This window comes from Gavia stellata, chromosome 4 (assembly GCF_030936135.1).
Source record: "Gavia stellata isolate bGavSte3 chromosome 4, bGavSte3.hap2, whole genome shotgun sequence".
In the NCBI taxonomy this organism is placed as follows: Eukaryota; Metazoa; Chordata; class Aves; order Gaviiformes; family Gaviidae; genus Gavia; species Gavia stellata.
Window position 1 is genome coordinate 56558768 of NC_082597.1, and position 144179 is coordinate 56702946.

At 44.5% G+C, this 144179-nt stretch overlaps 3 protein-coding genes across 4 annotated transcripts; all 3 read right to left on the bottom strand.

The window, feature by feature from the left end:
- Positions 1 to 245: 245 nt before the first annotated feature.
- On the bottom strand, positions 246 to 17400 carry L3MBTL2 (L3MBTL histone methyl-lysine binding protein 2). Its single transcript, XM_059816698.1, has 17 exons — positions 17377 to 17400; positions 15411 to 15678; positions 15039 to 15172; positions 14569 to 14692; positions 13509 to 13588; positions 12465 to 12582; positions 11984 to 12118; positions 11139 to 11227; positions 9208 to 9439; positions 8463 to 8539; positions 7755 to 7859; positions 6398 to 6545; positions 5429 to 5511; positions 3386 to 3620; positions 2547 to 2612; positions 1480 to 1602; positions 246 to 582 (listed from the first exon to the last, which is right to left on the bottom strand). Exons 1-17 carry the CDS (start codon positions 17395 to 17397, stop codon positions 473 to 475), a joined length of 2148 nt encoding a protein of 715 aa, XP_059672681.1. The 5' UTR covers positions 17398 to 17400; the 3' UTR covers positions 246 to 472.
- A 15876-nt stretch (positions 17401 to 33276) lies between these two features.
- Positions 33277 to 97601, bottom strand: EP300 (E1A binding protein p300). Of its 2 annotated transcripts, XM_059816100.1 has the most exons (31): positions 97508 to 97601; positions 82620 to 83278; positions 73648 to 73824; positions 71685 to 71946; positions 70801 to 70914; positions 69792 to 70028; positions 65245 to 65338; positions 64394 to 64528; positions 63905 to 64022; positions 63234 to 63408; positions 61075 to 61152; positions 60065 to 60174; positions 59421 to 59579; positions 57927 to 58367; positions 57212 to 57400; positions 56353 to 56509; positions 55673 to 55791; positions 54211 to 54450; positions 53554 to 53642; positions 50972 to 51052; positions 48387 to 48443; positions 46855 to 46932; positions 45698 to 45765; positions 43952 to 44102; positions 43453 to 43599; positions 42919 to 43032; positions 40986 to 41151; positions 40125 to 40289; positions 37910 to 38071; positions 37176 to 37457; positions 33277 to 35826 (listed from the first exon to the last, which is right to left on the bottom strand). In XM_059816100.1, the coding sequence occupies exons 1-31, from the start codon at positions 97599 to 97601 to the stop codon at positions 33583 to 33585; spliced, it is 7362 nt and encodes a 2453-aa protein (XP_059672083.1). In that variant the 3' UTR covers positions 33277 to 33582. The 2 variants fall into 2 exon arrangements, with proteins under 2 accessions (XP_059672083.1, XP_059672085.1); XM_059816102.1 differs by lacking the exon at positions 61075 to 61152.
- A 32997-nt stretch (positions 97602 to 130598) lies between these two features.
- RBX1 (ring-box 1) lies at positions 130599 to 142426 on the bottom strand. The gene is made up of 5 exons (XM_059816753.1): positions 142319 to 142426; positions 139863 to 139941; positions 133483 to 133553; positions 132099 to 132184; positions 130599 to 130777 (listed from the first exon to the last, which is right to left on the bottom strand). The coding sequence occupies exons 1-5, from the start codon at positions 142394 to 142396 to the stop codon at positions 130765 to 130767; spliced, it is 327 nt and encodes a 108-aa protein (XP_059672736.1). The 5' UTR covers positions 142397 to 142426; the 3' UTR covers positions 130599 to 130764.
- Between the last annotated feature and the right edge of the window lie 1753 nt (positions 142427 to 144179).

The following is a 144179-nucleotide window of genomic DNA, read 5'->3' on the forward strand; positions in this document are numbered from 1 at the left end:
CTCAGGGGTTGCAAGGTCTAGACCAGGGAGCACAGCATCAATGTCCTACAAGGGCAGCTGATTTCCTGACGCATATGACGTGCACACATCACCTCAGACTGCAGCTCACCACGTCCAGCCACGGCTGAGAACCCAAACTGCCCCTTCGTGCTCTGGCTGCCTCTTTCCCTGTTGGGAGCTCCTGCTCAGAAAGATGCCTTCAGAGCCAGGCACGTACAACCCCAGCAGCCACCCTGGTCATGCTCCTCAGCATGCCTGCGGCCTTTCTGGAGTGTGTTTCCCAGGGCTTAAAATTACAAGTCTGGGGGAAATTTTCTTGCACACCAGGAAAGCAGAGTTGTGATGTTGCAGGGTGGTCTGCCTCAAAAAGGCAAGACCCTTTTAGTCTTCCACTTCCCTTTGCCAGGACTTTCCCCAAAGAGTCACAAGGTGAAGCGTAGGCTGCTGTGGGCAGCTGGGAGATACTCCAGGATCAGTCTGTGACCTCCTGCTTTATGCTGCTGATGGGAACGGGAAGCTCTGGGGCTCCAAACTCTGCAACTGAGGGGTCGATGGTTTCTTCTTTCACCTGCACAGCAATGACTAGCAAGAGACAGAAAGAGAGAGGGAAAAATAAGTAAGTAAAATCAACCCATGCTGCCTCACTCTACCTGCAGCACCACAAAACCACTCTGTTCATGCAGATACTCAAAATGCCCCAGGCTTCCAGCCCACTTCTTGAGGGTCCCTTACCACAGGCAGCCCTGTCTTGCCGGCACAAATCTATCCATGGTCACAGCAGCAATCAGGACCGGACTAAACCCTGGCAGCATTCAGCTGCCTGCTCCCAAGAACAACTTCTCCTAGGGCCAAGGGAGGACAAGCCAGTGTGGTCCATTCTCTACCTGCCTGGGTCCACAGAGGGGAAACTAAACCTTTGTGAGCAATGGGGACCTTCATGAGAGTCCATCCTCACGTGCACAAAGCACCTCACCCACCCTCTTGCCCAACATCCACTAGGGTTGGCAGGTGACCCAGCTGCCAGATGCTCTTTTGATCACCACATCTCTTGGTGCTCAGCACGATGGGCTGTGTTCACATGCTGTAACAGCCCTTATGGGGACTGGGATGTGACAGCACACTTCTGACACATCCATCTTGATTCCCCTCCCTAACAGACCTCACACAACCAGATTGCTCAGTAGGGCAGCCAGGCCCTCAGCAGGCATCAGCAGTATCAACATATCCAGCTGTACTGGTGTCACCAAACCTCCTCAGGAGGCAAACCTTCCCAGGGAAAGCAGGCAAAGGCTTTCTTCTGCTCTCTCTGTCTCTGGAGGAGTGGGGAAGGACATTTGTCACATGCTGCCTTTCTCTGCCTGGGGGCACCCATGACTTAATGGCCAAGGGGCAGCACAGGCCTCACAAGGGCCAGCGGCATGCAGGGCGTATGCAAGAGAGCTGCATGGGGCTGCTGGGTAGAGTAACTCACTCCCTTACTCTCATCAGGTGCTGGCTCTGGCAAAGCCTTGCTGGCAGCTTTTGCTTCTCGCTTCGTCCTTGGGGCAGAAGACTTCTTGACAGTCTGCTTGACGTTGCGGGTTTTGGCAGGTAACTTTTTTCCTTAACAAAGAGATAACAGAGCATGGGAAAAAGTGTGTTTCTTTTCCCTGGAAAATTAGCAACCCTGCTCCACTGAGAAACCACAGGCCAGGGACCAGCACAACTGACCAGCAAGCTACATGGTCATTAGCTGCCAACTGGTTACTCGACAGAAATAGCCTACTGGAAAAAAACTCTATAGTCATCATCTCAAAATATGCTCCTCCGTGTTCTCCTTCATTAAAGGCAAGGCACTTCAGCATGTGCTTAACTTCCAAGGAGCAGGTCCTGTTGGAATCAGTCTGGAGTCAGCTTTGCTTACCTGTCTGGGTCTAGTCCTAGGCAATGGGCATGTTGGCTGCAAGGCATGGACATTGTAGCATTAATGTTTTCATTTTTTAGCTGACGTCTTTATTTAGGTTGAACGCCTTTATATTCTTTAGATGTCTTTTCCTCTCCACCCCCCAGGAAGGAATTTCTTGCCTGTCTACCCAAGATTTGCCACAGCTACTGCAACAATGACGACAACAATGACAAGATGAAACAATAACATGGTCCAGCCCCACTACTGGCCTCTTCGACTATTTTAAGGCCTTCTTTCCCTCAGCACAAAGCAGGCAGGGTTGCTCTCCAGCTACCCTCCAGCTGCAGCAAACAATCTCCCTTTGACCACGGACACAGTGGGGAAAGCAGCACAACCTCACGCCTGGAAGCAAGCGCCATCTATACCTCGGCCAACAGAAAACAGACTGCAAAACAGATCCTTCCCAACACAGGTCTCTGCTCTCTTAGGTAATGGGGGCAGTTAAGAAGGATGAAGCTGTGTTGTCAAACCCACAGCTGACTGAGGGCATTCACAGCAAGACAAGGCCTCTCTCTCCTGCTCTGACAGGACATGGACAGGGTTCCTCTAACTGGGCCCAGCCTGCGAGCGAGCGGGAGGGCACTAATCAAACATCACTCACTCTTCTTTCCATAGGGTTTCTTCTTCTTCTTGGGCACCTCCTTGGCCTTCACTGGAGTTGTGGGCTCTGTCATGGAGACGAGAGGGAAACGAAAGCCAAGTCCCATAACCAGTAGGTAACTGGGATGAAGTGACATAAGCGAGAAACAAGATATACCCGTCCCCCCGAGCCAACGCCCTCTTCCCAAGACAACCAGCTGAGGGGAAAGCAAGGCTCTAGCGCAGTTGCTGTCTGTGCTTCCAGGCGAGGGCCCAGGGTGGCAGGCTAGGGCAGCATAGGGGAGAGAGGCCCAGTAGAGATTTGGCAGGGGCAGTAAAGAAACAAGATTCGTAGCTTGGGACAAGAAAGAAAAAAATCTGCAAAGGTGAGGCGGTGGCCTCCCTGTGACAAGGGAAGGAATAAACTCGAGAGGGATGCTCTTACCTTTTACAGACAGAGTCAGAGAATTGATGAGAAAAGGAAGCAGGGGCTGAGCTCCCCCTGCTACCTGGCTGAGGTTGTAGGTACGCTTAGTAAAAGGGAGCTGTGCATGGATAGGACCACCTGGAACTCTACCCAACTTCATAAGGGGCAATTATCTGTTGGCGTGCAGGTGGGGGAACAGAGGGAAAACAGAGCCAACCTCAAATCTCAGGCTGTTTTCTCCCCACCACAGACTCCTCCCTCTGCCAGCTGCTAGAATGTGTAGCAGCAGAGAAAGACTTATGGTAGCCAGTGCAAATCAAGGAGGCAATTTTCTCCTCCCTACAAGGCCCCAAAAAAGGTGGAGCCACTCACAAAGCAGGAGGAAGGAAACCTTTGCCTCTAGCGTTAGAAACCACAGCAAAATCTTCACTCACCTGGAACAACGGGTGGTTGAAGCTGGTAGCCTGTCAGCTCGCACCACCCCACAGGATAAATGTCTGGAGACTCGCAGTCCACCCACTGGTCATACTCGTTGTCCCAGCCATCAAAATGGATGCTAAGGAGACGGTGGACTACACGCTTCACTGTGGCCACGCAGATGAGCCGGGGCTCCATCAGGTCCACTGCTTCCACCTTCATGCCTGCCTTGAAGCCATGGTTTGGGCAGTCCTGGGTGCAGAAAAAATGAAAAAAGAAAACCCAAGGCCATTGCACCCAGTCCAAATACACATCTGGTCACCAGCACCCTAGAACAGGCTTGACTCCAGCTTAAAGCAAGCAGAGAGAGAACAAGCCCACAGTCACGCAACAGAACCAACAAGTCGCATACCAGAAGGGGGCACACATGAACAGATCCAAGGCCAGCTGTGTCCTGACCTAGGGGGAACAGCAGGCAGCAGTTAAGGAACACCCGCTCAAACCCATTAACCTGAGATAGCCCCGGGAAATCAGAAAGACCAACACAGGCCTAAGTGCTGCAGCAGTTTTGCTGATGCAAAGCAGACCTCCTCCACCCAAGTACCAGCCACATGTCCACAGGCAATAAGCAGTGCAGAACACACCAGGAGCCTGGAGCTCCTGGAAACACTAGAAAATCACAGGTCACACTCAGAAGGACTGAGATATCCTTATATCCACAAAGGCGTGACACTGCTGGTCCCGACCAGCCAAACAGGGTCTTTACTTGGAAAGCACACACTTCCATGCCTTGGGGTCTCCTTAGAATTGCTGACTGGCAGCAAAGAGCAGCCCAATAGAGACACTGGATATTGTCTACCCTGACTTCAGGAAGGCTTTTGATACTGTCTCCCATAAGATCTTCACAGAGAAGCTGATGGAAATATGGCCTCGGTGAGGAGACAGTGAGATGGACTGAAAACTGGCTGAGTGGCTGGGCCCAGAGGATGGTGATTAGTGGCATGAAGTCTAGTTGAAGGCCAGTAATTAGCAGGGTACCCCAGGGGTCATTACTGGATCCAATCCTGTATATCCAATCCTTCATTAATTATCTGGATGACATGACAAGAGTGTCATGTCAAACTCAGCAAGTTTGCTGATGATACAAAACTGGGAGGAGAGACTGATATACTAGAGGGTTGTGCTGCCATCCAGAGGGACATTGACAAGCTGGAGAGACGGTCTGACAGGAACCTCATGCAGTTCAACAACAGGAAATGTAAAGTCCTGCACCAAGGGAGGAACAACCACAGGCACCAGCACATGCTGGGGGCTGACTGGCTGGAAAGCAGCTTGGCAGAAAAGGACCTAGGGGTCCTGGTGGACACCAAGTTGAACATGAGCCAGCAATGTGCCCCTGGGACAAAGAAGGCTAATGGTAACCTGGGCTGCATTAGGAGGAATGCTCCCAGCCGATAAAGGGAGGTGATCCTTCCCCTCTACTCAACACTGGTGAGGCCACACCTGGAGTGCTGTGTCTAGGTCTGGGGTCCACAGTACAAGGGAGACATGGACATACTAGAGAGATTCCAGCAAAGGGCCACAAAGATCATCAGGGGACTGGAGCATCTTGTATACAAGGAGAGGATGAGAGCGCTGGGACTGTTCAGCCTGGAGAAGAGAAGGCTCAGGGGGATCTTATCAATGCCTATAAATGCCTGAAGGGAGGGTGCAAAGATGGAGCCAGACTCTTCTCAGTGGTGCCCAGGGATAAGACCTGAGGCAATTGGCACAAACCAAAACACAGGAGGTTCCCTCTGAACATCAGGAAACACTTTTTACTGTGAGGGCAACTGAGCACTGGCACAGGTTGCCCAGAAAGGTTGTAAAGTGTCCATCCATGGAGATATTCAAAAGCTGTCTGGATATGGTCCTGGGCAGCCTGCTATAGCTGCTTGAAGGGGTGTTGGACAAGATGACCTCCAGAGGTCCCTTCCACCTAAACCATTCTGTGACAGCCAGAGCTCCTCCTTGCTGACCGCAAGCATCCCTACACATCTCTTCTTCCTGGCAGCACTCACTGTGTTGAAAAGCCGTGCTGGAACAGGTCTTGATTTAGTCTTTTCCAGGTAACTTTCCCAGTTGAAGGTCTTTGCATCTTGCCCTGCAGCACAAAGAAATGGTAAGAGGGGGAAAAGGCAGTCACTGGGCAGACCAGCTGGGGGAAAAGGCAGAATAGGCAGGAAGGAGGCATAGCAAGTGGTTGCAAAGCAGTTTCATGAACCAGAACGTACACCCTGATCTTGGACATAAATCTAGTGCACGGATTCCATGGCAGTTCAGCACCCCATTCCAGTGGGCAAATACAGAAAAGTGCAAGCTGAAACTCTGAACATCCATGTCAGCCATATATCTAGACCACAGAGAAAGGTGAGGAGAAGCAGCAGGCAGGAAGAAGTATGTTCAAAACACACCACTGAGACCAATCTTTCTCTCACCAGCAGGAACATCAAAGGAAGACATAATAGCACTGCACAAAAGTGCTGCAACACAGAAATTCAGAGCAGGCCTTTTTGGGTATGGCCAGATGAGGCAGTAAAAACACCCCTAGAGTGATTGCCTCTCAGGATTTTACAGAAATATTGGTCTCAGATTTATTCATACAAGAAGAATAGAGGTGACTCCTGCCACTTAAGTACTAAGTCATGCAGCAATGGCTCTACTTATCCCATCCCACTCTCCTTGTCCTCTAAACTTTCGACTCTGTTCAGTTTGGGTATCGTACACCTCTCCCACTCATCTGCTAGAGGCTAACCACCATGCCATTAATGCCCTCTGGAGATGTTACTTCCTTCCACAAAGTACCAAGACTTGGTATGTGGGCAGAGCTCAAATGGACTGGCTTTCTGAACCAGCCCTATCTCCCTGAAAAACAGGCAAATTGGGACCTTGTGGTTTTGATTCATCTGTACCTGACACCTCTCAGAGAAGCACCGCCCAGCAGGTTCTGCATGCAGGTTTTGTACCCCAGGGCAGAGTCCAAATCTCACCTTTTGGAGGGGTCAGATCGATGCTATTCTTCTGACAGAAGTTGACAGGGAAGATGGCATGCGAGGAGGCATGATAGCAAAACCAGTCAGAGCCATCAGCAGATGTGGCTCCATCAATGCTTATCATGAGATACCCGTCCAAGAGGACCTGAGATGGGAGTAAAGGGCATTACTGTAGAGCTTCGCCTGCTCTAAAACCTCAGCTCTCAAAGGATCCCCCCAAGAGTCCCCACAGATGGATCACAATTGCCACTAGATAGTAAAATGCAGTGTTATATGTTCCAGGGCATGCAGTAGCTTCTCCTGATATGTTAGTCAACACAAGCTAATCCCCAAAGCAGCAATTCCTGCAGGACTGGGACCAACACTAATAGCCTTGTGAAAAGGACTCAGCTATAAACAGTCAGGAGCTCTGTTCTCTCTCAGAAACAGATTTTATTGGCAGCCCAGAGACCCTTGACACCAGCCAGGTCATGAATTTGTTACTGGGCAGAAGAGAAGGGCACCACCTTCAGACTTGCCACTTCCTACAGCAACAACACTTATCCCATCCTGTCACTCACTGGTAATTGGTGCCTACCAAATGCGATAGGCATGTCTGCCCCAACCTCTTCACATTTCCAAACAATGGCTGAAGGGAACATTTGACAGGTAAAAAGAGCTTTCCTAGCATCCCCCTGCCAAAACCCAAGTGTCAAAGTTTTCTGCTTAGGTTCTACGAGAGCAAACAGCTTTTTGAGGGAGCAGGAAAAGCCCAAGTCGATGCTATGTTTTAGGACATGCAACACATCTCACCGAAGAAACCTGGCCAAGCAATTTACTTCCCAACACTAGCACAGGAGTAGAGCTCACTACATCAAGAGAAACTGTAGGAGATCCCTCCATCCTCAGCTTCCTACACCAATGAATGCTGCCCATACAAATACACACCAACCCCCACACAGAGGTCACCCCACAACTCTTCTCCTCTCCTTTCTCTCCTCAAGGCAGAACTACAGAGGCCTCTCTTTATGCACTCCAAGAACTGGAGAACAAATCTTCCCTACTGCATGACCAAGGGTGAAGGAAGGGTGGCTGCCAGTCACACACACTGGACAGTTAGCTTGCAGACCAAGCATGCTCATCTTCATGCTGTCCACTTTGGCACACATGGACAACTGCTGGTCTCATCAGCTTCTCAGTCCTCTGAAGTAACACCTCAATTCCCTCCACACACCACTGCCTACCTCTCTTGACGGTCCTCTGCTCTCCCTCATGCAAAATCCTACCTGGTCTTATTCATTTGCAAAGACCTGAGGAGAGGCTGGGTTATCTCAGCTAAACACAGTAGACCCCCTTCTCTGCCCACTGAACTTACCTTGCAAACAGTGGCCACACAAATGTTGCCCAGATTCAGGGGGTCAATGGCCTCCAGTTTCATGCCTTCCTCGAACCATCCACCTTCAGCATAGACAGCTCGTACCTAACAGAGACTCTGGTATACCATGTGCTGTCAGGGGTATGGGACAGTCCCATCCCAACACCAAACGCACAAAGTGCAAACAGGATTAGAGCTTCTTTACTTGGCTCAACCCAAGTTGGGAGGGAAAAGAAGAAATATTACAAGAAATACAAAGAGGCAGCCGAACCAATGCTGTGTTTGTGTCAGTAACCTCCTGCCAAGGCTCTGGTCAGTCAGGGAGCCAGGCCCAGCACTCAGCCGCTGCTCCACAGCAAAGCAAGCCTCCTTCTCATTTAAGTCCTTACCAGTATGATCCAGTTCCTTGTCGGAACTGGTGTCCCATGCAATCATTTTCCCTATCCAACCCAAAGCTCCAAGCAACTGCTCACCCTTCAATTGAGTCCCTCAATCTGTCGTTGTCTTTTAGCTCTTCCATCCTTCTATTTTGACCTGCCCCTGCCCAACCACAGCCTTGACACCCCAAACACCTTACTGCCCTATAGCTGTAAGAGGGACAAATGAGCCATCCTCAACAATCCACACAGCAGCATATATACCCAAATAAGGAAGTGGTATCATTGCTTCCTTTGCTGTGGCCAACACAGAAAGGCAGACTTGTCCTACCTTCTTAAACAGATAGGGGACAGCATCACAGTAAATCTTCCGGAAGGTGGGATGGTTTGCCATGTCACTGCGTTTTTCTTCTGTGAGGAATGGAAGAAACAAAGAGACGTAAGAAACCTGCAGCAACTGCAGTAAGAGAACACACTAGCTATTAATTCCCTGGTGAGAGCTCAGCTGCTATAAAAGACCTAGATCAGAGACCATGAGAAAAGTAATAAAAAGAACAGGTCAGTCCCTCTACACTTCTCATGGAGATGGCTGAGCTTCCTGAGCACTAGTGATAACACCTCTACGTGCAGCTGTAATCAGCAGGGAGAGGGAGCAAGGAAGGGAGACACAACCAAAAGAATCAGCAGGGCTTGAATCTTGCTTTTTTTCTGCTAGTCTAAGCTGATCAAGAATTCCTCTCTGTAAAGTCCAGAAAAATACAACCTGACAACATCCAGTCTTACAGAAGCCAGCATGAATTTCCTCAAAAAGACTAGAGATACCTGTGATGTTGCAGACTCTGCATTCTCACATGGTGGGGATAGACTACCTGCTTCAGGTAAGAAACCCTACAGGCTCCCTGTCCTGGGCTTTTATCTATCCAGGGGAAAAAGCAGCAGACACATGACTGCATAGACCTTATCCATCAGGTCCTGAGGCAACTGTCTGGCTCCCAGCATGTCAAGACTGGTGTCAACAGCAGGGTCCAGACAGTTCATAGCAAATCAGAAGATGCTTGTGGTGGCCTGATCCCTACCTGTCTTCTTCATGCTGTGGCCCACTCTCCGTGACCAGCCCACAGGATGGATGAGGGGACTCCACATGTGGCACCAGAAGTCATCATCGCTGTCGCCATCCTCATAGAGGAGTCTCAGTCTGCCCCCGATCACTGTGTCCACCACTGCCATGCGTGTCCGGGACACATGGTTCTTATCCACCACCTCCACCCGCATGCCCTGCCGGAATGGGTACTTCATGCTCTCTGCCATCTGGCAACAACCAACAAAGGAGGTGAGATCAATCATCAATCGCATTTGGTGTTTTCCTTCCCCAAACATTTCAGAGAACAGCTTTCCCCACAGACATGCTGCCAATCCCCTGCACTGCCCAAAGCTGACTGGGAGATGCCTCTGGGAAGGGATGCATGGGAGCAGGTTCACCAGGGGGACAGGGAGCTGCCAGCCCCACACACAACAGCACGGTTGGACACACGCACCCTAAGTCTCCCCTGTCCTGTGGCCCCGTAACAGCTACCCCCACCCTGGTCCAGCAGCTGTGCTCAGCTAGCACCTTGTGTGAATATTCTGAGTGTGCGAAACAGATGTCACTTCTGTTCACCAGGAACTGAGTGAGGAATTGTGTGCTGTTTTCAGTCATGAAAGAGACCATAAAGGGTTTCACAGCTGGAAGCAGTTAGAGGTGTAGCTTCCCAAAGGGCAACAGGATTTTCAGTTGACTTTAAGAGGTCAGGCCCTAATTTTCACCTTTATACTCTGATCAGAGGTTGAGCAACACGATGATCTATCTTCCAACTCCACCTCCAATGCCAGAGTTACTCTGCAGACTGACCCAAAGGTGCAGGCACACAGAGTCACTGGCTGCTTTCTAACTGATTTTTTTTGAGACCTTCAGTTTGCTGATACAGCCTCGTCTTACTCATCCACAAATACCCAAAGGTGTTTATAAAACACCTGACATTTTGGCATTGTGATCCCAGAATACTGTGCAGCAACTAGGAGCCACAGCTCAAAACAGATTCAGACACCCAAACCAACCTACACCTGAATCCAGAAGAACTTTTAAGGTAAGGTCTTCCTCTTCCACCTCTTGTTCATTAGGTGGAAGTGGAGATGCTGAGAGGAGAAAGATACTGCCAACATGTCTTGCCAACATGTCTCCCTCTACCACTTCCCTTCCATGGTGTGAGCTCTCAGCTACAAGCTGTGGCCCAGGAACAAGCAGCTATGAACATCCTCTCAACTTTCTGAGAAGCAACAAGGGAAACACCAACTACATCAAGATCTCCAGCTCAGTGTCACCAATTACCTTGCACACAGAAAAACCCATCACCTGCCTTCCTGCCTGCTGTCTCTGGGACCATCTTCCTTACCAGCAGTTCCCAAAGCTGCCAGCCACAAAAGAGCCTCTTCTCCCCAACAAGGTCTAACCTCAGCGCAGGCTACACGAAACAAGAGCTATAAAGCTGCCAAGGCTACAGCACAACCGCTTCCATGCACTTTGAAGGACCCGGTGCCCCTCTCGCTCCCCACAGGCTGCTGTGCTACCAACACTGAAGGCAAAGGTTTTTGACTCTCAGAGCTGTTCCCTGGCACTGAAACAGGGCAGGGAAAGGCCAGGCTGGAGCTGTATTGGTCTCTGCCTTCAGCAAAAGGGCAAACCTCATCCCCAGTATTTTCCAGCAGATTACATGACAAAAGCTTTTAAAGCCCATCTATGACCCAAAGGAGAAACGGTTGTGCTGACAGGGCATGGAGGCGATGTCATTACCCACAGCATCATGACAGGTATCTTAGGAGCATGGGGAAGCACTCATTGCCCCTGCCCTGCCCAGGTTTCAAGGAGGCACATACAAGTTGCACAGATCAGAACCAGAAGAGATGCGTTGCGCGCATATTTCTTGGCTTTGGCTTCATTTCCACACATAAAATGACAGCCTCCTACATTTACCTTGATGTGGAAATCCACTGGGATGGTCCTGGCTCCCACCAGTTTTTTCATGAGGTAACTTCTCCAGTCAGTGTACTTGGCATGGATAGCTACATACGCACAGGGGAAAAGCACATCTTTATGACCGAAGGAATTACAGCACCACCTTTCTTCCTCTCTGACAGTCCATTTGCATTAAAAGGCCTTCTTCACATTCGGATTCTGTACCTGGTTCCCAGGTTGGACTCGATGATCTTACAGGTCTTTTCCAACCGTACTGATTCTGTGATTCTGTGCTCTCAGGCAGACCGTGTTCTGTAAGCTTGGCCCACAACTGGCTGCAAGGGATCACCATTACAGAATGGACTGGGCCAAGCAGACATGCAACTCCACTGATCTAGATGTGGAAGTGGTATTAGGGCATAAACACGTGAGCCATACCAAGCAAATCTCAGCTTGCCAGAATTCTGCTGAACTGGCAGCCCTCTCCAAACTGCTAGCTGAGCAGGGACTGGAGCCACTACGCTCCCCAGAGACACTGTCCAGGATGTAGGACCAAAAAGTTCCCCCAAAGGTTAAGCCTAGCCACTGCGTGGGTGAGAAGGAGAACAGCCACCTGCATTAGCTTCTGTCCATAGGTCTGACACCAGCTCTGCATCCAGCACCCCAGGGTCAACAACAGGGAGATGTAGAGGGAGCAGTCCAAGCAGTCTCCAGCTTCCCAAAGAACTAACTGTTCCTTGTAACTCAGTGCACATGGACCTATGGTCACACATGCCGTGGGAGCACCTGTCCCACCGTACTAGGCATAAACCAAGGTTCCTCCCTGCCCAAGCATGTGCTGACCCTTCTCACCCCACACTCACTTTGTGGTGGTACCAGGATTTTGCTGTTGATGGCACACCAGCCAATGGGGTGAATATCCACTGTGCCCAAATTGCACCAGAAGTCGTGGCCAGCATCATTCTCAAAGCCCTCATATCGCAGAAGGGCCCTGTACCCTGCCAGGACAGAGCAGACAGAGAAAGGGATTAGAGGCCAAGAATTTCTCCTCTCCCTGTTGGGCACCACAGGCTTAGTCCCTACAGCACGGCCTTCAGAGCTCTGCATAGGTTATCAGAGCCTCTCCAGCCATTCTGGAGGCAGAACTGTCCTCGCAAAGAGGCTAGCAACCAGAACATGAACCAGATGCTGGTTTCCTCCCACATCATGGTATTTCCTATTCCAAAATCTCTCAGCAGTTGCAGAGCTCCAAAGAGTTTTGCTTGACCAGCTACACTCGGCTCTCTAAAGCTTCCCTCAGAGGTTAGCCATCCCCAGCTGTCAGGAATTACATTGGAGACATACCTACAGTCTGGATGACAGACGCAATCCAGTACACACGGCTGGGGAGGACAGCATCACTGTTCAGCACTTCCACTTTCATACCTTTCACCACATCATCCCACTGATCAAAGAGCGGCACCTGAAGGATTGAGGCAGCCACATTGGGAGAGGGACATTGACAGAGCAGGGCTCAGGCCCTTGTTCTAGCTTTCAGAGGTATGTTTTAGGCAGCTACACTTTCACCTTAGGCCCAGGTTTGCGTGCCTTACCCTTCCGATATGTGCCAACAGCTCAAAATGCAACCAAACTGTCCCAACATCTCATTGGGGTGTTCACAGAGGATCCCAAAGGCAGAACATTGTATAGCAACACTTAACTATTTCACTGCCAGCTGTCATATTACCCCAAAGTAGCTGCTGCCATTCCTCTATGTTATCAAAATCCCTAACCATCAAACTGCCATGTCTTCCTGACCTATCCTCAAGAAAAATTAAAATTTTGTTAGTATTATCACAGATCACAACTCAAAAGGAACATAACAAGTGAGTCTTAATACACAGAGAGACTGGGGCTGCTATAATACCTAAGAACTGCCATTCTTCCACGTATCTGCCTCAGCTACTTGGCCCACAAGGGTTGCAAATCAATATGATAGGAACCCGACATGCAGGAGGGGCAGCTGCTGCCAGGCCCACATAAGCTGAGTTCCTCCCCGCACATCACCCTGGGCTGTGCTCACCCACACAAACCGCAAAGGCAACCGGGAGCTTTCCGCTATCCCCCCCCCCAAGTCAGAACTAGTTCTGTCCCCAGCCAGCACTGGGCCATCACCACCAGCAGTGCTTCTACCAAGTAGCCCTCTGCTTTCTCCCCCCAGACTCCTGGTCCCTCTGTGGGACTCCCATTCCTGGCTGTGAGAAGCTCCAACTTCTTCCCTTGCATCAGCTGGGGCTTAATAACCAGCTCCGCAGGTCTCTCCCCACCACTTGTCACAGGAGTACAGGAGAGCCCCAGGCATATGACATGTCCCATGTACACTGCGAGGCACAGCAAAGAAGGACTCACGTGTTTGAAGCAGCTGACAGGAGCTGCCTTGAAGCCGTGCTCCTGCAGGTACTTTCCCCAGTCAAAGCCCAGGACAAGCGCTATAAGTAGACATGAGAGAAGAAAATCAGATGAGATTACAGAAAAGGCACAGAGTGCTCAGTTACCTCTGGACTACAGCTTGCAGCCACACTGTGGCCTGCTCTGGGACAGAGCCTTCTGCCCCAGCACACAGGGACTCTGCATTCCAGTGCATTTTCCCTGATGGGGAACTAGATCCTACAAGTGCCTGGAGACCAGCCCCCGCAAAAGGCACAATATTAATCAATCCTTGCTGCCACTTGCTTTTGGGGGGGGGGGCAAAAGAAGGGGTCAAATCCAGCCCAGGGCTCAAGCACCCCAAGGAGAGTGGAGACTGCATCCTGTCAGCACTAAAGCGCTTAGCAGCTTTGCCTCTCAGCAGCAACACTGCAGGGTCATATCAGCAGCGCTTGCTTCTCCAGAGGGTGCTAGGAAAATGAGAGTGAAGCACTGGGATATTAATCCCACAGTCACTCCTGATCCAAGGTTACAGCTCTGCTCCAGCAGCAGTCTGCTCAGGGTTCAATTCCTGCTGCCAACCCCTGGGGCTCAGTTTTACCCTAACACAGCAAGCTTGCAGTGACTGGTTGTTCCTCAAGTTGATCAGTGAGTGACTCAGGTTAAATATAACTCCACAGGCAACTAGGCAGCAAATGGCTGGGAGCAGCAGGACACCTTTAAGTCAACTTTGCCAGCAGAAGTCAGCACCTTGTGGGACTGTGACTACAGAGCTTACGCTCCAGGTCAAGTTGCACCAGGAGGGAGGATGGGGCTGTAATAGCGGATATGCAGGAACCCACCAGGGCTCCATCAGCACCAGCAGGGAGAGAGACATACCCTGTGTCCTGCCAGCCTGTGTCGACATGATCCGCACACATTGTTTCAGTACAAGGCAGTGTACCAGAGGGGAGAAAAAGCAGACTGTAGAGCTTACAGCCCTCCAGGTGTCCCCATTTCTGTGGCTCCAATAGCTGCACCTCCTCACACCTCCTACACTCACCATCCTGGCCCGTCAGTGTCCCATCTGCCAGCTGTCCCGTGCCCTGCGAATGGAGGAAGGCCCCGATCTTAGCCGACCAGGCTGCCTTGTGCAGGACTTTAGCTTTCTTCGTTGGTGGCTTCCCCTACAAAAGAAGTAACATTAGGAACATTAGTGGCACAGGAGAGGAAGCCAGTCCCTGCAACTGGTCAGCAGGGCATGCATCTCTTCCTTGGGACGGTTTTCAGGGTTACTACAATTTTTACTAATGCTCACAGGAACAAGAAAAAACAGCAGGTAAAATATCAATGTGTCCCTCCTTCTAGAGAGCACCACCTTTCAGCTGGCATGCGTTCTCTGGGGACTCCAGGCAGGAAGAACAAGCCACTGGTAATGGCAGTCTGATCTTTTAACTAGAGAGCAATCACCCACCCCTGCATACAGGCACATCCTGCTCCATCCCCAGGGAAGGAGGAAGGGGTTTGACTCACCTGCAGTCTGGCCAGGATGCTGGCCTTCTTGGAGTTTGAGGAGTAGCTTCTGGAGCAGGAGACGCTGCAGAAACGTTTGGTCTTGGAGAAGAAAGCCTCCCTGGTGCCCACAATCCCACACATCTCGCACACAGCTGAGAGAAGGAAGGCACAAAAATGTGAGCAGTTAGCAGGGCTGATGCACTACAAGGACAAAGCTGAGCCCAGGTAACCCTCATTACATATAGCAGCTCCCCCACATAGCCCAGAAAAATGCAGTCTCAATACAGTGCTACTTCCAAAGCATACTCAAGATGCAGTCACGTGCCCTCCAGCTTCCCCCAGCCCTTGTTCTTTGCATCACGCATGTGCTTTAGGCAGACAGAGCAGTACCTGGCTCGGAGCCGCTATCCTCTGTGAGCCGGCCTGTGGACAGCTGGTGCATAGGAGAGGTCGGAAGCTCTCCAGCTTCTCGGTTTGCTGCCTCATCATCACTAGACTCATCCAGACAGGAGCTGCTGTCGCTGCCCATGCTGCTGTTGTAGCCCCGGAAGCTGTCATAACCCCCAAAGATGTCCAATTCATCATCCTCCTCCTCATCATCACCTTCCTCCTCCATCCGCTCCAAAGATGAAGTCTTGTGGCAGAAAGTAGACACCAACTGAAAGAAGAGCCAGTCTGCTTTAAAAAAGAGATTTTACACCACACCCCACAACAAGTCTGCCTTCACTGCTGAGGGGCCTCCTGGACCAGGGAGAGGCCTCGGGGTGAACGAGGAGTCCACTTGACCCCAAAGGCAGGAGTCTGAATCTCTAGTAGGGAAGCTAAATCCCCTGCAGCAGGACCCTTTACAGGCATTTCACAGGCTGCATCCTGCTTCCTAAGAGCAAACAAACAGCCCGAGAGCTGCAGCTACATAGAAAAAAGTTTGAGGAACATGGAAAGAAGACAGGGAACTACACTGCCATGCTGACAAAGACAGAGGAGACTGTGTGCTTCCAGGCACTGTCTCTCGAAACAACAGCACAGCAGTGCAAACACCATCAACATTAAAGTCACTGCAAACTTCCTGCGCAGAGTACAAAGCTGCACACTCTGGCCACCATAGCTCACAAGACCAGTACAGTCTGGATGTCAGCAGGACAAACTCAACCCTGGAGAAAGTTCACGTTCTTTGGAAACTGCATAGTCCATAGCTGACCTCAATTCAGAAGCTGCATCAGCAGGACAACAGATTAACTTTTGTTAAAAGTTCTTCCCTAAAACCAGATGTCTCCACAACTAAGCCTCTTCACTTGCTCTTCATACTTGCTGTTACAGCAAGAGAGCAGAGAGGCAGCGACTGAAGAATGAACACAGAAATCCAGTGACTGTTTCTCAGACTAGAAGAATCTTGAGCATGACTCTAAATAAGCACAAAAGAAGCTGGGAAAAGGTGTTAGTAACTCATGAAAGAGCAGCAAGAAGTCAGCATCAGCACAGGGAGTGATGGAACAGAAAGGTAGACTGGAACAGCCACATGAGGCACCAGGATACAACTGTTCGTCCAAGCGGGCAACAACAAAAGATCAGCAGCAAGTCCATTGCCTTCCAGTGCTAAATTCTCTCTGATCCCTGGCTCCTGGGTATTATAGACACATGAACAGGAAGATCAGACTTCCCTCACTGCTGTCTCCCCACATCCTCCCTGGTTTTCACACCAAACAGACCCAAGGCACCCAGGCTGTTCCCTGAAGACAGAGCTGCTCTCCTGCAGGTCCACATCCTCACACAGCATTCCTGATGTCTAAAAGGCTTGAACGCCTCAAAAAAAAAAAAAGCACATCAATCTCTTTCTTGCCCCTTTCTGGGGCTCTTAAGAAGCAAGCATCTTTGGATCGTTACTCTTCCACCAAAGGCGAACGAAACTCGCGGACATGTTACAAGTTCCCAGGGCCGACAAGCGGGGACAGCACCACCCGCAGCTTGGTCAGAGAGGCGAGGGAGACGCAGAGGCCCACGCCGCCCGGGTCAGACCCATCATCCCCTCCAGCACCAGCCCGGCCCCCGGCAGCGCAGGGGCGGGGCGGACGGCCACGCCGGCAACCACAACAACACGACGGCCATGAGGCGGCGGCCCGGCGCTCCTCACGCGCTCCTCACCCCCTCCCGGCCGCGGGCAGCCGTTACCCCAGTGCCACACTGCAGCCGTTACCCGCTAACACAGCCCGGGCCTCGCGTCCTCCCTCAGGGCACGGGGCGGCCCAGCCCGGTGTCCCAAGGCTTTCCCTAGCACCCTGCGGGCAGCTCTGCGACTGTAGGAGCGGACGGCCTCTCTCCGGCCCCGGAACAACCCCCAGCCCGGCCCGTCGTCGCTCACCTCGCCCCGATCCTGCTCCATGGCTCCCAGGACGCCGCTAGCCCGCCTCACGCGCGGGGAGCACGTCCCCCCTCAGCGGGGCATCTGATTGGCGGGAGCCGGGAAAAGAAAGCCAATCAGCAAAGAGCTTGTTCTCGCTGCTCTCCCCGCGGGGCACGACGGGAGCTGTAGTTCTTTTTCCGCCACGGCGGCGGTGAGACACGGCCATGGCGCCTCACGGCTGTCCCACCCAGAGACAGAGGCGAGGCCGGGCACCGCTCCCGCCTCCGCGGGCACGGCGCCGGCGAGTGCTGGCGGGCCCGGCCCACCTCACCCGTTCTCGTAGTTCTGGATTAGCCCTCTCAGTCCCAGAAGTTTATGTAAACAAAGCAACACAGAACAAATGAAAAAAAAACCAACAACCCCCCAAACTTCAGCCCCACAGACGGGTTTGATGCCCAGGAACCATCAGTGTGTGGGTGCCAACGTAGCGTCCCTGAAACAACGTGAGCCCCACAGCGATGCACAGCTGGAGTTGCGTGTCTGAAACGTAACCAAGTAGGCACACGGCTTCCTAGAAACCTTGGTAAGTGGGTAAGGATTTGGTTTTAGAGGAGAGGAATGCCTTTAGTAGGTACCTGATGCCACACTAGCACTGCCTTCGTCCCTGTCCCACACCACTGCCGTAACCAGTGTGTCACCGGGGCTGGGGAACTAACTGTCAGTGGATGCAGGTAAGCGCTGCCAGCCAAGCAGGGTGCCGAGAACTCACTCTTTCACTCCCACCCTGCCCTGCTGTGTCCAAGAATCACACAGTAAACAACCCGCACAAGTTAATGCTGCTGCTGCTGCTCCCTGTGTCCTCAAATCATCAGTCTCAGAGATTTCATGCATAAATAGATACTTTATTTGGCAAAGAAAGTATTACCTATGCGAAAGAGGCCTTGAAGTGCTTACTTTGCTATGCAGTTGGTTTTAAAATTCTTACGCATTAATAGCATAGCTTCTTTATAGTACAAACGCTTCTCTCCCTTTCGGCTTTTTTCCCCCCCATGGAAAAGTAGTGTGGTCTTAGCGGTGCTGGTAGCAACACCCCTCATAGCAGCTCACTGTCAAGAGCAGCCAAGAAGCAAGTGTCCCTCTGTAAATCTCTGGCACTGTTTCTCTTTTACACACAAGGTAAATCCCCTGGAGTTAGCAAACTATTTCCCATTCTACCCCTTTTATTCTGTTATCACCTTCACTGTGTTGACATTATAAAAAAAAAACGAAAAAAAACCCCTGTACTGAACGTTCCTACTCTGTACAGACTTTGCAGTGAGTAGCTAAATGAATAACGTGTGAAGCACACACACAGTTCCTCTCTCGTGCATACAGTACGGCCTTAGCTGCAGGCGAAAGTAAGGCAGCATGGAAAAGGTTCATTCCAAAGGCTTACCAATGTTATGGATGCACGTGGATTGCTCTTCCAGGCAATCCACCGGCTCTCACACGAGGCTACAGCCTGTTGCTCTAAACGCAAAGGAGTATCGCTATCAGTGTGAACCATGCTGAGAATCCTGGGTAGCGATTGGGGTCACAGCCTAATTACAGAGGGACACTGGCAGGGAGCTTGCAAAGCCTACTGCGTGCAGCTTGATCAGCAGATTTCTATAGTGTCAGGGATCCTCCAGGTTCAGGTTTTCCAAACAATCCTCCAGCACTGTTAAGAAAACAGAAAATTGCTTTTAAAGCGTTTAAATAATGTAGTTGATAATTAAATAAATTATAAAGGCGGTTATTCCCTTGCAAATACTGCTAGACGGTGCACTGCACGACAGACAACAAAGACAAAGCTGCTCCAGAAAAGACACGGATACAAAATTAAAGGTTCATTAAATCTTTCTACTACATAATCTTTCATGTAACACATGAGCTATTGCTGGTGTGCATCCCCTGCTTCCTTCCCAGAGCTGGACAAGCAGCACTGCTCCCTTAGGTTACAGACAGGCTAGCTCAAGGCTTCTTGAGAGCTTAAGCAAAAATGAGTTCTGTCTTGACACAGAACAGGCTTAAAGGCAGTCCCCATCCCATGGCTGTTCATTTATCGTTGCTGTTCTGAATAAACCTTTTCAATAAATAACAGTATTTAAATAATTTCATTTTTATTTAAATCAAACTCAAATTGATTAAGGAATGCTTATATTTGCTTTAATAACAGAAACTTTGTTATGTAACATTAATTGCAATATCTTTGTAAAGCCAGCTCCTTCCTTTAGGAATATAATGGGACTGACAATCTCAAGAAACCAAACCCCAAAACTTAGATTAGACCTCACTTTTCCTATCTCCTTCCCTACTGCTGCTCTGGGCCTGGTCTCTGGTTTGATGCCATCTGAAATAAAAAATTTTAGAAAGATCATTACAAAAAGGCTGCTGTCAGGTCCAGAACACAGAAGGAGTCCAGCATGCAATGCCAGGGATTACTCCTGCAGGGCAGAAGCCAGGCTGCCTTCTCAGAGCTAGACACAGGCACTCAGCTCCAAGTTGTGCAACTGGAGAAGTTTTTTGTACTTCAGGACCAGTTCTGTCCCTCAACACCACAACTTCCTTTAGGAGCACGGGCACACTAGCTCTTTATGCTTGTCTGCTGGGACTGTTCCCTTACCTGTGCTCTGGGGTGGGGAGCTCATGCTCCAGGTCCCCAGGCTTCATGAATTCATCTGCTGCTCCTCCAGAGCCTCCTCTTTTAGTTTTATACTCTGTCTTTTCAGAGAGCTCATGAGAATCCTGGCAGTCCATGGGTCTAGTTCCACTTCCAGCACCAAGTGGCAGCCATTTTGGTTACAGGGCCAGCTTCCAAATTCTTGAGTGCAGTGGGAAGTGGCACACGGCTTTACCAATGCTTTTCCCCCCTCACGTCCTATGCTGATTCTATAAGAAAACACAAAACATTGCAAGGGTTTAATTTGCATCATCAGCCCTGGGGAAGGCAGCCATTTTGAAGAAAAAATGTTTATAGACTTGTAACCCTCGGTCATACGTTCACGATACTGTCTTTGAAAGAGTAAAGTAAGGTAGAACAGCTCAGCAAACCAACAAGCAAACAGAAGAAATAAAACCCCCCCATGTATTCTCCTTAACTTTTGGCAGACTAATTTTACAAAGGTAACTGTGAAATGAAAAGAAGGAAACGGTCACCAGCCTGACCACAATGACAATAACAGTACAGGATTCCCCTGTACCAGGTAGTCAGTAACTCAATTGTTCTTACTTGCAGACATCCCTGGCTGAGGCTGTCCCATGTTGGGCCCTTGATTCATGGGAGCCTGTGGCATGCCCGGAGCATTTGGGATCATGTTTTGCTTCTGCAGCCTCGTTCTTCGTTTCTCCTCCAGCTCCTTCTGAATCTTATAGATCTTCTCCGCTAGCAAGTGATAGTACTCTGCCTGTGGAGGAGCAACACAAGTCAGGAAAGGAGATGACAAACACGTGTTAAGTAAAGGCAACAGGTCCCAGTGATCCAAGCTCGGAAAACAGTCTTACACACACACATTTTGGCTTGGGCAGGGGTGGCTCTCCCTTTGCAGGGGCTGCTGGGCAGACTGGAGTGCAAAAACTGCTCAGGGCATTGCTGGCAACCATTAGGCCAACACTGGACATTTCTCTTCTCGTGTCCAACACTTCTTTGGGAGAATCACAGTGAAGAGCTTTATGCTGCCTTCAGGGAAGCCCCAGAGGTCTCAAGCACAGCACACCCCGACTCCTGGCCCATGCAGGCAGAAGCCTGCAGCTGGCTGGTTCCTAGACCCTAGCCAGCAGCCCCACAACACATGCTTCCTCAGCCTGGGACTCTCATCTGTGCTTTCACTCCTCTTCCTCCCCAACCACTATGGGATCAGGGCAGAGACACACACAACTGGATGACAGAGGAGGGCATCTCACCCTGCTGTTTGCCGATTCGTACATATCCCCTTCCACTTTCCGAGCATATGCCACCAGGTTCTCCATACGCCGATCCTTCAGTGCTGCAGGGTCAGGAGTAGGAAATATGGCTTGGACTCTGGGGGCAGGAGGGGAAAAAAAGCACGCAGGTGATTAGGGTGTCCCCAGACCGGGACACATCAGCACCAACCCCAGTGATCCCAAGGCAGCAAGCAAATCTTCCAACAGACTGCGGCACCGCTACTGCTCCCGGGGGACACTGCCCCTGTGTAGATGGCTTGAGTACAGGGTGGGACGCTTCCAATACAACAGGCCCAACCCAGCAGATGCAGCTCCACCTTTCGTGCTTCTGCTTTCCCTTCTCAGACCCTGACAAAACGCACTCTCTGGTCCCCTGGTTTTGGAAGCCGGGCCTCCTCCTGCCCCACATATACCCCTCAGAGGCAGCACCTCACCTAACAAGAGATTAGCTTGATATTAGTACTCACAATTTATGAACAAGGTGGTTTCGGAGATCCTGAGTGACTTCTCCATGCCAATGCTTCTGGCTGCCCCCTGACAGGACAGAGCCTTCTGACAGCAGGCCGAGTCTGACAGCAGGCCGAGTATCTCAGGGCTCATGGCGACCGACGCTGCTGCAGCTTACCGAAGGAAGCACCGGCTCCACAACGCCCACCGGAAAAACGTCTTAACAATCTTAAGGGCGGCGCGTTTCCCGGCGCGGGGCGGGACATCGGCGGCCGACGGCGCTCGGCCCTGCCCGGGGAGGGGGGCGGGAGGCGCCGCTCCCTCAGGAACTAACGGCCGAGGAGGGCGCGCGGCACAGCCGACGGCGGGCACCGCCTCTGAGGCGGGGAGGGTCCCTCAGTGCACACAATTATTACTAGTTTTTCTTAAATATCCCCTGTATTGATTCGTGATGCTCAGGCAGAATCTTACGCCGCAAGTGCAACGCAGCCAGCGTGTCTGTTGTGTTTCCAGCAAAGGCGCATCCTACACTCCGTAAGAACGGGTAACAGCCTACCCAGAGGCAGATGTCAGCCATTGCTGTTTTCTAGTTCTCTGTCATGGGCTGCAGAACTCACGGAAAACCCTTGTCAGATCATCCTCAGTGTTACAGTGATCTTCTTACCTATTTCCAAGCAACTTGTCATTAAATCACACTGTGCAATAGACAGAGCGATTAAACGGTTTGTGTGGTGAACAAATAATCCAACCCCAGACCCAAAAAGCACCCCCGTTAAGGGCACAGGTAGTAAGTTAGCCTGCCCTTTCTTGCTATTTTACTACTACACTAGGTCTGCCACTCCACACAGGTCTACATACAAACAACAATAAAACAAAAATTGTGTCCAGATTTAAAAAAAACAACTATGCCCAGTTCTAAGGCTGTTCTGAGAAGGGGAGAAAAGAGTTAACTGGGAGATAAACCTCAGTTTTAAGTACTTACCTCATATTGGTCCCCAGAAAAATCTGACTTTGGAGTGCTGAGCTGTGCTGCCTGTTTTGATTTCTCTGCAAGCCTGGGAAGATGTGGGGCACTGCCATGCCCTGCCAGGTCACCTTCCCCAGCAGAAGGGGTGGCCCCAAGGACCAGGAAGTCCAGCTAATAGCAGAAGACAAGACATTAAAACATCCATATGGCCTGGCACATTATATGCGGTTTACCAGTGGAAACCCCTTTATATACGCTTTCCCAAGTCACCGTTAAGGGGCTTCTCTCATGTTGTGCGGAGACACCGTGGAATTTGGCTCAAGTGACAGAAAAAGGCTTGAAATCCTTCAGTACAAGCTCAGACTGAGAAAAGAGCGAGCAAACAGAAGAGCACCTGAGGTCTTTATTTTTTTTAAACTCATTATTTTTGGGTTCTAACTTCTTGCAGCTCTAACCCATCCAGTGAATGCCGTTACAAGCCATGGCAGCATGAGTGCTGTTAGACCCAGGTCACATCTCAGGCTGTCCTAGCTTTCAATTGACAGACCTGGTGAGATATCCCAAACCTCCACGCACCAGGGAGACATTGTACTGAGAGCTCATTTCAGTGCCACACTCCAATCCTCACACCTTATTGGTGGAAAAAGGAGGGAGGAAACCCCCACAAAATCATCCTGGAGATAAGCCTTCTCATTTTAACTCCCCACCCTATCCCTGTGCTGGACAAAGATTTGCTTTGGAATAGTAAGTCTTGTTCTCCCCTTGGTTCCTTGGAGCCAGCTGAACTGCAGGAGAACCAGCTATGAGCTTCTGTAATAAGAAACTGCCCGAGTCTAACAGGGAAGGGAAATGCATTAGTCGCACCCCCCTGTCACACCCACCCACCCATACCCCAGTAGTACAAACACATTAAAAGCTTCCATAAGGCTATATAGGTGCTTGCCTGACTATGTACAACTGCGCAGGGCCTGGTGTACCCCAGTGCAGTTGGAAACGAAGGCAAGAGGAGGGCGCATCTGCTGAAGCCGTGCAGAGGCCATGGCATGAGCAGGAAGGAGCCATTTTCTCAGACGGCTCACACACATCTCATGCTCCATATTGCAGCAAGAGAGTCAGGGTCTTCCCACCATGTACCTGATCTTCCAAATTTATTTTGGATATTTACGTATGTTTGGGAACGCTGAGCTGCAACTCAGTGCAACGTGCAGCACAAAGCCACACCATGAGAAAATGAAACGTTGCATGGCAAGATAAACAAGACATTTGTAAGAAATTGGGTCTCGCAGAAAAATGTGGCTCTTTTAGTGGAAGCCATGCATTTCCATTGACCCAGGACGTGCACAGACAATCCCAGAAGGAGATGGAGATAAAAGGTGGAGAGAAGCCACTGCTTTCCTAAAGCAGACAAGAAGTATCACAAGTGCCAAAGAGCGACCTAGAAGCCTCCGTCATGGCACAGCAATAAATGATCCAAGGAAGAATCTGGATTTAAACCAAAGACACTTGTTTTATTACACAGATGATCATCACTGGGTGGATGTAGAGACCAGATTCCTGAATTGCCCTTCAAAACAGACACAGGAGAACAAGGGTGCCATAGGTACCTGCTTTGAGTCACTGGGGGGCCATTTATATTCAGATTCATTTCCCCTCCCCAATCGCCCAGCATCCACTCCACCCCAACCCAGTCATTTTGAGAAGTGGCATCTCTGGGCTGGCTGCTTTGGGGCCCCTGTCTCCTACACCAATATCACCATCTGCAGACCACTGCCAGAAGGGCAGTGATGGAGTCCTGCTGCTCGAGCATGATTCTGGACATTCATACCAGTCTCATCTGCTGCTTTAATGGCTGTCTTCCACCTTGTACGGGGCAGTTGAAGCTGCAGGGTGGCTCCTAGTGACTCTAGATGAGCTCAAGTGAGCTAGCTAACCTCGTCTGGCAGGTTACAGAATGCCAGCTGGGCTGGGCAGTGTGTGCTGTGGGTTTCAGTGGCAACGCTAAGCAAGGACAGAAACTTGTCTTGCCCCTGGGTCTACATGACTCAGTGTAGACCACAGACTGGAAGCTGTTTGGGATACCAAATAAAAGCAAGTCCTGATCTTTTGCTGGACAGAGATGTAATCTCCACTGCAGCTGTGATCAAAGCAAATGAAATCCTTTGCTACTGCATAGTACTGATCTAGCACCACAGTGGGTAGCTAGTGCCTCTCCTACGACCCGTTGTCAGCTCTCCTTCCCTCAGAGGAAGCTTTCAGATCTTCTTACAACAGAAAAGAAAATGTGCTGCTCCATGAACCAAGCAGGCTACATGAGTTGTGTAGAGATGGGGACCCTTTTCCTCCCTCACATCCTCCACGTGCCCCTGTAATACCTTTTCAGGCAAGGCACAGCACATGGTCCACAGCCCAGGAAAGGAACAGCATGGGTTACAGTAGGTGGCCTAAAAAAAGAGGTGGACTAAAATACCTGCCCCAAGGGTCTTCTTTAGAGAAACTTGAAGTTACCAACCTGCTGCCAGAACAGTAGAACACATTTGCATAGGAAGAACATGGATTCCCCGACCGCTGCTGTTCAGGAAAATGCCTGATGGACCTTCAGCTTAGGGAGTTGGGGTTGCTATGAGCAGAAAATGGGGCCCAGGCTTCCAGTGCTGTGGTTGCAGTCCCCACTCCTGCCCCACAGACCCTATCCCTGTGGCCTCTATCCCCGGCAGTAGTGCAGAGGGCTGGGCCCTGGCTTACCAGGCCTCATTTCCCAGCCGAAATTTAACACCCAAGTCCTGCCTTCCAGCCCTTGGAGATCCTTTCTATACCAGCCCAGGGATGCCCCTACATCTGAGACCCTGCTTTACCAGCCCCAGAGTCCCATGCTGCTCCAACTTTTCCTCCACAGGGTATGCAGCCGTACCTCCATTCTTTCCCCATTTTAGAAAGGCTACAGCAATGGTGTGGGGCAACAAAGACAATGAAAAGCAGAAGTGAAGAAGGAAACAAACCTAAGTGAAGGACTCCATGCTTTTCTGGGCAGCAGAAGCTATGCCCTTTCAGCCAGAGGAGCGGGGTTGGCAAAGAGCGTTCTTCTTGTAATGCCACTGTCACTGCCTTCCCATTCCTGCTATTGTCCTGGGGACTGTGCGGGCACGGGGAGAAGCAGAACACCCACTGGCAGAGCTCGTGGTTGCATCCCACTTAGCTCTGTGCTCCCAAGATATGCCAGAGCCTGCCATCACCCAGCACACCTGGGGAAAACAACAGTCTGAGCCCTGCCAACTTCACCAGGAGCTATGAAGGGCTTCAAAGATGGCTATGGGAGATGGTGCCAATAGTAATTCCTCCACCCGCCGTAAATCCACCACACTTCCTACAAGCATTGACTGGAGCCATGGCTGATTGCCCATAGGCTACCCACAGCACCGGTTACAGAACAGGTTTTCCTTTCAAACATCCACTGTGTGCAGGATCCTTGCTGGGGAGTTACAGGCAAGACCCTGTTCTAAGGGAGTGCAACTAAGGCAACTCAAGCAAATCATCAAACCCCCATTTTTCTAAATGAAGTGCCAGATCGCAGTTGGGCAGGCAGATGCCAATGCACACAACATGCCTGCCGAGGCTGACGGAGTAGCTCTGTGGCTTTTCAGTCGTGATGGAGAAATAAATGCTATGAAACCACTGCAGATGGAGCCTGTTGTGCTCTCACACTTTCAGGGGCCAGCCTAGGCTCTGTCCCAGGCCAGAATCTATAGCACGTGATCTGTTTTGACAAGCCAAGGGAGGAAATGGCTCCTTGTGCAAACTGACAGTTACCCAAGGGTTGTGTTGTACAAAGGCAGCCGCTAAGAGGGTTTGTAGAAACAAACATTCCCCATCCAGGGCAACGTATGGCTGTTCTTCAAAGAAAAGCTTATTTTAAGGATCTACTCATTAGGAGTAGATGCTTCCGACCGCTGCTGTCTTTCAATACAGGTCCCGCTCCAGACTCTCCAGAGAGGCTGGGCCAGAGTCCTTGAGTTTGGTTGGAACTGGAAGCAGCACAATCAAGGACATGGTGTGTGTAAAAAGACCATCTCGGAAACAGGAGGTGGAGTTTCTTGCAGAGGAACTGTGTGTGTATCAAACACTGGAAGAAGCACTGGAAAAGGAAGCAGAAACTGGAATGGCTGTCACTGTCACATTGTGTACCTCAGCCTTGTGGTGCTGCCACCGCTTGTAAGCGGCCACAAGCTCTGCCTTATGTGAGTAACTCAGGCCCTGTAAGGCTTTGTCTGGACTTGTCTTGGCCTGCCAGGAACTGTGTTGTAGCTCGTTTTGCTGTTACAGCAATTGTCTAATGACCAGATGACTGTTCCCAACATTGTTTTAGTTTTTGTACAATTACCTGGTGCGACACTTACTGCGTATGTATTATTGTAAGTAATAGATAGCAGGTACTAGGGAGAAGTCTATGTAACTGCTGGGCCTAGAGTGCAGCTCCTGGAGAGCAGCTAAGAGACACAGGGGTTTGCACAGCGGGATGCACAGAGAGGGTCAGGGTCCCCGTGCTCAGCAATGGTGGTGACGTGCCACGTGGCATGGTCTGCTGCAGCCCCTGGAACAGCTCTCCCTGTAATGTCAGAGCCTCCACCCAGACTGAGCTCTCCTGTGGGAGGATACAGCTTTGCAAGTCTTGTGCTGCAGGGAGTGTTTGAGGCTTCTTGCTTTGGCTGAGGCTGGAGCAGAACAGGATCTTCTTGGAGACCCTGCAGTTTCAAGAGCCTGAACCCCCCACCTGTACCGAAGGCAGAGTCTGTGCTCATTGGGTTGGGAATCAGAGACTCCCACGATGATGAAGGCCGGAAGCTTGTGACTTGTGGCACCAGGAGGATGTCTCCTGCTCCACCTGCACATGTACAGGACAACAACAGAAATAGTTCAGTGCCCTCACAGCAGATGTGAGGCTGGGAGCTGTGTCCAGTGAAACGTCTGAACTGCCTGGGCCTGAGCCATGCAGCAGCACCATGCGGAAGCGGTGGGTGCTGGTAGTGAGAGACTCCCTGCTGCAGGGGACGGAGGTCCCCATCTACCAACCTGCCTAAGGAAATGTGCTGCTTGCTGGGTTCTCAGATCTGGGATGTTATGGAAAGGCTGCCAAGGCTTGTCCAGCCCTCACACTGTTACTCCTGCTGCTGCTCTTCCATGTGGGCATCGACAATACTGCTAGGGGAGACCCAGAGCATATCAAGTGTGACTTCATGGCTTTGGATGCAATGGGCATAAGTATGGGGGCTGAGTGGTCTTCTGCTGGTAGGGGGAAGGTACTTGAGAGGGAACAGATGTAGCCTGCAGGTCAACAACTGGTTGTGCAGCTAGTGTCAATAGGGATTCAGCTTTTATGACCATGTGACCTCTTCAAGGATCAAGGACTGCCAGGAAGAGATGGGATCCACCTGACCAAGGGGGCAAAAACATCTTTGCTAAGCAAACAAAGGCTGCCCAACCTGTGAAGAAGAGCTTTAAACTAGGGACAACAGGTGAGGGACAGGAGAACTGAGAATCAAATGAAGAAGTGATGGACTAGCCTGGCAAGCAAAGGTTGCAGTGTGATGTGGACAGGAGAGATCTTGATACACAGCAGACGGGGGCCCAGCCCATGTGTATGGATGAAAACAAGGATGTGCTGGGAGGACAGCTTCCTGGGGAAAGCTCTCATAACTTTTCTGGGAAATCAGCACATCTGGGTGCCTCTCTGAAGTTCCCTGCTTTCAGCAATCCCAGCTCCCTGACACCAGAGGGAATATGTGGAGCAAGGGAGACTCAGTGAAGTAGAATCAGGTTAGAGAACATTTAAACAAACTAGACATGCTGAAGTCCATGGGACTTGACGGTTGCACACCCAAGTGCTGAAGGAGCTTCCTGATGTCATTTCAAGACCACTCTCTATTATCTTTGAAAGGACATGGTGAGCGGAGGAAGTTGCTGAGGAGTGGAAGAATGAGACTCCTGTCTCGAAGGAAGAGAATCTTGGGAACTACAGGCCAGTCAGCCTCACCTCAATCCCTGGGAAGGTGACAGAGCAAAGCTTCCCAGAAACCATTTCCAAACACACTAAGGACAAGAAGGTGAACAGGAGTAGTTGCCATGGATTTATGAAGGGGACATCATGCTTAAGCAACCCAACAGCCTTCTACAATTCTATGACTGTCTTGGTGAATGAGAGGAGAGCAGTGAATGTTGTTCATCTTGAATTTACTTAAGGCTTTTGACACCATCTCTGACAACTTCCTCACAAACTGAGGAAGTACGGGCTAGATAAATAGATAGCAAGGTGGATTGATGGGTTTGGATCAGTGGCACGAAGTTCAGAGGATGCAAGTCACTAGTGATGTAACCCAGGGCTGGGTACTAGAGCTAATACTGTTTAACGACATCTTCATTAGTGACCCAAATGATGGGGCAGAGTGCATCTTCAGAAGTTCACAGATGGTACAAAACAGGGAGGAGCGGCAGATACACCAAAGGGTTGTGCTGCCATCCAGAGGGACCTCAACAGGCTGAAGGAATGGGCTGACAGGAACTTCATGAAGTTCAACAAAGGGAAATGTGAAATCTTCAACCTGGGAGGAACAACCCCATGCACCAACACATGCTGGAAGGCAGCTTGGCAGAAAAGGACCTGGGGGTCCTGGTGGCAAGTTGAATATGCCAACAACGTGCCCTTGTGGCAGAGGCAGCTAACAGCCTCCTCAGCTGCATTACGAAGAGCATTGCCAGCAGGTGGAGGAAGGTGATCCCTTCAGCACTGGTGAGACACATCTGCAATGCTGTGTTCAAGTCTGGGATGCCCAGTACAAGAAAGACATGGACATTGTGGAGTGAGTCTAGCAAACAGCCAGGAAGATGATGAGACAACTGCAGCATCTGTCACACAAGGAGAGGCTGAGAGAGCTGGGACTGTTCAGCCTGGAGAAGAGAAGGCTCAGGGGGATTTTATCCATGTGTATAGATATCTGGGGGGAGTACACAGAGAGGCTGTGGCACTTCCATCCTGGAGATATTCATCTGGACAAGGCTGTGTGCAACGTGCTTTAGGTGACCCTGCTTTGAGCAGGGAGGTGGACTAGATGATCTCCAGAGGTGCCTGCCCACCTCAGCCATTCTGTGGTTCTGTACTAACAAGTGGCTCTGTGTAGAATTTGAGGGGGGAAAGAAAAAAAAGCAGTGCAGACACATACAGTCACAGAACAATACTGCAAACCCAGCTACAAGCAATTCACCAGTAGCTAAGTCACAGTAACTGGGAGCTGGGTAAAAACCTAAATGATTCTATGAATCTATGAAAACCAGATTTAGGGATAACAAAGAACGAGTATGCAATATACGTAAACCAGTCCACAAACAGTAAACTCGTACATAATGTGGAACAATGAACCAGAGAAGAGCAAGGTGTAGAGTATTTTTTACAAACAGGTGACCCCAAGACTGAGGGAGAAACCATGATTATACTCCTCCATGTGACTGTAAGCCCTCCCCACCTACAACTTCAGTCATTGACCCTAGGACTCAAAGGGGCAGACATTAGAAGTTTACATCACTGAACCATGTATTATTTGACTGTAAGCATTAGCATCATTGTAACTAGACAATAAATCTGACTGGACTGCTAAAATGTTGGGTGTGAGTTGTTTTTGCTGGTCCAATAAGTGAAACAACCTACTCTAACTTGGATACAACTGATCGGCAAGAGCACACGGCAGTGATACAGATGACGTGAATTTTGTTGCCGTCCTGAAGTCCTACCACTTCCCCAGTCAGCCATAGTATTTCCCCAACTGCTAGGTTCTCGTTCTCCAGTAGAATCAAGGAAAGCAGAGGCAAAGGGATGTAAGGGAAAGAAACCCCATGAAAATTCAAGACCCTCTATCACCCACACCACCTCAATAAAATGTTTCAACTTGGCTCAGAGTCAGCATCTACAAAGAGGGACAGAGCAGCTCTGCTGTCCCATAAAATGTCTCGTGGCATCTTTTAAGCAAGTTGCTTGTTGGCATTCAGAGTTGGAAGAGCTGTAGCTCTTTGAATCAAAGCTGCTTTGCAAGGGTCTCGAATCTTCCCCACTTCAGCATGGACAAGATTCTCCCATGCAGGCCGGAACAAATTCAAAACAAGTTTTTTGTGCTAACATAGTGAACAGCTTTCATTCATGCCTGTAAGCTGGGATGCACGACAAGCATACAAGTCACAAAGCTGGGTGCACTTTACACTTCACTAGCCAGTATGGGGTCAGAAGGAATTTCACTTACCCTCCAGCCCGAGAAGCCCCAAGACTGAAAGTAAACCTGGGCTTTGCTTGGGTGGTGGGAAGAGGAAAGCTTGCCGTGATGGGCATGGAGAATGCAGATCTAAACCACCCTAGTCTGCTGCCCTGGCATTCAACATGTGGCTTGTTGTTTTCTGCTCTCCTTTAGAGTAGGTCAACAGCAGTCCCTCCCAAAGCAGACGAGGTCATTGTGGGCTTGGTGCAGAGCTGCGCTGCGCCACACAGTGGTGATCGGTATGAGAATTACCCAAGGGAGAATACCAAAGCACAGCGCTGGCTTCCTTAAGCCTTCCAGGAACTTTCCACCATCTTGCTTAAGCCTTGCTACCAAACATGCCTTTTTTTAAATACAAGATTCATTGTCCTACTTGTGTTTATACCCAAATATCAAGCATTTTACTCCCATTTTCTAACATCTGTTCACTTCACAATACACCATTACTTTTGTTTGGCACTTGGCTGAGGCTCCCATCTGTCCAGGTTCCCCCCCTCCATCACCTTCCACCAGCAGTTTCCTGAGGGCAGCTTGCTCATATTGTTATTTGTCTAGGATCCATGGACATACAACACACCTGGTGTTATGCAGCTGTGCTCTGGTCACATCTGGGTCTCCCAGGTGTGTAATTCCCTAGTCAGCCAGCACTGTAGATACAGGCACAGAATAAGGTGGTATTTTGGGAAGCCCTCAATGGACCAGCCGCATAGGTGGTGTCCAGCCAGCACACATGTTCTTACATGATGAGATTTAACTCCATGTGTATGCAGCTATCGGCAGCACACAACTGGGTTTACTACACACACGCTCCACAGTTGAAGCATTTCTCTTCAGGAAATCCCCAAAATATATATATAATATACAGTAACTGACCACACATGCCCTACATCTGGCAGATCACCAGATGCAACACAGGGCGATGGGGCACCCACATGTCGTCTCAGTGCAGCGTCTATGGGGCATCCACACGAGCTTACCTCATGCTCACGCTTCAGTGCCAAAAGGGGTACAATATATTCAAAGTGAAATAGGATCTTTTAATATCACATATGCAAACAATAGTTCTCATTTCAAAATGCAAAATAGGTCCTTTGAAGATCAGCTGCTCCCAGGCTGTGTGAGCAGGGTGGGGTACAGCTGACTGGCACAACTGTTGAGGTCAGACCTCGTTTCTTTGGTAAGATACATGCCAGGAACAAACGCGAATGCAGAGTTGTACCAAAAGTGTCCATTTAGAAGACTAATTATTACTCCATGTCCCTTATTAGATTTTTGCATTTTAAAACAGTCATATACATTAAATAGCTCTCCGACATCTAAATAGCAAACATTTGAAGTAGCATATAGTCTGCTACCCCCACCATTTTAAGAACAAGCAACACATGTGGGAGAGAAGGGAAACATTAAAAACAAGCTGTCTGTCTCACACAGTTTATTTAACAATAGGTAATAAGAAATCAATTTTTAACAGTCTATACAGTGATCGAAAGTTCATATTTATAAGTAATCAACTTTAATTGCATGATTTACAACATTTGAGGGTTTTTTGCTTTCTATTTTCAAGTTTTACAGAAAGTGGAAGAGGGTGGGAAAGGGGCACAGGAGAGAGAAAGCAAGCATCAAGAAGAAACCCCAGGGACTTTTTCTCAGGTTAAAATCATCCCATTGGAATTGTTTCTTACCCTCTTTTTTATTTTCTTTTCCTTTGTTAGATGTAAAAATAACGAAAAAAATTCTTTCAAGAAAACAGAAACCACAATATATATACTACATCCATTTGGCAGCTGCCCCTGTGTATTTGCAAAAATGTTGTTTTCTCTCTACATGTACAAATTATTTTAATACTTGAAGTTTTTTTTTTAGCTCAGACTCTTGTATAGAAAATTCTTGGAGGACAAAAGTAGACTTCAGGAGGGGACTGAGTTATTTAATATTTTTACATTTTTCAAAGAATTGACATATTTCCAACCAAAGAGGAAAAGATTGGTATTTATTTATATATATATATTTATATATGTAATGTATTTTTAAAGCAACATTAACCCCTTTTGTCCTCCAGTTTTAGGAAAAGGTTCTCCTGTGGGGTTTTTTTGTTTTGTTTTTGTTGTGGTTTTTTTTTTTTGCAGTGACATGAAGAAAAAACAGAATAGGGAAAATGTTTACCATCTGCCTCAGTAAATAATAACTATCAATATTACATATTTTCATTAATTTAAAAAAAAATAAAACCTATTGGAGGCATGAGTAGGGCATCCTTTGGTGAACAGCCAAAAGACCACCCACTTCCCCTGACCTCCCCAACGCACACAAGGAAAAAAAACCCAAGAAAAAGGACTGGTGATGATTCCAGCCATAACAAAAATATATTCTTTGTACTCTACTGTCCCTCAGGTTTGTTGTTGGTTTGTTTTTAAAACCACAAACTACTGCTGCAGAGTTCAGATGTGTTCCAGGGAAAAATGTTGTTTTAGCTAAGAAAGTTTCAAAAAAATTTGTCTTCAGTACAAAAAGTCTTGAGAAAATAAGTTTTTTTTCTTTTTTTTTAATTTTTTTTTTTGCTCCCAAAATGCTACAGTGTGTCTAGTGTATGTCTAGTGTACTCTGTGAAAGGTTTGAATTCAAGTCCGAGTTCTCGGAGCTGAGCCCCAGTTCCGTGGCGCTTGTACCATGGAGGCCTGCCATGCCAGGATTGCTAGCAAGCTGGGAAAGCATTGCACTCTGATCCGGGCTGGCAAAGTGCCCTTGATCCATGGGGTTAGCCTGGGCAGCTACCAGTCCTGGATGTGGGGAGCTGGTCTGCGGGGAGACATGGTGTGGAGAAGGCTGAGGTTGCATCCGGGGGGACGGGCTGGAATGGGGGGGCTGGGACTGGGGCCGCGGTGAGGGTACAGGCTGCGGAGAACGCACTTGATTGGTGAGCGATGAAGGGAGCTGCTGGCCCTGGAGGTGTGGGGACTGGGCCTGATTGGGGAGCATGTGCTGTTGGGGGCTCATTGGATTGGGCTGAGCTGGGGACCCCATCTGCTGCTGAAGTAGCCTCTGCTGGAAAGCCTGCTGCAAACTGGCTCCTGTCTCTGCACTCATCGCCTGTGGAAGCTGGCTTATTTGTCCCATGTTTCCTTGCTGCATCTGCTGCATGTGATGCTGCATTCGCTGCTGCTGTTGCTGCTGCTGTTGCTGTTGGGGATACCCGACGCCCTGGGGCTGCTGGAACTGGTTGTGGTTGGCCATCCCTGGCCCCAGTGCTGGTCCTGCTCCCTGCTGCTGCTGTTGCTGCTGGTGACGCTGCTGCTCAATCATCTGGTGCCGTCTCATCAGGAGGTCTCGGAACTGGGGAGCCATCCCCGAGTGATTCATATTCATCTGCTGCGCCTGAGGATTTATCCCAGCCATGGCCTGCTGCGGCTGCTGCTGTGGTGGCTGCTGGGGCATGCTGGGCCTCTGCACTCCCGCTTGCATGGGGTTCATGTTCTGCATGGCTGGGTTGGGGTGCACCCCTCCTTGCTGCCCTTGCATGGCCTGCTGCGTCTGGAGCCCCGGCTGACCCTGGGGGATGCCAGGCTGACCTGTCATCCCCTGGGGATTCTGGGACCCTGCATACTTGGCAGCCCGCTGCTTGATGAAAGCAGCCAGCAGCTGAGGATTGGAGTGAAGGATGTTAAGCACCTGCTGCTGCTGCATGGGTGAGCTGGGAGACCTGAGAGTCCGCAGCAGGTTTTGTAAGGCTGCCTGGGGCAGAGGTGGTTGTTTGGGCTGAGCAGTGCCAGGTACCTGACCCATCCCTGGCTGAGGTGCCATATTCATCGGCTGACCTGGCTGGGCTACTGACATCATGGATGGCCTCTGCATTCCTGGCTGCAGTTGAGCTTGGGGTAAGGCCCCCTGCACCCACGGTGGCTGCTGCTGGATTCCTGCCGGCCCCATACCTTGATCTATATGACCACCAGGACCTCTGCCTATCTGTGGAGGGTTCATTCCCATAGGCGGCATCTGGGGCATCTGGTGCTGAATTGGCCTTTGGAAGATCTGAACCTGCGCCATCTGACGCTGCGTCTCCGCTGCCCGCTGGATCTGCATGGCCATTTCCACTGCTGCTGGAGGAGGACCCTGAACTGGTGGTTGAGGTGGCTGGGGTGGAGTTGGAGGAGTCACCTGGCCACCTGCCTTGCCCTGGGACACAGCACTGGGGGGCTGAGTTCTTGGCATGGTGTAGGGCGGCATACTGTTGGGAGGTGCAGGTTGAGGCTGCGAGGCAGGCTGGGGTGGAGGCTGGGGTTGTGGGGTTTGCGGTGTTGGGGGCTGCTGGCCTGTTGGAGTTGTTGGGGTGGCTGGCGTCGGCGAGGGTAATCCTTGCTGCTGGCCTACCACACCGGTCCGCTGCATACTTGCCATCCTCCTTCGGAGCATCTGTGCCTGTTGCAGGCGGTGCTGAAGTTGCTGTTGACGGAGCTTGTGTTTAATGTTGAGGCAGAAGGGCACTGGGCACTTGTTCTCCTGGCAGTGCTTTGCATGGTAGCAGCAGAGAGCAATGAGTTGCTTGCAGATGGGGCATCCTCCGTTGGTTTTGCGTTTGCAGCCTTTGGTGTGTTGGACAACCCGTTTCATCTTCTGACAGGATGGCAGTGAGCAGTTGGCATTACGACACTGGCAGGCATGGACCAGAGACTGGATACAGCGCTGAATGCTCAGGCGGCGGGAATCACCAGGGCTCTGGGTAGTTGCAGTCTGCTGGTTGTTGCTCTCATCATCTAGACCAAGGCCTAATTTTTCCATCTTGTGGTCATGGTTCTTAGTGTTATAGCAGGTGATGCACAGGTCATAATCCTGGAAAGACAACAAAGGGAAAGTTATCAGTGTTCCTGAAATTCCATACAATAAATAAATGATGTCATGCCACATCAACAAATTACCCCCAGTCTGTTCCAGGCAAATTGTTGCTCTAGGGAAAAATCCCATCTTTCACACCATGTTGAAGTACTAGACAAGGAATAAATCCAAATTATAGCCAGGGAAAGTGTGTGGGTATAAGGGTGTCTGAAATCTACACAAATATATATAGCTTGAAAAACAAGTTTGCTCTGAGCTAATAAGTCACACATTATTCAGCTGGGCCAGAAAAATCCCTTTCTTTCCTGATAGGAAAGAGAAGAAAAAGGCAAGGAACAAATAGCTGCCCATCTGCTGCTACTTCAAAAGAAGAGGGCAAGAGTGGCAGAAGAGGTATCAATTTTCAAAGAAAAAAGGAGAATTAAAGCTGCATTTTCAGTTTTCAGGCGAGTTGAACAGCAGAGTGTGCAGACAGAAGAACAGAACAGCATTTACATTCTGGGAAAGCAACAGCACACGAGTTTGGGCTCAATAATTGATCTTTAAGAAAGAGATCCAAGTCCTCAGGATTCATTAATACATAGGAAATTTAGAATTTATTTTCTGGTATATATGAGGAAATGGGAGCATCAAATTTTAATCAAAGCTTTTCAGATCTGAATCTGAGACAGTCATTTACTTCTAGTAGGCTAAAAAATTAAGTTACAAGCCAGATTCAAGGTTAGTCCAGCTTCTGGAGGGCACAGCATTGACCCAGACCACTGGACTTGATCTTCAAACACACTGAGAATTGCAAACAGTTCTGAAGACAAAAATGCTGTTTGCAGCATTCTACAGAGAGACAGCAGGGTAGTGGAAGAGTCACTCAAGTACAGGAATCTGACTTCTAGCATAGCAAAACCTCTATGCCAGTAAACCAATGGAGAGCCCTATTTACAGAAACACTGCAGCACAACACTTCTGACTCTGGAAGAAGGAAGGATGCATTGCTCTTCAGAAAAAAATCAGCTGATCCTACCATTACAGCTCAAGCAATTGCTACAATTCCCAACTGCTTAAGCAGCAGCACCTTAAATCAACTACAGGAAATACAATTCTACTTCCGTTCTCCACAGCTTGAAGTGGAAAAAAAAAAAGTAAAGTAGAAGACAAAAATCACACCAAGTAGCAGATTAGTAGAATCGCTTGTTATGGAAAACATTTCCTCGCCATTCTTTCTGAACTGCCAGAGGATGAGCTGTACAGATCTTTTTCCATCAGTTAATACTGAGAAATTAGTTCAGGTAAAAAGCACCCTGGGCACAGAGATACGGGGACACAAGTAGGGAAAACTTCACCAAGCATACCTCACAAACAGTGCAGTGCCATCTGGTCTCCACATGATGCTTGCACTCATTGCAGGTGTAAACAAAGCGGTCTTGGCTCTGGGTATGCAGTTCCACCAGCATGCACATTGTTGACCACTGAGCCCTTCGTAGTGAGGAGAACTCCAGGTGCTTGTCTCTAGCAAGGGTTAGGAAAGCATCACGCCCATCCATCAAGTCACACGGAATGAGTGGGTCAGGCTCAACGATGGGAGGCAGCGAGTTAGCTGCAGGGCCAGCAATGAGACGGATGACAAAGAATACCTGAAAAGTGAAAAGACTTAATGCCAGCACTTATCAAGATGTTTTGGTTGCCAAACTTCATTACACAGAGTGTACAATTCCAGGACCAACTAACACTTGAATGATGTGCTGCCAAGGTGGTGTGTTTGTGAAGACCGGGAAATTTCAAAACTCTGAGTGTCCTGCAGGTTCACCTTCTTCAGAAGCATTAGGTAAGGAACAATGGACAGAACAGTAACAGTAAAACTGTTGTGACAATCTGGACTGTTAGGAAGTTCTGTATGACAGCAGTTCTATTTATCCCCACTGCCCTCACAGCAAGGAGCGCCCAGACTTACTGATACTTGTCTGCTGTGTCACTCAATTCTCCCGCCAAACCTTTATAATTCATAGGGCACAAGTCTGAAGTATCAAAGCTTTGTACACCTCTGTACTTAAGTAAAATACATATTTCTCATTCTACCAACTCTTACCTCCTTATGCTTCTCCATAGTGGCATACAGCTTTTGGGAGAGGTCATTGGACACATTGGGCATGCCAGGCTTTTTCTTATTGCCACGGCTCAAGCTGCTCTTGTTCTTACTTGTCTTCTTGTTGTTCTTCTTTTTGGCATTTTTGCTGTCTCCCTTGCTCACCTATTAATTTTAAAGGCATTTTATGTCAGATATCTAAGCTACACCGCATCAGCATTTTATGACTTTCGTATCTTCTATAACTGCAAGACAAAACACACTTCACAATAATTTACTCTGAAGACACTTATAAGGGCCCCCTGAAACATTAAATTAATTCCGTTAGAATCACTCCAGAAGATATCAAGATCAGCAATACATAATTCTAAAAAACACTAAAAGCATAAATGCTCAGGAGGTGCGAGAGAAGTGTTATTTACCGAAACCTGTTTGTCTGCTATAGTTGAACACTGAAGAACCTCTTGGATAATCACACAAAGGCGTTCAGCAGATGGCTTCTCAATGCAATTCAAAACTAAAAATAACTGAAAAGTACAACTGATATTGCACTAACCAAGAAAGACTTAATTCACCTAGATTTAGTTTGTTACACCTGACAGATTTATTTTTATTTTTTAATAGACTGCATTAAACTGATTTTGATATGAAGTTGTTCTGAGTCCAAAAGGCATTAGTAGTGCAATTTCTAGTATGCACCTTCCTCCTGCCATATCCTGCAACAGTCGAACAAAACGGGTCAGTTTGACTTCAATTATAATCAATTAGCAATGAACAATTTATTCCTCTCTGTGCTTCTCACAGGGCCTCTCAAAACACTACAGTGTATGATGATCAAGGATCAAAGCAATTCTTATCCAAGTAAGCATTTTTCCTAAGCTTGTAATAACTTTGTCAGGATGGAAATTTCCAGTGAACATGAATGACTATCATTTCACTTGAGAGTACAGTTTATTGTTGCCTCATTTTCAAGAAGCAAAACATGGGATCAATAAAGAATTGAAATTATTTTTAATAGTAAAGTTTAAATAGTAATATGCTGCAAGCTTCCCCCATCACAGGATTTTGGGGCCAAACTGCTGTGGAGGATCAAGTAAGTGTTGACCAACCTCACACACAGAGCTAGGTCAGATTCTTCACAACTAGTTTCTGATATATTAGAGAGATGGGAACTTGCAGCTATGCCAAGTAGAAAACTTAAGTGTTACTTAAAGGTTTGTAAGATGTTAGTTAATGCAAATTTGATATCAAGTTGCCTAATTCCCAGGTTACTCTTGCACTTAGTTTATTTGAAGTCCTTGAAAGGAGGTGTTGCAAAGAACAGCACAGAACCACCGCAAGTCCTAATTGTAATGTTAAACCTAATTTTTTTGATCCAAAAGGTCTTCTAGGAAAAAGATTAATTCTAAACCCCAACAAAAATCTAATATCTAATAAGATGACAAAACAGCAGTGTTTAAACAGAGTTAACTAACAAGTACTACTGTATGAGCAAAACTACTAACTTTATCCTAGGTTCACCACCTCTTCCATAAAGCTCAGAAGATCCAAGGATGGGCAGATGAATAAATTCCACATCTGTTCATTTTCAAATTTATTGTTGAATTAAGAGGCATACCTTTTTTTGTTCTTTGTGGAATGTGAAAGCACAATTGTTGCACATTCTCAAAAAAAGAAGTTGTACAAGATACCAGCAAGAAATTTCTCTAGTTTAAGTAGCCCCAAAACATTTCAGCAGTATTTTGTGCTTCAGCTTTCTACAAAAAAACCTGTACTGAGCGAACTACTAAATCACCCTTACTTTCTCAGAATGTTCTGTATTATAACATCTAAGTTGGAAAGAAAAGAGTTACCCACTGTCCAAAAGTTAAAGCTTAAGGAAAAAGCTTCCAAGTTAGGCTGAGGCTGCAGCATGAACATTGATAACAATTGGATTTCAGCAGCAAAATATTCAACTAGCAGCTCTTTCAATCTTTGACTTCGGTAATTACTTAGGTTTATAGACATATGAACAGCTACTGAGCTCGTACAAATGTAGCTCAGTGGTATTTTAACAGCTCTAATTTATAAAATGTAAAACTGAAATTTGTATTACAGTGAAGCTAGAAAGGTGAAAAAGCCAGCTAACCAAAGTGCCTAGCCCCCCCCCTTTTTTTTAATTAGCCATACATAATCACAACTTTTACATTAGATCATGAAATAGCAGAAGCATTCTTACATCCGTGCTTTCATTACTAGTGTTTTCTTCTCTCTTCCGTTCTTCTTCCTCTTGCTCTAGTTCCTTAATGCTCTCCTCTAGAACATTAGGCCAGAAATCTCCTTCGAAGTAAGGTAGCTCTTTCGCACTTGTTAGACGATCTTCTGTTGCCTGCTTAAATATATCCTGAAAGAGAGCAAAACACTTGGTTACCACTATTACAAGTCACATAAGTAAAGGCAACCTTTTCAATAAGTGATAAAAAAAGGCAACAGCAGATAAACAAAGGAGAGCTTAATATTTCAATCCATTTTATGAGAGCACATTCTAAATGCAGATTTAACACTGCATCAGTTTCAGAGAATTCATCAAATACATTTCAAATATTCCCACTCCGAAGAAATAAATCATTACCATGTGCTAGACTTCAATAAGCATACTTACCAAATGCAACAATATAATCACTATATTATCCACACTAGCTGAAGTCCTGATAATTCCAAAGATTTTACATACTTCTAACTGCATCAGCAGCCTAACCCTGCAATTTTATTTAGCACAGGAAGACTAAAGAGTCCATATATTTTCTTTGTATTAGTGAAATGAGATTTGCTCTATTTCACAGTATTTCGCAAGAATTTAGTTTGTTCTAAGGAATCTTTTCAAATCTCTTGCTAGAATGGTTTCAGAAGCTACATGCTTTGAAGAGGATATATTTTAACTCTAAACTTTTAGTGCTCAGCTCACTTAAAGCTAATACAGTAAACTTCAAGAATCAGGCACAATGCACAAGGCAAGGAAGAAATGAAGACAAGACTGGTCAACACTCCCCCCTGCCCCTGCACCCCCCCATACACCCCCCCCAACATAAACTTAACAAACCTTGTAATCATGGACAATGCGCTCCGACACAGATTTGTCCAGCATTTTTTTGTACCACTCTTGCAGTCGTTTGGGTTTGGGTATCTTTTGGTCAGGAGGATGGCAATGGAAGATGTAGTCATCTCCTTCACTAGGCGGACATGCCCAGATATGTCCAGTAGTATACCTAGCATCATTAGACAAAAAAGTACATGTGGGCTCTGACGAATAATAGAGCTTGCTGTCCTCTCTGCCACGAGATGGAGCCACTACAAAGTTGGCTGGTGTTACCAGATGGACAATAATTATAGCTCCCCAAGATTTTAATTCTAATGTTCATTCCGGTTTCATGCATGTGACAGCATTACCATCTTTTCACTAATTTTTAAAAGTTCAGTGCTATATGTGGAATAGTTTATATAAAGTCTGCATATTTTCCAGCCTAGATAAAAATCAAAGCCTGATATGGACCCACAATTGCCACCTCCCTGTTAACTAATAAGAGAAAGATAGAGACTAGGTATTTCAGTAGTAAAAGCCAGAATTCTTTTTCCTTGAGACAGTGCAGTCATCCATTACCTAGAAACATTTTAAAAACATTTACTTAAACACACAATTCACTTTTCTCCTGTAAATCCTCTGTTTTTTGTTTTGGGTTTTGTTTTTGTTGGTTTTGTTGTTGTTGTTGTTTTAACTTTAAGGATCCTTTAAAAAGGTTTCACAATTTTATCTGGGACTAAACAGTCACTGTCAACCCCTAGGCTATTGGGTGTACTATCTAAGTACTATGAAGACAGATGACATCCAAATAGAAGCAGCTGCAGAGACTATAATACTACAAAGATCACATCTTCCTCAGTTCTTTTCTGTTAGTTTTTGAAAAGAACTCCAGTAAGAGGAATAATCAGATCTCAAGTTAGAGAAAAATAGCCATCCTTGCCGTGTTAAGAAACGGCTCTGCAGAACCCTACCCAAACCCTGGGAACTGCAGCCAGTTGTCATTCCGTCTTCCTGAGAAGGGAGAGATGATACTGCGTGACCAATATTGTTTTCCCAAAATGAGAACCTGATGTTACCCATTAGCACAGAAAATAGCATTAAGTAAAACTGAGGTCCGGGCTCTATGCAGCAATTTTACAGACTCACGGGTTAGAAAATACGCAATAAAAAAAGCAGAAAGAAGCCTAATGTATGCCTTTGAAGGCACTGAAGACAGTACCACCCACCTCCATTCCGACTCCCCTAATTTTTCTCATGCAACTACTCTAAACATAGTCCCTAACAATTTTTTCATGAATAACTGCCAATCTACATCAGATACCTTTGACAATAGACTGATGTTTACTTCACTGCCTTTTCTATTTCAGTAATCACGGTAATTTAATTTCTACCTTTCGCATTTCTTCAGCTGTTCTGTGTTCTCTTTTGTGCTGTCCCAAGTATACTCTCCTCTTTCTTCTGACTTTTCAGTTTCTCACAATTTCAACTACTCATTCTAGAAGAGGTTTCTTAGTGGCCTTACACAGCTGTTACAGAGTTAATCAGTACAGAGAGAATGCACTTACCTTTCTCCTTATAAACATGGTTAAAAACTTACTTGCCAGCCCAAAGGAATGACCTGATTAAAGCATCGCATTACAAAGGGACTGCACTACCAATAAGCCCAGCAAAATTTTGTGGTCCAGATAAAAAGGCTCACTTTTTCTACTTAAACATAAAGTTTTACGTAAGTTTGGAAACCTAAAAATATCTGAAGCATAACCCTCTCCTGAAAAGCCTACAATCCCTTTTTGTCTTTTCTCCTTTTCAACTATACACAGTTGTTGCCAAGTTAGTCTATCACCAGTTGATATTTAGGCACCATATTCTGCACAATAGGATGTAGTAATTTCATTTGCAGTAAGAACTACCTACCACAAATACTGCACAGAAGAAAACATTAAAAAAGACTTACCCTAGTTTCTTGACATATTCTAGATATCCAATTAGTATTTCATGATAGACAGCAGTCCTCAAGCATTTAGGGCGGAAGAAATGAACACTGTCAAGGTAAGATATATACACTCGCCTAAAAAAACCCAAAAGGTATGATGAGAAGCAGAGATTTCAAAGTAGTTCTACAAGTTTACTCATGTTATTTTATACATTTGAAGCAACCAATACAACAGCAATCTTCAAAGCCTCTGATCCTAATTTACCTCTAGGAACTCAGCTTTCTTTTGATATCCTAGCCTCATCTCTCTAAAACTATCCAATCCCTTCATTGAGAATACTGACAACTGATCCTTAAGGCAACACTGTCTGCCAGCCAGCATCCCCAGTAAGAAGCGACTCTTAACTGACATATTCCCTACAGAAGCTACTTTGTTTCTACAAGCTAACAGCACTAAGAGTTCACATATGCAGCACGGAAGCTCTATACAGAACTTCAGAAGCTTCACCCAACTGAGACTACCAAAATAAAATAAACTTTCATGCAGCTCCTCACCTTTGATTGGGTGGAGGACAGTCTGAGCCATACTCCTGAACATGCATCCCAAAGAAGCACAAGTCTACGCCATCAATCTCTTCAAAGGCAAAAAGCGCTTTTGTTCGATAAGGGAAAGACTCAGCCATCTCTCCGCTGTCCACAAACCTGCAGATTACACAGCGTAAAGAATACCGAATATATTCACATATTGGAGAATACATGTCACTAAGTAAAGGCAGCCATAGTGAGGGCTACTGTAAGTGTAATTTTAGTGCAATTTTATAGTTAATTGCTTACAGACTACTCAAAATACAAAGCATCCACTTTTTACTATGAAAAGGATGACACTCATCGCAACTAATTAATATGCTGCTGTAACATCTGTTTGTCAAGAACTGGTCAGTGGTGAGGTTTTGAATACGACAGTCTATTTTTTCAAAATAGTAGCATGTAAGTAAATTCAAATGGCTTCCACCTCCCCCAAAAGAAAGCAAAATTAGAAATGGAAAGAACATACCTTGCTTTCATTCCTGGTTTTACTTCGACAGTTTTGTCAGATGCGTGTACCACCCTAACTGTAACCTCTCCTGCCTCAGGGTGATTCTGTCGTCTTAGGAAATCATTGACTCTGTTCTCCAAGAAGGTACCAAGTCTTGTAGCCGGTAACCCTGCAGGAGAAAAATACAGCTCTATTTATATACAAAACTGAACTGTTCAAATGTGATTTCTCTATTCAGATGTTAAATGAAAAGTGACTCTTGATGCATGCACTATGTTATCATAAATTAAAGCTTTATCTTTAAACAGTAACACTTCTAGATGGGGTGAGCTGCTTTTCATCTGCAGGGACGTTCATCATTTATACATTATTTAAATTAAGAAAGAATCTGTATTTCAATCCAATTTCTATCTGTCTTTGAAGTCAATCACAATTAAGGCTCCTCCTGCATAGAAGCTATTACTTACTTAAACTGGATTACAAAACACTGCTCTCAGACATAGCTTCAAGAGCAGACATTGCATTTGGAAGTACATTCCGTCTATAAAGCTACACTAGCCAAGTTAGCCTCTCCACTTACCAAAAGAATGTATTTCAATAATGCAAAGAACAACTAAATACACCTGTATCTGCAGGTAATGTAGATTAGTTTAGAAGTTTCTCATTTTCTAACAATTTTCATGCAAAAAGAAGTACAAGCATAACGTTAGCTGACACAAAACCTAAAGCCGAAAGGGAGTTTAAGACTTCTGGGGTAACAGAAGTTACTGCATTGCTATCCATTATTTCTGGTAGAGTTATGTATCTGCTTTTCATTCTTCCAATTTGACACCTTTCAGTAAAGCACCACTATACTACGTTAAGTACGAAATACATACAGGTTGCCAGATAAAAGATGTAAAAGAACCCTTGTATTCTTCCTGTATTCCTGGTGAATCTAGGAATTTTTGATTTTGGAGATTTTGGAAAAAGACTCGGCTGTTGAAACCATTCATTGACTGGTTTGCTTTCCATTTCATAAGAACAGCTGAAGAGAACACTTCTTGTGACTGAACTGTAAGCCATCCCCTGAATTTCAAGACAATTTACAGTCTTCGATATCCTCCTTCCTCTTTTTCCAAAGGAGGACCTTAAAAAGTAACTGCTCAACACTACAGTTAATACTTGTCAGAATCTTGATGCTATTGGTTGGCTGGGGATTTTTTTTTTTTTAGCAGAAATGTAAATACTCACTATTTGTAGGAAGTACACCAACCTAAGAAGCTTCTGAAAGACTTAGTTTGTCTATAGAACAGATGGACAATGATAGCATAAATTTCCTCCTACACTGCCTTCAAATCAGCTGCCTTGATCAAGAGGAAATGTCTACAGAGAGTTTTGTCACCAGCTGATGCAACCTTCACCTCCATCAAAGCTTTTAAGAGCAGCAGTAGTCACGGTGACTCGAACATGTTATCATAAATTTAAGTCAGACTGCAGTCACACAGCAACTATTTCCCAATGCTATTAATACTAAAATTGATATAAAAGGATGTATATCTTGCATCAGCAGTGCTCTAAAACAGTATGTTTACCCTCTACAGGCTATTAACCAATGACAACACCTGTGAATGCAACGATTCTGAACATCACAGCATTGAGGTTCAGAACCGATCAAAAGTATCCTCCTTTAACTCAAAAAAATTGAAATAAATGCAAAATGAGCATAAAAGCCACCTCGTCCCATTCTTAAATTATTTGTCGGTGCAAGTGTCAGAATCTTACTTTTAGCAGAGAATTTGTTCTCCTTCCTGGTTCGTCCTGTTTTCTTTAGGCAGCCATCACAGACAAAGCTGAAGGAAAAATAGGAGAAAGTGAAAAACCACCCCAAGTCAGACTGTAAAGTTCCTTAGCATCTTATCATTAGAGCAAAATCTTTCACCAGATCTTATTTGGTCTGGAAAATACCTTAACTGAAATTTGAAATAAAAGACAGCAAAAAGAACAATGCCAGCAGAAACGGCCCAACTGTTTCAGAGCTGCAGAGGAGGATCTAAGCTCCAGGGGGCACATCTCCTGTCAGTCACCATGTCATCACCTGCAAGCCTAGGAAACAGGGTCTCCACTGGCAGGCCTAACAATATTGTCTTAAAGTATTCTTGGAACAAATAGTCTCAAATTGCTGTCTCTGACGAAAATGAGATACCACAACACAGAAAGCAAAGGGTTGATTTTTTTTTTCTAAACACCCAAGTACACTGTAGCATGAAATGATAGGCAGATTATTCCTCAGTTACAGGATGTCTACTCTCTTCTACAAGCAACGTGGATGAGACGACAGAATGGTAGAAGTCATAGCTTTCTTGCCAAGAAAGGGAACACTTAAAACTGTTACAGAGTTTTATCTACATATAAATTATCAGCTTTTTAAGCAATCAGAAGAAAAATAGTATTTTGATCAAGAACTATGGAGTATCTAAATAAGACTAGATTGTTTTTCAGATTTAATTTGACCACTGAGCTCAAAAAAGTGAATTCACCTGTTAAATTCTTTAGTGGTTACAGATTTTTTTTTTTAAGATGACAAAACAATATGATTTGTACAGAAAATAGACCAGTATGAAACTGTTACCAGAACTAAACACATCTTTTCATGAAGGACTAGTACCTTTAAACATAAAAGGCTGAAACATAAGGCTGAAAGGCCCTCTTCCGTACACAGGAATGTTAGAAACATTTAAGATTGGAAACAACTTCACACACAACACAGTAAGGTGTGATGCCTCGATTTAATGTTACCCTATATATTCTGTAAAATTTTCAGGTGGGAATGCAACTTCTTTCATGAGACACTCTTAAATATAACCAATATAAGGAAGTTTATGCACTAACTCTAGTAAATCTATCATATACTCTCTACTCAAGAAGGAAAAATTCCTCACCCAGAAGGCCAGATTATCTCGTTATGAAGAACACAGATCTGGTGCATTTTTCTTCCACATTCTATACATTCAACGAATCTGTAGACAGAAAAAAGGGGGAAGGGAAGCAAGGTCAGTAGTATCATTACTTGATTATATACTTTGTAAGATTTTATTAGAGGAGTTCTAGCATTTAGGCTCTTGAGCCTATTTAACATAGAGGGCACATCTATGCTGAGAACAGCCTCCAGAATGAATTAAGAATCTGTCAGCTCAAGTCAGGTAGACTATCCAGGGACACATTATTATTACCATTTGCTTGCCTTACTGCCATCCACTTCACTCATTTTTTAAAGTGAAGCCGTTCTAAGGATAAAATCTGTAAACTGCTTGTTGCTATAATGAAGAGAAGAAAATGGATTCACAGGACTCAGAAGTGAAGAACCAGGAGAAATAGTTGGCTGTTAGTTGCCCCACTATGCTTGAAGCCTGAGGTACATTGCATATATACTGCAGAAAGGTGGGAAGGAAGAAAACAGAAGCAATGTCAAAGTCACTTTCAGAAGCCTAGCAGAGACTTAAGGACAGCTGAGGTAAGTGATATGGTCTACTTCACAGATGATGGTGAATATAATTCTCCAAAATACCTAAGGTTGCTTCATGTATCAGGACAATCTGACTCCTTTTGAACATGTCTATTTATAAGAGTCTGAGACTTTGAATGAATAGCTGTCATTTGCGTAGGGCATATGGTATGATACTCTAAGTTAGGCTTGTATCCTAGCATTAGGCTGCATCTTCACTATAACAAAGGGAAAGAAAAGTTATCAATCAAGTTACTATTCTCTCCTTCCCACAGCCCTTGTAAACCAGAAGAACTGGCTGACACTTATGCCCTTAGAAGGATGGTGTGGGAATACATATCCTTTTTGATCATTTATTTCAGAATGAAGGTAATGTTTGCAGAGTAGCAGCATAGGTGTATAATGCAGGAACATGTAGAGGGGCTTCAAAAAAAACCCATCAGGAATATAAAGTAAAGCAGCTGAGTCACCATCATCTTAACTTTATTGAATGTCTATGGTTCTGCTTCCAGAGCACTGTAGAAGAACCAGCTGATAGAAATTTAACAACTTTTCCTTCTACTACAGCTGCCTGTAAAATATGACAACTAGAAAAGCCAAAAGCACCAAAAGATCTACTGCCAAATGACCCAAACCAGTTCCGAGACTTGAGCATTTGTCACAGCAGGGTTTCAAAGCAGAGTTATCTGCATTCATCCTTCTGTTGAAGCCACATTCAAGACAACAAAATGCACTAATTTTGGCCTATACATACAGTGTTACATAGTTCTCAAGTACAGCTGTGGTGGTTTGGGTTCTCAGGACAGAATGCCAGATATGCTGCTTACTGAGCAGCACCTGCTGGCTAACAGAGGTACATGAAATTTGGAACACAATGAAAAACAAAGCTGATGGTGAATGAATAACATGTATTTTACAAAACAGTTTTAATGAAATGAGGATCATTCGAAGTGTGACAGCATTACTTACAGTTCAGGGTCCAGTGTATCATTTTTCCTTTTTGAAAACTGTTCTTTGTTTATCGTGCTATGGAGAAACAGGCAATAAAACTCAGTTTTAACACAAGACAACATACCTTTATGCTGTATCACACACATTCACACACCAAGACAAAACTTGCAAGCAGATTGTTTTAAACACTCATTGACACTTTGCAAGGAAAGGAGTTGTATTTCACGAAGCGACAGACAACTAAAGTATATGCCACCCTTGACTCTGCCCATGGAAAACATTCTTTTCTATGAGACAATACCTTGTACAGAACCACATTGCTCCCTTATTCAATTTTACTACAGGATAAATGGTAAAACTTGCTGACATTCAAGTTTTGGACCAGTCTGATCAGTATTTCATAGTGAAAGTACTATTTGATATGCCTCTCCGAAATTCTGAAGGCAGAGAATTCCAGTTATCTTTGATGACTGAGAAAGGTACGTTATCTTATTTCAGATTCCCCTAGACCTCCTCCTAGATTAACTTCAAAGGATAAATTTCAGCTTCCAAACCATGCAACCCCAGCCCAGCCATTACTCTATACTATCTTTACCTTCCCTACAGCATTTGCAAGGCTAGAAATTCCGTCTTTTTGACAGTGAGGTCCCAGATATCTTTTACACCAATCTGGTTCAAAATAGTCAAGAACAATCATACAAGAATACCCAGATCTCTGAGAATTTACCCTGAAGAGGGTACTGTAAAATGTGAGATGATCAGTACACTCCTCTCTGAGAAGCTATGACAGAGACCCAATCCAACTTGCATGAAGTGCATTAACCTTCCTATCCTTTTATTTCAGTGTTTATTCTGAATAGTCCCACCTGCAGAATACTTCAATCTCCTTAGCAGATTAATGAGGAAGGTTCAACTTCAAACTATTGTTACAATATGGTGAATAGAACTGTAAACAGGACCTAACATATATATTACTAATAATTTTTGCTTTTGTTCATTTTAACTATAGATCGTGGGAAGACAGGAAGGGAGCAGGATCTCTATGCCCCAGTAAAATGAGTTCCTAGGAGAAAGCCTGTAAGCAGGTGAGAGAACGTTCAAAAGTGTACTTGCTCTTCATGTGCAGCCTATAGCCTCCATTTTCACTACACAACAACCAAGCATTTAAAACAGCTATGAAAAAGAATACCAGGAGCTGGAAGTACATCCTTACCATTGCTTGCGTTCAAAGAGCTTTTGATTGTTTTCATTATTGAAAAAAAAATTATTTTTATCCAGCATCTGTGTTTTCAAATCTAGTGTAAAAATCAAAAGGACTTTATGCAGCCTTCTACCTTGACTCAAAGGTTTGTGGCAAACCATTCCAACTTATATGTACGAGAAAGATCATACTCTCTCAGCAGCTAAACAAAAATTTATATATAAACCTGAATATATCTGATGTTTACTTATGCACAGATTTACATGTATATATGAGAGAAGCAAGTATCTATATAAGTACTTCGTATTCCACATGTCATTAACAAAACTGGACAATATTGATTAAACTTTGTGTCTTTGCTTCTAGTACAGTAGTAATCCATACTATCCACAGTGACATGGCCCATTGTACTGACTAGTATACGAACACTCTTTCTTCCTTTTTCCTTCCAGAAAGGCAGATGTACTCTTACATCTTCCCAAGCCCCAATGGATTCTTTCACTACTGTTCTAGATACATCCATCAGTGCAACCAGGATTTGGTAACATGCTGCTAAAGACAACTTCTACTTCCAGTGAAAGTTAACTCAGTTTGTCCAATTACCAGCTGTGACAACTCTACCCCCCCTGCTTCAGACTTTCCCAAATTCCTCACTTGCTTCTAGCTGCAGTGTTCCTGCAATGCCCTCGCCCCAAAGAGCTTTCTTCAACAGCTCAAAGAGTAATAACTGCTTGGCACTCATCTGTTCCTCAAAGGTTTCCTTAGTCTCCCAGAATTCCGTTTCAAAATTTTTTTGGGGAGGTGTGAGGAAGGTACAGCAGAATGAAAGACTGTTCCAACAGTTTCCCACCAGCATGGAAAAGGCAACTACATCCATGCACGGCTTTTACCATCATCTCCTCAACAGCTACACAGTATTTCTCATAAGCAGATGGCATTCCAACAGTAAAATATTTGTACGGCAAAAGGAGGTTGCCTGCTTCTGATTTGGATGAAAAACAATCTGAAGTTGAATACAAGTTTAATAGCATAGCCTGTCTGTAAACAGAATGGTAAGGTTGACTGTTTCAAACTATGTCTGTCACCTACCTGCCTGCAGGCATGATTATTTTTCTGCAGTAGAATAGTTTCACAGTTTTTCAGAAAAAAGCTATTCTCCTCTTTCCCCTTTATTGGTATAGTTGCAATTTTAAGCACTAAGTGCACTATAGTTCAGTCAGTCCATATTTTAAAGAAAAAAAACAACTAACGCACAAGTCCAGGCTTTTATGAAGAATATCTGGTCCACCCTCTACTAGCCTACAAACAGAAAGGCTTACCTAAACTCCTTCCCTTTGAGAAAGCACTATAGACCATGAAACAGCTTATGAACGCGCAGCCAAAGCAAACACAAGTAACTCACGTTTGAGGTTGTGATGGGTCATCTCCCAAAGAAACGCTCTCCCCTTGGATTTCGTTGAAGCACTTCTCACAGAAATGATACCTGTCAGCAAGAAGGCCATATTTGGGTGAACTGCTCCGTCCACACAACACAGCCCAAGCCAAGCAACGGAGCCACCAATCACAGCAGGCCAAGGAAGGGACAGGAGCAGGGAGCAGGTCATCAACGGCGACAAGGATATTCAATGATGCAGATTTATGGGCCCCACATTGTGTTTGGTTGGTTTGGTTTTTTTGGTGTTTGTTTTTTTGGTTTTTGGGGTTTTTTGCGCAATCAAAGCCAAGTGCAGACAATGACAAGCACAAAGGAGAAATAAAAAAATAACACATACACGAACAAACAAAGAAATGGGGGTTTGCAGGACAAAACCAAAAACATAGAAGCAGGACAAGACAACACAAAGCAGAAAGCCAAGGCAAAGCACAGATTAGCATTAAATCTCTCAAATGGGTTCACAAGCAGCAAAAGATTAAAGCAAATTAAACAAATGTATTCCATTCTAGCATACCCATACCCTCTTCATTTTAATAATCCATGCCATGTATGGCAAAGAATTAAAATGAGAAAGGGGAAAGAGCAGAAGGGAAGAAGAACTGCTACTCTGACTTGTACATCAGCACAGCAGTTCTGTTGGCAGGAGGATGTGCAGGAGATCAATGGAAGAGGGACAGTCTTCCATCTTAAATGTATAAATGCTGAAAGGCCACAGGATTCTCCTCCAGTTGAAAGGGAAAGCTAAACATCAGAAGCTTAAAGAACAATAAAATCTGTCCTCAAAAATCTTACAGACATTAATTATAGAACTGTCAAACTGTATGTTAACCAAGTACCTGACATTAACTACACACATAATGCCCTACACTGGTATGATTCTGCCATAGCCCAGTTTGGGTGTAGAACAGTCCAGGTATACAGCAAGCACTACAAAGAAAGTCTGCATTTACACTTGAATAAAAGTGATTAATTCAAAATTCTACCCCAGCCCTCAAAACTGTTCTAAAACTGTGGCCTCTCCATTACTAAGGCATGTTAATTGAGTGCACAAGACATCTAAAAATAAAAGAAAATTTAAACAAGTTTGTAATAAAGCCACACAAACCAACACTATAGCAGCTGTTAAACTAAAAAAACCAGGTCTCTTAACCCTCTCTCCCTATTTTCATCTGAGGTAATGCAGAGGACAGTACTTCTGGAATTGTACATTTCAGTCTATAGATATATAATGCATGTGTGTACGTAATGTAATTTACAAGTTACATGTGTGCACAACTTATAGTGCAAACATTCCCTTCTAATGTTTGAAAACATGTAAAACATGTCAGATTTTTGAATAATAATCTTTTGGTCCATCTAGTGCTTGCTCACAGATAAATGTAAGCAGAAGACACTGCCTTATATAGTGTAGAGCTTTTCATATCATAAGTCTAAAACTACGATAGTTATTATGGGATACTGTAAGCTTATTTTCTACTTCTTCACTCCTAAAAACCTCCACTCACTGCTATAAACCTTTATGAAGCCTAAGAAGGTTAAGATATAACTCCTGTAGCTCTTTGGTTGCTTTCACCTGACCAGGTGCTTAAGAAAACTACAATTCTTGCAAAATCTTCTTGGCTTTCAGGTAAAAGCCTTAGTGCTTTTGATGTTTTGGGGTTTTTTTTGTTTGTTTAAGGTGTTGGAAAGAATGAAAAGCAGGAACTAAATTGATGAGGGTGATATGGTTTGCAGGCAACCAGCCCTCTGCTGTAACAGATGCGTTCTGGTGACAGGCCAGGGGATAAGGGAGTGTTATAGCATGTATTTCCCTGCTTCTTCCTGCCTCGTTTCCCCAATTGGCAAAGAAACACCTAGCAAGAAACCTTCTTTCAGAAGCCAAATAGGTTTAAATCCTTTAATAAAGGCCAAGCACAAAAAAAAAAAAAATATTTAAAAGAGCTGTAGAAGTGACAGCACTTTACACAGCTGCTGACAGCTACTGCAAGACAACTCCCTTAAGGAAACTTGGGGAGAAAAAGCAAGCGTCAATCTACTGAAGATTTGAATACACAAATCTTCCAATGAAGCTTTGCACCACAAAAATAAGTTTGCCCTTCAGTGTTAACATCATGAGAAAAACAAAGACTTGCCAAGTACAATATGTATTACGAGCATTAATATACTTGCTGCATAGTTTACTCAGTGTTCTGCATGAAAAATACTGCTGTATGGTAGGAAGCAAAAGACAAAAGACTTGTATATATAGATTTGTAGATAACTGAAGATCTAATTAACTGCAGGATAAAAATTTAGTAAAACATGTTTCTCCAAACAACAGAGGAAGAGCAAAAACTGCGTGAACTTTTGCAGAAAGAAATCATTAACACACAACAACTATTAACATATTTAATTATTAACATAAACTATTCAAGAGCACTTCCAGCAAATTTTTATCTTAAAACACAAAGGTGTACACATGTAAAGAGGGTGTATACGTAAATACATGCACGCCTTTTAACAGATTGATTGCAGCATGCACAAAACCACACCAATTGAGTTTTCCTTACCTGTTCTGGTAACTGTAGTAAGTGGCATCTCGAGGGATTGTGCATAGCTGTTTGCCATAGCAACATAAAGTCTGTGGCGAGAACTCCAACTGCAAAGAGGAACAGGTTGTCTTAGTACTCATACGTGTTTTCACTTGCTCTCCATGGGAAGCAAGCTTGACCCAAACAATGATCCTTTCCACTTTATTCTGTACACAGATCTCACAGTACAGCAAGTGCATGAAGTGCTAGAGTCATGAAAAACATTCAGCGGTCTGTTATTCTCAAGTTAGCTCTTCTCCAAAGATGGAAAGCATATCAAAACAAGACAATGGAAATACACAGTCTCAATATACAGTGAAATAGAGAGCACTTCTTCCATCGTAACAAAACCACATCTGTTTAATTTACAATGGCAAATGGGTTCACCCTAATCAAAATAAGCCTTCAGTTACTTACTTCCCCCCCCATGGCTTATCTACAAATAGATGATTTAAGCACTGGATAGAATTAGAAGATCCATAAAAACCTCAAAATCAGATGACTCAAGATTGCTAAATCCTGGTATATTTTCAAAATTTTTGACACACCGTAACTGCTAACAACTGCAACTGCTGTATTTTTCCCATCTTCAATACCAGGAAGCAAGCAGCAGACTGAAAGTATTTATTGTCTTACCTTTCTTCCACAGCAATAACCAAGGCTCTGCATAACGGGGTCAATTTCTTGCTCAAACACCTCTGCCAGTTTGGAACAGTACTTATATACCCGGGATGTTTTGCGGTTATACAGCCAGGCATTATTGAACATAAGCCAGATGTCATCTACATATTGCCACGGTTCCTGATACTGTCCTGTGTCTAGCTTCCTCTTGATAGTAGAAAGGTCCATGGGGTTCTTCACTATGTCAAAATAATCCTGCAAGAACACACAGCGTATCAAAACACTACTACAGAACTATGTTGCGACACAACAGCATGTGCATTCTTAGCATATAAATTCTTCTGCGGTACATCAAGAAAAACAGGTTCTTCCCTGACTTGACTGTCAAACTGCTTGTGACATGTAATGAAATCTCTGAGCAATACCGTATCACTCCCCAGTGCTTCCTTTTCATTATTCCTTTATTTCTCAGGCTCTATTGCTCTCCCCCTCCTGATGAAATAAAGCCACTCTTAATTTTAGTCAGCAAAACAGATATTACAAAAAGTATGAAATGGCAATGTTTTTGCAGCCACTGTGATCTGAGGATATACACAAGAGCATTAATACAAAGCAACTGTTTTTAGTAGACCAGATAACCTAATAAACAAAAAGAAATAACTGAGATGATAAAAGATATGTTTCCTCTAAAGAATGCCTTTTTCCAATCCCCCCCAGCAGTTATAGAACCACTTCTACAAAAGTCCTTAGAGTATGACAGCCAATTGAGCTTGTTAAAGAATATTAGCAACATTTATGCCTGCTTATAATACAGCAGGCCTTAAATTTTTGCAGTATCTACACTAAAAACCCCCAAACCAAACCCAAACAAAAAACCTTCCAGGCAAAAAATGTTGCCCAAAGCACCTAAGTAGGACTTCTATGTATATCCATTTGTGTATAAATAGTAAACTTGTGTTGTCAACCCAGAGAGATTAGAACGCAGGATAGTAACGTGAAGACAATTCCAAAACAAGCAGAAAATTCGACGTAAACAAAAACTAGAAGCTGAATAGTCTCCTCCTTGCTTTTAACAGATTAATAATCCTTGATGGATTTTTTTTTTTTCCAAGTGGTCTTGATCTGCTTAACTTACCACATATTCAGCCAAGTTCTATATGTGATGAGAAACACCTATGGAATTCAGCAATAGAAGCATCACAACATGAAGCAACATCCATAAAAAGCTCACACATGACTGGGGATTTGTTGTAACCACCTCAATGTATGGTATACCTGCTTATTTATCAAAAGGAACACAGAACCAAACAAACTTTCTTAAGTCAGACATTGTATGTTCCACTGCCTAAGCTAAATCTTTTCAAATGCATCAATATAAAAATGTTAACAAGACAGACTTAAGCTGTTCTCAAACAGGTATGTCATAAAACAGTAGTTCTGAATTAAAGCCAGGAAAGTATCTTGCTAAGACACTCACAGGAATTCCTAATAGTTGAGGATCCACAGGCTGTCGAAATGGAAGAGACTCTGGATCCTGACGATAAAGTGCCTCCAGTGTTGGCATAAGTGCCTGCCGCAACTCTTCTGGCTTGAAAACTTTTGAAAAACAATCATCATTAGAAAGATAGCAGAAACAGCTGTAAGGAAGAAACCTGCTGGAAAATGTGAGGTCTGTGGAAAAAGACTACAGGTTTAAGGTACTTAGCATGGCTTGTTTATCCTCTGCAACACTGAGTTCTGAGCAGGATATTAAAATGATCACCTGGACACAAGGAGATGGCCAAAATATTAAAGAGAATCTTGTTATCATAGGAAGACACCACTAAATTTAATAGAGCTGGTTCACATTCCAAATATGGCCCCTCTCTGAGGTCCCAAGAAAAAACTTGTCTAGAAAATCTGTAACTGAGGAATATTTCAAATCTCTGTTGTAGTGACAATTTTACCAAGGCTTAACATCTAATACTAAAGCCTTAAAGAACTTGCACAAAGCCAATTACAAGCAGATGTTTTATTAAGACACTTTTGTCCAAAAGCCACAAAGACCAATCCATATAAGTCTACTTAGTACCAATGAAGAAAGCTCAGGTTTTTTCCCCCCCTGAAGATTTCTCTAGGGAGATGCAGTGAATTTCAGACAACAGTGTTCCTGCTTACTTTTTTTCTTAGACTGCCCAGCTGCTGGAGAAGACTGAGTAGCTGGAGTAGTAGGCCTTTCTTCCCCCTCTGGTATTTCAGTCTTCACTTCAGATTTCTTGTCTTCTTGTTCCATTGGGTCTGGTTTACATTCCTCCACGACTGGTTCTACTTTAATCTGGAAAGTAGTTTGGAGCCTGTTACTTAGTCTCCTGTGAAGTCACCCATCCACATTTCCATCCTTTAAACCTATCTGCCATCCTGCCCACCACTCTTCCCTAGGATTAAAGGTATCTACTTCGCAGTCAAAACTTGCCTAAAACTTGAGCAGATGTGCTAGAACGCATCTTTAAACACTGCAGTAGTAGCAATGATGAGCTGCTAACCAGTTCTGAGCTGCAAGCAGACACACAGGTAGGTACTCATACAGTTCTTCAGGCAGGTCTGACAGTCTCTTCTACACTGGGGCTGCCAGGGTGATGCTGGCAGCCACACTCTTAGCTGTCCTCAGTGACAAGTTGTCAGAGCCTGGTAAAGCAGCCCATCATGTATGTATCTGCTATTCTAACATTTAACAGCTGCCAATAACATCCAAAGGACTGACCTGAGTGCCCTCTTACACTGGCATTTACCAAAAAGCCTTACAGCTAAAACCATATTACCATGGTCCTTCCTGGGGGCACTGGCTTCTACCATCGTTTCACCACAAAACAGAGACCCTTCTTTAGGAAGGAGTAGAGGAAGACAGCAATCAAGACAGCACCGGCAGGTAGCACCTACAGCTCTCATTGAACTCTGGAAGGAATGGCTTGCATGGAGACAAAGTATCTAGCAGCACTAGGTAAAGATACTCTACCCAACAACCAGCTGACAATCTCACCTCAGGTTTCTCCTCTATTTGCAGCTCTGTTTGTTCTGGTTCCCCTTCGTCTGTTTTAATATCCATTTTTACTTCCTGCAAGGGTGGCTGCTGCTGCTCTGGAACAGTCTGCTGAGAGTTCACCTCTGTGCTGCTGGTGGATGGGGGGTTGGATACCTGCCCGTCAATGCTTACAGCTGGCTGTGAAAGCTGAGGGAACAAAACACACATTACAAACAGGCTTCTAATGAACTTGTTTTTTTCTCTAATCTACCTTTTACCTATACTACATTTCCACCAAGTTTAAATGCGCTCTAGCCCTTCCCTTGCTTCACCTGATGAACATACTGCTACACAACTACAGTTACAGAAAAACATGCAACAGAAATATGCACTGGAAGACCTAGCATATAGATAATTCATACTGTTTCCCTATTGTACACCACCAGTATACATATGTAGACATAACTAAAGACCTCATCCATGTTTCACAGTGCCTTTCAAAACATGCACTAGAATTCTGAAAAATACTCCCTCTCTGGAAACAACAGAAGATCTATAGACTTATCTTGATGCAAAAAGGTTACTTCTCAAATGCAATAAAACCTATTTTGATATTAAACGTGCCAGGAGCTACCTCCATTATCACAGACTCGCACAAAAATAAATACCAACTGATAATCAAACCTTGCACTTAAACATTCACAGGGAAAGCACAATTGAAGTATTTCCTTACAGGTGTTGTGGGGTGCTGAGGCTGCAGTGGTGCTGTTGGTGTTGGAACAGATGCAGTCGTGCTCTGCTGTGACAAGGGCTGCTGCTGTTGCTCTGCAGAAGGGGTAACTGGAACTGGAGGCTGGACTTGTGGAGGCAGCTGTGCCTGTGGAGGCGTTGGAGTCTGCCTTTGAGGGGGGTGCATAGTCTGCGACTGCGGTCCAGGTGGCATTGCCTGAGGAGTAGGTGTGGGGGCAGTAGTGGCAGCTGCTGCTGCCTGCTGTTGCTGCGAACCCAAGCCTGGGGGCGTGTGGTGAGGTGTTGGGGTTCGACTAGGTACTGGAGAAGGAGAATTTCGGTGCATGGGAGGCTGTGGAAGAGGTGGGCAGTGAATATGGCTCCCTTGAGAACCTGGAGCCATTGCAGGAGAATTCACAGGACAGGAAGTACTGGTCATTTGTGCCTGTGGGAAAACAAGTACACGTATGGAATGACTTGAAACAGAAAAGGAGAGGAATTACTATCAAATGGCTGCTTTCCCACAGTTACTGGCATACTTTTAGAAGCGTGAAAAACTACCTGTTGGTTTTGGTTTTTTTTAAACACTATTTCAAAAGGAGAAATTGTGTACTCAATTTACTTTGCTCCACACGAACATAAAGCTGTTTTAAAGTTTATTCAGCTCTAAAAGAGAAGTTTCAATAGAATAACTTATACTTGTAGATATGTTTAAAGAAAGGCACACCTACACTCCCAGTTTGCAAAACATTTCGTTTTAAAACTGCAGATTTGTACATCCTGAATATGGGACAATGCACCACAGTGAAAAATTCCACTCAAATATACTTGGTGTGCCCCCACCCCCAAGACTAGAAACTGAATTTATCATCAGAAATAAGTACAGCTCTAACTGTACCATTACAAGATTACAAAAAAATTGGTCAAGGAAAAAAGCTGTCACTCCACAATAATCTTGCCTGCAAACTAGGAAGAAGCATCAACGAGAAGCAAACTGACGTTCCCTACTTCTTCCTGGCCTGAAAGGTTCTTGCTGAAAAGGGAGAGGGAAAGGACAGAAAGGAAACTGCTAGACTGTAAGTTCAGATCTTTAGTAGTAATAACCCTCCTATTCCCCAAAGCCAGTAACACACATTGGTCCTCGACAAACATGTCTTTGACTTATTCATCCACGATCTCTTAATTTCTCAGGCTCTGCTGCCTCGCTGTTAAGCAAGAAATTCTTAACTACTGCATGCTGAGTAACAATTTCTTCTTTGCTCCATAAAATCAAACTTAAAAAAATTCCTCTGTCACACTTAAACTTAAGCCTGAGAACAAGCCAACAATGTTTCACCCTTGCCATTCCCAGTGCTACATCAGGAAAATGCATCAGGAATCTCAATAAATTAATTCCGTTGACTATAATTCCAAAAGCATCTTCAGAAAACAAAACTGAACAACGAAACCACTATATAACGGAGCCCACTGACACCACTTCCAGAAGTCAGAAACTTACTTGAGAAACTGGTGTCTGATTGCCAGGCTGAGTCATAGGCATGCTCGCCGTGTTCATTCCGGGGGAAGAAGCAGGGAACTGGGTCTGTTGTAGAAACTGATTCTGACCAGAAGGCTGGCCAACTCCTGGCTGCTGCATACGTGAAGGAAATCCCATCTGCTGGAAAAGAAAGGAACTCATTTCACACAACTTGCATACACCTCCATAACATTCCACAAAAACATTTATCTTGTTGCAGAAATTGATGCTTGCTGCTTATTTGTAGGATACAATATGTAAAGTCTGCTTATAGCTCCTCTCAAAGACAGAAATTATGATGATTTCCCTTGTAAGCTAAGGAAAAGGATATTGATTTCAGATTGGGACTGTGACTTAAGATTTATCTTTGTTTCTTGTTTTAAGGATGCAACAGCACAAAAAGCCACTTCAACTTAATTTTTAGGCAATTTTTACCACCAAGATCTAAAGGCTTACCATAGACCAGACAAATTTTTCAGTGGAGATGCAAAAGGAGGAACACCAAAGGGTCAAGAGAATGAAAAAATAATGCTTGATTTTAAAAATTTATTTATTTATTTTACGGAAACCACAGCCAACAGAAGCAAACCTGTGAGCTCAATACCCTGGACAAAATGAACACTGACCTGGTTCATGGCCCCAGCCTGGCTTAGCTGTCCAGGGTGCTGAAGAGGAGGGGTTTGCCGGGGTCCCATCGGTGACAGCTGCATGTTCATCTGGCCAAACTGATTCATTCCTACGCATTTGTGCCAAAAAACGACTTATAAACAAAAGCCTGAATTCTCCTCTGGGCACCACTCAACAGAAGAAATGCTGTTAGTTTCTTCCTAATCTTGTTTTCTAGCAACCAGTTTTCAGGCATGCAATCCTTTATAAAGGAAATACTTCCTTCTATCAACCAGTTACATGGAACTATTTTAAATATGAGATGTCCAAGCTACCATACTCCTTCAGAATACAGACTAGGTCGCGTCCGTCCGTGTGTGTCGTGTTCCCCCCCACCCCCGAAAGACTTGTTTCCACTAACTGTTATCAAAGCTCTGAAGTTTGAGAACTACTGGTGTACATGATAAATAACCAGAAGTGTCACATCTACTGCTGATCAACTTTCTACAGGAAGTTGCATTAGCTTAATTATGTATTAGAAATTCACTTATCAAATCCCAGACTGTATCTTCACTTCCTTAAATACTTAATATGTTGGCTATAATACTTCCTGAATATGTAACAAAGCTTCTGCCCCTTCCCTCTGAGCAATAATTCTCACCATCTTCCCTCTGCCACCAACATGTCCTCTTCTAAGCTGGCTAGGCCTACGGTGTTTGACTGACCTCACCATCTTATGTTCACATGATCACAAGTTCCAAAAGCATCAAGGTCTTTATTTAACAAAGCAAGCAGCTAATGTGCAGCTCTTAAATTCACAAGATCATTAAACGCTATTAGAGAGATATATAGTTTTTTCTATATATAATATATATAGTTATGTAAGTATTATACAATATAGATAGCTGTTCTCTTAATCAAATGGGAAAACTGAAGGTGAAACAAGGGCTATGACACTACAGCAAGAGCTGCCCAATTCTAAGATTCCTTTAAAAAAAATCACAGTAGCGAATTTTCTTCAAGTATTTACCTGGCTGTGCCTGCATGCGATTCATCATCTGGTTTGGCACATTGGCACGTATCAGGGTTGGGTCAGGAAGAGGACCATCTGGAAAAAAAGATATTGGAATAAGATTATGGCATTTAGGAGACCACCAGTTTTTATCCACCAAACATTTTAGTGGAGAACTACATACTAAAACCCATGTGTAAAAGTATGGACACAGTTCAGTAACTCTGATCACTCTCCAAGAGTCCTCCAAGTGTGAAGCAAAACCAGAAACTTCCTTGAAAATATAAGCATGTCTCATTGACAGAAATATTCTCTGACTTAGAGTTAGCTTTCAGAAATTTAGGACAAATCGGAAGTATGTTATCAAGGCACAACAACAAACTCAGCAGCTCACAAACATTCCAGACCACAAGAACTTCCACAGACCACTCTACGCTGCTACTGCAGCTCTAGATTTAAAACACTATGAAAACTGTATGGTTCAGCAGAGTATTTATCAAAGCTCTGAAGTCTGAGAACTACTGGAGTACATGATAAATAACCAAACGCATCACACCTACTGCTGAAGATCAACTTTCTACAGACATTACAGCAAATAAATTCACAGCATCAACCTTTAAGAATCTTTCTTGGATCTTGGTAATGCATATCGGTAAATCCTGTTTTGACTTCAAACATAAAAAGACCCAGAACTAGATTTACCAAGATACATTCAAATTTAAGCAGGAAAAAAGGAATCAGATTAAGATTCTTGTAGCATATGCCTGGAATTACTGGATCTTTCTGCAGTGTCACAAAAAAACCAGGAAGTTTTTTGTCTCCTCAGTTGACTAATTCAAATTTTGACCCTATTTTCTTAGACAACTTATTACAGTGTCAGTCACAGTTACAATCTGTTCCCATGAGGTGTCTTAAGAACTAAATTCTTAACCATAAAGTATCTAAGAACATGCAGGACTGAATGCATGAAGGAAAAAATCCTTTTCTTCTGAAAAGGAAGCTCTCTCAGGAAAGAGACAGGGTGGTGTGGTGTGTGCTCTAGAAAGTATGTTTGCAGAACTGTTGCACTTAGTTTTAAGAAAGACTATTTCAGTCTCCAGAACTGTCAGTCTAGAATCACAGACAAAAAAAAATCTTAAAGCAGATTTTGGCTCAAATGGTTAATAAAATATTAGTTCTCTTTTACAGTTAAATCAGAGTAAGGGATGCAATTCTGTTTAGAAATGTACAGTTTAAAATCCTGTATTTCAATTATTTACAGGACTTAACCAGAAATACAAGATTACAATGTCAGCAGATGCCTCTCACCACTTTCTAACTAATAATATTATCCACAATAACTAGCGTTACCTGTTTTTATCTGTTACTCAAATAAAAACATACTAGATAGCTGACAGCCTACAGCGCTTCATCCCTTCCTAATGTTGTAAAGAGACATTACACTTTTTAGCAGTGTGACAGTTTTGATCATTGACTCCTCTCCAAAGTAAATTTTATTCTAATACACAAATGCATGGTTATAAGTGAATCCAAGAATAAGAATAATTTGCTTAGCATGAGGAAGGTCAATTCAAGTAACAGAACTACTGCAAAATAGACAATAGCTGCATGGGGGAAAATGTGAAATCTGGTTTTCATTGCATGCTGGAAAGGCCATTTGTCCAAAAAAATAAACGTGGCACATAACAAGCACTATCTAAACTTTCAAAGGCATAAATACCTAAGCACTCCAATCATCATACTCTGTGTATAGCAACAACAGTAATAGGGACGATCATTTTAAACACCACACAAATATTATGAAAATATATTTCTCTTATAGTAACTGGTTATCTTTAAATCAAATAATTCTAGAGGTGAATCTAACGAGACTGAAGTTCTACAACATGAAGGATGCAACTTAATCTCCATTGCCTCCACCCTTAAAGTAAGCATAAAGGTTTATAATATGTCAATTTGTTCACAAGACTAAATGTTTTTAGACAATCTATGGCCATTAACTAGCACAAGCAAAGCAAAGATTTTGCAGGTGCTTCTGACCAAAGAGGAGAAGTTTGTTTAACTCTAAGCAAGCCAGGTAACTGTGAAACAACAAGGGCAAAACGGTCACCAGCCTGACCACAATGACATTACACAATTCCCCTGTACCAGGTGGTCAGTAACTCAATTGTTCTTACTTGCAGACATCCCTGGCTGAGGCTGTCCCATGTTGGGCCCTTGATTCATGGGAGCCTGTGGCATGCCCGGAGCATTTGGGATCATGTTTTGCTTCTGCAGCCTCGTTCTTCGTTTCTCCTCCAGCTCCTTCTGAATCTTATAGATCTTCTCCGCTAGCAAGTGATAGTACTCTGCCTGTGGAGGAGCAACACAAGTCAGGAAAGGAGATGACAAACACGTGTTAAGTAAAGGCAACAGGTCCCAGTGATCCAAGCTCGGAAAACAGTCTTCCACACACACATTTTGGCTTGGGCAGGGGTGGCTCTCCCTTTGCAGGGGCTGCTGGGCAGACTGGAGTGCAAAAACTGCTCAGGGCATTGCTGGCAACCATTAGGCCAACACTGGACATTTCTCTTCTCGTGTCCAACACTTCTTTGGGAGAATCACAGTGAAGAGCTTTATGCTGCCTTCAGGGAAGCCCCAGAGGTCTCAAGCACAGCACACCCCGACTCCTGGCCCATGCAGGCAGAAGCCTGCAGCTGGCTGGTTCCTAGACCCTAGCCAGCAGCCCCACAACACATGCTTCCTCAGCCTGGGACTCTCATCTGTGCTTTCACTCCTCTTCCTCCCCAACCACTATGGGATCAAGGCAGAGACACACACAACTGGATGACAGAGGAGGGCATCTCACCCTGCTGTTTGCCGATTCATACATATCCCCTTCCACTTTCCGAGCATATGCCACCAGGTTCTCCATACGCCGATCCTTCAGTGCTGCAGGGTCAGGAGTAGGAAATATGGCTTGGACTCTGGAGGCGGGAGGGGAAAAAAAGCACGGAAGTGATTAGGGTGTCCCCAGACCGGGACACATCAGCACCAACCCCAGTGATCCCAAGGCAGCAAGCAAATCTTCCAACAGACTGCGGCACCGCTACTGCTCCCGGGGGACACTGCCCCTGTGTAGATGGCTTGAGTACAGGGTGGGACGCTTCCAATACAACAGGCCCAACCCAGCAGATGCAGCTCCACCTTTCGTGCTTCTGCTTTCCCTTCTCAGACCCTGACAAAACGCACTCTCTGGTCCCCTGGTTTTGGAAGCTGGGCCTCCTCCTGCCCCACATATACCCCTCAGAGGCAGCACCTCACCTAACAAGAGATTGGTTTGATATTAGCTACTCACAATTTATGAACAAGGTGGTTTCGGAGATCCTGAGTAATGTCTTCATGCCACTGCTTTCGAATTCCGGTATTGGATGGTTGAGCTGTTGGCATGGCTCCCAAACTAGCAACGTTGGCGCTTTCACTCATCATAGGGCTTCAAAAACAGAGCAAGAATTGAGGGCGAAAGTCTAGCCCAAGCTTAGTCATCTTACAGTCATAGCCTCTTTTAGAATAATGTTAGGACAAAGTGCTAGTTCAGCCATTCCCTAATCAATGGACAAACTCTGCAGAAATAGCTGCACAGACACCAAAACAACGCCATGAAAGAGTACATGCTGTCCTACCCAAGGATTTGGAGAACTGGAACAAATGCTACAAAATCCAAAGGGAGAGATAGCCATCAATGGCATTTACCCCACTGTTTATGCAAGAAGTGCCATAGATTATCAAGGACAAGGATCGCTTTTACACCTCAGTGCATAACTTGCCCATTACTCCCACTGCAGCTCAATGGCAGGTTTGTGGTTTGCCACCCTGATCAGTAAAGGCACTGGAGCTTCAGATCTGCCCAGATACTAAATCAGATAATGTCTGTAACCTCTGTGGCCTAAAAAAAAAAGTCAGTTTTCAAGTAGTGACAAAGTTAAAATGGACACCAAGACCTCTAGAAAGGATAAGAACAAAGACATCACAACTATGAGGCTTCTTTTCCAACTGCCCTTTAGCAGCAAGCATCAGTTAGTCCCTCCCAGTATGAGCATGCAACATCCTTATGTACACCCCCTTCCCCACCACCTCATTTGTTATGGGTAGTCATCAGCATTTGCAGCTGAACAAAATCACTGTGGTGCAAAGAATAATTCAACTTACTTTTGGGAATTAATTGTTGAATGTAACATTGAGTCAGGCAGCAGATTAGGGGTTTGAACCCCTACTCCTCCATTCACTCCCATTGGATTTGCACCTAAAAACAGAAAAATAAGTATTCTTAAATGCCTAATTACTGTGCAAAATTAGTAACTGCTCAGCAATAACAAGGATCTAGACTTTGAAGTGCTTTGACTTTTGTGAAGGGAGTTTAATTATCCATTGCTCTCTTTACCTTCTTCCTTTTACAAACTTAGAAGAAGTCTGAGGCACAACACTGGTGACCTCCAAGTGAAGCATCACACCGCATTACTCTTCTGCACATCTTCCTGACCTTCTCAACAAACAAGCAATTTCAATTTGCTGCAAACATTATGTACCAGAGTCCTTTTCTGTGACTCTCTAACTAAAGATTCAGCATGACCAACCACTTCTGGTTTTTTGTTTAGAAGCAGTTGGGTTTTTAAGATATATATTCACAAAGGCTTCAAAAACGTAGAACATCAGCTACCACCTACATCTAACAAGGTCCCCTGTCACCCACTCCATACTTAAGGATCCTGCAACTAACTCCAATGTTTGTACTAAGAAGGGAAATCTGACAATCCTTTGCAGAAAAAACCTCTAGTAATTTGTTACGTACCAAAATCTGCTTTGCCGAATCACAGCAGCTATCAATCACCATAAAAGAATTGCCTATTTTCTTCACGTACTACAGTTAAGACTCAAACAGTGAAGAAAAATGCAGCATATTTCTGTCTGGAGCTTCTGAATAGATCACACAGTGAAGCTGAGAGTAGCCTGAAAGGCATTACAAACCTTCACACGTATATAGGACATCTGAAACCTCCAGAATATGTATTTCAAGCAAAATTAGACACCAGGTACAAGAGAAATCCACTGAAATTAAGTACATTGAGCCTAATATACACCTCTAATACCACAACCAAGTGTTTAACAGTCTTTTCATAAAGCTGCCTCCAGCCTCCCTTCCCTTAGTCACTTTTTTCTCCTTCCTGGATTCACTTTGCCATCTGAGAGCAAGATGGTGTAGAAGACAATTATCAACCTTTGCCTTAATCCTCCCTTTCCAACTGCTAAAACCAACCATTTGTTTGACCTACTTAGGACTGCATATTTTCACATCGCAGTCCTCACCAAATCCTGCTGTTTCTCCTAAACTAGCCCTGTTGTCATGTAGGCCATGACCTGATTAATTCCGATCTCACCTGTTGTAATTCCCTCCTTAGCTACCCACTCCTAAAAGTGAAACAACACTCAAAAGTCTACACTCTCCATGCTTGTCCTTTCTACATTAAGCTTCAGTTCTTTGCTCTCCAAAGCTTTTCAATCCCATCATCTCATTGGATTTTCTTATCAGTGCTACAAGGAGTGCCCAAAAAGAATGCACAGGCCAAACACTGTGTCTGTAAATAAAAAAATAAAAAGAGAACCATTTTGCTCCAGAAAAAAGGATAACGTTCCTTTCAACCTTTCAAGGCCCTTACTATAACATTTTGGAGCTTCTAGAATCTATTTGTAAAACACTAATGCACAGCAATATTATTTTAATCTAATTGTTTTAAGACTAAGCTCTTGGGACCTTGCCCCCCTCTCCTTTTTTTAAAAAAGCTTTACACAGTGGAAGGCAGTTTCAGCAGTACACAAGTTGCATGCAACCTGAGGACCAGTCATCTCATTAACAAGTCTACTCTACTCAACAGCCTCTTCCTGAGTAATCCAGTAGTAGCACGTCCTTTGGTGCAGAAACAGCACATCAAACTGCAACCTGCAACCAACTGCTACTTTCACAGAATCACTAAGGTTGGAAAAGACCTGTAAGATCATCAAGTCCACCCATCAACCCAACACCACCATGCCCACTAAACCATGTCCCACAATGCCTTGTCCACACGTTCCTTAACGCCTCCAGTGAGGGTGACTCCACCACTTCCCTGGGGAGCTTATTCCAGTGTTTCACCACTCTCTCAGTAAAGAAATTTTTCCTAATATCCAGCATAAACCTCCCCTGGGACAACTTGAGGCCATTTCCTCTAGTCCTGTCACTAGTCACTTGGGAGAAGAGACCAACACCCACCTCTCTGCAACCCCCTTTCAGGTAATTGTGGAGAGCGATAAGGTCTCCCCTCAGCCTCCTCTTCTCCAGACTGAACAACCCCAGTTCCCTCAGCCGCTCCTCACAAGACTTGTGCTCCAGACCCCTCACCAGCTTTGTCACCCTTCTCTGGACACGCTCCAGCACCTCAATGTCCTTCTTGTAGTGAGGGGCCCAAAACTGAACACAGGATTCGAGGTGCGGCCTCACCAGAGCCGAGTACAGGGGCACAATCACCTCCCTACTCCTGCTGGCCACACTATTTCTGATACAGGCCAGGATGCCATTGGCCTTCTTGGCCACCTGGGCACACTGCTGGCTCATATTCAGCCGGCTGTCAATCAACACCCCCAGGTCCTTTTCTGCGGGGGGAGCTTTCCAGCCACTCCTCCCCAAGCCTGTAGCGTTGCCTGGGGTTGTTGTGGCCGAAGTGTAGAACCCGGCACTTGGCCTTATTGAATTTCATCCGGTTGGCCTCAGCCCATCGATCCAGCCTGTCCAGATCCCTCTGCAGAGCCTTCCCACCCTCAAGCAGATCAACACTCCCGCCCAACTTGGTGTCACCTGCAAACTTGCTGAGGGAGCACTCCATCCCCTCATCCAGATCATTGATAAAGATATTAAACAAGACCGGCCCCAAAACTGAGCCCTGGGGGACTCCACTTGTGACCGGCCGCCAACTGGATTCAACTCCATTCACCACAACTCTCTGGGCTCGGCCGTCCAGCCAGTTTTTTACCCAGCGAAGAGTGCACCTGTCTAAGCCACGATTCACCAGCTTCTCCAGGAGAATACTATGGGAGGCAGTGTCGAAGGCTTTACTAAAGTCCAGGTAGACAACACTGACAGCCTTTCCCTCATCTACTAGGTGGGTCACCTGGTCATAGAAGGAGATCAGGTTGGTCAAGCAGGACCTGCCTTTCATGAACCTGTGCTGGCTGGGCCTGATCCCTTGGTTGTCCTGCATGTGCCCTGTGAGTGCCCTCAAGATGAACCCCTCCATAATCTTCCCCAGCACCGAGGTCAGGCTGACAGGCCTGTAGTTCCCCGGATCCTCCTTCCGGCCCTTCTTGTAGATGGGCATCACATTGGCAAGCTTCCAGTCGTCCGGGACCTCCCCTGTTAACCAGGACCGTTGATAAATGATGGAGAGTGGCTTGGCAAGCTCCTCTGCCAGCTCCCTCAGTACCCTCTGGGTGGATGCCATCAGGCCCCATAGACTTGTGAGTGTCCAGGTGGCCTAGCAGGTCGTTAACTGCTTCCTCCTGGATCACAGGGAGTTTATTTTGCTCTCCATCCTTGTCTTCCAGCTCAGGGAGCTGGATTCCCTGAGGATACCTGGTGTGGCTGTTAAAGACTGAGGCAAAGAAGGCATTAAGTACCTCAGCCTTTTCCTCATCCTTGGTGACAATGTTCCTTCCTGCATCCAGTAAGGGATGGAGATTCTCCTTGGCTCTCTTTTTGTTGTTAATGTATTTGTAAAAAACATTTTTTGTTATCCCTTATGACCGTGGCCAGATTGAGCTCTAGCTGGGCTTTTGCCTTTCTAATTCCCTCTCTGCATGACCTGCATTTCCTCTGCAATCTCTCAGGTCCTTCCCCAAGGCATTCCTGTGCAGTCATCCTGAGCTTGTCATGGGGCATACAGGCAGGATCACTGCAATCCCATTAAGCTTGTGATAAATCTTTACCAGCTCATCTTTCCTCTTTCCATTAAAAAAAACTACCTCTACTTAAGCAACTCAAGCAAAGTCCTGGGGCTGAGAAAGATTTCTGTAATGTAATCTCAAACTATCAAAATTAGATTTGATGGTTAAAGGTTACTTCATTTGACACCAGCGATAGCCAGGTTAGAATTAATTGCACTTCAAACTAAAATTCTTATGTAGTCTTTCATGATTTTGCAATAAGCCACCCAGACAATTTAGTTACGCGAGTCCACGACAGGATTCAGAAAGAAAGTCTGTTATTTACTACTTTTCATTTCTAAAACAAACATTAAATATCTGACATACAACTGTAAAATGCTGCAGTCTGAGTGACAAGGAAGTACACTTGAATACAGTCATTTCAATGCATGCATTTCCAATTAAAAACTCCTAAAAAGCCCAAAACTTCCATTACAGTAAAATTATAAAGCTACAAAATAACATTAAATAAAATGCTTCGGAAAACTGGTTCTCAAAAAAAAAAAAAATCATTTTTCCAAAGAAAATACTTTTCCCAGAGAACTTGTTTTCCAAGAGAAAGCATCTGGGCCCTCTAATGTTTCTGTTCCACTGAGCAGCCTGCTATCTCAAGTCTAAAATATTGCAGAGCCATACCTTTTGCAAATTAACTAGCAGTATTAAGCTAGCAGGTTAAGAAAATTTGCATTAGCTATAACACGGAAAGTTGCCTGTAGTTTGTATTTTAACACTAACAGATAACTTACTCATAGGATTCATAGGGCGCAGACCCTGGGGTGACTGTCCTTGTTGCTGATTCTTCACTTGAGCCTGAGGTTGTGTCTGCATCTGGTTCCCTTGATAGGTCAGTCCAAGGGCTGCGTAGGCTCTCTCGATGGAGCTCGGGTCTATCTGACTGGTAGTGTTTATGCTGGGCGTTGTCTGCTGCCCCACACCCACGGAGCCAGTATTTGCAAGTCCTACTGCAGCTCCGCCCAGCAGTGCTGGAAGAGACATACCAAGTTAATAAGGGCAGCAGGAGGTAGCCAAAGAGGTCCCCAAAACCAGGGAAAGAACATGAAGAGTGCACTGCTTGTTCAGAACTAAAAAATCTCCTTCTAGGAGCATGCAGAGAAGAGGCCAGGTCTGGAAAACATGTCATGAAACAGGGAGGCAAGTTTTGACCCAACCAGCCATTCCAACAACATGCTGTTTTCACTTTGAGCTGCTGAGAGGAAATCCCACTCTAAGCATTTAGAACACATCTGTTTGCTTCCAACTGAAAACAGAGGCACACCATGTCACAGAAGCTAAAGGCAGAAGACTGCATACAGCAATCTTGCAAAGATTGTGTCCCCTTGGTCTTCCTGCCAAAAAGAGAAGGGGGAAGAGACATCTGATCTAAACAAAGGATAAAGACAGAACCAAGTATCATCAGGGCTGAAATGACACAATTCTCTGTGTGTGTGCGCATCTGTCTCCAGAACCTGGCCAGCTGGAAGAGGTAGTAGTGAAAAGCCAATCATTTGGTTGAGACCTATGACTTGTTCACCTTTACCACTCTCCTGCTACGAATATCCAATAAAGTTAGAAAGCTTCCATAAACACTAGCTATCAAGAGACAGAAAAATACTCTGACTATAAAGCAAGAAGAAAATCATATTACATGTTTGCAGGTTCAAGAACATCACCACTATCACCTGGGTGCAAGAAAGTTTAACTCCCAACATGCATTTTATGGTTTATCCAATACACAGAATTCCCCAGTAGACTTACATTGTTGATTTCTTTTGTCCCCAGCATTTTTGAGTGGCAAACACACAGGACAGTCATGTCTCGTACAATTTTTCCAGTGCGAGATGATTTGTCGGGAAGACGCGCAATGCGCCACTGAGAAAGGGAGGGGAATGAAAAACTTTTACAAACTGCTGCTGGTACCTCCACATGGTCAACACAGACTGGGTAGGGAGCAACTAATTCTCTCAGGGCACACATCTATATCAACATAGATCAGTAAAGTATTACTTGAAATAGTTCAGCACTAACTAGCCCTGAAAATGTAGCTAGATTTCTTCAAGTATTATTGGCTCAACTAAAGCTTACTTGAAAGCTCTATGTTATACACCCAAGCCTATATCTCCCTGACTCAAAGGATAACACCATAAACATCAGGCAGACTGTACCAAGCAATCGAGATGCCAGCAACTGGCACAATCCAGATGAGTCCAGGCTACCAAAGAGGTAGCATACATTTTCCTTGGCTACTAGGATAGGCTAAGAGTTCACCAGTGCCAGTAGCAGCTTAACTCCCAGCTAGCTATTGCTCAAGATTTGCCTCTTCCATTTAAGGGAGACAGGTAGACTCCCACTTGCAGATTCCTGCTTTGTGTCCATCCTTATCAGAAGGCAGCATCCAAAAGATCTTACAGTGAGTTACCAAGTTAAGCAAAATATCATCACTCGTCTCTTTGTGCTATCTTGTCCCCTCTAACTTGTCTAAACTTTAAAGGCTCAGAAGTTGTTTATGATTTTCATTCTTAAGGGGACAGATAGGTTTAAAAAAAATCTACTTCCCAAGCCACCCACTAGTTGTCCATCTCTAAGAGCCCTTCTCGTCCTGCAAACATTGACTGCATCTGTACAACCACTCCTCCACTTACCCTGGCAAGACTTGCCAGCCTGACAATGTGTCATGTGGTTCAGGACATTCTTCATGGTTCGGCAATGAGGGAGGTTGCACTGTCGCACTTCTCCGTTGGCCTGTTCTCGCCGCTGACACTTGTGAGCATGTAAAAGGAGAACCAGTTGCTGCTGAATGAGTTTGCGTTTTTCTGGATCTGCTGTTGGTGCTCCAGACCCCATTCCTTGAGAAGCTGCTGGCCCCATCCCAGCTTGCTGAACTTGGGGAGCCTGCTGCTGGCCCTGGAGAAGGTGGAAAGAAAATTCCCAGAGATAAATCTATTTTTGAGAATAATCCATTTAGTAAGTAAACAATAACAACAGAAAAAAAACAAAGAAGAGAAACAACTACTACATTCTGTGATTAAGGGAATAGCCCACTTATCTGTAGTTCTGAATGACTCATTAAATATATCCCTTAGCAACAGTCCTGGCAGTAATTCTCTCGCCACCCACAATTTCTTCCCCATTCCACTCTCCTAGTCCTAGCTCTTGCCTTACCAAAGACCAGCAGAACTTTGCATATGCTCACAGGTTAATCTGCGGTGCTAGACCAGCCAGAAAATATTAATAGCACTTAAACCTCAAATCTCCTCCTCATTTTGGAGGCTAGATAGTTGCATCCACAATTCTTGCATTAACAGAAAAAAGCACCTTTTAGAGTGAAGAGAGTTCTCCCTCTATTTCAGTATAAGGTGCCTCAAATTGACTGTTCCTAGAAAAGTGGAATGAAGGGGAAGTTCTGGGAACCTCTTTCCATTGTGAAACTTGCATGTTGGCATTCAAAACAAGCACCTTCTAGTCTCTGCTAGAGATGAAGCACAACTTCAGGATAATACATGCCACAGAACTAAAGTCAAGTATGGCAACATCTAGTACTTCTTCTGTACTTCTGTTTATTTCTTCAGACTTCTTTATATTTCTTCCAGGTGATACTTGAGGAGTACTCAGCAAAGAAGAGAGGCTCAGGGACCATGTTGCTTGTATCACTTCAGTTCAACAGCCTTCAGTTTCTAACAGACTCTTCACAGAGGGTTTTAGAGGATGTTTCTGGAGATCTCCAGATTTTTAGAGCTCCGCTACCTGCATTCCTAAACCCCAGTTCTCCCATAGCTCTTCAATACTAGTATTAACTTTTCATTTTATAAAGGGACTTCACCAATTACTCAGTCCCCTCAGGGTTTGTATATATTCCAATATGACCGTAACTGCTTTGTTTGCAGCCTGCCATTCTAAACGACAACCAAAATACCAGCAACTTTTCATTCCTAGGTTCAGCTGGGTAGCAGTTCAACTTCAATAGAGTTATATACTCTGCAGTGAACACAAGCTTGCTGCAATAAGGGGGGGGGGGGGGGGGGGGGAGGGGGAAAAAAGGCAGCAGGGAGAAGCCACAGGGCTACTACAGCAACAGCTGCCAGGGAACCTCCAGCATCAGGACTGTTGTGTGGGTCCTGGGGTTCTGGAGTGGGGGTTCTAAGCCCTACCATACGTAATACCTGTCTGAGAAAAGATACTTCTCCCTCCCAAAAGTATCAGTGAGTACAAGCAGGAAAACAATCCTCAAGACAAAGCTACACTGAAGAGAAGGGGCTCAATACACCAACCACAAGAGAAGGGATGGGAAAGGAGAGCAGAGGTGTCCAAACAGGTGGCAAAGCTCTTTTCAATTGAGCTCCACTTTATTTTCTCTGCTAACTGGGTTTGAAGAGCGAAGAGTGGAGGTGCAGCTTATCAACACAGAAAGCACCAATCAGCCCTCTCCTTCGTATCAGCCTTTTCAGGAGTTGAAGCAAGTGCATTATGGCATTATGCGTGGATCCAGAGTGCGCATTCACAGCGGGTATGACACCTGCAAAAACTTCTAACATGGCAACACCAGAGCATATTGCTCCACTTTGGTCTGCTACGACATTTTCTGGAGACACCTTTCATTCTGCTTACCATGTTAGGCATTCCTGCCCCAGGAACTGGCTTCTTGTCCATTGGAAACTGTGGTAAGCTATTCTGCAGTCCAGCTTTATTCTGCATCTGAGGCCCAAGTCCACTGGCTCCAATCTGCTGCCCAGTATTCTGACTATATGGCTGGCCATAAGGGTTGGGATTGCTCATCATTCCCATCTAGGAATTAAAATGGTAAGATTTTCAAGTAAGGTAGCTTAAGTTTGCGATGTAAAACACAAATGAATACTTCAGAAAAGCAAGAGTGATCAGCCATGAACCAGCTGCAATGCAATACTGATCCACATGCACAGAAGTGCATGGATTTACCCATCACACAACATTAACTCCTCAACCAGACAGTTCCTATAAACACAGTGAGGCCAACTTAACAACCTTTGAGGTCAGTCTGCTCAGAACTGACCCAATTATTTCTTTATAAAAGATTTGTTCAACAGATTAATCATTTCAGCCTTCCCAACCACAAATTTGTACCATGGACTAGAGAACTCAGAAGTCTGGAAGAATTTTTCTGCTCCCTGCATCTGTGCAGACTCCAAATGGAGACAAATACCACCTTCCATTCATATCAGCAGGGTTTATCCCAAATACCTCCTACTCAACTGTCAGCACTCCCATAGCTCCTCTCCAAACAGCCGTAACAACGCATGTCTGCGTTTTCAGTACACAACCAGCTTCAATTTAAGAATACACCATAGGCATAGCCAACACCACACATAATCACACAGGCATAGTAACTTGTTTGCAGTGAGCAGTACTAGAGGTCAAAGGAGATGGTAGGAAGGAACTCTGCAAACAAAACAAAGCTATTGAACCATTCATCCACAGGGGCAGTAGATTCGTATTTCATACAAGCTATATGCTTCTTTCTGCAATATGCATCACCTATTTGCATATTCAAAAGTGTTAGCATACCAGAATATACAATTTGTTGCCTCAGAATGCCCCAGAATCTAAAGAACAGTTAGGATCAATCTGGCCAATGAATTTGTTTGTCCTCTGACTTCCCCCCCCCGCCCCCTTCCTTGCATTCCCATCTATTTTTTATGGAAAATTTGGCCTTCTAAGACCAAAACAACTAGCCATAGAGGACCAGGAAAACTGGAGATCTTTGTTAAGATTACCAAGTTCTCACCACTACTCAGGCAGGATCCTAGAGGAGCCAGAACTCATGGCACAGAAATACTTCAACAAGCTGTATTGTTTCAACTCACATTAGCATTTGACTAGACAATGTTCAGTCTCCTTGATGCTTTTCAGTTCAAGTCCTGGCATTTTCCTGCATCCAAAAAAGTGCATACAAGCCCCTATGGTAGGTTTGTTTCCAATCATTCCTACATTCATTCTCAAGCATCCTCCCCTAGTAGAAACACCTTGCTTCTGCTGCTTACCAAGCTTCTCCAGCCTGCACAGAGAAGTAACCTACATGCCCAGAGATTACCTGCAATTACACAAACATTTTTCTTTTTTCAGGTTTTAACATCTGCCAATCCATTATAACAGCCTTCAGTTTGCATTTACAAAATAAAGCAGGATCATACCCAAGCTACAGGAAAAGGAACACAAAACTCACTGAAGAACCTGCCACTTTAGACATCTGATATGTACAAGGGAATTCCCTTGAGAACAGCGCCCCCCTCCCCAAGCAATAACCATAATCACACAGCAGTAGTTCATTAGACAGCAGTGAAAGAATCTCTACACATGACAGATAAACAAACTATGCAATGATCAGGCAGAACTAAAAAAGCTTCCTTTCCTTTATCTCCTTTGGCACCATGCCTGCTGTGTCTCAACTGCGACGAATACATGTATGGTGACCGATGAGGCAGGTGCTGCCAAAAACAGAACAGGTAAGACTCAAACCTTTCCTGACTCTCACTCAGAAGACTAGTAAGATCTTATGTGCAAGTTGAGTAAAGGGAAAAGGAGAAGAAAAACATAAGGAACCAGCAAACACTTCCAGGACTCTTCCCCATTGTCGTTGCTGCCTCAAATTGACCAACAGGTTCAAGACTTAGTGAAGGACTGACAGTGGGAATTATTTCCTTAAGAAAACAAGGTATGTTTTCCTGTAAGGTAGCCTGATCCCTTTGGCTCCAGAAAGGGTTTTGAAAGCAGGTACATCCCCAAAACCAGAAATTTCTAAGCAAAGTTTAAGTTCATTAACAATCATAGCTCCCAAAGTTAGCTGACGCCCAACAGTACGCTGAAGCAAAGACTATGTTGGCCATCACTAACACTCCCCCATATATCTTCTGCAACTTATGCTGCTTTTGGCCTTAAAAAAACTAACCAAACAATTCAGAATTGAAGGCTGAAGGCACATTTTCACACCCTGGTGTCACAGGGAGAAATCAAGATGCCCAACTCTGACAACTGGGGACTTCACACATTGATACCAAAGGATTCAGAATAACTGTGGCCTGATAAGCCAGCTCTGTCCTGACTGCAGGGGGAGAAACCCAAACCTAGACTTAAAACAGTACCTTTGCTGTGTCACCCAAAACGGAACCTTTCTGATGAAACTCAGGGACGAGGTTTGACCATGCCAGTCAACCTTTGTATCAGCAACACAGCTGGACACAAACTTTATGTGAAGCATTTGGCTTTTTCAAACGTACTAATGAAGTTGGCCCAGCACAAATATCTCTGATGTTTTCTCAAGCATGAGCCATTGGCACTATTTGGGGTGGAAAACCAGCCACCTCAAACAAGGCTGTCTCCATGGCAGAAACACAGGGCTCCACTCTCCCTCTGATGGCTGAGAGCCATCATCCACCTCACCAAGAGGACTTCTTCCACCCTGCTGTACCCAGGGACCAGGCAGCAGAAGACTACATGCCCAGCTCAGCCCAGCTGCTCCCAACAGGGGTAATGCTCAATTCCCTGTTTCAGCCTACAGAAGAGGCAAAGACCAGAGAAACACAGGCCAGGTCAGAGGGCAAGCATGCCAAACTAACTCCGAAAGCCACACACTCAAGCAACACCTACGAAGGATACTAAAAACCAAATGCCTCAAGGTGTCCTGGAACAAATCAGCAGCCATCACTTGGTCCAGGAGAGACTGATGCCTGCCAGATCCACAGCTGAACCTCACAGCAATGCCCCCAGGTCCTGCTGTCACAGACCCACTAACCTGACACCAACAACCTGCATGCAACTCTAGACTGAGTCAAGAAAAAGGTCATTCGGGAGATTCTTCACCTGGCACAAGGTGGCCTTGTGACCCTGGTACAAGAAACAGAAGCATGTTCATGTCATTTGCTGTGACATGTTGAGAAATATGAATGAGAAAACATCAAACAGGAAGAAATGGACGACCTCATGACTACAGAAGGACGATAAAAATAATCCTGTAGAATTTTATCAGTAGGAAACAATCAGGAAGACTGACATGTAGTTCACCATCATATTAATGATCTATTGTGAGTGAGGGCTGGATAAACAATGAAGTGCAGAAGAACCAGCCAAAGAAAGGTGGTGTTACTACCACTGCATGAGACAAGTACAAGGCTTCATCTGCAATATCATGCAAAAACATACATGGCTGTATCATAGCTACAAGTCAGCAAGTGCAACCTCTATTCACTCCTTCCTGGCCACTACGTCCTTTCACTGGTCTTCCCTTTTGTCTTCTTATCCATCCCATCTGTTGTTTTTCTTCCCCTCCTTACCTCACAGCCTCAACTTACCTTCATCACATATGCAAGATTCGCACACAAGGAAGAGCAGACAAAAATCCACACCACAATAAAGGAGAAAAGGAGGAAACAAGGAAAATAGCAAAAGAATATGATGCATGGCTAATAGACAGCAAAAGTAATATCAAATGGTTGTACCTTCTACATACACAGTGGAAAACCACTCAACTTTCCTGCCTCCAACAGAAGCAGGGGCTGTCATTACCAGAATGATGGAAGATGTGCACCTCTCACCATGTAAATGGCATGGATGGCACGACTTCAAGAAATATCCCAGTTCACAAGCACGAGAAGCATCTGATAGGGCTGTTCAGACGCTCCCCCCATCTAAGAAGAACAACTACAGAAGTGGAGGAAATTCCCCAAAGTTTTGTTCTAATGCCATGAAACACATGCATCTTCAGTTTGGAAGAAGGTCAAGTAACTAACCCTGCTTCTAGTTTTACTGTTGATGCCACAGAGTACAAATTGAGGAGGAATAGCTGTTAGAGCTATGCACATAGACATTACAAATATTCTACTGTTTCTCTATAAAAGCAACTGCTTCACTGATAGTCTAGTATTTGAAAGACAACTAGGTATCAGCAATAGTATTGAACAATGACCAGTTTTAAGATATGCAAAGATAAATGTAAGGAGGGAGAAGTAAAGAAGTAGAATTAAAATTTTAATAACATTCTTCCAAATAATCCAACATTTGCAGTATCAACTATGTATCTCTACCAGGGTAACTGCAGTGCATGCACTAGTTTAAGACCATACTGACGGTATCCAGTATCTTTCCATATCCACATGTTCATAAGTGGAAGTTAATTAACTTACCCAAACCAGGAAAGTTAGTTTTAGTAAATTCCAGCTGGCTCTTTAAAAACAAGAATTGATTATACATCACTTTCTAGTGCCATTCTACTGACTGGTAGAACATTACTGGATATAATTACGGACATAACCTAAAAACAAAGTTTTGCCAGCGGTATCCGCTGCATTCTTTCCAAGGACTATTATCAATCATTATTCTTTGCACTTGACTGCATAATGTTTGAAAATACGTACTGCAAGACACTAGCCTTATTTCACTGCCATCTGTGGAAGAAACTCCCCTATCCACCCCAGAAACTTAGACTCAATGACAAGTCTTTACTGCCGTATTTCTCTCTCAAACAAACATTCCTCCCTTACTCTAGGAAAGCGAGCAATTACCCATTTTTTCACCTTGGTTCACCAAAGAAGGAAAAGCAAAAGACCAGAACACACAACTACACTTTTAATGGATTACTGAACTTGATCATAGGGTATGCTTGGTCACAGAGTCTAAACAGTATGGATACATTTCCCTGTTGAACCAAATAATAAGGCAACCGAGAACACTGACCTTCTACCTAAAATGTGACACTGAATATGCTAACACTAAGGAACATACGGTGCTTTTATTTTCTTTATCTAATTTTACAATTTGAGGGTAACATCATCTTCAATCTCTCTGCAACTTTGAACAGAATTTTATTATTCTGAAATTTCATATTGTTTTACTTAAAGGAAGTTACAGAGATTCTGAAGAATTACATTTGTCTTTGTAAAATATTGCCGTCGATTCTTCTTAACAGAGCTTAAACTGATAAAACCAAGTGTATCCATTATAATAGGAGAGAACCCTGTACATACTCAAACAGTAAGCCAAATGACAAAGAATTACTACTGGAACTCCAAACATTTCAAGTAATTTCACATGTGAGTGAAATACATAGCAGAGGTAGTAGTGATCTAATCTGAACTAATCTGAATTTACTAATCTGAACTGCCTTCACATCCATTTCATTATCTGAGTAACAGAACATTTATTGAATCAGTGGGAGATGAAATCTAAATGACCTGAAGGCCAGGTGAACTTAGTCACTTTGTGATAGAGCACTGCTATCACAGAAATGCACACACCAACTTCTATGCACAATACCCACCCTCCCCTAATAAGAGGCTGGACAATAAGACTGTAACTAGGCACTCTCAACAGAACCCAGTGAACAACAAACTGAAAGTTTTAACTAGATATAATTCAAAATAAAGAATGATTCAAAACACAAAACATTAATTTGTTCTTAACTTATTATAGAGCTTGAATTTGCTGTTTGCTTTTCAATTCATCAAAGCTGTGAAACAAAAACCCTGAAAAATGCTTAAATACTGAAAGAATCAAAACATTACAATTTACAAAACTCCATTTTAAGAGTAATGGGAACATCTGTTGTCCTCCTAACTTGCACACAACCAAGCACATAAAAAACAAAGAGCTATTCAAAAAAGCAAAACTTGTTACAATTCCTTTCCCCTCCAAACTTCTAACGGTTCCTTTCAGGCTAGACTTTCACAGGCATTTTTAAGCTGGTACTGTCACCAAAGCAGGGTCCACACCCTCCTCCAACTGGCAATATCGACTCCTGTAGTATGTCCCCTCCCTAATATCAGCACGAGAATTCCAACTGATGAGTATAAATTGGACCAGAAAAACAATTAAAACTTTTTTTTTTTAAATGACCATATGAGTTTCAAGCCTGGATTAATTTCTCAACACAGCCTGTCATGCAACTGGCACAGAGATGGCATGCAGACAGAATTGCTTCTTTGTATGTCAGTGACTGCTTACATCATACATAGAACTACAGCATTAGACCACAGGATATAAGTGGTAGATTACGACAGTACACATTTATGTATACCAGGTGACCCCAAATCAATAATTTACATTGACATTCGGGATTTCAAGTCCTAAAAAGTAACATGCACAACTAGAAAAGTTGGGAAGTACATGGCTAATGTGTAAAGTAAGTGTTCCACTCTATTGCTATCCAATGTTTTGGGAGGAGAGGAAGAAAACACTTCAGTCACTCCACAGGACAACAGAACAAAGCAAGAAACGTAACTAATTTTGCTTTCCAAATTGACTAGCCACTTGGAGCTCATCTTTACTGTTAGAAGAACGTAACATCCTCCCTCCCAACTAGTTAACATCACAAGAAACCTAAGCTATTCCTCTGTACAAACCATTGCAGACAACACACCTCCGTTTCACTGAGAGATAACTCACAGAGGCAACCCTCCCATCACCTAAAGGGGCTGATTTTGGCAAGCTAACATGATGAACTTGAACACAACTGAAGTGTCTGGTCTATTTTTTGCTCCTACTGAAGGACAGCTCCTGGATAATGCACATTTTTTGCAGTGATGAAGGAAACCTACAGAAGTTATTACACAAACTCCCACATTAACAGCCAGACAGTACTCAATTTACCAATTTAAAAAACTGGCTTTTAAAAACAACTGCTTAGGATCCTCTGTTTTCATCTACTTTTTGAAGATGTGTAGGTGGGAGAAACAAAAGCAGATGGGCGGAGAGATAAAATGGTCAGACATTACTGTTGTCAGATTTTGCTAACTCCACTGCATGAAGTGAAACACAGGCTCCCTGCCAACACCAAACCAATTGAAGACATTCTGGAATTTCAGACTCCATTTCAGACTGTTCTTTCTCATCCGGCAGCCTCAACTCCTTTATGAGGGCTATACCCACCATACTTACACTAAAAATCTCAAGGGTTTTTTATCAGCAATTCAAGAACTCTATTTTTAACCAGTCTGGTACTATGAAATACAACCCAGAAGTTATCATGTATTTGGCCTGAATATTCCCAAAGCACAAAATGTTCTTACTTTAGATGTACAGAACATTTTGGAATTTAAGCAATCAAAGACAATTTAATTTTGGACTACATCAGCCAAAAGCTTTATTTTCTGTCCTTTCTTTACTTATCCTAGATAAAGAAGTTTATTATAGTGCATAACCCTACTTTAGCTCTGATAAGTAAGGATTAAGAAGTTGCATTTCACCCAAATACCCCCAATACATCAATTTTTGACCTCTGAATACAGCTTTCTAAAGATTTTTTTTCAGTCAAGGATTAATGAATGAGACATTATATAATTCCAATACAAAAATACTTCTAAGTAGTTACATATTTTATTGATATATGTATCAGAACCATTGTTAGCAGCACACTAAGCTTAAGCAAACAGCTAAGATCAAAGAACTTCATAATTAATAACATTCACGAGACACTAAAATCATTTTACTTATTACATTAAAGCATAGCAAAACCATTAATACCCAGCATAATTTTAATTTATATTTCAAATACATTTATAGACTATGTTACTTATCATTCCAAGCCTTCCAAGTGGACTGACTTTAGGCATTCTAAGATAGTTCTACTCAGGTATTGCAAAGCACCTTGGAAAAATGTTCCCCTCATTAGCCAAGAAACACAAAATACCCACCAAAAGTGAACTGAAACATTTAAATGTTTTGTAGGCTTTTGATCAAAACACTAAAAATTTGAGGAAAAATACTGAAGTGGCTCCCTACTCTAAAAATTTGTGCATGACAAAAATTAAATTTAGACATCTCCTTGTCATTTGAAACACTAGATCTTCTCTCATCTTTTCAGTGAATGATGACAACAACTTTCTTCTAATCTCCTAAATTACAAAAGCACATCTATTTCCCTCACCAGTATAAAAAAAATATTTTTTCAGCTTTCTTGTTTACTCTCCTATAGATAAAGCCTTTGTAAATTTTAAAACTAGAACTGAGTTGGATTAACAGTCTTTTAAGAACCCAACCTTTGTCTTCAGGTGTTTATGCAAGCATTCATTCTCCACAATTAACTCATATACCTATTTCTTAACAAGGCCAATGTATGTCTTAACACACGCAGTGTATCAGTCCATTCCAACTTGTATGTGCCTCTTAGCACCTGCTACAGCATAAACACTCAGTTCATCTCAGACAACACACAGAAAAAAGCATCACAACATCTAAAAGGTCCTGATAGATTCCCACCACACTCACAATATCAGCATCACACTAGATGGGAAAAATATTTGTGGACAAAGGATAAAACACAATAAAATACAATCAAGTTACTTTTCAGTGTTGTTGATAACCTATACTGCCACAAGATTTCTAAAATAGGCTTTTTAATCTAGCAATAGTCTTTTGTTGTGCAAGACTCCATTTTTGCCTCCCATGACTGCCACAAATTCCGCTTTAGCAGCATATAAACTATTTACCACATGATCCAGGACTCTTAAAAGAAAAAAGTCCTATTCTATAGAACCCATACTGCAGAGAAATAAATCTTACAAAACAAAGTCAACAAGAAGAAGGAAGGTAATAAAGTCAAGTTTAGCTTGTCTTACCTTATTCATGGCTCCAGGCTGTGGCCCCCTCAGTCCAGCCTGTCCTCCCATCTGCGGAGAGCCTTGTTGCAGTGTCTCAGCCAGCAAGTTACCAGCGCTACCCATTCCTGGGTTTGGGTACGGCATATTAGGTCGCCCTCTGCCTGCTCCAATTGAACCGTTCATGACTTGCCCCTGCATCATCCCCTGTCCGTTGCCTGCTGCCAACATGCCAGGATTCATGCCAGGATTCATCCCTGTGTTCATTCCCATGCCAGGCTGATTAACTGGACTGTTTACTGTTGGCATCATTCCTGCTGTGGATTGGGCTGAAGGACCCTGGTTTGGTCCACTTGCACCCATTGCCATATTGGGAGAAGTCAACCCACCCTGTGCCATGGGGCTTTTCACCATGCTGTTTAACATTCCCATTCCAGGACTATTTTGTTGGGTTTGACTAGCCATGCTCTGGCCAGGGCCACCAACCCCCATATTGAGATTTGGGGAGCTACCAGCCCGTAAAAGTTCAGACAGCTGCTTGTGTTTAGAGGCAGCATCTTGTGCCAGGCCAAGGCTGGTCTGCAGCTGATTAATGTCACCACCATTGGTGAGTCCCAATTCTGTGGAGCTGATCAGTTCATCTGGCAAGTCATGTTCCAGATCAAAGAGTGATCCAAAATCTGAAAAACAAAACAAATTTTATGAGGTCAGAGCAATCAATAATATCTTGAAGAAAAATTTTGTTCATTAGTTTCTATTTTTTATTTCAAGTAACTAGCAAAACTTTGCTTTCTATGTTCCAGCAAAATTCCCGTATCAGTCATTACTGAAAACTATCCAATTAGACATGACAGAAGTAATTTCTAAACCTTACACAGTCTAAACTAGAGAAGAACATTCTACTTCTCCCTCCTACAACAGTTTGTGTTGAAAGATCATGGGTATCTCAGACTATGATCTCTCAACTTGAGAAATTTGACAGGCAAGGAGAGAAAAAAAACCTGTATTACAACAATCCCACAGAGTTAACCAATGGAATTAGATAACAATTATTACAAAGAATTAAAAGGTTGATGGGAAAGCACCGTCTTTAATTTTTAACTTTCACTGAACACTTGTTACTTTTGGAACAGACATAACTAGTATGGTTTCCAAAAAATGTTTACAATTTATAAAATAATAAAAATAATAAATAGAGGTTTTTTGGGGATGGTTTTTTTAAGTCTTCCACGTCCAGTCATTCCCAGCACAGAATTGCAAAATTCCAAACTTCACTGGACAGTCAGTGTCTTCGCACAATGAACACAGTCAGAAAACAAAATAACCCTCCTGGCCATGTAGCTGTGCAAAAACATTAGGATCAAAAAAATAAAATTCACATCTCAAGAGCCCATGAAAAGCAATCCCCAAGGTAATCAAGTGGAGAAAGATTACTATTTGGGAAATGTAGATACCAGAATATTACAGAGTACCCAGAATCAGTTTGCTCAAGAAAACAAAAAGTTCTTATGTCTGCAGAAGTAGCATGCACCTTGATCTGTATATTTAATCTATGGTAGTTAAAGCAAAAATAACCTAGCAAGTTTATGGCTAAAAGCTGAGACACTGTATGACGTAGCCATGCACAACTAGGCTGTAAAGCTTAATATTTGGAATCTAACAATACCTAGTAAAGGAGGGTTTTTTTAATCTTAACTATTGGAACATTTCAGCACCACTTCTGCCAGAAAGGTCATTTCATGGATACTCTGTAAGAGGTATTGCACTGCATTTTCAAAAACTTCAGATCTAGACAATGACCTAAACCACTACTCATTATCTCAGCAACTGCAACTGCATTTTAAAGGAAATGTCAATTACCCTGAATTCTAGAGAGGCTGGCAAGATACTTGGTCCAAACATTAATGCAAAAAGACTACAACTAAAGAGCACGTAAGTCAGAAAAGCTCATCAGCACTAGGAATCTGTTCAAAATGTTTCACATGATACCATACCCAAACTGCCAAACTCCAGTACTAACAGTTTCTACGACTTCACAACTGTTATCACAGGTAAGATCATGACTTAAGAATTCTGAAAATATGCTATGAGGTTGGCAAGAATGCAGGTATACCACAACAGAGGAGATTTTATAACTCCATTTATATATTCTTCATTACTGCAAAGCACCAGAGACAGAATGAAAATTTTTCCATTAAAGAACTATGTTTTAAACTATTAAAATCAGTTAGCCCATTCTTCATTAACTTAAATCTCATGCTAAAAGTTATGCTTTGCAACACATACTAAAGACTGATCTTTCATTTGCATCACTGGTATTCTTCAGCATGACTGGTATTTTTGAAGATTGAGAAGTGAAGGAAAGAATCAGAAGAATAAAGCTTTGTCCAAGTTTTCCATTTAAAATGATGAATTTAGAGTTTTGTGTCAGTAGACTTATCTCAAAACAGCCCCCCACCCCCGCCATATTTACAATGCTCAGTGGTTAGCTTAAGAATTAAGCATTGATGAACATGGAAGAGTCACAGTGGAAGAGACACTCAAATTCAAGGGGAGATGAAGGAAATGGAGAAAGCAATCAAAAAAACCACATGACAGTGTAAAATAGCTTCAACAGGCATCTCGAGATCTTAAGATGCCTGTTAGGACACCTTTAAGAAGCAAATGTTGAAGCACTACATCTAGAAAACACTCTGGCTAATAACCTGACAAACAGCCCATGAGTAAGGAAGGAGTAAAAAAATATGATCAGTAATTCACAAGTTAGTCTGCTGCCCAGAAAAAACTTCTCCTTAATGATAAAGAAACAAAACTGAAAATGAAAGTTAAGTGTCTGGGAAGAACATGAGCCAGCACAAACCCTGCACCTACAACATAACCATAATGGCAGCACACAGCAACCTCCCATCTGCAAACTGGGAAACAGCTATTGAGGCAAAGATGCCCCCACAGCTCAAAGGCCAGTTTTGTGACTGGTTGTAGCTGGGGAAAGAACTTCTGCTCTTGAACAGACACAACTTCCAGAGAAGGCGAGTCCCAAAACAAAAATCCCCACTTCACCTTTTTTGAGATCAGACCACTGTATATTAAGCCTTTCACAAAACCACCTGGAAAGTGATCAGCAGATGTCTAAATATGAAGAACTAATTCATTTTTCAAACCATCACAGAATATTTTCTCAGACCCATTTAGATTATTTCAGATATAACACTGCAAAGGAGCAGTGAAATTCTTGGTTTTGGATATAAAGATTTGCTCATCTTTCTTCACAAGAAAATATTAATCTGCTTCTCTGAAGACCTCATTCTTTTTGAAATTCTCCCTCCTCATAAATGAGAAGAGGATTCCAGCTTTAAGGCTTACTCAGTCGTATCCAACTGGAGTATCCAGGTACAAGCTACCTGAGCTCCTTGGCCTGGTCAGTCAGTGCCACCCACAAACAAGAAGTGTCCTAAAAAACTCAAAATGTTTTTAATTCTTTTTATTAACATCTCAAAACACAACAAATCAACAGCTACATTAAAAAAGACAGGAAACTAAATGGTTGTGAGATAATCCCAATCGGATTAGTTCTTTCCATATAAGACTAACTTGTTAGAATTTTTAATCCTAGAGAATATACAACAGAAGATTCATCATAAAAGAATACTATCAGTTACAAGCCAAAATCATAAGTAGTAAATACCAACAATGCAATATTCTGGCGTGAGTTTGCTCTTTTTATAAGTCTCTCCCAAAAAGAAAACTTCAAAGTCTTCTTCAGCCAGTAGATAACAAAACTAGAAAAACTTTCAGTTGTCTGGTCAACTATGAAAATTACATGTTTAGTCAACTGCCAAGAGGCAGATACAGGACTGAAACCCGACCAGTCTCAAAAGACCATAAAGCTCAGTAAGACTTTGTGTATGTCTAGCAACAGTTGCAATCCATTTCAGTCTTTTACTTGTAATGTTTATCCTAAAGCTCAAGGTAGAGAGTTCTACCTATGACCAATCCAAAAACTGACAAGGCTGGGCCAGACAGCTCTCGGAGTACATGAAAATAATGGCACATACACTCACACAAGAGCCAAAGGCATAGCTTAAGACAATGGTGACAAACATTCAGAGAAGTGATTGACTTTCCAGTACACTGAATCCACTGCTAGCCTTGCAATCTGTTTCATTAAGAATACACAAGATGATTTCTTACTAACAAAATTAACCTTGTGGGAAGGCGAAGGAGGCAGATTAGTGCTGCAAAGGTTTGTCTATCTGATTCATAATCCCTAGAGATCTTAGGGGATAGTCAGACACAGGAAAATTCGGATGTAACAGAACAGAGAGTATCTGGCCTAAGAGCTCAAAAACATCCAGTTATATGCAGGCAGTAAGTGGTAGAGCTAAATCTTGATCTCAATAGAGTGTACAGAGTGATTCCACATTATGTTATTTATGGTATTATTAGTGTAACAAAAAGATATGGAATAAATTGCTATGGCCACCTAAGAATCAAAGGAAAGAGAAGGAAGTACCTCCACAAAACAACAAGGTAATCAGAAAGTCAACCTGAGGTAGTCTCAACATGCAAAGACATATAATAATTCCTTTTAGGAACTGTACCACTACTGAACACTCAACCAAGTATTTTTTTGTAGAGTCAAGAAACTGGCCTGACTTGCCCTGACTACATAAGATCTGCAGTGAGAAAGTGGGTCAGAAAAGACAGTAGATGGAGTAAGTCCATTTCTTTCAATGGCAGTCCAGTTAAACTGGATTAAGTAACATGAACTGCACCTAAACTATGACAAAGCAACTTCAAAAAATCAGTGTGCTAAATTGTGTTGCATACTATGGATTATTTTCTTAGTTTTGGACCCTGCTTCTAAGTCTGCCTTTGACAGTGTCTGACCTGCAAGGTGCATGGAAACTGCCCGCCTGGGTTGGAAACCCACCTGGCACCAAAATGGACTTTAAACTAGTACAGATTCAGAGTGTGCAATCAAAATCCTTAAGTCAATAAGACATCAGCGCCTTATCAAGTGATCAATTTTCAAACCAGTGATGTAACAGCTCTCAAAGCATGCAAGGCAAGGTAGAGATTTCTGACAATTCCTGTAACACAAGGAAAATATATCCATACTAACTACTTAGCAAAAAGATCAACATATGGGTTCAAGTGGCATATGCTAGTTTCTTTTGCATGCTTTCTAGCCTACAGTCATGATTCAGTTGTTTTCTCATTTCTGGATTAAGACAACAGACCTCTATTCACCTTTCAGAACAAAACAGGCATTTCTATCAATATGGAGATTATCTGGTTCTAGCAAATAGGCTGCAGTGAATAATACTAGCTTTCTAAGAACTTGCCTACATGCTACAAAATAGCAAGAACACTTTACTCTCACGTGTACTGTACCCTCAGACTCAAGACGTTCAAGCATTCAGTCTCAAAGAAGAGTTGGTATATCTGAAGAAACAGCATCATGCGTGAACAGTGACGCCTGAAGAACCCTGCATGCCAGACATGTAAGACAACAACTTACTCCAGTGCTTACCTCGTTGCTGATCTTACAGAGGTAAGAGACTTTACAGTTCCTGTCCCTGCATCCCATTTATTATATTATATTCTGAACACAGACATATCAAATTAGAAAGCTGCTGAACAGTCACCTTTTCACACAAATGCTTCTGGGCTCCAGAAACATATCAGTGGATCAAATTATATCACAGTCATTAGGTTCACAATGAAACAAGTGGACAAGGCTTAATACAGGACACTGAATACAAAGCATGCATGTGACAGGGTTGACGGGAGCCACAGATGAAGTTGGACTACACAGAAAACATGATACCTTTGCTACACTTTCAGATAAAGAGTAACAATAAGCTGCTGAGGTCAGTATCTTCCCTGCATGGCGACAGGAAAGCTATCCAGGAATCAAACAGGGTCTAGATGTAACAGAGAAAGTGCCCAGAGGATACAACCAATATTTCAGAGAAACCTGCTGTTCAAGCTTGCAGTCAAGCACCAGCATTACAGGCCTTAAAATGTATTGTCTGAAATGCTCTTAAAAAAAGCCTGAACCCAAAACATAAAAATAAAAAAGGCAGAACAAGATAAGGAGACACATTCTCACAAGACAATTCTCAGGTATACATGAAAATGCAGAAGCAAAGGTGAAGCACAGACTTGAAACAAAGTGCTAGTAAAGTCATGAATTCCCAAGGCCTCTGCAATGGCAGGAAAATTAAGCTAGTCATGTTCAGACAGCTTTATCAGGGAAAAAACCCCACATCTAAGAAAGAGGCAAAAACACTAAGATTCCTACCAGGTGGATGTTAGAGAATTTTGCTACACGGCATTTTGGAGATCAGATTTATTTTTACCATTAAAGCCCATTAAGGAGAAGGCTTTTCATGTAGATCCTCTGTGAAGCCACAATTACCCAATGGTAACACAAACTCTGCCAAACCATTTTTCCTACCTTAAAATGTAGAGTTAATTTAAATCAATCTACTAATTTGATGCAAGACTAAGGGACAAAAATTCAACATCAGCCTAAAATACTAAGGTCTAGATTCATCATTGCAACTACTGCTTCCAAAATCCTAAGTCATCAGTCTCTATATAAACCCTAACCATAACTCACCCCCAAAGTGGAAGTATGATGCAGAGGTCTTCAATATTGCTGATGCAACAGCAACTCAGAATTCTTACTCTGTATTGCGCTATTTGGGTAACCAAGTCTTCAGCATTAGACTTTGCTATTAATTCTCTTCCCCGCAAGAAACTGGGGAAGCACTGCCTCCTTCCTTCCCTGCTAATCCAGCGAAGACCTGAATTTGCTCACCACATCAAGAAATTTGATAATTTAAAGTAAGACTTGAAACAATACTAGCAGAAAACACATCTAGAAAAGACATACTCAAAACTCCTGGAAGACAACAAAGGCACAAAGTATGTTAGCATGTCATGGTAGTGCACAACTTCAAGCACAGTTGTTTTTTTTTAAAAACCCCAAGTGTTTGTTGATGAAAAAGTCCAATTCACCATCTAGAACACACATTATTACTAGTTGTAACAACCAAGTATAAACATTTTACAAGTGTAAAAAAAAAATCATTCTAAAGAAGCAACAACTTATCACTCGACATCTATCAACGACTATTTTAAGACCTCACTAATTTCATTTTTTTCAAGCTATCCTAATCCCTGTTCAAATACTGGCATCAAAAACATCAACCCTTGCTTAAGGAAAAAAGTCTGAATTTTGCAAAGTCTCAATAATGTACAAGTTTAAGTCTTACTTGTACCAAACTAATATCAACAAAAATGCCAATTTTAATAGATTCTGGTTGATGCATGTTTTTTGCAACTTCAGAAGAAAACTGTATGTATAACAAACTTTGCATTTTTGTAATGATATCCAAAGTTCTTCAAAAATCAGTATTTAGAGACACAGATGATAGCGGGTGTTTACCACTGAAAACCATAGTGAAAATTCAATGGTTATGATTCCGGAATACGGAATTGTAGCCATTCTAGGGAAACAGAAGTGATGTAATCATATGGAAAAGACTGGGTGCAAGAATCAAGATAGGGTACGTTTAATGTTTTAACATCACTTAATGGGGAATTTTGCAGACACTGTTGTTTGTGTACCTGCCTGTTCACGCTTTTACCTAACACAATGCAAAGGTACTAGTCTTGCCATCATTGATGACCCAAATAAGATGAAGTTTTGACATTTTAATTCCAAAATGCTGAAGTCACACAGTTAATAATTTCCTTGTGAACATGTTGCTATTTGCATAAATTTCACTGGACTACCTTTAACTTCAGTGAAAAGTCTCTAAATTAGTATTCTTCTTCCCAAGGCTATCGTGTGTATGCCACTGAAATTCCCATAAGACCACCGTAAGTTACCTACTGTTGGTATGTGGTATTGTTAAATAGTAAGAATGTCATTTCAGTTGGGAATCTGATAAATTGCGGACCACTGTGCACACAAGACTGGATAGTTAGAGATGTCTTGCTGGTCTGCTATGCTGGTGGGCAGAAAATGGGTACATGCAGATAGGAAGGGAACATCTGAATGTGCACAAACACACTGAATCAGTTTCATTATAGAAGTGATTACAAATCAGTTTCAAAAAAAAAGTAAAGTTCACTTCATTGTCAAGTTAACGACGACTTTGAAATGATGCAATCTGCATATACAATTACCAAAAAGTCAAGCCAGTTTTCTGAGTATTACTGACTTGAGTTCATTCAACATTACTCCCAAGTAAAACCAAAAAGTAATGCTGAATTTATGTATAAAAAAAATATAAAAATAAACAAAAAACAGAAGTCAGCAGATAGACTTCTTTATCTTGAACAAGTAATTCCCCAGAGCTCCTGAAATTATGTTCAGAAATACGTAAAAGGCAGTTTAGCTTCAGTAGAATTTGTACTGAGCAAGTCATACACCAGCATTTTGCCAGAGTTTTTTTTTTTTATTAGAATTCTAAAAGAGAAAAAACTGGGAATAAGATTATTTTAATTCATTAACACGGTAAGAGTGATTATCTATTCACTTGTATTTGGGAGTTCTACAAAGCAAGAAATGGTAAACCATGATTCTGCAAGCAAACAGATATGGTTCAAAACTTTACTTACATGTCTGTAAGAGATGCAACAAAAGGTGCAGTACAGAGGTGTTTCACATCATCGAATGGAAAAAAGCAAAATCTTTCTCTGGCACATTTCACAACCACCAATAATAGAAAATAAACCTGTGCTGGTTTTGAAGGTCTTGTACCCACCTTGCACTTTTTTATGGAAACCCTAGTTTGGACCACGATTTCATTTCCTTGCTGTTCCTGTAAACACACCTGACATCATCAACTAAACCACAAGTTACTATGATTTGAGTTAGTCAGAATTCAACACTCCTTTTTCTGATTTTCTTCAAAAAGTTTTGGAAGAAATCTGTGCTTGAAGAAGAATATAGCACATGAAGTTTTTAAGAGAACTTTAAATACATTCATATGCCAATCCATTTTAAGGAAACTTGTTGCTATTTGGGAAGAGAATGAAGTCACGTTGTCAGATATATCACTTATGCTCAGGGAGAGGATTTCTGTGAATTGCCCTAGTTCAAGTTCTACTTGAAGTTCTATAAATTCAGTGTAACCACAGAAGTTTTTTTGTCAGTGCATACAACCATATGAAGAGACAGATGTATTTTACTTCAGCCTGCTGCTACAGTTTAAGTAAAGACAGAAAAGCCAAATCCTTGGAGACAGGTGTGCATTGTTTATCTGTCAGTGAAATCTACACAGTAAAATTACTCCATTTGCCAAATAATAAATCTAAATTACTTTTGGCCAAGCCCTCTCAGAGGGGGCACTAGTTCGGGTGATGAGAAAGGTTAAAGTAGTATCATTACATTGTTGGAACAAGCACTGAAAAGCTGCTCCTGCTAAAGCAGCTAAGACACGACCCTGAGGTGACACACTGGAGATAATCAAGCAGCCTACAGAGAAGATACAAGAAATACACACTAAATCATACACAATCAAAATCTAATAATAAAGTAATTTTCTTCATGCTGTAAAGGTACAAGAAACCAGAATTCCTACAGTAGAAATTCAGTGTTTATCCCCAAATACCTTACGAAACCCACATGCCCTAAAAACATACACTAAACCCTAGAGTCTGCTAGACCCTTACCAAATGAAACTTTGGTTTTCTGCAAACACACAACTGACCAATAACCTGAACTAGGGACCCTCTAGACTAAATCCAAACCCTGCTGTAGGACCGTGAGGGACAAGATGCAAAAATTAGTTTGGTTTTTTTTTTAATCTAGGATTTAAATTCCCAAGTTCAGCAACAAAGGTTTTCCCTGCAATATCAAATTTGTGAATCTGTATTTAAAAATTACAAACGTAAACTGGTTTTCTAGTCTTAAAGGTTTCTTTTATTTGTAAGTGCTCAAGATTCAGTTTTGTATCACAATATGTACAGTCCTTGTGTTATAGTGGATATTTCTTTTTAAAAAAATTAGGTACCTTTCTAACGCTGCTCAGAAAAGTACATACCTATGTCAGAGATGCACACACAATCCACTTGGAGAAAGGGGCAAAAAAGCGCAGAGATACAGCAGTTTGGAAATCTATGAGGTTCAAAATTTTGCAAGATTTTCTTTAAAAAGTTACTAACCACCATATGAATGATTGGTTTACTTTTTAAAGAAAATCTTGCAGACTTAAATTACCTTAATTTACATTTATTCCTAATGCAGTTACTTTAAGAACCTACTTAGCTACAAGGCAAAGATGCCCATTTTTGCCACACAAGCATTCACCACTGCAATACTCAATTTACAGTATATGCCATCCATCAAACCGTATTTTAAGGCATGTCTCATCTCATAACAACTAATACGTGGAAAAAAAAACAGCAAAAAAAAATGTGGCTCTCAACAAGAAGGGATGAAAATATTTAATTGATGGCTGTAAGTTAAATGTAGCTAATGACTTGGTCTTAAACATTAGCCAAAAAACAGATTTGTGAAAAGTATTTAATTTTAAAAGTAGTATATACACACACTAGGAAAAAACACACAGCTGTCTGAAAACAGAATTGAAAACCGTGCATATTGCATATGCCTCTGGAAAAGGCAGTGAGACAAGATTAATATGATTCATTTCGAGCAAAGAAACATCCTGATACATTTGGAACAAATGAAAGATGAGTATCAGTCAAAACTGCAATAGTCCGGGCGAGAAGTTTCATTACAAGTCTTAGACCTTTGATGCAAGGGAGAGTAAAGTTTTAAAGGTCAGAAGCAGTTCCTGAAAAAAGGGAACATACAAACTTTACAAAAGGTGGGTACTGAAAGGGAGACTGGAGATGTGCTATTACTCAGAAAAACGTGACTTTTGGATATAGTAAACTGAAGGATATTAAGGCACATACCACAAGTACGTACACTGATCTCTGATATAACACACATGCCAACTAATTGTAGAAAACTGACTTCCAATGTTACAGCAAGCCAGAAACACTAAGCACTTAAAATCCTATTTTTGGATCTAGGAACCCAAAGACATGATACCATACAACCACGCTGCAGCGGAGAGTATACTCCATATTTATTCCTTGACAAAACACAGCAGTTCTGAGTGCAGAGCCTGAAAAAAGCTTTCTTAGTTCACAGAAAACAGGTTATTTCTAAGGCAGGGGGCTGTAAAACATGATTAAACTCTCCCTTCCTGAATATACCGCAGAAATCTGTACGTGGCAATTTCAGTGCACCTGCGTTACTGCAGGAAAAACTAAGGCGTTCACAAATAAAAAGGCCAAATAAAAGAATCATTTACTCAAGGAGATAACTTTTGAGGATGCACTCAAATTATTCGGGGGAAGGGAATAGATTGGTGTACACCAGTTTGCTAATACAATGTTCAAGAAAGTCTTGTTAGACTAGGTGCAACATATCAAAACAGTGTATCTACCAGTAAGGAGAGGTGAGAAAAATGAGCTACGCTGGCAAAGTAGGTAGGTCAATGTAACCATGCTAGCGTAGAAGAGCTGGGTAGCATCCAGTGTTACAAACTCACATCCCATTCTAAGGATACTGTACCAACAAAAGGTGACCCCATTGTAATGGCCCTCAGAAAACTTAAGGTCTGGACAAAATATATGTATATGTATAATTACCATTCTTCTTTGCAAGAAAATTAAATAGAAAAAAAATTGTAGAGAACCTCTGGCAATTTAAGGGTATCCACACCGTCCTGCTCCTGAAGCTATTCTAGAATTACCCAACATTTAAGAAAAAAATGAGACCATTCAAAAATTCCAATATACTACACTACAATGACAATACCAAGACTTTCTAAATTACTTCAAAACATTTATTACAAAATGTGCTACAAACATTTCCATTTCCCTGTAAGTTTACGTTATTCTTATCTCCTAAAGAAGGAATTGTCATTAATAAAGCAACTCAAAACTACACTAATACAGTATGTTCTATGGCAAAGCAAATTCTGAGCAGGGAACACACAAAACACTTAAGACTTTTAAGACAGAAGGAGATGCAGCACTGCAACAACAGTGGGAAATGCAGTTATATTTGTCTGCTGCCGATAAATCAAGTGTATTAGGACAATCTTTGCCGACTTCTTTTTAGAAGAAAACCACCAACATCTGAATTTAGTACATTCCAAGCCCAGAATATCAGTATCATCCAGGTCTACAGTGAAAACATGAGTGAATTAGAGACTCAATTCAGTCTTCAATATAAATACACTTAACATCTGCAAGTTTGGGAATAAGTTAACTATAGTCAGTCATTGTTTTTAGGTATCTAACAAGCTAAAACAGTATTTCAGATTAAGAAATGAGTCAAAAAGTTAACAGCAAAAGAAACACATTGAAAGATCCACTATGCACATGTGCTGGAAAAAGTTTCATCAACAGTGCAAGTTTCTTACCTTTCTCCCTCTCTCTAATGATGCTGTGAATCTAACAGTTTTAAAAAGAGTGCTTGAGTAAGTACACAAGCACCATGTTATTTATTTTCTATAATTAACTAAGGAGTGGGGACAATACAACAGATTCTGTAAGTGTAATGTACTTAATGAAAGCTGCTTGCACTATTTTAAAGCAAATTTAAGGAGCAGATAGGTTAAAAATGTAAACTTCAAAGCAGTTTCCCAAAACAGCAAAAGCAGGACCAAAAAAAATTGTAGTCTCTCAAGCAGCAAATGAAAAGTATAACCTGCAAAACACGCTTATTGGTTAAGAGGTCTGATTTTATTTAATTAGAGAAACAGACATGATATGTTAAAAACCACAGAAAGTGGTATTGTCCCAAATCCAGGTAATTATCTGTCAACAAAAGGCTCCAGAGGAGTAAGAAACCTTTAACGGTTTTCACATAGCAAATGTAAAGCATTTGCACCACTACAAACCTCTGCGTAGCTATCAGGTGATGACAATCTCAATATCTTTGAGAAAAAATATGCCATTTGTGCACTACTGAAACTGTCCAACAATCCCTAGTGTTTCACCATAACTGTAAAAAGTTTTTATTAAACTGCTCAGTAAACTAAGAATTAAAATAGACTAAGTATTCTGTGAAAATCTGCACCTGTTAAACTGAAATACATTCACAAATTTTCCAAACCTTATTTGATCACAAATGTCTTAAAAACCTGTGTTTATCTGAATCAAAAAACGCCTTTAACTTTCTTATTTTCAAGTATCAGGACTTCTCTCAAAATATATTTTTATTTCACCTCTCTAAACAGAGCAAGATAACCACCATCAAGAAAAATTAAAAATGGTTACTACTGAATTAAGTACTGGTTTCCAAGTCTAGCACAAAATACCAACAACTAGCTCTAGCTAAAGAGCAGCTTCTCCAACCTCTTCTACTCTCTTAATAGAGACCTGTTGATATTAGGAACAGTCATGTCCTCCAGACACAACATAATATTGCCTGTATCTATTACACTCCAAAAGTTACACAGAAACTTTTCAAAACTAAGATGTCATTCACCAAGAATAGAGAAGGCAAAAAAATCAAAATTTTGAAGATGATTCCAAGTAGAATCACATCCACTGCTCAACCAAAAACTGGCTACTGAAACCTTCTGTCTACTGTCAAATGAGGAGGGTTTGGGGTTTTTTTGGTTTTTTGTTTTTAAAAACCCAACTCCTCCTTTTTCTTGCCAGCTGTAACTGCATTGAATAAGATCACCGGTGGCATCAGAAATGCCACCACTCTCTAAGCTCTGGCAGGAGGAGGCCTCCTCCACATCCCATAGGCTAAGAAGATCTAAAGTGAGTTCAAAGAAACTCCTGCGGGACAGGTAGCCAAGTACTCTCATAGCAAAATGACACCATATACTCATCTGCTTCACAAGAAGCATCAAAAAGCTGAACAGCCCTTTGTTACTCCCTCCCCGCTCCCAGTACAACCAGTTCATATTTCCTAGGGATTGGGACACCTAAGATTTCCAACCTCTAGCTTGCCTTTGCAGCATCACCGAAGACCTTTGCAGGACTGCAGAGAAGACCCTTTATCTTCACAGCCCTTAAGCCTACAGGGGAATTTCAGACATTTTCGTCTCGCAGCAAAGAAATGGGAGATGCAAGATGAACTGCACTCCATATTGACTCTTAATGCAAATAAGGAGAAACAACATTTCATTTCTGAGAAGGTAAGAGTCTCGATAAACCTTACACCCCAAGCTTGGGATCTGGATTTTGGTTTTAGCTGTTTTTTCCTAAAGTCGATGGCCTATTTGAATCAGAAAAGCAGTTTTTAGATATCCTTATGCAAGGAGGAGCAAGAAGGATTGTAAAAAGTAAATCAAATAAGCAGACTGCATGTAAAAAAAAAAAGCAAAGAAATAAATCTTGTTTCTAAACGAGTTGTAAAAACCCCCTTGTATATGCAAAATAAAATACGAAACAAGACACACATTTGCATGTACGAATGTACACACATAATTCAACAATAAAGTGTACAAAAGCATCATCTTTAGCACTATTTCATATTTCTGCAACTGGCATTAAAGGCATATGCTTAGCACGGAGCTCAGTAAAAGTGCTATTGTGAAAGACACGAAAATGACAAACTGCTAAGTCTTATCTGCAGTTGATCAAAAGCACAATAAACTAAACAGCTTCGCTTTCAATCACTTCCAAAAAAACAGAAGGGCAGAAACATGCGAACACCCTTCCTATGCCATTAACGCCAATAGGTTCAAACGGAGCGAAAACGGGAGATAGACAGAAAGGACGAAGGCAGGCACGAGTTAACAGTAGCAAAAAGGAGGAGATTTAGGCAGAAGAGGGAGAAAAAAGGGTAGTAATTGCGGCACCGAGAGACGGGGAGGGCCTGGGCCCCCGAGACTGACCTGTGCCGTCGCTGGCGGACACGGAGAGCGCCGGTGAGGAGAGTTTAGGCCGCTTGGCTGAAGGCGGGCCTGGCTCCACCACATTCTCGGCCATTTTTAATTCTTTTTTAGACAATCACTCAGAGCAGAGAGACGGGGGGGTGAACCCCAAAACCTTCACCTTCTTCTCGGGCCCAGAGTCAGCTGAAGACCAACAATAACGTCGAGAACGAGCGAGGAGGATCTGGCGGAGGAGGGGGGGGCCAAGTTCCCCTTTTTCTGCCCCTCGGGCTCCGGGAGGGCGGCAGCGGAGAAGGTGGGAGCTGGCGGGGGGGTGGGGGGGGCGGGAAGAGGCCTCTTCCCCCAGGGGAAAGGGCTGAACGAAGATAGGAAGAGCAGGTAAAGCCCCCGCCAAAAAAAAAAAAAAAAAAAAGGCTGGTGGGGTTTTTCAATAAAATTAATCCCGGCTGTTGTGCTGCTGGTGCCTCCTCGCCGCTGCCACCATCATCATCTTCATCCTTCGGGGGGTCTCCTCCTCCTGCTGCCTCCTCACTGCCGCCATCAGCCTCTTCCTCCTCGGCGCCGTCCTCCTCCTCCTCATCGCCACAAGGAGGCGGGCGAAGGAGGGGAAAGGAGGAGGAAAAAAGAAAAAAAGATCACCGTCCTCTAGCAGCGGCTCCTTCCCCCTCCAACACCACCCTGCAAAAAAATACCCACCGCCAGCGACAGGGCTGGGGGGGAGGCGGCAGGGAGAGAGGCAAGGCCTGCGCGGGGTCCCCAGCTCCACTCGCTTCTTCCTCGCCCGTCGCTAATGGCTGCAGAAAGGGGAGCTGTAAGGATGAGGAGGGTGAGAATAAGTCCCAGGAGTCTCCGCTTCACATCTTGTTGTGCAGGGAAGGAGGAGGGGTTGTTGTCCTGATGGAGGCAGCACCGATCGCGGGATGGGAAGGTGGGGGGCGGGTTTCAACACCCTCTCTGCCCCCCCGCCTTCTCTTCTTTCCCCTTCCTCTTTCTCTCGCTCTCACTAACAGGCTGCCCCCCCCCTCCGGCGCAGGCAAGGCCGATCCCACAGCAGCGGCAGGAGGAGGAGGAGGAAGAAGCCGGCCCCTCCCCCCCCTGCCTACCTTCCCCCCTCCCGGGCGGCCGAGGATGGTTGCGAGCGCTGGCGCCGGGCAGGGAGGGGGCTGCCCGTCTCCGCTCCCGCGGACTGACGGGCTATGCGGGGCGCGGAAAGCGAGGGAGAAAAACCTCGGCCGCTGCTCGGGCGCGGCGGGGACTCCTTCGCCTCTCTGAGGGTGGGGAAGGAAGGAGAGAGGTTGGTAGTCGGGGGGGAGGGGGAGGCCGGTCAGCGACCCCTCCGATGGGGGGGTAAAATTAAAATAATAGAAGAAAAATGACGCCGCGGGATGGCTGGGGACTCGCCCCGGGGTGGGTTAAATGGCCGGGAGGGGGAGGGGGTCCTCGGCGCTCCCCGGCGGGGGGGTGGGGCGGGACGGCGCAGGCAGCGCGGGGGCCGAAAGCAGGCTCCCTACTGCCCCTGCCTGGCGCTCGGCGGCGGCCCGGCTGAGGCCGCTCCTGTGGCGTGTGTGGCGGAGCGGGCAGAAGCGGGGCCGGAGGGGAGCGGGGGAGAGAAAGAAGTTGGGGAAAAAGAGAAAAGAGAAAAGGAGAGAGAGAGGAGAGAAAGAGGACGGGCAGGCTGGCGCGGGGGAGGGGGGGGGGCGTCTCAGCTCCTCGCTTCTCTCCCCGTCCCCTAGCCGGGCCCCTGGGTCTCTCTGCGCTGCCCTCCCCCTGGCTCGGCCCGTACGGCTCGACCTCTCGCTCCCTCCCTCAGTCGCTCACACACAAACAAAATGGCGGCTGTTGTTTCTTCACTCTCCCGAGTCCTCGGAGGGAAGCGAACGGCGGCGGCGGCGGCCGGAAATGAGCCAAGAGAAAAAGGGGCGGGGCCATGCCTGGGGGCGGGGCCCGGCGGCGCTGGCGCACACAATGGAACGCGGGGGGCTTGCGTGCCGCGGGGGTGGGTAGGGGAGTGGAACCGCCCAGGCGTCGTCACGAGACTGCGCGCGCCCAATCAGCGCCCGCCTCTCGCCGAGTTCTTCCGCAAACTCCCCTGACTCCGCCCCTTAAAGGCGAAGGGGTTTTGATTTTAAAAAACCCAAAAAACCCCAAAACTCCTTCTTCCTCCTCCCCTCACGTTTTTTTCTGTCGGCCGAAAAGCGCACGGCGGCGGCCCGGGGGAGGCTGGTCGCAACCTGCGGGGTAGGGCAGGCAGGGAGGCGGCCGCCCCGCCGCACTCCCCGGTACCCGCTGCCCGGCCCGGTGGGCTGAGGAACGGCGGGCGGAGCGAGTTTCTCCCGCCGCGGCCCTGCTTCAGGGGTGTCGGCGCCCGGTCGGTTCCCCGCGGTGCCGGCGGGCGGGGCGTTCCTCCCGCTGGTCCCGGGCCTTGCTGCGCCACAGACATGGCAGCCCGGGACGGCAGGCAGGCCCCGGGGCGGCGCGGCGCCCGGGCGGGGGTACAGCCCCCTCGGCCTGGGAGAAGCGGCGGTGGGGAGCAGCGTCCCCATCCGTTGGCAGCAGGGCAGCGGCCGCGCAGACAGACCCCCCAGGCCCGGCGGGCGGTGAATGTACGAGATCTAGAGACACTCCACGTACTGCTTCACTCGGGGATGCGAGAGCTGACGCAGGTTTCCATTGGCGTTACAAAAAATAAATAAACCACAAAAAACCTACTTTATGCCAAAGAGTAAATAAACCTACACTTTATGCCAAAAAACCCCGTGTGTGCTGGGGAAGGAGGCATTAGGTAGTACAGCAGCATCCTGAAAGTGCACCCGCTCTTCTGAGGCTGGGCGTGGGCTGACTCTTGGGCTACGTAGGGACAGGTAGTATTTCCATGGTCATTCCTAAGCCTTCAAGGCCCCTGAGCCGTTTCAGAGCTTGGTGGGGATTACTGACCTGCCAAGAGTTTTCCTCAAATCTTCAAGGGCTCATCAGTGAGGAAATACCCCATCTAGGGTTTTCCCTTTGGTGCATTTGAGCTCTTTCAGGTCGTACACCATCACGGGATAGGAGCGGAAGGGAAACGCGGGGCTGCGTGTGTTTTTAATGGAAAAAGCAGTTTCATTCGCAAGGTCTTCTCTCACTACCCACCTTCAGGGCTGAGCTCTCCGCAATCCTGCGTGTAAGAACCAAAGCAGGTATTTGGGAAGAGCCTAGCCTAAACACCAGAATAAATACCACAGGCGATGAGAGAAGGCATGAGCGGAGATTCACAGCCCTGTAACGGTTATCCACTGGCTCCCTCACATACTCCCACACTTCAGCTTCCCTTGTTTGGGCTTCATTTCCAGCAAGATTGTTGTTGTCTCCCCCGGCACAAAAGGGAAAACACAAATAGAGTTATGCTCAAAACATTCCAAAAGTGCTTAAAGATTGTACATGTATTGGCCTTCCGGAAAAGTCTTGGAGCCATAGGCAGCGTGCAAATCTGTTTGTTTTAAAAGAGAGGTGGAGGGAGCCTTGCAAGGACAAATAAGCGATAGGAAAATAGTCTGGAAAATAGTCTCAGAACTAAAGCTGTTGGGTTTAACAGCGTCAAACCTAACAGCATCACCTTAGAAATGTTATGGTTCTCACAGGTTTTTTGCCTCTTATTGCTACTAAATTCCCAAAAATATTGCAGTTATAGAAGTCTTGTATTGCCTCAATTTATTTATTTTGTCAGATTGACTGTTTCCCTTGCTTGTGAAGCACTTTTTTAACACAGCTGAGACTAATTATGACTTTTTAAGTCTCCTTAGAATTAAAAGTTGACTGAAATAAGTCTATATAAGGTTTTCAGACTCTCTAGAGGCCCTTAATCCATAGTTCAATACGGAATTATTGCCAGCTTTATAAAGACACCAAGGTGCACATAAACACCTAAATGCTTTTAAAAGTCAGGCCCTTACTAAACAACAAGTTTGGAGCAAAGCAGATGTTTCAAATAAGAGTTTTGTGACACTAGTTCCTATCCAGAGTCTTGATCCTACCAATAGTTGCATGTGTGCTTAGTTTTATATAGCACATAGTTGCGCTGAAATCGCGCTGTACTACTCGCCATAGTAAAACGAAGCACATGTGCTTGCTGAGAGATAAAAGTTAAAAAACTGGGTAGTTATTTTATATATATATATATATATAATATTATACTATACTCTAGAGAGTATAGTATGGATCAGTTAGTTTTGTTAAGTACCAGAAAAATCTGACAAACAAAATAAAGTCTTTTTTTTTGGTGCATCTTCCCCTCTGCTCTGGCTACCTGTCTATCTATCCTTCAAACAAGTTCAGGGAAGCGTACCTGGACTGTGCAAAACACATACTTTGTGGTAAATGCTACCAAACCAGTATGTATCTTCTGAATATGAACTACAGATATAAAAAATCAACCGTTATGTTAGTAAAACCATACCTCTGCCTTACAAGCTTCATAACCAGTAGAATATCTTAGTTCTTTACATATTAGAAAGTCATATTCAGTTAGCTTTCCATATTAGAGGCTTAAATGCAAACTGAAGCATATGGAAAATAAATAGGAAAGAATGCTACTTGTGTTCTTTTTCTGAAAAAGAAGGTCATCTAAAACAAAAGAAGGAGGAAGAAAAAGGAAAACCCAGGAAAATAGGGTTAAGATAAATCCAATATATATATATATAAAAAATCCCTGCAGCATGTTAATTTTTCTAAAAACACTTCTGTTTTCTTAAATGAACCTTAGTACATACATACAACCAACTATTGCTAAATGCTATCTGCCAAAATTAAAACACACAAAGTTACTGGAAAACAATAATAGAACACAAAGAATACTAAGAAGCAAATACATAAACCTATACAAATAAAACCAGGAAAGGATTATCCTATTAAAAGTAAACCAAACCTATTTACCCAACTACTTCTCCTCCTTGCCTCAGTTTCCCCATTCTTACAGCAAGGATAGTAGTAGTTATGCCTTGAAAATAATACCTGGAAGAATTAATTAGCTCATTATTGCCAGTAATTACAGCAGTCATTACATGCTTTGAGATAACTGGATGAAAGTACCATAAGTCCAATTAAAATGAGAATCTGCTCAGGAAAGCAATAAGAAGAGGAATGCAGGGCCTTGAACTTTTATCATGGGATCTCGTTTGGCCTTAGCTGGTAGTTACTGAAATTTCTAAGCATGCCCAGCTGTTCTGAGGGCTACAAGGAACAAGATAAGATCCCCTCGTACTGCAAGGGTCAACGGGACGCCCAGAGCTCAGCATCCTAGCTTCAGCATGAGGAGCAGGCAGAGGAATAATCATCTCCCTCAGCTCGGAGGGAGCCCGGGCTGTGGCCTTCCCCTTCCAGCTGCTGGACGGCAAAGCGGCGTGTGATCTCAAAGTTACCGACCAACCTCCTCCTCTCCCTAAAGCAGTTTGGGAAATCACTTAATACTAAATAAAAGTTCCCCGCTCCTCTTCGGCAGGATTTGCCCCGCAGGCCTGAGGCCACGCAACCGTCTCCGAAAGAGGGGGGCTTGTGGGACGGGGGGCAGGAGCCAGGGACAGGGCACTCCCATCTTCTCAGCCCTGTTTCTGCCTGCACTTTCCAGCGGTATTATCTTTTTTTCCTTGAGCTTCCCAGGGCCACTGCCCATGTCTGGCAGGTAATTTCTCTTGTTCCCCAGCTGCCTCCCGCTGCCGCAGCTCTCTGCCCGCACAGCACTGCTCCCAGGAAGCAAAGGAGGAATGACCCCCTTCTCCATACCAGCGGGGAGATCCGCGTGTGGAGGGTCCTTCCTGGCACAGGTCAGAGGGATAAGGAAATGATTTAAGGCTGCAATTTTTGCAAGTAATGCCAGGGCGCAGCTATATTTCTGGAAAGCAAGAGCCAGCTGTGCTGGAGCAGAGAACATCGCTCAGCACGGCATCAACATTAAAACCCAGCAGCGTTTTGATACGAGACAAATTTTATTAAAACCATAAGAAGCAACCATCCAATAGCTGGTTCTTGCATCTAGTGTATACATAAAAGAAAGGGCTGGCTTTCTGACAGCAAGCAAAATGCTTTCAGTCCTCAGCCACAGAAACGCAGGCTTCCTCGGTCACAGTTTTCAATAGCTGCAAACACAGAGTTATGTTGCTAAATGTTAAGGGCTCAGCTGTTTACCAGAAGAATGTTTCCTCCCTGGAACACATGGTTTTGCTTAAAAGAAGTTCTCCAGAAAACCCACTTTATTTCATTAGTGAATGCAACATTATAGTCCTAACAAACATGCCATGCAGTCTCCAATTGCAAGAACAAAATAGAAAAAGATGACAAAAATTGACCCCTCAATTTAAGAGAGGGGCAGAGGTACACTCTGCCTAGGAAACGCCGCAGCTTTGAGATCTGGTGATCTAGAGCCGAATCTCATGCTCTGAAATGTATGTATCTTCATACATTGTTTTCGTATTCCGGTTCACGTTGAAAGCACAAATGTGGAATAGGAGCGAGAGGCTTGCGTGCTCCCCCAGCTTTACCAAGGGCTGGCCAAATCGCTGCCTTTCACTTCCCAGGCCCAGCTTTCCCTTCTGAACAGGGAATTTATGCTACTCCCCCCTTACAGAAAGCATATCCAAATCATTAAACAAAAATGTAATACTCTCATATTTTCTAAATAAAATTACACTGAAATTAATGCGTTTACATCAGCAGTTGATTTATCCCAGAGTATTACAGGGACACAAGCAAGAGGTTCTAGAGTGAAAATATAGTATTTTTAATTAAGAGCCCTTGAACTTGCCACATGCTTTGAGCTTGTGGAGGGTGAAAGGGTGGCAAATTTCTGAACAATTTCGGTCAGCTCAGCACTGCATTTACAATGATCACTGCTAAAAATGATCATTGTGCGATGGAGCTCAAGCTAACATGGGAAATCTGTGCTGAAAGAATTACAGTTATTGTAACGACCCGGAGGAAGCACACTGTTCACATTCCTCTTACTTCTTTTGACTGTGGTATCCAATGGGAAAGTTCTTGATAAGCTTTATTGCACTGCAGAAGGTATAAACAATGTGCTTTGAAATCTGCTGAGCTTAAACCCAAAACTTATCTTTTAATTTGTTTCCTGAATTGTCCTACAGACACAAATCCACTGTCCACACATGCTTGTAAAGAACAAAATACAATTATTTCTGTTATACCTCCCCTTCCTTTGCTGTTTTTTTTGCATAGTGTTCCTTAATTCAGACTTTTTTAATGTGCTACAACATTCTTCTATATGCTGAACTGCGATGTGTTGTTTGATGTCTGTAATCAAAATGCAAAGAGGGAAAAAGTAACTTTTTTTTCTGATTTATTAGTTTTCATGCTTCAAGATATAAAGTGATACCTTTGATGGGGTCAGGCAGGAATTTTCTCTGTGGCAGAGAAATACACTGAATTGAGAGGTTTTCAGTACAGAAACTATTGGCCTTCTGACAGAGCTAATGGGACCCTGTGGTTCACGGGGTAGTACACTTAGTTAATCAACACAATCTATCTGAGCTGTTTTTACAGTTGACATGGAAGAAAAAATTTCCACGGGAAATATAGGTTTGGTTGGTTTTTTTTTTTCTTTTTCTGCTTTTCTCAAAAAAGATCTTGTACTTTCTTGGCTTTTTGGCATGCTAGAAAACGCAGTGCCTTCATGAGTGCTTTCCTTCTACACGCAGATAAAAGTCAATAATTAACCACAAACACCCAAAGCCAATTGATTCTAATGTGACAACTCTGTGTAAAACAATAGGGTTAATCCTCAATTCCTTACCTTCTCCTTCCTGATTTATATGGGCTTATCTCTTCTCTTCCCAGAAGTTCCCTCGCGAACCCTCACGTTTCAATGCTCGTGAGTTTTTTTTTCTCTTGGTCTTTTCTGGCAAGGGATACCAACATCAGGCAGCCCTGGGCTTTCTGTTCTCATCCTCTGACCACCCGGTACGTGAGAGCTGTGAGCCTTGGAGAAGGCAGCCTCAGCCCCTGATCGTGCTATGCTATTAAAAGCCACCAAGAGAGCAGCAAGAGGGCAGAAGATGTAGCGGCCCCCGGCAGCATGCTTTTCCTCCTGGTGCTCTCACGTGAAGCCCTGGAAAGATTGTTTCTGCAGAGCCGGGCTGGTTTATGAGCTCATTTGTGATACTTACTCCAACCTCTTTTGCCATCTCAGACACCTTCCCTTTGATCTCCAGACAGGCATGGGAGAGGGATGCCACAGCGCACCCCAGATTAAATGCACAGAGGTGGACACAAACAGCCTGTTGGTGGGATATCAGGGGAGGGCCGGTTGCCCAGTCCGGTTCAGGCACTGCAATAAGGATGCAAACACCTGGGAGTAAAGCTGAAAACTTTTGAGACAGCTGGACTTTCAAAAATTGAAAAACTTTCATATGCTGGCAGACCCTGATGAGAAGTGAAAGTCGTGGTTGGCATGGTATTTTGGCAGCAAGTTTATCTTTCATTAGAGCTGAAGAAACATTTAGGTGACTTTTGGGGGAACATAGAGAGCTTTTCTAGTGATCAGAAAAGTAACAATTTCAAGGTTGATGTTACTTGTCTTTTGTCAGTATGTATATGACTGCAAATTTGTTGCTATTTAAGAACTGACTTCAAGAAAGCCAAAGGCAAATTGTGAGATGCACAATCGGCATCACCAAATGACAAAGTTTAGTTCTTTCACCACCGTATATGTGATGAGTAAATGTTCTGTGCAAGCGTTTGGGCCCCGTACAGAGGGGATTGGCCATGGCCATTCTGTGTGGTGCTCCAGGGCCAAGCACCAAGCCCCAGGAGAAGCTTCCCTGGGTGACCAGGGCACTGAGCGCCCTTGGGCAGAGAAAAATTAGTTGTCTTAGCAGGAGAAAAAAGTGTTGCAACATCAACCCCACAACAAATCCTTGCAATACCAACAACCCCCTGCTTCCACTGCTGCTGCCCTTCACGGTGAGCATCAGCCCCGTGTTTGGGAACAGACAGAGGGGACTGTGCTTGGCCACACTGGACATGCTCCTGGTGTGCCTGCTGCCTACCTCTCTAGGAGCATCTTGGTGGTGATGTCTCAAACAGCTGCTCTGGCAAAAAGGACCATGCTGCTGGGTGTGTGGAGATGCAAAACTTAAAACACCGGAGTCAGTAGCGTAGCAAAAAGTCTGGCAGCTGCATGTGCCGGTTGTCTCGGCAGCTACGCAGGCCTTTTTTCTCGTTGCTCTGCTGGATGTAGACATCTGAATTCGTCCTGAAAAGAAACAGAGGTGCCCGAGGCCTCTTGTGATTCTGCAGTTTGTTGGTTCATGTGTCTTCCTATCTGTGGCACTGCCACAGATAAATAGGTATATATAAATATATTTCTATACCTCGGGGTATGGAAATTAAATGTGTTTTGTTTAGAATATTCAAGCCATCCTGGCACATTTAGCCCCTGCAAGAAAAATATTTGAAAATTATTTTCATTGAGGTGAGCGTTTCTCTATTCGCAGCGGAGTGCACCAGCTCCCAGAAGGTGAGACACGTGTGGAAGATTCCCTGTTCCCATGCAAAGGAGCCAAGCCAAAGGCTAACAACGGTGGCCTGGCACTGCGATATGAAGGGCAAGTGCGTCTGTGTTCCTGTGCAAGTACCCTGCATCGGTGCAAAACGGGCCTGTGGATTCCTCCGTCCCTCCTGGGTATTTCAATTAAAACCCGGAGAGGAAGTCCAAGAAAATGCCTAAAATGGCTTGAGTCCTTCCTCATGGTCTGGAAATGGAAGTCAGTGGTGACTAGCTCCAACGCAGCCACCAAACCCCTCCCTGACTCCGCATCACTCTGCTCATTCCCAGCTCCTCTCCTGCATTTGCGAACAGTCGGCAGTGGAAACAGTGAAGCAGCCTGGCTTCGAATGCCAGGAACGCACGAGCAGTATGTGACTGCAGCAGTGACCGTCATCCACCCATCCTGGTGTCTAACCTAGGAAGAAGTGATTAAAATCTGACAGGGACAAGTCTTGATTGTAAGCAGAGGACTGATTTTAAAAGAGGCTGCCGCCAAGCCTGGAAACAAAGCCCAATTACATCCTGCCATTGACTTAAATTGGCTTCAAACCAGGCCTCTAACAGCTTCTGCAGTAAAAAACAAAAAAATGCTTGTTTATAATTTTCTAAGCCAGTTCAGGCGATGTCTTCCGACCTCCTCACAAATCTAACAGATAGCAATATCCGTAAAGGACAAGATTAACTAACTGATTGGTCAGGAAAGCCTCATCCCATACTCACTCGTGGTGCGATGGCCTCTGTAATAGGTTTTGCTGTTGATTCAGTTGTGGTTATGCAGTCGACCTGAATTTAAAAGCATCAACCCTGAAAGAAGAGTCGCCTGGATGTTGGGAGCAGTGGGAGTGTGTGCTCTGATGGTGAGTGACTCCACGGGCACCAGCCTGGTTCCTTCTCTCTCCGTTCACTCTCATCCTACGCCAAATGTGAAGTCTCAGCCCTTCTGCTCAAAATTTCTAACCGTCTTGGTGCAAATACCCAACGGAGAGCCTTTTTGTGGGATTTCAGCTGCCGCTTTCCTTCCACCACCCATCCATCTCACATAAAATTCCATCAAGACTTGCTCTTCATGTGGTACCTACCCCACAGGGGTTGTGATCTCTCCTGGTATCCAAGCCCTACGATAATGCAAAAAATAAAGAACAGAATGGGATGCTTATGATCCCAGCAATGTGTTATTAAAAATCTTGCAGTTCAAAATCTCACCTTCTCTTTCAGTTTACTTTGGTCGCAGCTCTTTCCCCAAGGACTTTAGAAGAGTCAGAGCTCTGCGTGCTTGTGAGTGAAGGCTGAGGGAGGATAAATCATCCAGTGTGCAGCTGAGGATGCCCTGTCCTCTCCTCCTCAGTGGTGCAGCATGGAGAAAGATGTCCTCAAAAAGTTTTGCTGCTTCTGAGATGAAGTCCTCCCTGCCCCTCCTTCAGCAGTGCCGCAGGGTGTCTTTGGGAGATGCTGGAGAGCAAACGTGCTTGGAGATTACTTTATTCACAGGGTGTGCGAGGTGTTGGCTGGAGAACTGTGGAGCTGAGCTGCCTACATATGCCTTACCTAAATTTACCACTGCCCTCAGGTTTGTGACCTCCGTTACTGTTCAATAAGGTAAACCTACCTTGGATATTCCCTGCAGAGGTGATTAAAAAGGATGAGTGGATGAAGGCACACCTGAGCAAGGATATCGATAAACTAATTAATTAATTTTACTAAGCTGATTAAAGGCAGACCAATGGAGTGATCACACCAAGACCATGATTAAGATCAAATCAATAAATCAATAGATTCAAATGATCGGTCATCAGATTATACATCCGTCTATCAAAGTGATTTGTGAAGTTGCCACTGAAGGAATTACTTAGATTTAATCTTGTCTAGGGAGACTTCAAGGAGGAGGCAGAGTCTTTTCAGGATAAAACCCCAGTGAGCTTCCCAGCAGATGCAGTGACCCCCCTGGTGAACATAGGTCTTTGAAGGATATAAGGATATTTATCCCCTCTTTGAAAGATATATCTCCCCCACTTCGAAGGGGGATGTAGCTGTCCATTCTTTTTCTGATTTTTTGCCAAGCTACATGACCCAGGTCATGCAGTAATCTTGTCTTAGCTCTGTTTGGGGAAGTAATGTGATAGGTATCCCCACAGTAACTTTCCTTTAACACATCTTCCTTAAACCTTAAGCTTATTTTTAAACGTATTAACATTTATTGTCTGTATATTCCCCATTTCACAAATGGCCCAGTTTTCCTCCACTGCTAAAGCAGAGGGAATGGTCAGGACAAACCCAGCTACTTTCTGAATAATCTTGTTATAAACTCCGAAGATTGCCACCCTAATTCATTTACAGCTTAATTTTAGTAGTCCTCCAAGGGTATTTTTCTCACCAACGCATCCGTTCACCCATTCATACCAACAGAAAATGGGAAAAACAAGAAGTGAGGGAATCAGTTCATTAAAACTAAGGTAAAAATAAACAATGTAATTTAATCTGCATCATTCCTTGGGGTTTTTAATTCATGTCTGTATTTCTTCGTTATGCCAAGCAGAGCACTGAAGTCTTCCTCTGGGCGCACAGCCTGGAGCCAGACTTGGTCCCGGAGCAGGCTGTAGCCTGCCCAGCCTGGTGAGAGCCTTCGCTCAAGTCCAGTTCGTCTTCCTCTGCATGGGTTATCCAGTGCAAGGCAGAGAGGTGATGTTGGTGTTTTTATTTTGGGGAATGGATAATACAAAAAGAACCACGTTTCCTGCATTTTTATCATTTGTACAGGTGTAACTTCTGTTTAGATCTGGTTTGGGCTGTACAGCTGGCAGGCCAGTTGTGAACCCTGGTGTTTTGGGTGGTATCTGTCATCCAGGTCCCTCACAAGTTGTCCCATCAGCACGTGACCCTTCATTTTACCTGATCATACCTTATATATATATATTTCTATATATTATAAAATCTAGGCATGTATGAGAGGAAGCCTTGTCAGTAAGGCAGATGCCAGTCTCACAGCAGAAGTAAAGTAAGTGTAACACACTGTCAGCAGAAATCGGCTTTCAGAAAAACACCCTGCTAAACACGCTTTCTCCTGAGTACGTTTTCCTCATGCTAATTCCTCCTCCAGTGTTGCCAGCAGTTGTTGAAGTACTGTGAACTTTTTAGTGCAAAAGAATTGGGGAGCTAACTTTGGGGGAATTTTTTACTTACTCTCATGGCTTCTGACCTAAAACTACAAAATACTGTTATATTAATCAGTATTTGACCGTTAAAGTTTTCTCAGAATCAACTCTAATTTGGGCCTATTTTCATCCCACAACCTCCAGTCCAAGAAAGGGTAAAAATGTATTTGAATTCCCAGTTCATGGAGGCTCCAGGCTTTCTGGCAACATGGTGAAGGCTTTTCACATTTCTTTGTCGCCCATGTGAATTATAGTGCGCCTGAGGCGAAATGGGGGCCTTAAAAATAAAAAATGAAAATGAAAAATAAAAGATGCTCTGGTTCCCCTTTTGCAGAGACAGCACAAATCAGGAGGTGAGCTCTGCGCAGTGCTCTGGTAGAAAGCAATTTCCTGATTTAGGGAGATGTGTAGCTAAGGATTTTGACTGATCTCATCTGTATGTATATTCAGTCATTCCAAGATGCTATTAGTAAGCATACCCAAAATTTGAATGTCTTATTTTATTTTATAAAGCTCCTTTTATATTATTTTTAGGGAGAGTTATCTGTGTCACTTGCAGCCTGACACAGCTTGGGGGTCATCTGCAGGTTTAGCAAACCTAATCTTTCTTCTTTCAGGCAGATAAATTTATGAAAGCTATGTACGGGTCTGTACCCAGGCTGGATCCTGGCTCACCCTCACTCTGTACAGCCTTTCATTTTGAAAATGAATTACTGCTAAGGAACAGAATAGCACAGGGTTTTGCCACCTGTCCTCTACTGGTTTGATCCAGTGAGTTTCTCTGCCTGGTTTAAGAGAGCATTACATGAGAGTGTGCCAAAGCCTGGCTGGAGCCGAGCTGTGGCACATCTGGAGCTTCTCCTTTTGCCCCAGAGCCTGCTGCTAGTCTGCTTTAGGAGGAAAGCGGTTTGGTTTGGCATGGCTTGATCTTGACAAATCCAAGTTGGCTGCTTCTCATCTTGTTGCCATCTCCCGGATGTTTACAAATAAATTGATTATTTGTTGCAGAGAGTTAAAGTTAAGCTGACAGGTCTGTGATTCCCTTGGCTCCTCTTGTCTTCCCTTTGCTGTTGGTAGGAACTCCTTTGCCCTTTTTTAATCTTGGGGTGCCCTGAAGTGTCTGTCACAGATTCTCCAAATTAACTACCTACTGTGCTGAGGTAATGATGTCAGTCAGTGCTGGGTGAAATTCCTCCTGCACAATGACATTGAAAACATATATCTTATCCAGGTGGTCTCTAACCACTTCTTTCTTCCAGTCTTGCATCTCATTCCCTTTGTTAGCTGCCCACGCAGCAGCAGTATTTTCACTGAAGACCAATAATAAAAAAAGTATTAGGCACTTTGAATTTATTGACATTATCTATCAGTAGTATTTGCTATTTATTGAGTAGCAGAGCAACACTTTTCCTTACTCATCTTATTATTACAATGTGAGATGAAGTCCTCTGTGAACGGTACCCCGTGCTGGAGTCAGGGGTGTCCAATGCTCTTTTTTTTATCGGTGCATGACAGGGAAGATTGTGTGGAGCCAAGCGGGTTTGTTCTGGCCTCTGCCAGATTTTTAATATGTTTTTTAGAGTTCTTCTGGGCTCACTCTCAAATAGAAATTTTGGCTGGTGAAGACATCGAGGTCACCTTCCTTCCCCAGAGCTTGCATTAAGCCCAGGCAACTCAGTGGCTGTGCTAAGGCCATGTTTCTGAAGGTCCCCTCCCAAGTTCCAAAATCCTCACATCTGCCCAATAACTCCTTCAGCAAGGGGGCCAGCAGGGAGGACCCTGTCTGCACAACCTCCCGCCTGCCCCAAAACAGCTCCTGCGAAGGACAACCCTGACCCCCCTGTTGGGATGCTCGTGCTTCTCCTGGCACTGTGGACGCTGGTGATGCTCTCGAAGGCTGAGGCACCCCTGCATCCTTTTGGAAGCCCCGTCGCTATGGCGACTGTGTGCAGCTTTACAGTCTGTTTGTTGTCCACCTATTTCAATCAGAAACGCTTCTGGAGCTTTTATGTTTTCAAGGATTTTAGATCACATTGCTAGTGGGTGGTTTTGAATTCAAGAGGGAAATGATACACTGTGAAGAAAAACTTTCAGAAACCTTTGTGGTTCACTGTTGCATTAATTTATTGTTTAATGATTAAAAGAGGCTTTTTGTCATTTTTATATCCATTTTGTGTCATTGTTACAGTGCATTGTGAACATCAGAAAGAAAGAGAAAAATCTTTATTTCTCCCCCTGGTTTGGGTGCAAAACCCACCAAATCACTCATTATGACCCAGCCAGGGTGTCCTGCAGCAGTGAGAGGAGCAGCAGGGCTGCCCAGGTGCTCCCCTGCCCTGGTTCCTGGGGAACTGGCAGGAGCCAGGCAGGACAGGCCGGGAGCGCTTCAGGTTCTGCAGTATAAAGGCAATTTTGGCCTGGAGTGGACTGGTGGGTGGCCCAGGGGGATCCCCTCTTGGTGCTCCCAGATCAACTAGGGACAGATGGAAAGGAGAAGCAATGAAGGTGAAGCCTCAGAGTGGTAACTTCACCCACCTTTCTTACCTGCAGATGCTTGTTCATCACAGAGGGACATTTCAGACCCCAGCAGTCGCTCCTCCCAACTACGGAATTAATGCTTTTACTTACCAGATTGTAGTTCTTCTGATCTGATGATTGTTTTAACCAAGGATCCCAACTTGCATCTGCATCCTTCTTGGAGTGCCCCCCACCAGGGTTTCTGCCTCTGTTTGGCAGAGAGACTTTTTATTCCTTGCCTTCTGCATGTTGCTCCAGCTGCTCTGACCCCCCCCCCAGCCACAGCAGTTCCCTGGCACTATCCCCCAAGTATCTCCTTCTTTTCAGCACATCTTAGGAGGTGAAGAGCTGTTCACTTTGACAAATGGTAGTACTTCTGCATTTAATAGTAATATTTTAGGGAGGTGTTTGCTTTCAAAGGCATTGAAATATCTCTCTCTACCTTCGTTGCATTTCAAACTTATGCATCCAGGTGCTGACATGGGAAGAGCTGTTTCATTGGAAACTTGTGGTTTGCTCTGTAGGTTTGAGATTATCAGTGAGGAAATCTTATTTCTCAACATGTAGTTTAATAAGAGCTACTAGGTGACTATTAAGAAAAAAGTACAGATGTGAAATCAAGAGATGATTGGAAAGAAAAACTGAACTCTGCTCAGAACTCTTTCAAATAAAGAAAATAAGGACTATGTTTTCAGTTGTGTTTTAATGTAGTTTGATTACTAGCATTCATTTGTTCTAGACAGTCAAAATAAACTACTTTTTCCTTTCAGATTTCCTAACATTTTTAATTATAGAGCATGGCATGGTGCTCTTGGATTTGTTCTTCTAAAATGTAGCGGCATTCTTAAATAAAGATGCTTAAAAAGCAGAGGGCTTCCTAGGTACTTCAACAGCAGGTTTTGATAAACCTTTCAGTCTTATGGACAGAACCAAAACATTGGGAATCTGTTTGCTTGAGTCCCTCTGGAAAGGACCTTTCTTTTTCATCTAGCCCTTGGTGTAGTGCTGGGAAGAGGGCTAGGACAAGGGATGAAGGGACAGGTTTGACCCAGCGCCCCAGGAGCCAGGATGCTCGCCACGATGCTCATCTCCTCTCCCAGTATGGGGCAGAGCCATGAGGGAGCAGAGGGTCACGCTACCAAGTAGGTTTTTCTGAAGGATACGCTGGGGTTAAAAAAAGGGGTCTGTGTCGTTCGCCATTTTCAGTCACAGCCAACCCTTTGCAGGCAGCTTCGCTCCATGATGCTGAGCTTGCTGGCAATCGCAGCCTGCCCTAAGGCGGCCTTATCCTCCAAGCACCAACTGTGATCCCATAGGGCGATGCTTCACTGCAGGGCGGTGGCTGCCAAGACTGGCTCCTTGAAGGAAGCCTCTTTCCTATCTACACCAGCAAATACCCAGCAGAAGCCAGTCCCAATGGCTGTTACCTCGTCAGGCTAACCCCCACCTACAAATGGGAACACGGAAAAATGTCAGTCTTCTCACCTTGCCACATGTTTGATACCAAGGCCAAGCACTGCCCCTTGGAGAGAAAAGAAATTAAATACTGAGATGGCACAGAACTGCTCAAACAAAGAGAAAAACATAGCCTTAAGTTACTAGACAGCACAAATACAAATGTGGAAAACCTGGCTGGATGCCCGGGATAACTAGGACTGGTCCGAGGTGCTTCAGCTGATCACCCCCTGCACATCGGGGCCCCGATGTGCATCATCAAGTTGAAGGGTAATGGTGGGTGCTTTGAAAACCTGAAAGTGAGGTCTAGCCCTTGGCCCAAGGTTTGCATGGTATTTGCCCTTGCTGAAGATGGCAGTGATGAAAAGTCGCCTCCCTGTTCTGGTGGCACCATTTTGACTTTCGGGAGGCTGTTCTTACCAGCAACGCTCACGCACAAGTTGGGCCCAGCATTATTAAAAAACTATTCCAAGCGCTCTGGCTGGCTGTACGCATTAGTGACAAGATTATTAGCATCAGAGGAAATCCCAACTTTTGTTAGGAAGAATGTAAACAACTGCTGTTCACAAAAGAGCTGCTTCATTCAGCGTCCAGGACAGAAAAAAAAGAGAAAAAAACTCTCTCAGGCTGTTGCTGTATGGCTGACTTGCACTGTCCTGCTCCTAAGCAAAGGGCCTGAAGGCTGTTTAGGAACTAACAACAGGGGAAAAGCATAAGCTTAAATGTAGCATTTCACATGGAAAATGCCTGTGTGCAGGTTTAGATGTCATCGCACCCCAAAGCCAGCCCCTGCTCCTCATCAGTTGAGCTCGGAGCATCGTTTCCATATATATATATACCTATAACAAAAGTTCTAAGTAAGTGGACACAGCGTTTTGTGAGCTCCCAGAGATTTGGGATGTCTGAAGGACTGTAAATATGAGAAGTATTGAACTCATTGCAGTCCAGGGTCCCATACTGGACTTACCCCCCCGGCCCATGATTTCGTGGCAGAGGTCAGTACCTTGGTTCAGCATTGCCTTTATCCTCTACTATGAAGTAAAGGAGTCAGTTTGAAAAATCCCTATATTACTGCATTTTCATCTTAGGGAGTTGAAAGAGCAGCAATTGAATTCAGGACAAAACAATGAATTATCACTTCGTTGAGGTTTTTTTCTTTCTTCTTATAAACAGCCTGTCACCAACTATAAAAGCAACCATCTTCTGGTCACCCATCTTTGCTGAAGGACCCAGTTTCAAACTATTACTGGCCCAACCCCAAACCACCATTTAATTGGGCTGAGACACAAGCTCGCCCTGCAGCAGCTACTCAGATGTTTGTTTTCTGGAGCTACAAGTAGGTCCCAGAGTATTGCGAGCAGGATGTTCAGGAGCGGATGGCGATGGCTCTGGATGGGGCAGGCTCTGGGCTGTTACTAGTCCCAGCTTTCATGGCACAGCAAGGCACAAAACAGTCCTGGGGGGCCAGAGGGTTGTTGTGCGGAGCAGAGGAAGACACATCTCTCATTCACACTGTTTAGCAGTGCATGTGCCAAGCAGGGAAATAGTTTGCAGAACCTTGCCAGTGGGAGACCTCAACGATGAGCATGTTTGGCCCCTTACTGCCTGGAGACATCTCAGTTTTGGGGTCAATTCTGGTATCAGGACAAAGCAGGGATGAAATGGGATGCTGCACTCTGGTCCCTGAGCAAATATCTAGGCTCAGCTCCTCCGAAACACCCCGTGCTCATTTTAAACCCAAGCACCATCCGGCAGCCAGTGATATGGGCAGCACGTGAACAGGTTGCAGAACTTGCCAGGATTTTGAGCCGCCTCTCAAGCTCACCCCTTCCCTGTGATCCCTGTTTCAGTGCTTTTCTGAGCAAGGCTGACCCCACAGCCCTTTTTACTCTGGTTGGGAGTTTATTGCTTTTAGGATCATTGAACCCTTTTAGAGTCGTTGAATTCTCTCTAGAGAACGGCAGTATCCAACAGCGGCAGATACTGCTGTCACAAAATTGCACGGGCTCAGGGAGACCCGGAGCTAGTCTAGAGACCACCCCATAAGACCTCCCAGCTAGAGATTATCTCTCCTATTGAGCTGGTACCATCTAGTAAGTCCTTGATGATGTCCCACTGTGCCAGACAGGCTCTGGGCATCACACTGGATGCTTGCGGTTCTGCAGTACCCACTCTGCTGCTGCTGGATAAAACATCAGCAGAAGATGGGAAAGGCCATGGTGAAGGCGGTGGGAGGGCTCTGGCGGTGGCAGAGCAGCTTGCTCCCCGCTCTGCTGCAGCTGCCTGAGGTTGCAGCAGCTCCAGGGTGATTCATCCCAGACTGGGAGTAATTGGTGTTGGCTGCTGAAACGCCGAGCCCTGAAACTTGTTTCATCATATTTACCATTTCCCGCTATAAGACACGCAACTTCGCAAAGTGCTCTGCTTGGTATTTGTGCTGTAGCAAAGCCCTTAGTCACCTCCTGGTCCCAGCAGCAGTGTTTCAGTCCTGGGGAAGGAGTAGGCAAAACAGATCTTGCAAGAACAGGCAAATTACTCTCACTTGCTCAAGGAAAAAAAAAGAAAAGAAAAGAAGATAGTAAGAGGAATTGAATAATTTAAAGCAGCAGGATCCAAAGTGATTTCCTTTATTACAGAAAAGCCTGAATCATCTGCCAGCCTGGTATGCGGGTTGCAAGTGTCTGAGTGATGGCAGGGAAATCTTTCCATGCAAGAAGGAACACACACTGATAGCAAAACAAGTAAACTAGACTCAAAGCTGAGAAAATGACTGCCCTGGGGCTGCCTTTCCCTAGCGAACCTCCACGGGCCCGAAGGACTGACAAGTTCAGGCTCCAACATGCTCTAAGAGGAAGATAATCCTATAGAGAAGATCTTCTACTGACAACTTTTAGCATCATGTATTTGAAGACATTTGGTTGCCTAAAATGATGGTGGATTTGTTTTCCAAGCCAGACGTTTTGCCCACAGGCACCTGGAAAGCTTTATCAGAGCATTTTGCTCCCTGCACCGCCACCTCAGTCACTGATCCTGAAAAATTCACCCCCAGAAATGAACAGGTAGAGGTTGCAGTGATCGTAGTGCTCCTGATGGGAGGCACTAAGCAGGTGGTCTTGAAGATTGCCGAGTCTTCCTATAAAGGACTTCCTATACGGTAACCAGCCCCCGAAAGAGGCTGCAGCATGAGCCCCTTAGGCACGGTATGGCACGTTTGCGGGGCTCACTCCCCTGTGCTGGCAGCAAGCTGCACTGCAATTTGCTGTAGCCTCCAAATCATCTCCAAAGGTGATCCCAAATACCCCCATTGGGAATTCAGCGGTGGGGAGTCCACCATCCTCAAATGGTACAATGTCAAACCTCGCATCAGGCTGTGAGTCTCCCACACCTCTGGCAGTAAGAGAGACCTCTACCAAAACTCCCACCCTGGCAGCCAGATTTATGGGCTGGTGAAAGGCTGGGCCTGCCATGCTCTTCTCCAGCCATAAAACAGGGAGTTCTTGTACAAGTAAGCCTTGTCATTGGGTACCAGTTGAGATGCATACTGCAGCGCATCTCTTGTTTGAGCTACAGCTCCAGCATCTCCATAGACTCCAGTCAACATCTTCTAGGTGATGTTTTCAAATTTCTTCTCAGTATGATGAAAGACTGGAATTTCAATTTCTAGAAGAACTAATCTCAGTTCCTGGAGCTGAGGTTTTGATTTCATCACCTTGCTCCAGGATCTTGGACCTTGGCACAGATGGATACTGCCTATCTGTTAATCCAGCACTGGAGAGAAAAAAAGAAGAAAAAGCTCTTCATTTTGTAGCAAACCAAAGAGAGAAATAATTTTGGGGCTCTGCTCCCACCTGAGACTCAAAGAGTACTGGTGCATCAAAGCCTTAGAGCGGTTTTTTTTTGCAAAGGTCAAACACATGTCCCTGGTACAGAATGAGCAGAATAAAAGTTGGCATTAAATTCTGTGTGACTAAAACCTTGATGCAGAGTCCCTGCGAGTGAAGACCCCGGAGAACATGAAACACTGTTATGGTTGTACTACAAGGCTCTGGAATTTTTTTCCTCTACCCCTCTGGTGCCTGATGTTCTTGCAATTGATTTAGTCTGTGTTTCTGTATGTGAGCAGAAGGAGGGGACAGGAATGTAGTGTAAAGCAAATTGATTTTTGGTTTTCCTTGTATCCAAACAGTACGACTTGTTGAAAGAAGACCTTACATTTTAGCCCCAGCATAAATCTCTCTTACATTCTGGGTAATCCATGAAAAAAACCCGCAAAGACTACACTCTGGGAAGGAAAAAGGACGCACACACAGAGGTACGCAGAGGGACCCATGTACTGCGACTGGCAGAAGACAAGTGAGTAGCGGGGTTGTGCACGGGGATGCTGGATGCTGGCACCAGTGGCAGCGGCTGCCTGGAGGCCACCCAGCGGGAGAGGAAGTGGCTGCTCAGGACAGACAACCCAGGATGGGAAGCCACCGATAAATTACTTCTGATCTTGCTGTGAATCACTACAGAAACGTCCCTACCTTAGCTCATCTTTTCAAGACAGCTTTACTGACAACTGATTCGTGGTGTTTGGGTTTTTTTAAACCAAACTTAGAAAGCAACCCAAACACATCAGCACTGAATAATTACCGTACGTTTTTAGCACCTAAATAATAAAAGTGCTTGCACCGCACTTTTCCAATCCTGAGTGCTGTAGACTCTGAATAATCGTTTCTAACCCCATGCTGCCAATGTTCACATTGCTTTCCCAGGCCCACCGATGAGAAAGCCAAGGAGGAGGATGAGCCCGACATTCTGGAAAGGCCACAGAGTCAGACAGAGAGCGCAGGCGCTGCTGAGATTTTCAGCTCTCCCTGCTGCACACAGCCTTTTCAAAAAGTCAGAGCCAGGATTCTTTGTCTGTATTTCTCTTCCTACTGATCCTTTGAACAACATTCCGCATGCAACCATGCCCATGGACTAAATATCTCAAAGCTCATCCTTTCCAGGAGACGTACATTACTTTGTCTTCTCCAAGGCTCCATATGGCTTATGCTGCAGCTGTACCCAAAGCAGTGGTGTGGGGAAAAATAGTGATGGAAATAATTTGAGGAAAGAAGGAAGCTAGAGTAGCTCTGCCAGCTTTTATATCTCCTTCTAAAGTTGGCATGAACATACACGGCTTGGAGGAAGAACATGCAGCCATGTTCCTTGCTCACAGGAGTTTTGAATGGGGTAGGAGGACCTGTCACGCTGAGAGCGTGCAATTTTCCCAGGCGCGCTGTGTCGGAGGGTTGGTGGCGCAGCCTGGCAGACCATGGTGCCTGTTGGGATGCTCTCTGTGCCGGTCCCTGAAGCTGTCGGAGATCTTTGGTGCTCACCTCCCATAGCCACCTCCTGGCTCTCCAGGGCAGGCAGGTGCAGGGGCTCTTCCGGCAGTGCCTGCAAGCGCGTGGGAAGCAAGCAGAGGCATGGCTGGGGAGACAGGGAGGTGCGGTGCAGGGCAGATGAACAGAGTGTTCAGCACAGGGAGAGAAAATCGAAATCCCACGAAGGGACGGGTTCCTTGCTTGTAAGGCTGTTTGAAGGGCTGTTTTAAGAGATTTCTCCGGTGGACTGAGGAGGACGAAGATGACATTTTAGACGCTCAAGGTACAGCACGCGTAGCTTTCAGGTATGTTCATGGGGGATTTAGGAACAGCTTGATCTACTTAAGATGCAAAAGATAGTCCAAGATAGACTGAAAATTTGGAACAAAACCAAAGGACATTATGTTGTTACAACCAGATAAACACTCTGTTCCTCTTTCAAAGATAAGCAGATTTTACTGCAGATCTTCCTACTTTTTATCCTCATGTTTTGTACTTCTGATGAACTGTTCTCTCAAGGGAAGGCAACCCCTCCATGTCCGCATTGCTAGGGGGAACTGCTCCAGGTCCAGCTGGGGAATGAAATCTCCTCCTTGAAAGAAGTTATCCATCATCAGTGAAAAGATATTTTTCAAAATTGTATGGAGAGCCTTTTAATAAAAAAGAATAAAACAAACCAAAAAACAACCTGGTTATGTTAGTTCCATGATAAGGAACTCAGCCTATTCTTACTTTACTCCACCTGCAGCTCTTCAGCTCTGCTTTTTCAGTGGCCGGGAATGGAAATACAAATTCGATGCCAGTCCTGGTTCCAGAACTGTAGTCAGTCCAAAATGTAAAACCTCTTTGGTTAATAGTCTTAGCTCTGTCCTTCTTCAGTCTCCAGCCTTTAAGCATTCACTTGTCAGTGAAGTGCCAGTGTTCAGCCCCCAGCTCTTGTCTGGAAGCATCTCCTCGGGATGTCAGAGGGTTGCACAGTCAGACGGTAGGTAAAACCCTGCTTTTCAAGGAGCCTCTCACAAGCCGTTGGAGATTTCTGAGCCTATTTTGTCCAAGAAAAATTATTTTAGATCCATAATAAGGAGATTATTCCAGGTCTTTTTCTATTTTGTACGCAATATTTTAGTTCTGGCTCTACCCTTGCCAACACCATGGGCTGTTATTTTGTTGTCATTCCTGCTAATGAAGTAAATAGCTTTGCGTTCCAGCTCATGATAATAACACAGCTATATTTGTAGTTGGCCTTGGCCAAGACAAGCTATTAAAATGAGTTTTGTTTTGTCATGTTTCATTTTCTGAATCACCTTCAGGAGGCGTGGAGCTAGTGAAAAGGCACCGAACAGGCTGAGAGTCAGAGGCAGGAAAAACATCTGAGACGAACCTGCTGCTCCAGGCTCTGCTGGGACAAAAGCAATAACGTTGCTTGTCTCCTAATGCTGTGCAAAGATGTGTGTGAGAAAAGGCTCATTTTTTTTGTGTGTTCAAAGTACAGCCCCTTTTTTTTTTTAGTCTGCCACTTGTAACTTACGGTGAAATGCCTGCGCAGACTGTCCGCTGGCTTTGCTGCAGGGAGGTGGGCAGTGGAAAATGCAGCGCTGGGCTTTGCCAAGTGCTTGTCTGTTACTGGAGTAATTTTGCTCAGCGGTGTCCGTTCTGATAGGGGAAAAAAAAGAAAGATTGTTTCACATGACTTGAACTCTGCAGCATGATATGATCATTAGAAAGCTTTGACTGTGTTATAAATAACTTTTTGATGCTAGCACAGCTTTGTGCAGGCTCCTTTCTGAAGTGCCTACCTCGGCAGCCACCATCAGCAGCCTCACCTAACATGGAGGCATCTGCAATGGCAGTCGCTGGTGGGGATGGTGGGCTGAAGAGATCATCTTTGCCTACACTGTGTGACACTGCTGCCTTCTGCTTTGCTGGGGATGAGGAAGGCTCAAGCCCTTTCCTCTCCCCACACCCACCACCTGACATCCTGCTTGACACGGGATTGTTTCTTTAGCTGTGTAGGGTTGCATCCACGCCTGGATCCCATAGGACTTGCTACGGATCCGGCATCACTCATTGTATGGGCAAACCTTTTTGAAAGGGAGCGGCAAATGTCAGGACAGCGAAGAAAAAAGCCTTCTCCTCAGCAAAATAAGCCTCTGCGCAGCTGCCAGTTAGTAGCTGCAACAGCTCATGATGTCAGGTAGTGTTTGAAAGCCGGAGATTTATAATCCAGGGTCACATAAAGTCTATGGCAAATCAAATCTGTGATGAAAAAAAGGGCCTGTAATAAAAAGATTCAACACAGGAAGTCTGATAAACTGTTAATTTTACTTAGGATAATTACAGCATTTACATCTAGGTAACGCTGACAGTTCAGGGCTTTGATAAACTCTAATGTGATTTATGGGCAGCAGAAAGGAGCTGGGTTGAGATCATTGTCTTTGCCCCAGGAACATCTGCCCTCCGTGCAAAGCTCCGATGAGCGTGTGCCACCCTAGCAGATACGACCAACCACAGGTGCCTCCCGTCTGAAGCGTGGCATCTTCGTGGGCTGCTGCTCAGAGATGACCCTGTATCGTGCTGATTAAATGCTAATGAAGATACTACGTTTATAGACAATTCAAAGAGGGCAAGGGAATAAGCCAAAAATGGTGTACTGACCCCAGAAGAGACAAGTGGGAAAGAAGAAAGGAAATGAGGCTGCCTCATCTTCCAGGAGCTGCTTTTGGTGCTTCAGCAGACAGTTCATCAACAGCGGCCACAGCCCCAGGTATAAAAGAGGCCACTGTCATCACCCATAGCTCCGTTCTGCCAACGCAACCTACAGTATCGGGCTGAGGAAACAGCTGCAAAATGAGCAATGGCCGGGGCTCTAACATCAATTTTCAGCACAAATGCTGCAGCTGCTTGTGTTTTTGAGGATTTGCTGTGTCCCTCATGGATGCCATCCTCTGCCTTGGAGGTCTCCAGCTGTAAGCAGGCCAAGCCATGTCCGTGAGGTGGTGGAGGCGGTCACAACGCAGGACAGAAATGTCGCATGAGCACAGTGGTTGCAGAAACAGTAAAAACAATTTTTGAGAAAGATGTTGTATGTAACATGGGAATGGAATAAGGATGGGCTCCATGTCTCCATCAGCAAAAGGAGAACCTGTGGGTGCCAGTCTCAGATTTTAAAGATGGGTTGCATCTGGACCAAAAAAAGGAGACCGTTTTTTGGGTTTATCAAGAGCTGGTGGCTGTCTGAAAAGAGGCTGATGCTCGTGGGTGACACCAGGGGGGATGGGGACAAGGTCTGGGAAATAGTTAAAAACCTCCTGAAGCAAATACAGCACAGGCCTTTCTGAATTTTACCCTCCTGGAAGTGGTGTCCAGTAGACCCATTGGGATTCACATTTATCTCAACTCTCTCAAGAAGATCCCACATGGATAAAGTGAAATCTGTCCTAAAATGCCTGAAAAAGGATGGGGTATCTCATTCTGCCTCCTACCTGAGAGTAACACTTCTTTGCCATCTCATTGCCCTGCAGGAAAGGTGCACAGTGGCACTGGGAGACACCCAAAATATCTGCCTGGGAGGACAAGTCTGGGTTGTTCCTCACAGCAATCCCTTTAGGGAGTGGTTTATCTTGTTGGAAGGTTTCTGGAGAAACCAGAGGCTCAGGGATGATCCTCACAGAGCTGTTGTCTTTCGTCATAGACTTTCATCTCTGAACGGTTCAGAGGTGAGTGATTTATGAGTATTTTAAATGTTCGGTCTCTGCTTAGCTGAGCAGGGAGATGGATGGGCACTCGCTCTGTGTGGAGTGGCGGGATGCGAGAGCCTTGGCACCTGGAGCCAGCTCTCACCCCCATAACCGAACATGAGCGAAAGGGTTTTGTGACAAGCATAATGACTTACACACAGAAACCGTACAAAACCAAACTCACGTTTTACAGAAAAGGCTGCATCTCTGGGATGAATTTTAGCAAACACACACCCTTCAAAAAATCCACAATACTGACATTCGGGGTGTGGGGGGGAAGTACACAAAACATCCAAACCCATGTTTTTCATTAAAAAATTGTAATGTTCATATCTAAAATGTCAAAATTAATCATTTCAATGCATCCAATACAACTGGGATGAAGAGACTGCTCCAACAGCACGCCACATCTCTCAGCAAGCAGACGGGAGATGAATGCCCCTTTTGATTTGCATTGTAGCTGATGTCTTCTAGGACATGGAAAAGGAAGGGGGATGAAAAGGATACTAAGCATGCTGTATCTCCAGAGAAGAAAACCTCCCTTAATGCCCTTCCCCAGCACATAAGCATCCACTTGAGACCTAGCACAGGAAGACGAAGAGGATATGAGAGTGACCAAGGAAGAACAGCACAACCAGAAGAAGAGGACATGTTCTCCAAGGCACTGCCAGCATGCTGCCATCTAGGATCATCTGCCTGTGACAGCAGATCAACTGGTAATACCTACCTGGTGCCCCATGGACAGAAAATCCTGATGCACCAGGGTCATACTGCTTTGCAGTCCCATCTTGAGTTTTAATACCTACCGTGCTGGTAGTTCTGGTACGTTTCCAGAGGCAACTGCTGTGCCCTCCTCCTGACTTATGTGCTGGGGCAGTGAGGCCGGGACTCACCTTTCATGCAAGGACCAAGAAACCGGGTGACTGAGCCATGTTCACAGTCATATGGAAAGAAAAGGCAGCAAACAGGCAAACTCCAGGCTGCTGCAGTGGAGCAGGTAAATTCAGCAAGGTGGCAGGCAGTGGTGTGTCCCCACACCTGGATCTGGCCTTTCCACAGAATCACAGAATCACTACGGTTGGAAAAGACCTGTAAGATCATCAAGTACAACCTGGAAACAAAAAAAAAAAAAAACCACACCACACAACAACAAGCCACAACCCACCCAACACCACACAGCACCATGTCCATCAAGCTACATCCCACAATGCCACATCCACACGCTCCTTGAATACCTCCAGGGAGGGTGACTCTACCACCTCCCTGGGCAGCCTATTCCAATGTTTCACTACTCTCTCAGTAAAGAACTTTTTCCTAATATCCAGCCTGAACCTCCCCTGGCGCAACTTGAGGCCATTTCCTCTAGTCCTGTCACTAGTCACTTGGGAGAAGAGACCAACACCCACCTCTCTGCAACCTCCTTTCAGGTAGTTGTAGAGAGCGATAAGGTCTCCCCTCAGCCGCCTCTTCTCCAGACTGAACAACCCCAGCTCCCTCAGCCGCTCCTCATAAGACTTGTGCTCCAGACCCCTCACCAGCTTCGTCGCCCTTCTCTGGACACGCTCCAGCACCTCAATGTCCTTCTTGTAGTGAGGGGCCCAAAACTGAACACAGTATTCGAGGTGCGGCCTCACCAGTACCGTGTACAGGGGGACAATCATTTCCCTAGTCCTGCTGGCCACACCATTTCTGATACAGGTCAGGATGCCATTGGCCTTCTTGGCCACCTGGGCACACTGCTGGCTCATATTCAGCCGGCTGTCAATCAACACCCCCAGGTCCTTTTCAGCTGGTGCTAATTTTCACAGATTTTTAAATTGCAACCTCAAATGTCCTTTTTTTTTCTCTTTTGCAGCCAGAACTGTTGCTGGCAATGGCACGATGTGAAGGCCCAGCGAGCTGCACCACCGCCGGGCTGAACTTCGGGCAGCATACCCTTCTATGTCCGATGGGGAGAGGCTGGAAAGCAGCTGAAAAAAGTGAGACAACAGGCCAATGCCCTGTTGTTGTGAAGGACTCAAGTGACAGAGAGACAAAACAGACCTTCCAGCAACTTGTAGCTTGACTTCTGGGACTGGATGTAACTTCAGCCCAGGTAAGCCAAAAATCATCCCACTGACCCCCTCCCTCAGGCTGCAGGATCTCCATGGGAACTGGATCAGAGAGGGGGAAAGTGAAAGAGGAGAGCAGAGAGCAGACCAGAGTGAGCAGCGGGGAATGGGGAGGGGTCAAGGGGTGCGTGGAAGCTGTCTGCGTGCCCGAGACGCCCTGCGGTGAGCAGTACAGGCTTGCTGCAAAGCCTGCTGCATTGGGGAAGAAAACAAAGTAATGTATAGAGCGTGTGGTGGTGGGAATGGCATGTTCCCTCACAGCTGATTAAAGTTGGCAGTAATATCGGTGGAGCAAGCTTGGGGAAAAGCAAAAGTAGGCAAGAAGAGCTTGCTTTTCCCACAGGTTTTGTGGAGAGGAGATCAGGGTGAGCAAAGCAGGGAGACAAGGGATGCTTCTCCACACCTTCAAGGGAAGGGATGCACCTCCACGTCCTTCTCCTCTCCAGCCCCCTGGGAACCTGTGGTAGGAAAATAGCCTCAGCAGTTCCATCTCCTCCCCCTTCTCTCCAGCCATAGCCTGGGGGTTGGTCTCCAGGCAGTGGTGGCTTTCACCAGGCTGTGGTGAGCAACCTGGGGCGCCAGTGCCCATTGCGCCCACCCAAAGCCTCATCATTCACTGCCAAGGGGCTCGTCCCTTCGCTGGGTGGCAAAGCAGCTGCTGTAGGGCAGAAGCACTGGCGTTCATGGGTGGCCAGGGGAAGGACTGGCAGTGGGCTGGCCGAGCACCACTCCTGGACATCAGCTCTGCACCTTGCAAGTGCCTCTCTGCTGTCCCATGACGGCACCACATTCCTGCTGCCCAAGAACACCATGGGAGCGTTCCCATGCTGCTGAGGAGAAGAGCTTGTGCTCTCCACCGAGGGTAGTCCCCACCTGCCAGAACATCTCCTCGCCTGCCTGCTGATGGGAGCAGTGTCTTGGAGAAGCACAGGCAGCGCCTTAGTCTTGGTCCCTGTCTCTGCCCATCTCTTTGCCTTATCTTCCTGCCCGTTCTTCTCCCCTGCTCCTTTTTAGCTGAGGGAATGAAACCCACAGTGGTGTCAGTCAAGGAAGTGGTGTTGCTGCCGTCCTCTGCCCTGATGCCTTTGGAGGAGGGAATTTTCCAGAAACAGTGCAGATCTCCCTACGTGGGTACTCCCGTTCTGGAAGCTCAGCTCTGCCTGCACGGGCTCACACGGCACCGGTGCTGCTTGGTTCATCTTCACATCAGCTTTGCCAAGCATTTTGTGGCCCCAGACCACTTTGGAATGCCATTAACTTCTTCATTAGGAGCTATTGGGAGATGGCTGACGGAAACTGTCACCTTTGCTTGCCTGCACATGCAGATGCAGACAGTTACTCCTGCCTCCCCTCTCAAAGGTGTATCTTCGCATGTGTGGGTGAGGTTTCACCATCGCACCTGACGGCACAGCAGTGGGAGCAGCTCTCAGGGCTTCCCCGCAAGGCCTATGTGCATGAGACCACCCAAAGCAGTTGCAAGGCTTCGTCATTCCAACCTATACATCTGCACCTCCACAGATACTCCCTCCCTATCCGACTGAGGCAGGAGGACACAATCATGAAGGTTACTCCGTGGTGTGTCACTACAAGCCTGGTAAACTGGTCAAGGCGTCAGCCATTTCTCTCAGACAACAAACACCTTTCAACCAGAAGACTCCTGAAGGCCTGCCATTTTTTTAGTGTACAGCCCATAGCGTAATTTTGAGGGGGAAACTCCTGTCCATCCCCTCCTACTTCCTCACAGCCCAACATGCCATCTTGGTGCCACGTCATCCCGATTCTGGCATTTTAATGCAAGAGCAGCAAGGGATCTGGCGCATGAGGCACAGCCGATGTCACGCAGCACCTGGAGCTCACTGCCTCCTTTCCGAAAGGAAGAGGAGGAAGCTGCTGTCCGGTCATTTTGGCCTGCCCAGAGCGCTCTCCACCAAGGCCTGCTCAGCGATGCAGCTCGCCTTGGCTGACAAACTTGTGGAAAGCATCAGAAATGTCAAAATTGCCTTCCGCTCAGCAGCAGGTCTACCAGCAATTTGTTTTTCTCTAAGCCAGGCAGCTGCAGCGTATGCTACTCTCTGCAGTTTTAACTGTCATGTCCTCCTGATTTTATTTTTGGGTCCACAGCTCAGACACATCATCCATTTATATGATGGGCAAATGGCACTGACATGGTCATCATTTCTCCCCTGCACACCTACCTTCCCCCTGGGATGCTTAGAAATGTGTCCAATTCCTCCTTCCACACCCAAAAAGCTCTATGTATTTTGCAAGAAGGGGAAGCTGTAGCCGAAAACGATTGTTGCTTCAGGAAAAAAGAAAAAGGCGGTGGGAACAAATGGGTTTTCCCCCTACCACCACCACCATGTCCAGCGGAGATAGAGGCTGAACCATAAAAGTCAGGACAGAGAGATGCCAGCCTGAGCAAACAACCATGCCCCAGGGAAAGGGGACTCTATGCCTTTGGATAAAATAGATCCCTCTTACCTTCACTTGATGCTCCCTGTGCCTCGCAGCTTCTCTCTTAGGTTGCTTGCTGAAGCTTCTCTTCCTCCCCCCAACCACAACCCTTAACGTGCGCTACAGAAAATGGGGCTGCTGTGGGTTGTCACAGAGCTCGGGCCCTTCACGGCAGGGGAACAGCAGCCGAAAAAGGATTTTCTTTCCTGGGTCTGTAAGCAATTGCTGCTTTACAGTCCATGGACTATCATAAACAGGGACATCTGACATTTTACTCAGCTGGACAGGACATCAAATGGGAGTTCAAATTTCAGGGATATCCATTTAACCTGGACATCCTACTGTCTGGATGAATGCTTTGACCACTGTTGAGATCATCTTCCCCCTCCTCTTCTGTTCCATTCCTGCCCCCATCACCAAAACTACCTTGCAAATTCAGGATGAGCTTTCTGCCAACTAAACCTGGTAAATAAACTGTCCAGCTATGAACTCCCCTGATTCTAGTTGTTCCTTTGTTCTTCTTCAGGGTGGAAAACAGCAAACCGTATCATTTCAGAGCACTGACACCAGCTGAGAAAATAATCCTGACATTTGCTTGCTGCAGATTAAAGAAAGCCTCAGCAATTACTGAAAAACCTGCAAGTTTCGGGTCTGTCAATGACCATCTTTATTCCCTATCGCTATAGTACACTAATGTTTAACATCAGCTATCAAATTTCCCATCCTCAGTAAGTAGCAAAAAAGTGTTGATGCAAAGGTGGCATCATGAACAACCAATGAAAGAAATTTACTGTATCTACCGCTGCTGACATGAAGGGACACAGCCTCTTGTAGCAGGAAGAATTTCTTTGACCTTGTTTGAGTTCCCAGCAGCCCAGGCTGTCAACATAGGGGCCAAAATTTGATGCAGTGAGGAGGATACCAGGCCATTTGGCACAGGAGATGCCAAGCAAAACATTAGGTAACTTTCAGAGTAACAATTTTTGGCCACTAAGAACTACAGCTTGGCTTGAACTGGGAAAATGCCAGTAGAGAGCCAAGCAAGAATTAATTCATTCATATACTGCTTACTTTTAGCTTTCCAGCCAATCTAGCACGTGAATTTCCTGAGTTTACTTTCACCTGCCGCATGAAAGTGCTTTATGAGCGCTGATAAAAACTAACATTCAGTTAATGTCCCCCAAGCTAAATAGATGGAACTGGGAACAGTTAGTGAAATTTTCCTCTGCAGGGGTGCTGGTCTAGTCAAACTCAGGAGCAGAGGCAAGAAAGAGTAGTTTGTAATAATGACACAACCCCTAATTGTATAGATCATCATTTCAACTCAGCTGCAAGAAATCATGTCCACATGAAATGCTATTTGCATAAATTACACTTAGCCAGGCCAAGTCCTGCACTCATTGCGCTACATGATGGAGCTTAATGCTGACCTCGGTGAGCCAGAGGTGTGGTTCTCAATTGCGTGGGACTAAGACCAAACCCACAGTTAAAAACTAGGTGTGACGACAAGAGCTGCCCAGCTTAAGAGTTGCCTAGTTTAAGTCCTCAATTTACAGATAATTCTCCTCCCTCATTCACTGACTGGCGGCCCGTGGTTTAGACAGGTACACTCTTCGCTGGGTAAAAAACTGGCTGGATGGCCGAGCCCAGAGAGTTGTAGTGAACGGGGTGAAATCCAGCTGGCGGCCGGTCACAAGCAGAGTCCCCCAGGGCTCAGTTTTGGGACCGGTCTTGTTTAATGTCTTTGTTGATGATCTGGATGAGGGGATAGAGTGCACCCTCAGCAAGTTTGCAGATGACACCAAGTTGGGAGGGAGTGTTGATCTGCTTGAGAGTAGGAAGGCTCTGCAGAGGGATCTGGACAGGCTGGATCGATGGGCTGAGGCCAACCGGATGAAGTTCAATAAGGCCAAGTGCCGGGTTCTACACTTCGGCCACAACAACCCCAGGCAACGCTACAGGCTTGGGGACGAGTGGCTGGAAAGCTCCCCCGCAGAAAAGGACCTGGGGGTGTTGATCGACAGCCGGCTGAATATGAGCCAGCAGTGTGCCCAGGTGGCCAAGAAGGCCAACGGCATCCTGGCTTGTATCAGAAATAGTGTGGCCAGCAGGAGCAGGGAGGTGATCGTGCCCCTGTACTCGGCTCTGGTAAGGCCGCACCTCAAATACTGTGTTCAGTTTTGGGCCCCTCACTACAAGAAAGACATTGAGGTGCTGGAGCGTGTCCAGAGAAGGGCGACGAAGCTGGTGAGGGGTCTGGAACACAAGTCTTATGAGGAGCGGCTGAGGGAGCTGGGGTTGTTTAGCCTGGAGAAGAGGAGGATCAGAGGAGGCCTTATCGCTCTCTACAATTACTTGAAAGGAGGTTGCAGAGAGGTGGGTGTTGGTCTCTTCTCCCAAGTGACTAGTGACAGGACTAGAGGAAATGGCCTCAAGTTGCACCAGGGGAGGTTCAGGCTAGATATTAGGAAAAAGTTCTTTACTGAGAGAGTAGTGAAACATTGGAATAGGCTGCCCAGGGAGGTGGTAGAGTCACCCTCCCTGGAGGTGTTCAAGGAGCGTGTGGATGTGGCATTGTGGGATGTAGCTTGATGGGCATGGTGTTGGGTGGGTTGGTTTTTGGTGTGTTGTGGCTTGTTGTTGTTGTGTGGTGGGTTCTTTTTTTGTTGGTTTTTTTTTTTTTTTTTTTTTTAGGTTGGACTTGATGATCTTACAGGTCTTTTCCAACCGTAGTGATTCTGTGATTCTGTGACTGCCCACTCCTGAACACAAGACAAAAAACTGACAGGAAGCTCCAGCAAGATTTTATTCAATGGTGTACAATAGGGAGAAATTAAGATTGAAGAAGAATTGTATACATTACTGATTTTTCAAGTTGCTAAAACAAACCCATAGTGACAAGAACAACTGAGGCTGACGACATAACAAGAAGCGTGGTGACCATCTCTCTAGTGTCCATACCTGCAAATATATAATACATTAACGCTTTTTAAAAAATAACGTTTCATACTAGTGCTGATTTTGGCAGATTTATTCTCATTCTACCACAATGTAATTAACACGTAAACCAGATGAAGGTGAAATGCTATGTTACGGAAACCTTAGGACATTCCCCACATTTTACTTCCCCCAAAAGTCCATCCAGATACTAGTTAGAAGAGAGACTGAGCAATCCACGATATAACATGCAAGAGACCCCCAGTATCATAACCCACTTCAAATATACCCTGCATGAAAGCAAGGCCAAAGACTGTCATAGCTCCAGACATATTACTGAGCACCCATAAGAAGATATTCATTCATGTCTCCATTTCTCATCATGCTGCCCATGCAGCATTAGTCACTAGCCAGGCAACATAGGCTTAGTTTTCATTAAGTGTTCATTAAACCACCTTAATAGCAAAACTATGGTACTCAAGTTGTCATGTCAATGACAATTTACACAACAACTGATTGTCAACAAGATCCCAAAGACAATCCCATACAGTTATAATACCTGCTTTGCTTTGTTTTAATCTGGACTCTGGTTACAATTAATGTGTTGGGTTTTTTTTAAAAAGGGAGTGGGAAGGGATATCTACAGTTAAGAAAAGATTAATGGTGCAGAATGAAGCAAGTGACAGGCAAACTTCCTAACTACTGTCAATGTACAATTACCCCTCAAAAACCCATCCATGCATCTCCTATTATTTTAACAACAAACCTTTGAAGAACACAAAACAAAATAAAGAATGCAGAAATTATGAATAAATGGGCCAAGGCTGTGGTAATGGCTACATGGACATTTGCTTTCCAAATGCTAGGTTACCGGCTGTATTAACTCTGAGCCTATTAGAGTTATAAAACAAATCATCAAGATACAGAGGGACCCAATAAGACGTCTGGCACCTCAGTAGAAATGCTCTGAAACACAAGCAGCTAAATTCAGGTCATTTTCTAAACCCAAATTGCTCATGCGGCATTATAGTATTCACCTGAGGCTCCACTTTCAGTTAATTCCATTTCTCTTCTGCTCTCCATTCTTTAGAGAGAATGTCAACAGAGATCACTACTTTTTAACAACTTCCACTTACTCCACAGCTATCTGGGCTTCCTTCAGAGCTCATTTAGCACCAGGTGACTAAGGTCCCTATAGAGCAAGGTGGAGAAAAAACCTTTCCCAACAGTATCTATGCCCTCAGACCCACAAATGAGAGAGATTACTCACATATCTGACATTGATAATTTCTATTAACAGAAGGACAATTGATTTTTCATCTTGAAATCTGTCCAGGATACCTACTTTTGGAACTCCCATTCCCTGTTGTCCAGCGGACATACTTGACGAGTTTTGAGCCAGCGAGAGATGCAGTGGAAGTGGAAAGCATGCTGGAAGAGAAAGTTTAGATCACATCAGTTCAGAACACATGAATGCATCTCCATGTGAAAACTACAACTGAAAGCATCATGGTAAGAAAAGTAGGAAGTGTTTGCAGGCAAAGGTAGGGAGGACTAATCAGCCAGCTCACTGGTAAACACCAAGGAACTGATGCACATTTTCAGAGAGGAAAGGAACATTAGTGAAATGGCAGCAGGAAGCCTGTTCCACAGTGCATGCAGTGGCAAGTGACTGACTTCTGATGAAGGAGAGAACGCAGAATTTAGCAGCTGCTAAAATTGGCAGAGCAGATGCTGATAAGAAGCATAATCAGAAAGACATGAAAGAGGATTTCACAGTGAGTAGCAGGGATGATATGTATGTATACACGCTGAAGCTTTCTGCCAGTCTTCTGGACAAACCAAAGCCTGAATAAAAAGGAACTTGCAAAATTAGAAAGAAAAAAAAAAAAATCTCTATTACGTGTTTAATAAGGACTCCCTTTTCCATATCCCATACGGCTACTTAAAAACAAGGTTCCAGCTGTGGTAACTCTTGCACACAAAGCTGTAACTTTGACACTAAAATATTCTGACATGGTTAAAAAACCTGCTCTTGTCCTCTACAAACAGAATTGCAACATTTATAATCCTGTTCCAGCATTATCACGCTGTAACTCGATCCCACAGCATAGTGAGAATGGGACTGAGGCACAGGTAGTTACTCCATTTTGGAAAATTTTATCTTCCAACTCAGACCCAGTCTAGCTAAGATGTATGCAAGTTTGAATTCACATGCTAGTGGGACCACATACAAAAGAGCACATATGGAAACAAACTAAAGAGCTGGAGATTATACACTAGAACCGATTTGATCTTCCTCTAAAAGGGGAAGCAAATCACCTAGTTACCCCATATTGATTCCTTGAATCAGCCTGCACAATAACAATGCAAGCATGCTGACATACAAGTAATCCTATTACTAGGAAAAAAAAGGCATAGCTCCTAGGCAGAACCTTGATCAGGAAAATCACACTCAGGATGAAAGATCTATTCTTCAAAAAAAAAAAAAAAAAGGGGGGGGGGGTAAAGGCCTATCTTCCTCCCTTCTCTTCTGTGTCCTCCCTATTACACCTCTCCAACTTTCACTCTTTCTTCCCCCCCTTCTCTCTCCTTTCTACACTCTAGTAAACATACGGTATTTAAAGTTCTTTTTTCTTGTGGATTATCTGAAACATTTATTATCCTGAGTCATGAAAAAAGGGGATAGCATCACCACACAAGCTCCGCAATAAAACAGTTTTCCTTACATTGCAGACGCCCCATGCAACTGTGCACTCTTCAGAGGTAGCTGATGCTTGGTTTGCTTGACATTCTATGCCTGTGAATACAAAGATTAAACACATATATGCAGGAGTAGAAGATGTACATGTACATGCAACACCAACTGGTAGATTTCTTCATAATAGCAAGTGGGGGTGGGGGAGAAGAGGTCTTTGTTTTGTTGTGTTTATTAGATCAGGAAGTGTCAAGAGCTGTTGGTTTAACGTGTACTGTTTTCCCAAAAGTATCAGACCAAAATATACTTCATCCTGTTTTCCTCCGTCCTCTACATTTTTAGTATTCCAAATTTCCAGAGTGCAGGAGCACATAGCTCATCTACCAGTAATGTGCCTGCTTTCCAAATTTTAAGGATGTTTTTAATCTGTTTCCTTGTGTTTTAATAGATGTCTTTTGATGATCAGTAGTAGAGCCCTGAAAGAAAGTTTACTTAGATCTCTTAGCCAGGTTTCTTTAAATATAAATTCACTGTCTTGTCAGACATTTTGTACTATCAGTTATATTTACAAATCAATTTGCTCATGTAATGCTGGAGTTTGATGGTCTCTCTTCTATAGTCTTGTGACAGGTAAGCGCAGCCCAAAAATACACAACAGAAAATACAGTTTAAAATGTATTTTTTTAACTTTTTTCACCTTATAGCTGAGTACCTTGGATGATCCCCAAATAGAGAAATACTATTTATGGGTTTGGGTTATGTTTTACTTTCTGTGTCAGATGGCACAGTTGAAGGAGATGAGAGAGAGAAAAGAAGTAAGAATAGCACTGAGAAAATAAATCCAGCAAACTGGTTCTCCATTCTAGAGACTGAAAAATTCACTTCTGCTCCAGCTCAAGAAGAAACTTCAAGAGAAAAAAAGGTATTTCCAACTCCCCCAGAGACAGCAGCACAAACCTATGAGACCAACATTTTACTTCCGGCAAAAGGTTGCTTTCTTTAAAAGTCAAGCCCAAATGGTTTAAAAGGACATGCTGATAGATGATCAGCTTAGAACTCAATACATGGGCTTGTTGCTTGCTTGTTTTGCAGATCTTTTTTTCCTGGCAAAGAAAATGTCTGAATGAGCTCCAATTCTCTGTTCACTTTTAGTGTGCCCAAATAGGCTCAGAGGAAAAGGAATTTGATTCACCAATTAAAGATTCAAAAACTTTCAAACCCCACAGGTTTGGCTGAAAAATGTGATCTTTATTCGCTCTGTCCTATTCATCCCTTTCTCCATTTTTCACTCTCTCTCAGGTGTGGAGATGAACAAAATAAGAGAAAGGCCCACATTTCCTGAGGTGCAAGAGATCAGTTAACCTTGGTCATAAAGAGCTACTCACAACAAGACTGAGGTCTGAAGAAACTCAGCAGCAACAACTGTTTTGCAAGATTTGAATGACCCTGTATGTATTACATGGTTTACATCAAGATACGATATACCACAGCAGTAAGTCCAAAGCTCAATCCCTGGCCTGCCTATAGAAGAGAACAAAATCCAGTGCACCTGAAATGTCTAGTGTCTTGATTCCTTAAGCCCTCACTATGTACAGCAATAAAACTAAACCTGATTAGGAAAATGGAAGATGCTCAAGAACCCTGAAGAGCTTCAGTTACTTTGGACATTTGTTTAAAATTTGACACCCAAGACTGCTGCAACAATCTTACTGTTACTGCAGTATAGACTCATAATCTTACTGAGTATCATGGAGCATATTCTATTAAGTTTTAAATATTTGGCATGAGCCTGTACAGTAACAGAAAATGGTGAGAAGATGAGTGGTAGGAAAAGGAGGGGAAATTCATTCGAAGGAAGAAAAGTTAACTGGTAAGCAAACTTCAACTCAGGAAGTCTCTGCTGAAAGCAAGAAAAATATTCCAGCACACAATATACTTACCTTGCTGCTTCTTTTTCCCTGCTGGAAACAGGATATTGGATATAGTAGATCTGAAGTCCATCTAGCCCTTTTTTATGTCATTTTGTGTCCCCTGCCCCGCCCTCTAAGTGGCCCTAACCTGTGAGCTGTATGCTTTGGAACACAATATATTTTTTTTTCAGGCTTTAAAGGACTCTGTATTTTGACTGGGAGTGAGAAGGAAGAAAGGTGGTTTAGGTAAGGAAGAAAAGCAGCAATGAAATTCATTCTAGCATTACTCAAACATTTGCTGACCAACAAGTACAGTCTAAAACATGACAGTCCCAAAAGCTTAGGAGGACAGACGAATTTTCGCAGAAATAGCTGAGGAGGAGTTCTCTGGTGGTGATGCAAGGCCCTTCCAACAAGACATCCAGATTTAACTCCCTCATCAAACAGGCTGGAGACTATTGCTGGTGCTACTACCTTTGGCTGCCAAAAAAGGGCCTCCCAAAAGCTGAAGCACTTTTCGGTCTCTGACTTGCCTCATTTCAGAAAAGGACAATATATCAACAAAGAAATAAAATAAATGAACAATCTCTGTCAGAGAATGAAAGCTGATGATTCTGGCTCTTGAAAGAAAGAGAAGCTATTTACTGTCTGCTAACCCAAAAGAAGCTGTAAGAGTCAGACAGTAACAGGTACTGGAGGAATACTGAACGACTCTTCTTTTGCCTTGCTTTTGACAGAGTATCTGGAGGTGAGGGCAGAAAGATACAGCTAAAACCTGAAATACCTGTAAATCATTGTGAAAGATGCAATGGAAGCATTTCAACTCAGGGAGTTACAGAAATGCACATTATATAATGGTAACTTCTGACTCTTGGCATGTACTAAGAACCATCCCTCTTCCTATATATTTTCTACTGCAGAAATCTTCTGTATATTTACCTAACAAGAAAAGTAGCCTAAGATTTAAGTAGCCATAATGGCAGGTAACAGAAGTAAAGTACATGTCTTTTGTTTGCAGCTACAGTAACAGCCCACTGCACTGGTAAATTTGATAAGAGCTTTTCAAAGCGGCTTCAGCTTTAGCAAGGGTAACCATTGTATGGGTTCCCCTTTCTCTTTACGTGTTGCCTTCTAAAATTATGTCATGAAGGGACTGACTTACTGGGAAGAACTCAATACACATAACTTGGCTAGCACAATGCATTATGTACTCAGTCAGAAAACAGAAACAGAAAAAACAAATAACCAGGCTAATGAACTTGAAGTACATTTGTTACCCCTAAAACATAGAATGAGCTCTCCAATTTAGTTTTCAAACTTCAGAGGGATTTCAGAATTTTGCCCTTGCAATCCTCTCCAGTTTCTTATTAATTATCTGCAGATTTTACCAAATACTTACCCTAAGTTCCCCCCGTCATATCATCATATGATTCCTTTTACTTACAGCCCCCTTGTATGACAGTATTTCCTGTTAGCATCACTCTCAAAATATTTGTACACAGCTATCATCTTGCACTCCTACTTATGACTTAGCAAACTATATATACTTAGTTCTGTTCTTTTATTCTTCTCATAAATCCAAAATCATTCAACCTGTTAAGCGTCCTGAGATTCTTCTTTGGATTCTATCCAATGTATCTATCTTTGTGAAGATGGAATATCAAATGTGGTACTTTGCATCTTACTACCAAAGAAAGGGAACAGTATTTTGATGGTACATTTTACACAGTTCAAAACTATACTGGTTACCTTACTATAGTATTACATTCCATGTTTTAGACCAGAAGGTAATCCACAATACTACACATCGTGTTTATTCAACACTCCCCAACTTACGATGTTGCAATGACAGTGCAAGAGAGCAAGCCTTTGAGGAAATCAAGAACACTGCTCAAGTAAAATCTAAATAGGACCTGGGTCTTCCCAGAGAAGAATGAAAACAAAACACTGAAAAATCTACTCATTCCTTCTGTACACTGAATACAAACCATACTGAGGGCGGGAGGAATCCTTTGACCATATTATTACCAAGTCATAATGTACACGGACGAGGGAACTGCATGACACCTTACCATTGTTATATCCTAGCTTTTGGATGCCTGACTTTATAATGTTAACAATCTTCCATAAGCATGGCTGGTGTTACTTTTTTACTCTTTTAATGTTTTCCCTTTCAAGGTTTCTCTTCATCACTAGGAGAGGGAGGCATTTGTATCCTGCATTTTATCAGATTGAATCTTGTGTTGTTCTTCCCTGCACATTCTATTAATTTTTCCTCAATTTCCCATCACTTCACATCTTATGTTCGAAAAATCTAATTAAAGTGTTGTTTAACAACATTAATGATCTGTAACAAGGAAGTAAGTAAATCCAGAGCCAACACTGATCTCAGAACACCAATTTAGATACCCCTTCTACTCTGTATACTGTCAATTTTGGTCTGTCATTTGCAGTCCAGGCTTTTCATAACATTGCTCATACTCAAACTAATAATGTGTTATGCTTCAGCAACTCAGAAAAGAAAAAACAAAAGAAGTTACCTATGCCCTCTTCCTTCACTGTTTTCCCAATCTACCTACACACTCTCAACCCCATCCACATTTTGGTAGGATTTTTTATTTTTTAAGAACTGACACACAAAATTCACTACTGGAAAATAACATCTGTCCACTCTCCTTCCAACTCCTTCACATCTCTCCTTCATCCTCATACGTTCTATTTGCTATTTATAAAAAATAGCAAATATATGAGACTGTATTTGGTCTCTCATGGGAGGCACTATAAATTTTGAGGCAGATTAATAGAATGAAACACATCAGCATCCACTATCTTACAACATACGCCAGTTATTGTGAATAATTATCTTGAATTACAGGATTTTATCTATTTATTCTATACATTTGTAAATTCTATAAATGTAACTTATGTTCTAACAAATCTTTAAAATTCCATTTGCCTGTCAGCGACATGCTTTCCTCTCTAATATATCATAAACCCGAGAGACTAAGCGGTAGTCCAGTACCCACCCCAACTACTTTTCAAGATGGTACAAGTTAGAGGCACTTAAAAAGGAAATCTTTACATCAAAGGACCTCAGCTATTTCATAACCCCTATTCTCACTTGCTTCTTTTTAGTGTTATTATTCCCTTTCTAATAACCAAGAATAAACTGAGGCATGGATAGGCAGTGGCTGGCTCAAAATACAAACATATCTGTCCCAAAGCAAAGAAGTGAACTTGCTTAACCCATTTTCAGCCCTGTGTGTTACAGTGTGATTTCTCTTTATTTAAAAAAACCAAACCTTCTGAAAGTTGTTTTGTAATTAGTATTTAAATATGTCATAAAATCAGGTGCTTCTCTCACTAGTTGTTACTATAAACTTGAGGTCTCATTTTATTTTCATATAGGCTTATTGACAGTAAGTTACCATTACCAGCAGTTCCAAGGGCAACTGCATAAAAGCAAAGTGCAACAAAGCTATCACAATGGGATCATGACAGGCCATTTCCAGGCACTGCAGCTGTACCTGCTCTTGTTTTGGGGGGGTTCCACAATCCTCACATTTTAGTAATATAGGCAAATAAGGCAAATTTCTACCTGGGATATATTAAAAGGTCTTCTGTCCCTCATGACTGAAACAAGATGGACAGTTATGGTGCCAACAGTATCTTGTCAGTTCTGAGGGGAAAAAAATGGTTTTGTACTCATTACCAATCCTTTAAGGGACTGAAACGAGTGAATTAATGCATGCACACCAATTTCATGATAGAAATTTGTATACTTAATTCCATTATCACTCTATTTTCCTACATAGCAAGCATATTTCTTCATCGAACCATCAAGATTATACAGCAAAAAATTAAACCAATACTAGTAATACATTGGTTTTGATTTAGAAATTTGATTATTCTCCTTTGTAAATGAACAATTAATTCTCTAGGTAGCTACAAAATTCCCCATACTATAACATTAACTAACTTATGCAAGGTAGTTTCTGTAGAGTGAGGAGTCAAATGAAGTCACTGATCCAAGCCTTTCCTGGCCAGACACAGAAAGTGTAACAAGATTTCATCCTAATGAGTGTCATCAAAAAGTTGACACCTATAGCAACATCCAAAACCCTGAACTCTAATACCTCTTTTTGTGAGCAATACCTGTTGACCCTGAATAATTTCAGTTCCTCCTAGTTCTTCATTATTACTCCTTTTCCTCTTTGTTGCATCCAAAATACACTCAGCAACATCACCTAATCTGCAGATGTGCTACCAAGTGATTCTACTCTTTACAAGAAAAGGGTGAGGGAAAAGCAGTATGGTGACAGAGGTCACAAAAATAGATTATAGGACTTCAGCATAAAATAGAACTTTGTATTTGCACTGTGAAGACTTAGTTCCTAACTGAAAGCTGCATTTGCTGAATTTTACCCTGAACAGGGGAAATTTCAGCTGTGCATCATGTACATGTCAAAACTGTCAACTGTCTTCCCCACCATTTACTTACATAGATCCATAATATGGTTTCTGCAAATGGCACAGTTATCAACCACAATGTCCCATGCCCACAGAGCTACTGCATTCCACTAGAGAGAGGAAAAAAAGAAAAAGAAAAACATAGTTTTGACTCAATTTACAGCACACAGAATTCCTTGTTATTCCTCAAGATCCCATATATTTTTTAAATGGAAAAGCTGGGATATTTAAAAAAAAAAATCTTAGAAGTCCAGAGTAATTCTTTAACATGAGTTCATAAGTGTTACTAGAAAGTAGTGGTACATTCCTCTCACATACCTCTCAAACCCAATGTCTCCTTCCAACTCCACAAACAACAAGATAACTGCCACAGTCCCCTTTTTTTCAAACAAATGCAAACATCTGCATTTCTATTCAAGATCCAGAGGCAGCTCATGCCACATCCTCAATTGTGATGGAAAGGACAGTGCCTTGGAGAAAGGCCACTCCAGATGCCATTTTGTTAAGAGGAATTTCCATTATTCGCAGCAGTTATTCTAGTAATCACCCCCCAGAGCAGTTGGGGCCAAGAACTAAAATAATCTCTAATGACTTCACTGACTCCTGAACAATCTCCTCTGCAAAAAGGTTACTAGGCAATGACCTACCAGCAAGGCTGAATGTAAACATTTGAAAGTACTAACAAATTAACCTTTCAAAGACTTTGTTTCTAAACAAAAAAAACAAAAAAAAAATCTCTGTACCATACTACTTCAGGGGAAGGGTTGGCTACAAATTTCCATGACAATTTTAGAAAACTGATTCAGAATAAGGACTTTAAGACAAGCTATGCAGATAAGCATAGCACCTTTTTATTCCTCCCCACAAAAAACATAATCAAGTCTTTTCTAAATCCATTAAATAGATGGGCTTGCCTTCAATATTCAAAGCAATCCAACAGCATATTAGTAGCCAGGATAATCTTCATTTAGTACTTAAGTAGTCTAGATATTTTGTTTCCTTCCATTTTTTCAGTATATGATTGCATTGACTGTACTACAGTAAATCTTCACTACTTTGTTCCATTTACAATGCAATGTTTTCATTACTTCCCCTCAGTTCAGTATTCTGAAGGAGGAATGCAGATTGCCAAGTATGGATAAGCAGTATCAGTTTTGATAAACACTTCAATTTTTCATTAGTACCCATACAAAAAGTCATTAAAATATTACTAGATCTTTCAGGAAATGGGTCAGGAGCGATTTCATCTTTTCTCCCCATCTTCTAACTTCAAGTCTAGCCAGCTCTCTGGCTGAGGTACTCATCTCTCAAGAACTTCATCCACACTTCAAGGCAGCTAGGATAAAAGTTCCCAGTACCCTTACCTCTCCCACACTCTCGGGTACTTAATCTCTCGTCCCAGCATAAGCTACTCTTGCAACCCACAGACCTGTACTGAGCCACACATGCAGCAGATGTGCCTTGGTACCTTGCTGGGGAGGAGGAATGCCACCGACACGTAAAAGGCGTCGCTTCCTGCTCCTCTCGTGTGCTATTATATCTGTCCCTATTTCCAAAGAACCAGCAATCATATAATCCAAACATCTCCTTCTGCATAGACCTGCAGCCCTGTACAGAGCTAGGGGTTTCCATCATCACTGATGACAGCCGCATTTCAAACAAGATGTGCTGTAACAAAACTACATCTACACACAGGAATCACTGGAAATGTCTGCAGATATCTATTCCAGAGGTCATTTTTCCTCAAATTCTACCTTAGTGCAAGCCCACACAGCCTCCCTCCTGTAACAGGGTTGGACTATTACCGGGATCCAGCTGACACTGGTGGCATCGGACAGAAGAGTGATATTATGGGTGTTTTGGGGAAGCAGACAAAGCCAGGGTGACAGGAGCACATGTGCTGACTACACACACGTTGTTATGGTTTGATTTAAAAAAGAAGAAAAAAAAAAAGCAGCCACACAAATTTGTGCAAAGCATCTTACGCAGCATACAGGGCAGCTCGGGGAACTGGGCCAGAGCGGCCAGGGCTGAGGAGGAGGCAGCACGCCACGCCAGCTCCCGGCCTGAGGTGCCCAGAGGCTACACGAAAGGCTGCCCGGATAGGGAGGGCACGGAGCAGCCGAGGCCTAGCAGGGCGGGAGCGCCTGAGGGTAGCGGGTGGCGGAGCCCCCTGACAGGGGCTGCCCCCTCAGGCCTCCCTGCTCCGTCCTGCCGCCCGCGCGGCCCACGCCAGCCGCGCCCGCTGATTGGTCAGCCTCCGCTCTACGTGCGGCGGTCCCCCTCAGCCATTGGCCCGGACGCACGCCAAGAGTCCCCGCAGGCACCACACCGCCCCTCCCGCCGCGCCGGTGCGGAACCGGGCGCCCGGCTCCGTGAGAGGAGCGGGAAGTCGCCCTCTCCCCCGCCCCACTCGCCGCCACCAGGCCAGCCCCGGCCTCCTCCTCCGTCTGGGGCCAACTGGAGGAGTGCGACGGCGGGTCTCACTTTCTTCACTTCGAAGCGCTTCTTGCCGGCGCCGCTGTTGGTGCCGCTAGGGGTATCCACATCCATCGCAGCCGCCATTTTGGATGCGTGAATCACCCGTCTTGCTTCGCGCGCATGCGCGAGGGCGGGGCTCGGGGACGGCGAGCGGAAGGGGTGGGCGAGGCTCCCTCCGCGTTCCGCCCCCTTACTCGCCCCGCCCCGTACTCAACAGGTGCTGGGAGGGCAGAGAGCGCGTCGCCGCGGGGAGGCCGGGAGTGCAGTCACGTGAGGCGGGATCTTAAAGGCGCCGGTCAGGGCGGGGCCTCGCGCCGTTACCTCACCCTTCCCCCACCCGCGGGGTTGCACAACCCGAAGGGAGAGGGTGCGCGCAAGGAGCCGCTGGGGGAGGTGTATTTAAAGGCGTACGCACCCGAAGCGCTGGGGCGGGTGCGGTCCTGCCCTGCGCGGCGCTGCTGGGCGGGGCCCTGTCACCCGTCAGGCGAAGCAAGGAGCGGGGCGGCCCCTGCCCCGCGCCTCCTTCTCTCCCTCAGCTCACCCGCCAGCGCCGCTCTCGCCTCCCCGCGGCCACGGAGCAGGTGCCGCGGGCCGGGCCGGGCTGCTTGGCCCGCTGTACCCCGCGGGAGGGCTCGCAGGCCGCCGGGGGAGCCCGGCCTCGCCTCAGGCAGTGCCAGGGGCGTCCCCGGCCTTCGCAAGGGCCGAGCGCGGCGGGGGAAAGACGGGGAGAGATGCGGGGCCACGGCGGCAGAGGGTCGAGCGGGGCGCGGCTCAGGCGGCAGGGAAGGAGGGGCCGTGGGGCAGGTGACAGGCGCCTGGGTGGGAAACAGCCCCGCTTCGCTGTTGTTGCTGCAGTGAGGTCTCCCCGGTTTCGAGTCGCTGAATCGCAGGCGAGGTTGACTCCTGCACGGCAGGCAGCCAGGTGGGGCGGCGTGCCTAATAGGGAGTTTGGCTTCCTGGCTGAAGGATCACTTTCAAGCACAACCCCAGACCCTGCAAGCTGCGGTGCGTGCTTGGGCTCTGATTCTTGTTTACTGCTTCACTAAAGTCACTTGGGATTTGTCTCTCTGCCCTACTATGAAGGACTTCAGCCCTTAATAAACTTTTTGCTCGTTTTCTTGCATCCTAATTGATCTCCAGCAAGTGCAGCATGAGGTAGGCTCATTGGTGTTACTACTGTGTAGCCCTTTTGTTCACTAGCAGTGCAGGTTGTTTTTAAACGGAGTATCAGAATTCCTAGAGAAATAATTCGCATTGTCCAGGCTACTCTTTTAGCACGCGAATTAGGCTAACAATAGTTACGCTCAACGTGGGTTTTACTTGTGGTGCTAGAGCTACCCAAGCCCTGCCTATTCTGTTGCGGAGATGGAGGCAACAGGCATGTGAGCTAGTACTGGGAACTTCCTCTCTCCATCAGTTCAGCTCAAAGTACTTTTCTAAGAAGGTCGGTAGTGGTATTCCCCAAGCTGTGGAAACTGAGGGGAAGATACTCCACAGGAGGACAACAGCAGGTCTTGAAATGTCACCCAGCTTCACAGGTCCTTGTAGATGTGCTTATCTCTCCACAGAGTCAAGCCTTTTAAATCAGTTTGTACACCATGTTGCTGCATGGATGCAGGAAGGAGGAGGTAGTAGAAACATAGAAAGGGCATTCCCTTGCATATACACAGGCAAGCAATATCTGTACTGTACCTATCATAAGCATTTGGGCCAAACAGCGCAGTTCCAGTCTGGCTCCATCATATCCATCTTGCTGTATGCATATAGCTTTTACCTGTGAACCAGTGCCTGCTGGGATGGGATGTCAGGTGTTCACCAAATAAACTTTAACCTAAAGTAGGGCCTTGCAGTAAGGACAAGATGCTGC

Bases quoted from the DNA above. Each gene is read 5' to 3' on its own strand.
- RBX1 (XM_059816753.1), bottom strand. From the start codon at position 142,396: ATGGCGGCTGCGATGGATGTGGATACCCCTAGCGGCACCAACAGCGGC. The intron at 133,554-139,862 runs GTAAGTAAATGG...TTGTATTCACAG, and splicing joins AAACCATATTATGGATCTAT to GCATAGAATGTCAAGCAAAC. The intron at 132,185-133,482 runs GTAAGGAAAACT...TTTCTCTTCCAG, and splicing joins TTGCATGGGGCGTCTGCAAT to CATGCTTTCCACTTCCACTG.
- L3MBTL2 (XM_059816698.1), bottom strand. From the start codon at position 17,397: ATGGAGCAGGATCGGGGCGAG. The intron at 12,119-12,464 runs GTATGTCTCCAA...CTGTCCTGGCAG, and splicing joins GTCTGTCATCCAGACTGTAG to GGTACAGGGCCCTTCTGCGA. The intron at 9,440-11,138 runs GTAAATGTAGGA...GGTTGTTGCCAG, and splicing joins CAGTGGATTTCCACATCAAG to ATGGCAGAGAGCATGAAGTA.
- EP300 (XM_059816100.1), bottom strand. From the start codon at position 97,601: ATGGCCGAGAATGTGGTGGAGCCAGGCCCGCCTTCAGCCAAGCGGCCT. The intron at 59,580-60,064 runs GTCAGTGTTCAT...TTTCTTTTCCAG, and splicing joins AGGCTGGGGCCATGAACCAG to CAGATGGGATTTCCTTCACG. The intron at 46,933-48,386 runs GTAAGTAATGCT...TTCTGTCTACAG, and splicing joins GATACACTGGACCCTGAACT to ATTCGTTGAATGTATAGAAT.